Source organism: Crinia signifera, chromosome 5, assembly GCF_055691185.1.
Source record: "Crinia signifera chromosome 5, ASM5569118v1, whole genome shotgun sequence".
Classification (NCBI taxonomy): domain Eukaryota; kingdom Metazoa; phylum Chordata; class Amphibia; order Anura; family Myobatrachidae; genus Crinia; species Crinia signifera.
Window position 1 is genome coordinate 57,440,799 of NC_139221.1, and position 144,179 is coordinate 57,584,977.

The 144,179-nt window shown below is 46.6% G+C and overlaps 2 protein-coding genes across 3 annotated transcripts in view; both read right to left on the reverse strand.

Annotated features, from left to right (window-relative positions):
- Positions 1 to 11,247: 11,247 nt before the first annotated feature.
- On the reverse strand, positions 11,248 to 70,322 carry ZC2HC1A (zinc finger C2HC-type containing 1A). 2 transcript variants are annotated; one of them, XM_083187282.1, is made up of 9 exons: positions 70,088 to 70,322; positions 52,308 to 52,375; positions 47,085 to 47,201; positions 44,975 to 45,116; positions 43,787 to 43,935; positions 39,176 to 39,272; positions 36,731 to 36,824; positions 18,782 to 18,883; positions 11,248 to 16,179 (listed from the first exon to the last, which is right to left on the reverse strand). In XM_083187282.1, exons 1-9 carry the CDS (start codon positions 70,104 to 70,106, stop codon positions 15,996 to 15,998), a joined length of 972 nt encoding a protein of 323 aa, XP_083043408.1. In that variant the 5' UTR covers positions 70,107 to 70,322; the 3' UTR covers positions 11,248 to 15,995. The 2 variants fall into 2 exon arrangements, with proteins under 2 accessions (XP_083043408.1, XP_083043405.1); XM_083187279.1 differs by having other exon boundaries at positions 39,176 to 39,275; positions 70,088 to 70,314.
- A 39,627-nt stretch (positions 70,323 to 109,949) lies between these two features.
- The window catches only part of PKIA (cAMP-dependent protein kinase inhibitor alpha), a 40,844-nt gene continuing 6,614 nt past the window's right edge, over positions 109,950 to 144,179 (reverse strand). Inside the window, exons 2-3 of the mRNA XM_083187283.1 lie at positions 114,332 to 114,509; positions 109,950 to 111,081 (exon numbers count right to left, since the gene is read on the reverse strand). Coding sequence (XP_083043409.1) covers positions 111,002 to 111,081; positions 114,332 to 114,482 — 231 coding nt within the window. The 5' untranslated portion in view covers positions 114,483 to 114,509 and the 3' untranslated portion in view covers positions 109,950 to 111,001. The remainder of the gene's footprint in view (positions 111,082 to 114,331; positions 114,510 to 144,179) is intronic.

Below are 144,179 nucleotides of genomic sequence, written 5' to 3' on the forward strand. Positions count from 1 at the left end.
ATTTAATGTGAGCGACCACCATGTTATAGTCCAACTGGACTTAAATGGACGTCCCTTAGAAAAGAGGAGTGGCCTGACACAATGTCCTGCAAGTACTCCTCCTTCCAGGATATAGACTAGCAGGAAGATTTTCTCTTCTCTGGTCCAGATTGACAGATTGTGCTGTACAACCCACACCAGAAGAAAATCCTCAAATTAGGACATATTGGACCCATTTGTGGATGTAGGAGGGATTCCGTCCATTTGGAAAGTAGATCCCATAGGGAAAATCCAGAATGAAGGGTGTCCCAACAGAAAAGACGTTTACACTGGCATTTTGCAGGTACCATTTAATGAAGCTGCCAGTTGAGGACCTTTAAGGCAACTATTTCTCAAACTAGAAACTCTGTCTTCTTGCTTAGTTGTGTACCGAGGCCTCCCACTTCTACAGTATTTCTACTGTGAGAGCCTGTTTGTGCTGATCTCTGAAGGGAGTTGTACACACTGTTGTAGGAAATGTTCAGTTTCTTGGCAATTTCTCTCATGCAATAGCCTTCATGTCTAAGAACAAGAATAGTCTGTCGAGTTTCACATGAAAGTTCTCTTTTTCTGCCCATTTTTTCTGCCCATTTTGAGAGTATAATCGAACCCACAAATGTAATGCTCCAGATACCCGAACTAGCTCAAAAGAAGGCCAGTTTTATCGCTTCGCTAACAAGCAAACTCATTTTCAGCTGTGCTAAAATAATTACACAAGGGTTTTTGAATCATTCATTAGTTTTTTAACACAATTAGCAAACGCAGTGTACCATTAGAACACTGGAGTAATGGCTGCTGGAAATGGGCCTTTATACACCTGTAGATGTCTTTAAAAAACAGACATTTGCAGCTAGTATAGTCATGTACTACATTAACAGTATATAGGTTGTATTTCTGATTAATTTAATGTTATCTTCATTGGAAAAAAAAACCAGACATTTCTAAGCGACTTCAAGCTTTTGAGCAGTAACAGGGACAGCATATTTCCACATGAGGGTAATGTGGAAGATCCAGTCCAGAATTTAGAACAGCAGGGCTAGGGAGATGCAACCCAGGTTTTCCTAGGATGTATTGGGAATCAGTGACTGATTAGCATCAGAAGAAGATGACACAATGCCAATGACTGCTACTTTTTACTCCTACCATATAAGCAAAGCTGCATCTGGTAGTAGGACCATCAGCAGGCACAAAAAAAAACTGCAAAAAACATATCGACCTTTTGGCTGAGACTGAATCCTGATAAAACTGAGGTCCTTAGGATAGGTCCTCAACTTCAAAGGACAAGACTGCAGCATAGCAACCAAACTGGACTGACACTTGAGGGTACAAAACTCTGATCATGTGTCAAGTCTCGGCATGGTGCTGGATGTGGCTTAACACTTAAACATCATATATAAGCCACAATTAAATCCTCATTATTTCATCTGAGGAACATAGCCAGTATCAAACACTTAATTCCCTTTAAACATCTGCCAAAAGTCATACATGCATTGTATCATCTCGTTTAGATTACTGCAATGCCCCCTACCTTGGTCTCCCAGCAAAAGAACTGCACCGATAACAGCTGGTACAAAACACAGCTGCCAGACTATTAACCAACCAGCCCCGTGTTGTAGCCACATAACTCCCATTCTCTACTACCTTCACTGGCTGCCCATAAAATGGCGAATCATTCAAGATTGGCTTACTGAGTTTCAAAGCCCTACATGACCAAGGCCCAAGGTTCCTGAAGCAGCTTCTGATTCCATACTGTCCCACCCGATTACTGCGATCTGTAGATTTTAGCAGTGCCTAGAATCCCACGTAATTCATCTGTGGGTCGAGCTTTTAGCCATGCCGTTGCGACTCTATGGAACTCACTTCCTTGCACAGTTCAAGAGGCCCCCACTCTACAATCCTTCACAAAAAAAAAAAAAGACTCAAGATTTTCCTGTTTACTCAAGCATTTCCTTAATTCCTTAATTTATGAAAAGCTTTTCTATACTTCAGTGTTCCTGTACTGTATTACATTTATTCTGTTAAGCGCCTTGAGTCCTATTGGAGTAGGAGCGCTATATAAATAAAATTATTATTATTTTGCCCATGTCGGCATGTCGTTCTTTTTCATGCGTCAACCATAAAGGTGCCCATACACGTTACAATTATTGTATACAATATTGTATACAATATCGCATCTCATCGAATATCGGTTATGCGATGAGATCAGGTGAGATGAGATCTAGTACAAAAAGTATGTGCTGCACATACTTTTTGTACTAGATCTCATCTCATCTGATCTCATCGCAAAACCGATATTCGATGAGATGCGATATTGTATACAATATTGTATACAATAATTGTAACGTGTATGGGCACCTTTAGTGGTCAAACTAGACACTGTTGACCATTCATGCCATAACCGCTAAATTCACAGGGCTGGCAGAAACTCGTAAATAAGCATACTGGTATATGTAGTGAAACCAGACAATCACTGTTGGGTGAAAGTCTCTGCACAATCTTTAACCAGAGAAAGACCCCCTGGCTCTGTTTTAGAACAACCAGGTTAGTAATCAAAAAGACACCTTTGACAACGGGGGTTTTCAGTGTGTGCCGATATTTTGACAGGCGGATATATATCAACACACACCTACTCAATGTGGAAGCAATCGGCAAAAACGACTGCAAATTCGACAACTTAGCCGCTGTTTTTGCCAACGCAGATTTTTTTTTAAAGCCAAATCTGCTTTGACGAAAAAGGACCGTAAATTGTAGAATTTGCATCCGTTTTCACCGATATGCGGGCTATCCCAACAGTGTACGTTTTCCAGGTCACCTGGCAGGTGCACAGGTGCACTCATTATTCACGGACACATTTTCAAAGATCACAGGTGGAGCGAATTATTTCACCTGTGATTCTTTGTGGAGATCTGGAAAACTTGCACTGTTGGGGGTCCTTGAGGACTGAGGTTAAGAACCACTGCCATAGCTTATACACACCTCAGCCATGACTCATACAGTCAGAGCATGATTAAGGTCTAAATGGGCCTGGAGCTGAAAATGATCAAGGGCCTATTATGCGCAATAATAGGGGTTGTGGCCAGCACCTAATAATGTGGGGGGTGCAACCAGTGTTCTGGTTGGGTGGTCTGCTCTGGTTGGGTGGTCTGCTGTGTCTCTATGTAAATACTTTAAACTAATTATATATACCTGGAAAAGGCAGGGGGCTGGCATAAGAAAAATGCAGGGAGATATGTTGGCGGGTGCACTCGAAAGGTGCACCCGCAGGATGCCAATGTCCTAAGACACTTGCTGGGTGAGGTGGCACTCCAGTCATAAAAAAATACTGAAAGCCAAAACTTGGTAGACAACATTTCAGCACCTTTTATGTGGTCACCTAAGTTTACCACACCATATACCCCTTATACAAATCATGCAACACAATAGTAACCCCCTTATACTATACTTGCCTCTTACACATTGTGCCACATGGAATGAGCCAAAATTCACACTATGGCACACAGATTGAGTCAAAATTCACGTTATTGCCACACATATTAAGGCAAAATTCACATTTTGCCACATGGATTGAGCCAAAATAAACACTATTATACCAAACAGATTGAGCAATAATGCACAATATGCTTCATAAATAGGGGCATTGCGCGCCAAAGGCGCACATTAAAAATTTACACCATAATGCCCATTACATGTTAAACCACACACCATAATCTCCATTACGTATTATACCAAACACCATAATGCCTATTAAAAATTATGCTACACAAGTGTTCCTTACCTACATGTTCATTGCCAGGGGTTCCATGTTCATTGCCAGGGGTTCCATGCTCGTTGCAATGTGGGATTACATGCTCATTGCAATGTGGGATTAATTGCTCGCGGTAACTGGGGGACAGCTGCCGACGGGCAGAAATGATAGCCATTGACAGCCGGGCAGAGCATTGCATGTCCCGGCTATTTGAAATAATACCCCTTTCACACCAGAAAATGCAGGGACTTGCCCGGGAATATGGTCCCAGGATCATGCAGGTTCATTCCCGGACTGGCCCCTTTTACACCAGCCTAGTCCCTGCATTTTCTGGTATGAGGGGGGAAGAGAAAACCATCCCCGCCCCCCTTTAAACAACCAGCTATATCTTCGAAACCAACTTACCCATTTACATGTAGGCTTTGAATGATTTTGGTCCCGTGAAACTGGGCCGTTTGGTTCGAAAGAAATCTGTCAAACAACATGAACAGCCATGAAATTACATTTCAGAAATGAAAAAAAAATTGGTTTACCCGCAATATCTCTAGAACCAATTAACCCATATGGACCAGGTATCAGATTGAAGGCCCAGCGATTTGGGTTTGACTAAGATCAACCTCAAGCTTCTGTGATGCCGGAGGGGGAAATGGCAGCTGTTGGAACTGGGTGGAGGTCGGAATTAGTGGGTCCCATGTTATCCTATGGGGAAAACATTCCAGGTTTGCCTGGCGGTATCTCCGGTTTCCGCGGGGCTACGGACGCAGGGCTGGGCTCGTTGGAAAGCCCTGGCCTTCAGGAGAGCGCATATTGGGAGAGTGGGCCTGGAGCTGTAGCTCCATCAGGCCCATTGTTAATCCGGCCCTGCATACAGTAACTGCTCGGTTGAGGTACTATCAAAGTTGCCACTGCACACGACTCATAGGCCCAAAATTGACTCAAATGGACAAAACCATGTGCACTGCAGGTGGGGTAGATGTAACTTGTGCAGAGAGAATTAGATTTGGGTGGAGTTTTACTTCAAAGTGAGATCTATATTGCAGTGTAAAAATAAAGCAGTCAGTATTTGTCCTGCACAGAAACAAAATAACTCACCCAAATCTAATTCTCTCTGCAAATGTTACATCTGCCCCACCTGCAGTGCACATGGTTTTGTCCATTTGAGAAGGAATTTGCCTTTGCGATTGAACCAGAATAAGGGCCATAGTGTGTCAAGTATAGGTGTATGAGGACCCCTCTGTACATCATGTACCATGGGACCATAGTCATATTGTTAATGGCAGTTTTAAAGAGGGAGGGGGGGGGGGGGGCACAAGGGCAAATGGTAAATCTCAACTTTTATCATAGCAGTGACTTATGTAAAAAAAAAAGAATTCTGCTTATTTAAGCATTATAGAGTTATATCATGTCTGCATTCATAGTTCCTAGCAGCTCTCATGTGACAGGAGCACAGCGGGGAGACGCGTAAAGCCTATCTGAGTGGCACATTCCTCGTCTAGGCTATCCAGGTGCACAAAGCAATGTTCCCTGTAGTATTATTTGCTTTTATTCTGCACCAAGCAGTGTGAAGTGATATGACCAAGCTGAAGCCTAACCTGCATGCAAACAAATGCACACTTTTTTGCCGACAATTTATTTTATTGCCAAAAAGCACTGAGCAATAAATGAGTCTGCATTGGGAAAATGACAATGAACACTCCGAGATGAGTCTTCTTAATAATACCAGCAGTAGTAGAATACACATTTACCTGTCATATAATCCTTTTAGGGCTCCAATACACAAACCTTGTAAAACAATAAGAAAAAATCCTTGTACTTTGTCCTCATTCTAACAGTGTGTTAGAAGCACATTCATTAGAAAAAATGGAAGCTATTCAGCAGCATAGTTTAGAAGGAAGATTCCTTTGAAAAAGTTGTCAGTTTTGGACGACAAAACGCATCAGGATAGTGGATACAGCCTTACACCTTCCATCTGGACTCCCAATATAACTTGCTATATACCCCGCTGAGACTGCCAATTCCAACAACTGTCCGGGTCCACTATCCTCCACTGGAACCAAGCATTTTGGGACACCACCACCTGCTCAATCCTTGGGTTCTTTTTTTCCCACTGCCTGTGAAGCCTGCCCCTATTAAGGAGGAGAAAGGTACCAATACCACCACACAGAGCCAAGAACCCTGCCAGGTTTATGGATACCCACCAATACAAGTTCCACTACTAATTTGAAAACAAGGAGGACAAATCACCATAAAGACCATTATGGACACAAGTGGGAGAATAAAAGTATAATGAACAGTCCAGTAATCCATTATCAGTATTTTAACTTTTGCCCAATTATGATTTATTCATTATTTTAGATTTATCAATAAATATGTTATTATCTGTGATACCCAATTGATCTCTTAATATATATATATATTTTTCTTTTATATATATGCTTTAGCGCTCCACTTTTATCTGGCCCAGAGACTTGACCATACCTTATGTTAATGGCACTTAAAATATTTATGTTTCTACAATGCTCAGAGTATCTCATAAATGTGCTAACATTCAAGCCATATTAGTTTACTAACCATATAAAGATGGGAGATATATAGTTTTGCAAATAATATAAATGCAATAAAGAGCCTATAACATACACCGGATTCAGTACGAAATCCCGGCGGTCAAAATACCAACAAGGGGGGGGGGGGCGTGGATCTCCCCCCATTGCGGCTCGCTGCGCTTGCCACGCAGTGGGCCTGGTGCGTCGCTACGCTCGGACACCCATAGAGGGAGAAATTGCCGGGATTCCGGCGTCGGTATTTCGACTGCCGGGATTTTGACCATCCGCATACACCAAGTGTCAGATATATCACTCAAATGGAGCAATTCAATTCTGGGGGATGTTTTGCTAGACAACATCGCTATGACTGGAGGAACAGATTTACCCTTATTACGGTATGCAATCTTTGCTTATTTTCCTATGCACCACTATGGGGTACAAGGAGAAATGAGAGAATATACAGTGCCATTTTGCTGCCACAGATAAGTATTTTGCATTCTTCTGAACGGACTGGTTGAACTGTGAACATTCGCCTATTTGGCCTATGTTACAACACAAAGATAATACCAAAGGTTGTATTGTGTAAGACAAAAATAAAGCATGCAAAAACAATACACCAAACACCACAAATATGGACTACTAACTTTATTGTGAAGACAGCATGTTCATGGCTTACAAATGAAACCAGATACAGATATGTGAACAGTAATCCTTAAACAGTAAACCACAAAGCCATCCACTAAAGTGACCCAAAGTGCAGTGCTTTAAAAGAACATATACAATAATAAATAATAAAAACTGACCACTTTGTTAAATACCAGTGAAAGTTCAGGTTTTGGCAAAGAAGTAAGTTAGAGTTCAAAATCAATCGAAACATCAAACCATAATAGGACATCCACTCTCATTCAAAAGAAAAAAAAAATCCTAAAAGACACTCAAAAGTACAGGAGTATAATATACGAACAATCTGCACTGAAAACAAGGTATTTTGTCCTTGACAATAAGTGGGACGTGATGGAAAATGCATCATATTGCTACGCCGGTATGTGTGCTGTGGGTTAGTTATGGGTAACAAGGCTATGATGGTTCTACAGTAGTTCAGGTAGTGTTGTTGTCCTGCCATTTTGTAGCGGGGACTCCTTTGTTAACAAATTAGTATTTACCGTACCGTTGTAAGATTCCAGATAATTATACCAAATTTTTATTTTGTGTGCCACCAATTACACTCCTATACCAAAGGCAGGGAGCGCATATTTTACAGCTTATGGAACCAAAGAGCGCCGAGAAGGGGGCTTGGCCGCGAGAAGCGGCCAGGAGCTTGACAATTCCCAACCATTCTCGGCAGAACATGCACGACTGCTTGTGAAGTCGGGCATATTCTGCCGAGATCCCTGTTCAATGCTGTCAGGGAAGACAGCATTGAATAGGGCCCCACCGCTATTTGCCCCGTTGGGAATAGCGGTGGGAGATTGCATACCACCCTATATGGTCAACGACAGCATGCTCCTGGATATGGCCACTGAATAAGATCGTTAACTATATCATTTAATGTGTATTGTTGCTCAGGGAGTTCCAGACAGTTCAAGGGAAATCATTAAGGATATTGTGTACCTAGCTTCAGGGTTACACCGTGGGAGGGATATGCCTAACTCACCGGCTAATCACCAAACCCACAGAACGAGGTAAGTCACTGCTGGACCACCAAGAACATTCTGTTGGCATTTCCTTAGTATCGACATTAGTGTTGTCAAGATGCCAACCTTTATTGTCGCACTACATTAATACTTTCAATCATTAATACACAAAAATGTGACCAGCGGACTTACGGCAGCTATTAGCAATGCAATGTGTTCGCCACTTAGCCAGAAGTGTAGGTCAGCAACAGTATGAGAATGTATTCATATAAAGTTGCTATTGCTATCTGAATTAGCATTGTCATTTTACTTTCACTAGGTCATATCTTACAATATACATGCTGTACCGTGACATCTGCAGAGACAGGCCACACACAATGAAAGTCAGCATTTGAATTGCAAGCAGTGCAGATATTTAATGCAGCATTTTATTCATTGTGTAGTTCTCAGGCTATTACATTTTGGCCAATATGTTCTCTATGACCAATGCTCCAAAACAGTATTGGGGGGGGGATTCAATCTCGGCCACTATTTTCACCAGGGCCGCCGCCTATCCAATTCTGCTGTTTCAGACAGCATTGAAGGCAGATTCTGACAAAACAGATTCAAGCTTAAAACAAGTCGGATCTGTTTGGTCAGAAACGGTACGCATTGTAGAATTTACAGATGGATTTCGACAACCCACGGCTGTTTTCGCCGACACTACCACTTTCTGTCACTCGACAGCCGGAACATTGAATTCCGGCTGTCGAGTTTCAATCGAGCTGGATGAAAATGGCCCAAGATTCCGACTGTCTGGATGCTCCCACAGTCCGGGATTGAATACCGCCCTAAGTGTGAAACACAATGTGTATTCTATCAGTTAGATTTACGGTACTCTTTACCTAGAACGGCGCCCGCGATCAGAATCGCGGGCGTCGGGGGTAAAAAATCGCGGGCATCGCGGGTAAATCGCGGGTACATCAAAATCGGATACCCGCGATCACCGCGATTTTCCCATAGGGAACAATGTTAAAAAGCCTGATTGACCGCGATTTTGCATTCAATGCCTCAATGCCCGCGATTTTCCCATAGGAATCAATGTTAAATGGGCTACAGAGCCCAAATAGCCCCAATTAACCCTTAAATGTCCCCCCAATTTTTGTACGCCACCCCACGATCCACGCCAACCCGAAGCGTGGCGAGCGCAGCGAGCCCGCGAGGGGCGGCGGTACGCGTCCTCCGACCTTTTCATGCCCTACTATCCACGTCGGCGTGGAGTTGAGAATAGAATAGTGTGGCGAGCGCAGCGAGCCACCGAGCCCGAAGCGCGCGAGCCCCGCGAGGGGACGCGCATACCTTCACAGGTAAACGCGTCCCTTCGCGGGCTTCACAGGTGTCCGCGTCGCCACGGACACCTGTGAAGTCCGCGAGGGGACGCGTATAACTGTGAAGGTATCCGCGTCCCCTCGCGGGGCTCGCTGCGCTCGCCACGCTTCGGGCTCGGTGGCTCGCTGCGCTCGCCACACTATTCTATTCTCAACTCCACGCCGACGTGGATAGTAGGGCATGAAAAGGTCGGAGGACGCGTACCGCCGCCCCTCGCGGGCTCGCTGCGCTCGCCACGCTTCGGGTTGGCGTGGATCGTGGGGTGGCGTACAAAAATTGGGGGGACATTTAAGGGTTAATTGGGGCTATTTGGGCTCTGTAGCCCATTTAACATTGATTCCTATGGGAAAATCGCGGGCATTGAGGCATTGAATGCAAAATCGCGGTCAATTAGGCTTTTTAACATTGTTCCCTATGGGAAAATCGCGGTGATCGCGGGCATCGCGTCGCGGCCGTTTATGTGCTGCCCGCGATGTCGCGATCACCGCGATGGGCGCCGTTCTAGGTAAAGAGTACCAGATTTACATATAATATATAGTTTTAAACCAAATAGTTTATTTTCCCTTGTTGATGTACTCCATTGGGTACCTTGCCATAAAGGTTGCATAACTGCAGGATTTAGTTTTGAGTCTCATCTCTACCATGAGTTTTGGTCAATGTTCCCAAAAGATTTACCTCAAATGCAGCAAAAACACATTTTCTTTTTTAGAAGTAGTATAAATGGAAAGCTAACTCCAGGCAATTAAAATATTGCAAATGTTTGCAAGTAAGTTATATTTACTTTGAAGCCGCATAACTGATTATGAATGTTATCATAATAAAAATGGAGTAATTAAGTAGAAATGTGATGAGGTGGAATCGGAGGTGCTTTGTCGACACATTTATGAGCAGGTAAGCGGTTTCCGCACACAGCGCAGATGGCAAGGACGGGCTATGTGCTGAGCAATAGTAAAATAACTTCTATGCAAAAATTGCTAAGAGATACCGTCTGGAGAGCACAATTACTCAGAGATGATCTATATGGTCACACATACCATGGACGCGCGGTGAGGTTGGAAAGGCTGTGCCTCACCTGCCTCACCCCACCGCACGCCACTGACACATACTGGTGTGTGGTTCAGCAGTTAGCACTGATTAATGTCTTTTTGGGAGAATAAAATTAAATGACCACTGTTATAGGATTAAGCGAATGGTAGACTAAAGTCTGCATAGATTTCAGTACATATCACAATGAGTGCAAAGACTCTGCTCCTAGACGTAACCTAAGACTGTACGGGATTGGCATTTATCTATTTGTTTAGCCAGAAGATAAATCTTCACCTTTATAAATAGGTTGACAAAAGTAGTTAGATGAGTCTACGGAATTGTGAAATGCAACAAACATGACTAAGCATTGTAACACAGACATACAATAGGATACAAAGCATGAATAGGATCCTAGCAACACAAATACATTTGTCTACATTTTAGATTCTCTGCTTTTCTATCGTACTTGCTTCAGCATTATCACCAGGTGAAAAATGAGTACACACAAGGGACTGTAAAGCTATACAATATACTACATTTTCTATTCTCTACCAATTTATGAGATAGCTTAAGAGTATGTACACGCCTTTATCTGCAGATCAGGTGTTATGTACAGTTTAATAAGATTTGATGGTACAATATTGGAGAAGTGAAGATTGGACAAGAAGTATGAGGTGGATTCAGAGGTGAATGCTAATTGCACCACCACTGCTGCTGCGACCAAGGACGCAGCATCAGATCCCTCATAAGGGATAAGTAAAACTTGGGTTAAAATGCACTGGTGAAGCCAGTCGTTTCAGCAAGCACAGAAGACAGGACCATCACAGACTTTTTTTTTTCTTCTTTCTTTTTAACACTGTCCGTCACCAGCAGCATGTCAATCATTTCTGTAACATTTAGGGCACCGTAAGCATCATCATAACACCAGACTTACACGTACACAGATCTAAAACATTGGGTTTATGTGCATCTCTTAATTAGGCCCAGTGTTGGCACTTTTGACCTCAGGGTCCAATGCACCGCCTTTGTGTATTTCAGCAGACATTTTAGCTAGATGTATTATCGATAAAAATTAGACTGTAGACATGTGTACGCACAAATGGGCCATTTTATTTGGGCTTCCCGTGTAGTGTATACGAATGGGAAAACTGCTTCGAAAGTGTGATAGTACAAGTAATTACCTAGCCTATGGGCCCACAGCATTTATTTATCAGGATGACATTTTCTTATACATGGCTCAGTAACAAAGATGCCAAAAATAACAGAAAGGAAACAAATAAATCAAATAGCATCACTCAAAACACTACAGATAACCAATAACTCATACAACACCTTCACGCTGAAAAATATATACCCAGAATTCCCAGCTCCCCGTGTGCTGCATTACACAAGAGCCATGTGGGATTTCTGTAGTTGGTGTTAAAAAATTGATTTATCGTTACCAAATAAATTATCCTTGGCACAAGGTTAAATGCTTCACACCCAGTATTTCTACACAGGTACAGGATTTCACGGCAGATAAAAACCACTTGGCTCATCTAGTCTGCCCTAAACACATGCACACAACAGGGTTCATTTTTGTTGGGAGAGAATTAACCTTCCAGTTTATATGGATTGTGTGAGGAAACTGGAGTACTCAGAGGATTTCCATGGACGCACAGGAAGAGTATACTGTGAGGCAGTAATGCTAACCCAGTGGTCAGGGAACTCGGTCCTCATTACCCCACGCAGTGCTTGTTTTGCAGGTTTCCTCACAGAATCACAAGTGAAATAATTAACCACCTGCGGACCTTATAAAATGTGTCTGAGTAATTAGTACACCTGTGCACCTGCTGGGTTACCAGCAAAACATGCACTGTGTGGGGTAATGAGGACCGAGCACTGTGCTAACCAATACATCATCTATGCAGCCCAGAACACCGTTCTTTAGCTGCAAATAGGCATTTTTTTTAACTACACGATTGTTTTATTTTCTTTAGGGGTTATGCACTTTATATTTAACAGCACCAAGGTCTTGCATGAATTGATGCTGTCGGCTTGTCCATCAGTGCCTAATGTACGTTCTGTCAAACCCACATCTATGGCATAACAAGAGCAGGTTTAGACAGGAACCTCAGGAACTGAGGGACAGTGAGGCTTGTGATGCCATGTACTGAACCTATAGCGGACAACAAACCTGAAGTGATATCTATCCCATACTTACCTACTTTTTTTTCTCCTCTTCGGGAGAAGCCCAAAGAGGAGACCAGATTCTGCATGCCATGGGGGTGGGACAAGGATGTCCTCACTAAGACCTGTCCCCATGACAGGCAAATGCCACAATTGATGGGTCTGTGGATTGGGGGAGGGGCCTACTAAACCTGCGGGGCCGATGCAGGAAAATTGCCCACCTTCCTGGGAGCATGTTATGTGCAAGGTGATAATGCTCCAGCCAATCAGATCCTATCTGTCAATTAACATATTGGAGCTGATTGGCTGGTGCATTATCATGTTCTTTATGGTGATAGATACCATAAGCTTCATACATTTACCCCTTACTATCGTACAATCCAACATAACTTGTTAGACTCAGGTGAAAATATACAGGAATGGGATAAAGGTAAATAAAATGTTCATATTCTACATCAGGCTTAATCAATCTGCAGGTCTCTATTGGTACTGGATCTACAAGTCCCAGCATGCCCGGTTGGTCCCAATCGGTTTCAAAACACATGGAAAGAGACTCACTTTGAAAGAGTCTAATTTTTTGAGAACCCACTGCCACAGAAAGTGCATTTTAGACTCCTTAGAAGTATAAGACAACAATTACAAGAAACAGAGTAGAACAGGGGTGGCCAAACCTGTCCGCAAGATCTACCAACAGTTCCTGTTTTTCAAGCAATCTGTGGATCTATAGTAGGAATGAATGCAGCATGTTTGAAATGTGACAGTTAGTAATGACTACAGCTGTGCTCCAGTTAGCTGATTTGGAAAACGTGGACTGTTGGTAGATCTTGAGAACTGGTTTGGGTGGGTTAGAACTTGGGTTAAAATAGCTTAAAAAAAATAGATGGCATTAAAATATTTAAATGCATCAGCAACTGTTTTCTCCAAGAAACACCCCATAATTAAGCTCCACCTCTACTATCTACTTATTAATAAACCATTATACCACAGACTAGCATGGGAAATTACATCACACAACAGCTATGATTTACAAAGTTTTTACAAAGAAAATACAAATACATTAACAATTGCATATGTTTATATCATTTACTGCACATACACTTGGAATTTCAGGTCATATTATACTTTTAAGGTTTACATAACAAACAAAAAAAAGCTGATGGCTACGGTAATTCTGGAACACACAACAGTTTTTTGTTTTTCAATTCTTAAAAAAACAGCTTTAAAAAAAGGCTAAATTATTTCGTGGTCTAAACCATTAGAAACAGTACAGGTTTGCATGGTCATTCTGTCATGAACATTTAGAAGTAAACAAACACAACGGAGTGCAAAAACATCAGCGTAGTAATAAAAACATGGCTATTACACCTGAGAAATAGTAGAACAAAATGGCAGGACCTAGTATTTGGTTAGAAGACGAATGACCAAATAACATATCAGGTTACTGACCCCAGTTAGCCCAAACTCCCAGGATTATGGGGTAGATGTATGAAGCAGTGATAAGGGAGAAGTGAGTCAGAGAAATGGTCCATGGAAACCAATCAGCTGCTCTGTATAATTTTATTTTTATGCAAATTATAGATGGTACTTCAGTGCTGATTGGTTGCCATGGGCCACTTCTCCTCTGGTTCACTTCTCCTCCCTTAACAACACTCACACATATACCCCTAAGTACTGGAAAATGTCCATTAACCACTTCAGTGGTATTCCCGGAATTTTTCCGGGCTGAGCAGCGCTGCAGGAGCGGGCTCTCCCAGAAAATTTTCGGGCATACCATCGATAGTTATTGTGTAAAAAAAAAAACCTCTAGGGGCAACCCCCCCCCCCCCCCCGTCAGTCGTGCTGACTCCACACCCAGGCGATCGTAGCTGGGTTCCCATGCCGCTGCACCCACCACCATTTGCAGCAGTGAGCGGCGCCGGTGGCATTGCAAGCAGCGTTTGGGAAAGTTCGGGCCGGGGCTGTTCGGGAGCGCTCGGCAGTTCGGCCGCCCGAGTCCCCCCGAGCCGTCTGAACATCCCTGCGCCTCTTCACTGCTTTGAATGGTGGCCGGGGACAATGGCGTGGGAACCTCAGTCGATCCGGGTTGGGAAATCAGCACGCAGTGGACACTGGAAGGTGGTGAGAACAGGGGGAGGGGTAGGCGACAGGGGAGGGGCTGCCCGTAAGTTCTGTGGTGGGTTTTCTGGGGCACGACAAACCTGCCCTGATAGGTTTGTCCTGCCCCAGATAAACCCACCACTCAAGGGGTTAGTATGCCGCAGCGACAAGAAGTGTCACAGTATAATGCTAACCGCTTGGCCACAACAGGGATACAGAATACAGAAGCAACATTGTAATTCTAGAATGCTCTTATGATTTATATGCTAATACACAAGTGAAGGTAATAGATGAACAGTCACATGAATTGTGATGTAATCATTTTAATGTGTATTTGAAAACTTGTGTATTATAACAACGAACGCTTGTGTGTATGTATATATATATATATATATATATATATATATATATATATATATATATATATATATATATACACACACACACACACACACACACACACACACACACATATTAATATATTAAAAGCTAACTACGCTTTTTGTGAACCTAGAGCTTCTGCGATTTAAATGATCTTTTTAGTGTAAAGACGGGCTTACAATATGAATATATATAAATAGTTCTCAAAGAGGTCAGAACTTTTAATTCATTAGGGATACACATTTTATGAGGAATAACTTTGGATGTCCCTCTCGGAAAACCGAATAAAACCCTAATAGTTTACAGGGGAGGGTGCAAAAAGCCATTATCTATTAAATCTCATCTGCCACAGAGTCAATGGGGAAGATTTAGCAAAGCTTGTTGCGAGATAAAGTACTTACCAATCAGCTGCTGACATTTTTCAAACACTTGCCTGAGTTAGAAGCTGATTGGTTAGTGCTTTATCTCTCTCTCTCTCTCCCATAAGATCATAGTCCCATTTATTTATCATTCCGTACATAATTCTTGTGTTAATGAACATGCAAGTATTGTTATTGCCATCTAAAGCCGTCTGTGTCAAAATCAGTGCGCACAGCATATGCCCATAAGCTTGTGTCAATTGCAAAATGTCCCTTAGCCTACAAGCCATAAGAAGCGGGTCTACAAATGCTGTCTTAGTGCCCTGTGCTGCAGAATATGTCGCAGCAACACTAGCAGGGGAAACAAAACCATTACTAGCTTTTAGAGGTGAAATAGTGAAATGCAAGTACTGTATTAACTTGAAAAACTAGCTTTAATATTTATATTCAAGGATGGTAACCAGTGTTCTTACTTCTTTCTTAAGCTAAAAGAATGACCACGCAGGCACGGTCGCCCCCCTCATTGGCATTGTACAGTTCCAGCTATTTATATACCACATATGCATGTAACAGAAGCTAGCCCACTCATCAGATGACATTACGCATATGGGTTCCTTGGTGTATTTGGCTTCCTGTAGGAGAAATTAGAGCTTGCTCAGATAACCATTCTTCTAACGCCACATTCGCAGCAGAACTTTGCCCATTGAACTGGGTACTTGGTGCCACATCCATGGCAGAACGTTGTCAGCAGTCCTGAGGCGTTATCTCCAGCTTTCATGCGGCTTCCATTCACAGCATCTATGTGGTCCTTGGATTCCTGTCCCACTTTGCTATCAGGCCTAAAAGTGAAAGCAAAAACTATGAACACATGTGATCCAATCTGTGAAGGCATAGGCTGAGCGAGTATTAATAAGATGGACTGATATAGATTATAACCAGCAGAAAATAAAGAGACTTTTATGGTAAGTTTTATTTCCCCTACACATTAGAGCGACTGGGACTAACTAGATCATTTGTGTAGGTGGAAGCGGCAATAGAAGTGAGGGACCGCAGAACAGATGATGAACTACTGTGTGGAGAAGAGACATACGCACTGGAAGCTACCCTGACCTAGTACTATTTTAGCTCCTTCATACAGATGAAGCCCCTCTCATTCAGGCTGGGGCCCGCAATTGATTTGGCAGCCGCTGCCAGCCGCCGGAAGGGGGTGCGCATGCACGAGACGCTCGCACCCCCCACTCGGACGGAGCTCTCCATCGGTCCCCGCCGCCTCCCCACCGGTCTCCATCGATCGCCGCCGCCCTCCCAGCACCCCCCCCCCCCTCACCCTGCCCGTCCCCCTTAAGCAGAGACGGGCAGGGTTTCCGTTCTCCGCCGCCGAGTGACTGTGACATGCGTGTGTGTGAGACGCTCAATTTAACCATTGCACCCCTCACTTGATGCTGTTTCTGTGGATGGGGAAACTTCATCTCATATACAGATGTTGGACATCACAATTTATGTGAATCAGATTCACTTGCCAGTACTACTCTACCTTATGCCGAACCCACTCCTTTTACCACGTACAATACCGCTGTCCTCGCACCAGATTACTGCCCTGTCCTCATTAATATTATGCCACAAATGAAGTGACCTTTCTATGTTCCCAAGATCAAAACACTCTGCTTTGTGATTGTTGCTGTATTTCAGGAGATAAATGCAGAACGAAAATAAAAAAGGAGAAGGGGGTATACTGCGCTAAGTAACCAGTGTGCAGTGAGTTTCACAATTATTTAAATTTTAATTATATGACATAATAAACATTAAGAAATGATAATAAACTAAAATTAAAATAGACAATATAAAAACATCTCATTGAGGTGTCCCTTAGCCTTGAATATAGTCACCCTTAGTCCACAATGTGTGTAAATTGACTTGTCCCTTTTGATGGAAGGAGGATTACAAACTCCACTAGTATAAATGCGGTACCTTTGCTGAGTCCGGCTTACAGAGGTGGCATTCCTCCCAGATTGAGGTTGGCCAGTCACAGTTAGGAATTCCTTAAGTGGATGTCCTGTACCTTTCCAAACATGAACGGGGGCTGGTTCGGTCACTGGTTCTGTGGGTTCCTTGCTGGGGTGAACTTTGGGCACATAGCCACACCTCCTGGGCACCAATATATTTTGCTGTTCCAACAGCTTTATCAAGGTTGATAAAGTTGTTGAAACCGCAAAATGCGTTGGTGCCCAGGAGGTGTAGCCATTGTCTCAAAATGGTGACTGTCCAAATTCAATCAGGAAGGAATTCCACCTCTCTAAGCCGGACTGCATTTATACAAGTGGAGTTAGTAATTGTCAAAAGGGGCACTATAGGAACGGACAATTTACACACATTGTGGACTAAGGGTGACAAGGCCAAGGGACACCTCAATGAGATGTTTTTATGTTGTCTACATAGACATGGAAGCCATTTCCCCCCAGTGGTATTCTCTGCTTTTTGGCAAAGCAGACAATAGGACACAGTAGGACAGGACTGCAGAAGGTGGTTGCCAACTACTGTTCCATACAGACCAATTATTTATCAATCAGATTGGAAGCAATCATGCTCTCATGGTTTTCAGATTCAATTTAATTGTGTCACAGCTCCAGCAACATCCAATGATTCATGCAAGTGTCAGACACTGGCTATATTTTATCTCATACTACAACTTGTCATGACTATCCCATTGGGTAAACAAAACCCAGCTACTTTAAGATCTTAAGAATTCCAGCATAAAGTTTTCTCCTTGGGCAGCAATCCTTCCACAATCAGTTGGCAAGAATACACATGCCAACACGCATAGATAATGGCCAAGGTTTGTTTCTGTTACAGGCAGAATAAACCACAATCCACAGGATGCTTGGAAAACCACAGACTGCTCCATAAAATAGAAGCTGAACGCTTACTAAATATAGTGGTGTTTTCAATAACGACTGCTAATTCCGCCTGGGGGAAATAGTGGCCACCGCCCATTCAATGCTGCCGTTTTCAACAGCATTGAAGGTGGATTCAGACAAAACAGATACAACTTTAAAACACATTGATCCATTTTGTCAGAAACAGACGTGGTATTTCGAATTCACGTCCGTCTTTGCCTAGATGCCCAATTTCCAACACTCAACAGCCGGAACATTGAATTCCAGATTTCGAGTTGTAGGCAAGTAAGGTGAAAACGGCGTGGGATTTCGACTGTCGGAATTCCATACTGAATACACCTCCCCCCACACACACACACACACACACACAGACTTTTACATCCACATAAGTATACATTAAATGCTATTTTATGCATATTTTGTAAATATGCTTGCTGTATAAAAAAACTCTACAGGTTTGCAGCGGTGATGGGACAAAGCCTGCAGAGGTTGGCTAGCTATGGTTTGGTAGGTGGGGTAGGTACAGCAGAGAGTCAGCGCACAGTACCTTGAGTAGTTTTCAGCATTGTAAGTTTTCCTTTTGTTAGCGGAAACGACCGATGAGGTGGTCTTGGCCATGCTTGGAGGTGTTCTTGACTTCATTGAGCCTCTAAGGTTTAACATTAGAGAATAAAAAAGGTCACAAAATAGGTTTAATACTGAAACACTGTAAAATGTAAATGCAAATGGAATTTGCTACATGTTAAAGCTGTTTACCTAAAGCAGAAATACAATTGTGTAACATCATGTGCTTAGTTTTGTTTCATTGAACCGTATTAGTTCAGGTTTGCATGTGACTTAACAGGGATTCTGGTTGGAGAAACTGCAGATCAGAAATGAAAAACGCCTTATTTCACGCCAGGAGTTATTTGCATAATCTTTAAGGGGTTGCCATTAGTCACAGAGCCCGGCTATAAAATGATCCGGCATATAAAGGTGCTTGGTGGTGGTAGAAATCTGTGTGGGCCTGTAATCCCCGAGAGCAGATCGTTTGGATTTTCCTTAAGTGACAACATGGAAATATTTGCATTTGCAAACCACATATGCACAGCCAGTCTGACATTGTCATGCCAAGCGAGTAACCTTTTCTTGCTTGCTAATTCTGGGTGGAGTGCAAATAGCAAGACACATACAAAGTACAAACACATAATGTTGTAGTATTGCTCACCCTGGACAGCAAAAAAAACTTGTTTTAAAGGGTCACTGGCCCCTTAATGCACTTTATCACAGTAGAATCAAACATTTACTACTAATGGATGGGAGTGAGGGGGAGAGAGGGAGAGAGAGAGGGGGGGGGGGAGAAGGGTAAAAAGAGAGAGAGAAAGATGTACTAAGCTTAAAAAGTGATAAAATGGAGAGTAATAAACCACCAGCCAGTCAGCTCCTACCTGTCATGTTGTGTTTGACAAATGACAGCTAGGAGCTGATTGGCTGGTAGTTTATCAATCTCCATTTTATCACTTTTCAAGCTTAGTACATCTGGCCCAGAGAAAGGTTGTTATGGGTAACATTACCTATTTTCATTTTTAGAAGCTTTAGTAACTTGAACAGACGAGGGAGAGAGAAGCAGAGTAAGATTGGGAGAGAGATTGGGAGAGAGCCCAAGTGGGTTGAGGAGCTAAGAGGAACATGAAGGTAGAACAGAGAGAAGGGTAGAGGAAGACTGTGTGTGTGTGTGTGTGTGTGTGTGTGTGTGTGTGTGTGTGTGTGTGTGTGTGTGTGTGTGTGTTCGTTCCCTTGTGGGATTTTGAGAGTACAGTATTGTACTTTTATATCACACATGTTTACATGCTAACCAAATCTGCTTATGTATGAAACCTTGTGTTCATACACACTATAAGATTATCTTTACAATCTGGTTGGTTGGAATGAAAATCTGGAAATCACAATTGACCATTTTCTCGTAAACATTTAGACAGTAACGGTTCCTGCTATTGGGCCCCTCCATTTTAAAATCAGGAACACTGTAAAAAAGCAGACAGCCAGCACCTAGTGTAAACACAACACCAGAAACACAGGCAGCCAGCACCAGAGCGCTATTATATAGCTGGTACTATTTATTGAAACTGTTATTTGTGAGTAGACCTATAGTAGGAGTATCATTTTGTGTACAGATAATCTACTTTAAAGGTGATTTACAGTAGATTACCTGTATGTGGTGTACCATTTGCAACAAGCAGTACCCAGCAGTAACCCCCCCCAAGTCTAAAGGCAGAAGCTTCCACTGGCTTCAAGTCATGCAGATGACTGCTTTTGTCCATTTTCCAGCTTTTGGGAGCAAATGGTTGATTGTAGTTTGTTCCCAGAAATTTCCAGATTTTCATTCCAACCAGCCAGATGGAAAAAATTATCTTAGCGGGTATGGGCCTTTAGACACAACTAATTTAAGGTCTGCAATGTAAAGACTGCTCATTGGTGTTACTAGTAAGATCAGCTCATAATGAGTTATTTATATGCAAGACTACTTGGCTTATAAAATAAGGGAAACCAATAATTGTCTTGGAACAGCAATGAAGACTCTGTTTTCCTGTAATATGTTACCGATTGTGGTTCCTGGGATTGTGAAGGGAGTAAGCACCTACTGAGAAAGGGCTGCCTACATTCCAGACTGCTGCAAGCACTTCATGGAATGTGTCTACTTAGTGAGTCATACGTCAGAATTCCAAGCACTAATACCAATCTGCACATAATATATGGATCAGATAAATAAATCACAAAATTCTACTATACCGGGTGGGCTCATTTTTGAGTAAAAATATCTTTACAAATGTGACATTATCCATGTAGTGACATCATTTCCATTAACACATTCAACAAGGACCTATGAATTATAAACTCCAAGGGCGAGATGTGATGGGGTGTGATTTTTAGTCATATTTTAAAATTGCACTAAATCGCATGCGAAAAAATTGCACATTATTTAAAAAACTCGCAATCTCCTGATTGCCTGAAAGCATCTCCATGGAGACGCAAAGAGTCAATCAGGGCTGAGTGCTTCTATAGCACTATGACAGCGGGATTCCCCACTGTCATTAGTGCGAGTGAAGCCTCTTCACCCCGCAGTCAGCGCGAGGGGAGCCGGCTCAGCCCGCAGTCAGTGCGAGGGGAGCTGGATCACCCCGCAGTCAATGCGAGGGGAGCCGGCTCAGCCCGCAGTCAGTGTGAGGGGAGCTGGATCACCCCACTGTCTGTGCGGGTGAGGTGCAGGGGAGAGTCACTGCTGGAGCCTGGAATGGTAATGTATACTGGTGTAAAAATAATATATTAAAGGTAAACTATTCTATGTGTGTGTTTTTATTTGAATATTCTTTTTCAGGTGAACTACAAATCCAATGGGGCCCATTAATGCCCCAAAAGCCGGGACTTGTGGTTTTCCAAGTCCCAGCATGTGGGGAAGGCCTGCTGGGACTTGTAATTCGACTGTTAAAAGCAATGTTTATTAAATGTAATTTTACATGTATTAGCCCGGCGTCCACCTCCTAGGGACGTCCGGGGCTGGTTACAGAAATATGGGGGGACCAATATGGCGGGATCTCGCCCAGAGCCAACAACGCTGTCCCTGCTGTTGAAATAGGGCTTCGCCAGCCTGCTGCTGGTGAGGCCAAAAGCAGCAGTGGGCGGAACAGTCAGCGATGCTGACCGTTCATACATTCGGCCTGCTATCATTTACATAGCAGCGCCGATATGGAGAGGATCGCATAGAGCCCCTGTCATTTACCGCACGCTGGCTCTTTCATACATGGGGAGAAGTGGTATCTTCTCCCCCATAACAATCTTTCATACATCTGCCCCATTGTGTGTGTCGGGTAATTGTATCTGTGACATCAGTAGATTACTGAAAATGAAGGATATATATGATTGTCAGGTGCGTGGTTAAGGCTGTGCTAGCACCTAGTATAAGAAACAATCCCCATAAGCCAAATGTCATTCCTATTACTTATAGGACTATATAATGGTTTTAAATTCCAATTAGTGAGAAGAAAAGGACCTTTTTGCTATTATACTGACTTCTAGCTTTTGTGGGATTTGGAAGGGGATGAAGTTGACATCTGGAAATCAGATTGGCAATATAAGTGCTTAAATAAACCAGGGTTAATACACCTTACTTCTAACAGTGTACTTAGCATCACCTTAGCAATGCTATGAAATATGAAATGCTGATAACAAGATCTCACTGCATCATAAAGCTGTTTTGAGAAGCCAAGCTGTAAGTTAAAGCAAACCTAGAATGTTGTATAATATTACTGTGCTGGCCTCACTTCTTGTTTATTAACTGATAAAGCCAACTGCAATATTCAAAACCCAGTGAAACAGTCAGTGTCTCAGAACAGAATAATGGGGCAGATGTAGTAAGCTTTAACAAGAGATAAATCCAAGGGTGATAAGGAGAGATAAACGTCCAGCCAATCACCTGCTAACTGTCATGTTACAGGGTGTGTTTGAAAAAAGTAAGTTAGCAGGTGATTGGCTGGATGTTTATCTCTCCTTATCACCCTTGCATTTATCTCTTGTTAAGTCTTAATACATCTGCCCCAGTGTGCACTATACATCTACAGGTAATGTCTCAGTACAGGTAATGTCTCAGCACACCATCATGTATGTGCACTATACATCTACAGGTATCCTACAGTCAGTGTCTCTGAACAGAATAATGTGCACTATACATCTAAAAGGTAACCTATAGTCAGTGTCCCTGCACATCATCATGTATGTGCACTATACATCTACAGGTAACCTACAGTCAGCGTCTCTGCACACCATCATGTATGTGCACTGTACATCTACAGGTACCTACAGTCAGTGTCTCTGCACATCATAATGTATGTGCACTGTACATCTACAGGTAACCTACAGTCAGTGTCTCTGCACACCATCATGTATGTGCACTGTACATCTACAGGTAACCTACAGTCACTGTCTCTGCACACCATCATGTATGTGCACTGTACATCTACAGGTAACCTACAGTCAGTGTCCCTGCACACAGTCATACACGTGCACTGACAGGTAACCTACAGTCAGTGTCTCTGCACACAGTCATGTATGTGCACTGTACATCTACAGGTAACCTACAGTCAGTGTCTCTGCACACCATCATGTATGTGCACTGTACATCTACAGGTAACCTACAGTCACTGTCTCTGCACACCATCATGTATGTGCGCTGTACATCTACTGGTAACCTACAGTCAGTGTCCCTGCACACAGTCATGCACGTGCACTGACAGGTAACCTACAGTCAGTGTCTCTGCACACAGTCATGCACGTGCACTGTATATGTACAGGTAACCTACAGTCAGTGTCTCTGCACACCGTCATGCACGTGCACTGTATATGTACAGGTAACCTACAGTCAGTGTCTCTGCACACCATCATGTATGTGCACTGTACATCTACAGGTAACCTACAGTCACTGTCTCTGCACACCATCATGTATGTGCGCTGTACATCTACTGGTAACCTACAGTCAGTGTCCCTGCACACAGTCATGCACGTGCACTGACAGGTAACCTACAGTCAGTGTCTCTGCACACAGTCATGCACGTGCACTGTATATGTACAGGTAACCTACAGTCAGTGTCTCTGCACACCATCATGTATGTGCACTGTACATCTACAGGTAACCTACAGTCAGTGTCTCTGCACATCATAATGTATGTGCACTGTACATCTACAGGTAACCTACAGTCAGTGTCTCTGCACACCATCATGTATGTGCACTGTACATCTACAGGTAACCTACAGTCACTGTCTCTGCACACCATCATGTATGTGCACTGTACATCTACAGGTAACCTACAGTCAGTGTCCCTGCACACAGTCATACACGTGCACTGACAGGTAACCTACAGTCAGTGTCTCTGCACAGTCATGTATGTGCACTGTACATCTACAGGTAACCTACAGTCAGTGTCTCTGCACACCATCATGTATGTGCACTGTACATCTACAGGTAACCTACAGTCACTGTCTCTGCACACCATCATGTATGTGCGCTGTACATCTACTGGTAACCTACAGTCAGTGTCCCTGCACACAGTCATGCACGTGCACTGACAGGTAACCTACAGTCAGTGTCTCTGCACACAGTCATGCACGTGCACTGTATATGTACAGGTAACCTACAGTCAGTGTCTCTGCACACAGTCATGCACGTGCACTGTATATGTACAGGTAACCTACAGTCAGTGTCTCTGCACACCATCATGTATGTGCACTGTACATCTACAGGTAACCTACAGTCACTGTCTCTGCACACCATCATGTATGTGCGCTGTACATCTACTGGTAACCTACAGTCAGTGTCCCTGCACACAGTCATGCACGTGCACTGTATATGTACAGGTAACCTACAGTCAGTGTCTCTGCACACAGTCATGCACGTGCACTGTATATGTACAGGTAACCTACAGTCAGTGTCTCTGCACACCATCATGTATGTGCACTGTACATCTACAGGTAACCTACAGTCACTGTCTCTGCACACCATCATGTATGTGCGCTGTACATCTACTGGTAACCTACAGTCAGTGTCCCTGCACACAGTCATGCACGTGCACTGACAGGTAACCTACAGTCAGTGTCTCTGCACAGTCATGTATGTGCACTGTATATGTACAGGTAACCTACAGTCAGTGTCTCTGCACACCATCATGTATGTGCACTGTACATCTACAGGTAACCTACAGTCAGTGTCTCTGCACACCATCATGTATGTGCACTGTACATCTACAGGTAACCTATAGTTAGCGTACCTGCACATCTGAAGGTAACCTACAGTCAGTGGCATCTATTCATTAAGCTGTGAAAAGAGTGAAGTTGCCCATGGCAACCAATCAGCTTCGAAGTAACATTTGTCAAGTGCATTCTGTAAAATTATATGTATCAGCTGCACTCTTTTTACTGCTTCATGAATAGACTCCAGTGTCACTGAATACATTCATGCATGCACTGTACATTTACAGGTAAACAGTGGCAGCTTCAGGGGGGGTGCTGCAGCTCAATCCAGAATTCAAATAGGGGAGCCACCAACTGTCACCTCAAACACTGCCAAACAAGGCTGGCCAGGACTCACTGGCAGTTGGTGTTACATCCCACCTCTGGAGCCCCAGAAGTGTTCACACATTGCAATACAGGCCTAATAGGAAGCCTTTAAACCTCATACACACTGGATGATGTGTTGAAAATCGCTGGGCAGGAAATCGCGATTTTCCCCCGTCCCAGTGATTTTCACAGGGGGTGAGCCACTTTTCATAGTACAAGACTGTGAAAAAAGTGGTTCACTCATCTAGTAAAATAGCCCAACGGACAGTGATGATGCAGGAGTGCGCATCAGTGCTCGTCGCCGGGTCATACACATTGGGGAATTTGAAACTGAAAGTAGCTCAAAAGTGAGCTACTTTGAGTTCAAAATCCTCCAGTGTGTATGGGCTGTTATTTAGATCTTTGGATGGAATTGTTGGTGTATTGCCATTACTATTCAATGGGGTGTATTCAATCCCCGCCGCTATTTCAGACAGGGTAAATAGCGTTGGACACCTATTCAATTCTGTTGTTTCCGAAAGCATTAACTCGACAAAACAGATCTGAATTTCAAATCAGTCTGATCTGTTTTGCGGGAAACGGCCGTGGATTGGAGTTCACGGGCCAATCTCGACAATACCTGGCTGTTTTCTCGTGACACGCCCCCTTTTCATCACTCGACAGGCGGAACATTGAATTCCGCCTGCCGATAAACTGTGGAGCTGTCCGAAAACTAGACAGAATTCCAACTGTCGGTACGTTCCGACAGTCGGAATTCAGGATTGAGTACCCCCCAATGTCTGTACATCTATTCCTGTCTGCAGGAAAGGTCTACTAGCCTTATTAGTGCCAAGCAGCGGGAGATAAGCCATAATAAAAGATATTGGGGGAAATTTACTAAGATGTGAAATACACTTCACAGCTCATTTTGCTATGGGCAACCAATCAGATCCGGTCTTCTATCTTCTAGAGGGTGAAAAATAAATTAGTAGCTTCTGATTGGTTGCCCATAGCAACAAGACCTGTGAAGTGTATTTCACATCTTTTATTATGGCTTATCTCCCGCTGTGATTGTACAAGGAAGGGTGGCTGGAGATTCACAGCTATTCCAAACAGACAGCGCATATTACCAATATGCCCTTAATAATTCTTATTTTTTTTATTTAAAAACATTTGTAAAAATTAATTTAAATCTAAAAAGTGTACGATAAAGGGGAAGGGTGGCTGGAGATTCACAGCTATTCCAAACAGACAGTGCATATTACCAATATGCCCTTAATAATTCTTATTTTTTTTATTTAAAAACATTTGTAAAAATTAATTTAAATCTAAAAAGTGTACGATAAAGGGGATTTACTAATGAGTTTATTATAAAAAAAAAAAAAAAAAAAGGTTCACATACAGTACTGCATCAGAAAACTATTAAACAGAGCCATGAATATGGTGGGCGAAGAGTGACACCCAGAGGACAAAATGTATATACGTGCAGCTACTCAATAGGCTAAGGTCTTTGTTTAAACGCAATATACATTTTGGCTTATATGTCATAATATAAAGAACTCCAGCCACACATAATATGATAGAATTCCCCTCTTCACCCAAATAACATAATTGTGGGTATGGCAAGTTGATGGGTGAACCCAAACTGAAATTCCTCTGGCAGGATAATGGGAATGTTACTGAATTATTCAGGCACATGGCACCAGCCCATCTCTTCCGCTACTTGCGGTCAGGGAGAGTTGTTATGCCATTACATTCTTTGTGTTTGGCAGGAGTTTTAGTTTATTCCCGAATAAAAAATAATGTCAACATTTTAGCACCAACAGTAGCCTAGTCTAATGCGGCTGTCATGTCAATGTGGCCGGTGAGGGTGTTAAACTCCCATGCTGGCCACTCACCCTATTCTACATTTCGGGAGGATTCCCCCAAACAGCGAGGCTCGCGGCTAATGCAGGGAGCCCGCTGCATTTACCCGCGGGTCTCGCTGTTTAGTGGCCAGAGGCGCCGTTTCCCCCTCGCTAAAAACCTAGCAAGGGGGGAAACAGCGTGTGCAGGACGCCAGTTGAATACTGACCCTGCAAGCAGTCAGCATTGCTCGCTGTCACAGCTCGCAAAAACCACTGAATACTGCCCGAAGCATCAATGCTCACGTTTGGTCCATTGCTTACAGTATATCCTGAAAGAACACAGAATAGTAAAGATCATGTTATCCCACATGCTGTAATGTAATGTCATTTTAATTTCGGTACTCTGCATTGGGCTAAAAATCGGGATATCAGCTCCCTTACTTTCATCTGAAAAAATTATATTGGGGGGGTAATAGGCTACCCTCCTATAGCTGGCGTTACACTTCTAATAAAGTCCACTAAACATATAGGACCAGCTTCAAAAAGGGATACAATGGAGAGTTATAAGCAGCCAGCCAATCAGCTCCTAACTGTCATGTTACAGGATGGGTTTGAAAAAGGACAGGCAGGAGTGGATTGGCAGGTTATAACTCTCCATTTTATCACTTTTTGAAGCTTGATAAATCTGTCCCATAGACCCAACAAAGCAATTATCGGTTCTGTGTGTGTTCTGTAAACATCAAGCAATTGATAGTATGGTGTGTGGTAAAGAATATGAGCTTTTCAAGCAGTCAGCATATAAAAATCTTTTCAAGGCAGAGTCTCTCAATGTGCTAAGGTATAATATTACCCAAGATGCATCACCTGCGCCTATATTCTAGTACCGTAGAGGTATTTGGTGAGACCCTGACTTGGTAGGCAAAGGGGTTACATTACCTGTCTTTCCCAAGAACTAGGACTTAGCAGGCACATGGTATGCCTAGGATTTCATTGACATAACAGCTATATACAGTACATATACAATTGTGGTGTTGCCGCATATATTGACACATTGATGCAGTAGGGACACTGCTTATGAAAATTTTCATGGAAAACCCCATTTCAAGGAGCACAATGACCAATGTAATAAAAACCTTCAAACACACATGATTAGCGTTATAATACAGGTTGAGTATCCCTTATCCAAGCTGCTCGAAGAATTTTGGAATATTTTGATATTTGAAGGTATCTTGCATTTATGTTGTACAAACACATACAACCATGAAATACACACAAATATATTTTATTTGTGCATGAAACAAGGTTTTAAAACATGAAACAAAGGTTGTGTACTATCTCAGATACTGAATGTAAATGCCAAGCAATCATGTCCTTGCACATATTTAGCGCCAGTTACATGTCATTTCCCCAGCAGTGCCAGTTACATGTCATTTCCCCAGCAGTGCCAGTTACATGTCATTTCCCCAGCAGTGCCAGTTACATGTTATTTCCCCAGCAGTGCCAGTTACATGTTATTTCCCCAGCAGTGCCAGTTACATGTTATTTCCCCAGTAATGCCAGTTACATGTTATTTCCCCAGCAGTGCCAGTTACATGTTATTTCCCCAGCAGTGCCAGTTACATGTTATTTCCCCAGCAGTGCCAGTTACATGTTATTTCCCCAGTAGTGCCAGTTACATGTTATTTCCCCAGTAGTGCCAGTTACGTGTTATTTCCCCAGCAGTGCCAGTTACATGTTATTTCCCCAGTAATGCCAGTTACATGTTATTTCCCCAGCAGTGCCAGTTATATGTTATTTCCCCAGCAGTGCCAGTTACATGTTATTTCCCCAGCAGTGCCAGTTACATGTTATTTCCCCAGTAGTGCCAGTTACATGTTATTTCCCCAGTAGTGCCAGTTACATGTTATTTCCCCAGTAGTGCCAGTTACAGATGTAACCCGTAGGTTTTTAGCAAAAATAAAAGTACATTTTGGAGACTATGGTTTTCGGAATAATTTAAATAACGGATATTTGGATAAGGGATGCTTGTAACCTGTACCGTGCTCCTCCTCTGAATAATCTACAAGATACTGATATAAATGAAGGAGAATTTTAGAGGAAGATCTTAAGGATGAGAGCTGCAAGTGGGAGGCCTAACGTGCAAGTAGCCTGGAATCAGAGACATCCCTATGTTTTTACAATGCATATTTTCTGAAGTATCTGTAACCACCCACATAACGAGGCAGATGTGCTTGTTTTGTGGTTTGCAGAGGCTGGGAAGTAGGACTGAGACACGACTATACAACGACAGTGGCACATCTGTGCAGATAATGAATCACATTGGAGGCTGCGTGTTTTGGGATTCATAGATAAACCTTGATGGAGGAGTCTAGTGTGTGGGCTGCACTAGAATGAAGTCTAGGATATTATTAGTAAACCATAACATGTCCAAGATGCTGACTAATAGTCTCATGGCCTGGCTAAGATTCAGGAGGGATTGGTTCCTCGTAGACTGGTTAAACATTAAAAGAGAGAGGGTTTCTGGTTTTATTATTGCTTTGGAACCAGTTTCAGTATTACACAGTTTATAAGACTGAGCGGTAATGTTGCAGTAATAGACTCTCTTACTGGTTACAGAATGGAAAGATACCAGCGCTAGCTGACAAAACAAAGAGTTTCTTTATATAAATGTAACGAGTATTATTTACCATATTTAATGTCTAATTACAAATAGGCACTTTAAAAAAAATAATAATAATTTGTGGCATAAAGTTGACCAGCCGCAATTTAGTTAGCACAGTTAAATTCTATATAAAGTGAGCTCCTTTGATACTCCCCACCCATTGTGATTCCTCAGTATTTTGGACTTCTATTCTAACGCCATCATTCACATTGGATTGCAGCAATATTGGGCATAAATCATGACAAATTTGTTCTCAAGATCTGCAATATTATGCTGCATTGCAGGTGGGGCAAATGTACTGTGCAGAGAGAGTTAGATTTGGGGGAGTTATTTTGTTTCTGTGCAGGGTAAATACTGGTGGCTTTATTTTTACACTACAATTTAGATATCAGTTTGAACACCCAAATGTAACTCTCTCTGCACCTGTTACATCTGTCCCACCTGCAGTGCACATGGTTTTGCCCATTTTGAGAACAAATTTGCCCTGCAATCAGATCTGAATTAGGCACTTTGTTCCGGACCTGTCTTACAGCCTATGTCAAACAAAAGTGAGTGCTCGACTCTACATTGAGATACAACAAATAGTGTTAACCCTTAAAGCACCAACAGAGGACTATAGGCTTACTTCTAAAAACAGACTGCCAAAGGGATCTGGTAATGAGCTGCTGCTTATTATATCTTGGAAGAAGCCCTAGTACTAGGTGGGTCACAGTTTATGTGAAATTTAATTGTAGTTACTAAATTGTGGCTGGTCAACTTTATGCCATATGGGTTTTTTAATTTTTAAAATGTCTATTCATATTTCGCAATTAAATATGGTACTAATACTACTTTTGATAAAAAATATAATTTTTATAAAGAAACTTTGTTTTGTCAGACAGTGCTGGTATTTTGCTACTGTAACCGGGATGGACAATTTCTATACCAGCCGCTGTTGGTAGCGCACCTCACTACTATATGTACACATTTATCTCTTACTGGTTACTGCTGCTGGATAAGTGGAGTTGGGTGATCTTGGTACTCATCAATGTACATAAACAGGTCTATTCATGAAACATTGAAAAGAGTGGAGATGTGAGCAGCTGAAAAGATGCCCATGGCAACCAATCAGTTGCTATGTATAATTTTATAGAATGCACTTGATAAATGTAACGTCAAAGCTGACTGGTTGCCTTGGCCAACTTCTCCACTCTTTCACTGCTTCATGAACAGATCCCATAGATACATACTGGAACATTTAGAACAAGTAACCGTTGAAGGAAAGAGTTGACAGAAGCCAATGCAAAGAAACTACCTGAAGATCTTCAGTTTCCTATTCCATCAAAGTGATTGCTGCTAATCTGCTTAACCCCTTCAGTGGCAATCCCGAGAAGTTTCCAGGCTGTGCCTCAGATCCCAGTCTGGCAAGCCTGGAAAATTCCCGGGATTGCCACTGTTTAGAGCCGGGTTTAGAGCTCCCTCCCCTCTGCCACGCCTCCTCCTCCCCCCTCCCCTCCGGGTTTTCTATTGAAGTCTCCGGCGCCGGCTTATGACAAGCCTGCTGCTGGGAGCAGGGACAGGGTGGCGGGGCGCAGGGCCGTGCAGTGGGTGATTGACAGTTCAGCAGCGCTGCCCACACCCAGGGAGAGTGATGGTTTTTTTTTCAGAGAGCGCTCCCCATAAAAAAAACTCACCCAGGGGGGAGCGCTCCCTAAAAAAACCCCACCACTGAAGGGGTTAATGTATATACATATTGAGGCACAAGACACCTGGAGCAAGTGATCCACGTTGAGCAGTGTGGCATACGGATGGAGCGCAATTCATCTTTGCAGAGGCTGCGCTCGTACAAGATGCTTGCGCGCTCCACGGCGACGGAGCTCCCCGCCGCCATCCGCTGCATCCCCTGCCACCACAGATGGTCCACACCGCCCCCCCCCCCCCAACCCTGCCCGTCTCCCTGAAGCGGAGTCGGACAGGGTCCCGCCGCCCAGCCACCGAGAGACTGGGACACGCGTTCGTGTCCCAGTCTGATGGAGTCCCTCTCCGCCGGCTCTTGCCAGCAGGGATGTTCTGGCAAGAGCCGAGCAAGAATGGGAGGGGCTCCATCTGTATTTTTCATGTTAATGGACACCTAAAATGTCTTAATCGATTGCAACAAAACCGCTTGATGAGATGGCACGGATTAATAGGATATAGTACACTTGTATATATGCGACTGAATCTGAATACATATAGAGAACATACAGATGTGCTTTACCATACAGATTATTTCCACAAGCAGTAAAGGATGTCTCACATATATTTATTTACAGTCTCTTATATAGCTCAGGAAATTCCGTTTCGCTTTACAATAGTAGACAGTGATAGAACAAACTGGGTTAACAGGTAGGAGGGCCCTGCTGCAAGGGATATAGGAGGGAAACACACGGACAGGCACCAGTAATAGTTTAGTAGTCCCACCAAGGATTAGAGATTTAGCAGTATCTTGTGTAACATAGGGGCGTACTTTGGATATGTTTTATAGATGTATATAACATGATTTAGAGACAGATTGAATATGAGGAGCAAAGGACAGTTCAGAGTCAAGGATGACCCCTAAGCTTGTGGGGAAGTTTAGATTGCCGAGTTGTCAATAGTTATGGCGATATCAGGACGGTAACTGCTCTTGGCTGGTGGGAATATAGTTAATTCCGGTTTGGAAATGTTGAGTTTGAGGTGGCGAGAAGACATCCAGGATGGGATGGCATAGAGTCCAATCACCACTACTGCATGTAAATTAAGATTTCAACTATTCTACTTCCAATGCTATTTCCACAAACCACAATAGAAATTCTGCAGAACAAGAAACATGAGGTTCCTCCCATGTCCGGCAGCTACAACCGAGAGAAGCTCAATTCTGCTCATTGAATTGAATCCAATATGTAAAAAGTACCCTTGGGCAGAACCGACTGCTGCATTTATTACACATCAACGTCCAACATATTTATCACATTATAACCCATGAGCCTTCACTCACAATGCAATACAAGCTTCACTTGCCAAGAATAAAGCTGGGTATACACTATAAAATATATTGCATTAAAATGGGAACTTTTGACCAATCTGCACGATTATCATATACTGTGCATGGCCTCATTGCATGTGCTGCAGGACCAATCTGCATGATTATCATATACTGTGCATGGCCTCATTGCATGTGCTGCAGGACCAATCTGCACGATTATCATATAGTGTGCATGGCCACATTGCATGTGCTGCAGGACCAATCTGCACGATTATCATATAGTGTGCATGGCCACATTGCATGTGCTGCAGGACCAATCTGCACGATTATCATATAGTGTGCATGGCCACATTGCATGTGCTGCAGGACCAATCTGCACGATTATCATATACTGTGCATGGCCACATTGCATGTGCTGCAGGACCAATCTGCACGATCATATAGTGTGCATGGCCACATTGCATGTGCAGCAGGACCAATCTGCACGATTATCATATAGTGTGCATGGCCACATTGCATGTGCAGCAGGACCAATCTGCATGACTGTGCATTATCCCACTGCATGTCCTGCAGGACCAATCTGCCCAATTATGGTATAGCGGTCCAATGTAACTGCAAATGCAGTGTTAATGCATGCAACTTTGTAACAATACATTGCACTGTCGTACATTGGATTGTGTAGTGTGTTTAGTGATGTATCGTTACATTGACCCTTATTCTGGTTGGTGCGGTAATATCCGCGTGCGTTCGTACCGCCGATGTTTTGTGTCTGCGCATGTGCAGAGGCGTCTCTGCGCATGTGCGAGCGGGGCGTATGGCCAAATCCCGCATGAAATGTGAACACTCCGAACAGGGGGTGGAGAGGGGCGTGAAGGGCTATTTGGGCTCATTACCATATGCATACGCCCCGCGTTTCATGGGCGTTCCCATGCAAACGCTGGGCGTACGTATGGTAATGCGGCCGTGACGCACGTGTAGACCATCGAATGATGGGGAAGGTTCCCTGAGATAAAGGAGGCGTATTCCATGAAAAATACACGTGCGGTCCGTTCGGCCAGTTTCTTACCGCGTACGGACGGAGTTGGCGATCCGTATGGAAGGCGGGGTTTCGCACGCACGGTCCTGGCCGCATATTCGGATCCGGCCGCACCGATCAGAATAAGGGCCATTGTTTTCCTGTGTTGCTACATCAAAAGGTATGTAACCAGGTTAAGAAATAATAATAAAATAATAATAATAATAATATTTGGCTGTTCTAAAAAGAGTGAATAAGCAGATCTGGTCTTGAATGCAGTGCTCTGTTTGTCAGATTCACTTACTATTCATCTAGATTATTGCACAAAAAGTAAAGAGTTTTTTGAGCTTGTGCCATTTGCTTACAGCATGCTCTGTTCTGTAAACCATCAAAGAACATCTGACATCTGCCAAAATAAACAGCATTCTCCACTTTTTTGGATTGTCTGAGATTTTGGCAGTTATTCTGGTTGATTCGCGAACTCGCAGCCTTGCGAGTCCACCAAACTCCGCCTTGCGAATGGTTGGCTGACGTCACCCATTCGCAATGGTGACTCGCTCGCAGGGGTTTGCGAATGGATGTAACACAGTAACATCCATTCGCAGGGCAGGGGGAACCTCCCACATCTTTCGATGGTCGCTGACCATCAAAAGATGTGGAAGGTGCACGCATATAAAAGTGTCTCTCAAGTCACTTACATATTCTTGCACGCTGGGAAGGAAATGGGCGGGCACCCGCGTCATGGCCTCATTAGCATGAGAACGCCCACGTACCCTGCATATGCACATGCGCAGAAATGCGCACAGTGCCACCATTGGTCCCTGTGCGAACGCATTCACAACCAGAATAAGGTCCTTTATCCAAGCTGCTTTGTGGAGGAGAGAAGCGGTCTTCTTCCAAGCCTTACTGCCAATTGGATTACAAAAGAACTCTTCATCTCCATACATATACTGGGGAATATTTTTCCACCTACCTGTTAAGAACTCTGAGCCCGGCATCCATTAAGGGGGATGGTAAATATAATATCCTGAGACGGTACATATTATTCCAGGCCTCCATAGGAACGGACAGTGTGGACACTATTATTATTAGCCATTTGTGCCTGCTATTTATTTTCTTTTTTATTTTATTGTATTCATTGCTATCTTAATGAAGTGGCATAATAAATGAATGATTGCCTTTATGAGTATAAAGTATTATGTAGTCAATCCAATCGTTTTAGAGGATTTTTGAGTGCTGCTATTGTTTTTATTTTACATTCTAGCATATGAATGCCCATAGAAGTGGTGCAAACTGGTGCAACAGCTGTAAATGCAGCAGCTGAGACCTGACCATAGCTCGTGTGAGACTCTATGGTTAGGCACCAAACATTCTGTGAGACACTTCCTTCTTTATCCATGTGGTAATAAAGGCGGCAACCCTGCCCAGCTGAATGACAGCGCCAGGTTTGCAGACAGATGTCAAGAACAGATATGTCTTCATACATCATTGCTGCAGCCGTGTCATACTACCACTCTCTGCCCACCTGGTCCCATGGGACTGTCAGCGTTAGGTGTCTTTTTGGTACTTGTTTCCTAGCACGGCCACACCGATTTCAATCGAGGTGGTCGTGTCGGAAAAATCGCGTCGAACGCATCGCATGCGATGCAATCGACGCGACCGACCCGATTTTTTCATTGAATCAAATGTGAATAGGGTCCCTGGGACCCGATTTTACATTGGATTCAATGTAAAATATTCCCTAGACCCCAAATTTAACCCCGTGAACCCCACCCCACGATAGACGCGAACCCGAAGCGTGGCGAGCGCAGCGAGCCCGCGAGGGGCGGCGGTGCGCGTCCTCCGACCTTTTCATTCCCCTACTATCCACATCGGCGTGGAGTCGAGAATATATAGTGTGGCGAGTGCAGCGAGCCACCGAGCCCGAAGCGTGGTGAGCGTAGCGAGCCCCGCGAGGGGCCGCGTATACCTTCACAGGTATACGCTACGCTCGCCACACTATATATTCTCAACTCCACGCCGACGTGGATAGTAGGAGAATGAAAAGGTCGGAGGACGCGCACCGCCGCCCCTCGCGGGCTCGCTGCGCTCGCCACGCTTCGGGTTCGCGTCTATCGTGGGGTGACCACGGGGCCATATATAATGTGAAATGGGTCATATTGGCCCATTTCACATTTTTTTTTCATTTTTTCCTATGTTAGATGGACTTAATCAAGTCCATCTCATCTTGTGCCATTATAATGGCACAAGACCGACGCAATGCTCCCGATTTCAATGTTAAAAAATATTTTAACATTGAAGCCTATGGCAAAATCGGGGGCATCGCGTCGGTCGCGTCGCATGTTAATGGTCCCGACCGACGCGATGCCCCCCATTTTTTCCTTTGCGGGCAAAATGGACCCGATTTCAAAGGAAATCGGGTCCATCGCGGGGATCGTGTACCTTAACTTAAAGGTACACAATCCCAAAGATTGTGGCCGTGCTAGGAAACAAGTACCGTCTTTTTTGCCAAAAAATGTGTCTCATTGCCAATGTGCCTAGGATGCACGGGGAGACTGTTCTGATTAATGTGATATACGACACCTATATCTGAGTGCGACTGAGTCTCTGAATCAAATTATTTCTCTCCCCTTTGGCCGCATGCGATGGGTTTCGTTTGCATACATCCCCTCGCATTGTACCTATGGGATTCGGCATCACGGGGGTGGTTCAGAAACTTGGACGAATGGCGCTTCAGGGCTCGCTAAGCAGCAAATGACCAAGCGAGGCTTGCTGAATCAGGCCCAATACGTATAGGGAGTGTGTGTGTGTGAATATTACTAATGTCAGCTAAAAGTAATGGGCTCTCCTTTGGCCATGCTGCAATATATGCCACCTACCCAATAAACAGAATACAGGTACACGTATTATCACTTTTCAGGACTTACCCTGTCTGTTGGCCTGGTGTAGTCAAATTTTTATGTGCCGGAGAAAAATTTCCACCTGCTCCACCGCTTAATGCTGGTTTTCCTGTTAGTGTCCCTAAATAAAACATAACACACATGCAATAGTAAGGAGAATGGGGAACAATAATATTCCTATGGATTTGTTAAAGAATGAACAGACATGAATCAATAAAGTTTTTGTTGTTCCCTGCTTTAGAACAGCCGCCACTGTACTAGGCTACACAAGGAAATACATCAGAGGGCCCAACTGACGTGCTCATTGGCTTGCCACTCCAAGGAGGTCATTCAGATATAGACTTCAAACTGGATTTGGACTTTAATTAGCCCCATTCCCTATCTTATTAAATACCACAAGTATTCAAATCATTACAACCCAAGCACAGCATAATAACCTCAAGGTTACCACCGTCATATATCACAAGTAGTGCCCACCATAGTGCCCAACATAATAACCTCATGGTTACCACCATCTTATATCCCAAATAGTGCCCACTGGGTATGGATCATTAGATAGACACTAACTAGGTCAACAAGCATTAGGTCAACACCACTAGGTCGACATGCATTAATGTCGACATGACTGAAGGTCGACATGACTGAAGGTCCACATGGGCTAGGTCGACGGGTTCATTAGGTTGACATAATCATTAGGTCGACATGAGGAAGTTCGACAGTCAAAAGCTCGACATGGTTTGTTTTTTTTTGGCCCGAATGTTGACACAGTTGATATGGACACTGAACCGTAGCTCCACGTCACCTTGCATGGATCGCTGCGCTCGCCATGCTTCGGGCACACTATTTTATTCTCCAGCCATGCCCTAGTGGATGGTAGGGCATGAAATACCGCCTGTCGGCACATTTCAGCTCAAAAAGTGAAAAACCCCATGTTGACCTTTTGACTGTTGACCTAATGCTTGTGTCGACCTAATGCCCCTGTCGATCTTCCCCATGTCGACCTAATGACCCTGTGGACCTTCCCCATGTCGACCTAATGCTTGTAGACCTAGTGACCGTATCCTGTGCCTACCATAGTGCCTAGCGCCCAGCATAATAACCTCATGGTCACCACCGTCTTGTACCTTCCATGTAAACCTATGGGCCTGATCCAGAAGTGGCCGAAATGCCGATGTTTGTGCATTCGATCGATGCACGCCGCCAGCAATTGATTAGCAATGGAAGATGCAGTGAGGATTCATATGCAAGGTAAGTGACAGATAGCGAGCATTTGTGGGAGGTACTGGGGGTGTGTCTTGTCAAAATCAGGTGACAATTTTAAAGGGGGGGGGGGTGTGCCTGAGCCTGCATCTTCCTACACCGGTGTAAAGGCTCTGGTAGCTAACCTGTAAAAGACATTCTAAGCAACTGCAAACGCTGTAGGCATTTCTGTCCACCTCTGAAATCAGGCCCTAATGTGTCCAGCATCATGTATGCCAGTCCCACTGCCACTATACAGAGCCCCAGACCTAGCTATCCAATTATTAATACTCATAGTCCTGCATCTAGCACGCTCTTGTACAATATACGTATGCCTGAGCACAGCTTATACCCACGAGTCCCATTCTACTATGCACTATTTCCAGAGCTCACCTATAAGGCAACCTCTGTAGATACTCCTGCTAGCACTGATACACCATACAATAGACTGATATTCTACTGTGGAGAGGCCACGGAGAGGAGTCACAGCTATTCAGTGGTGTAGCAGCTTTATATAAAAACCACCATGATTTCCCTGTACTGAAACAAAAATCATTTCAATCATTTGTGCAAAGAAAGTTCCCCTCTCATACATTCACCCATAGTCTGTTAGTTAGCATTGCACACCAGCCACTAGGAGTGTAATGACCATATATAAAGAGCATTTCATTATTTGGTATTGAATACCTGTATCCAAATCAGACAAGAGGATTCTGATACTGTAGAGCAGGCATTCCCAACCACTGTCCTCAAGGCACACCAACAGTGTAGGTTTTAGTGATATCCAGGCTGCAGCACAGATGGTTTAATCAGAATCACTCAGGTACTAATTAAGTCACCTGTGCTCAAGCCTGGATATCACTGAAACCTGCACTGTTGGTGTGCCTTGAGGACCGTGGTTGGGAATGTCTGCTGTAGAGCATTGTTCAAACACTATAAGCTCCATACACACAGAGCGATTGGTCGCTCAGTCACCCAAATTGCTGAGTTTCCCATTTTCATCAGCGGCCAGTGATGGTCGCTGATGAAAATGCTGGGGGAAGCCGCTGCTCCTGCAACCACTGCAGGGCTGGTCGCGGGAATGCGCATTACCAGCACCCTGTACGCACAGGGATATGGTCGCTCAGCAACCATATCCCCGGTAATTTCAGCTGAAACCGGCCCGTGTGTACGGGGCTTATGGGTGTAACAGGGTCAATCTATCATGTTAAGTAAATGTGTAAAACTGCTTACCTGAAGGCGACTTTCCAAAACCAGGTGGTTGTGGCAAGCGTGTATTTGCCGAGGACACGGATGCAGGAGAATTCGTCTTCTTAAGTGAGAGAGGTTTCTGCTACAAATAAATGGTTACAATTGTTATGTACATAAATAAACGCATGTTATCAAGTACATTCTATAAAATGATTGGAAGCAGCTGATTGGTTGTCATGGGCAACTTCATCAGCGTATGGGTCATAGGGTCGACAGTTAATAGGTCAATTACTATTGGTCGACACACCTTAGGTCAACACAAGCAATAGGTCGCCATGGAAAATGTTGACATGAAAAAGGTTGACAAGAGTTTTTTGTGTGTGTCTATGTCGATATAGGTCGACATGGACACCGTATAAAGTGTACCGCGTCTAGGTCCACTTTGATAACAAACTGAAAAAAATATATATGAATGGCAACCTATGACCTGTCAACCAATAGTAGTCACCCTATTGACTATAGAGCGCATCCCCTTCTCCACTCTTTTCACCAATTGATACATAAACCCCATAATTCAATGGGCCAATTACTGGTGACTGACCTCCTCATTTTACTACCACACTAGACTCCTCTGTGTATTTCCATACAGACTATCTGGTAAAATGGTCCAGAGGGGCCCATTCAGAACTGTTCACACAGGTCTGAATTTATCCCCGTCCCCAATGGTGGGGGTCTGCGCATTATTATTTTTCATTACACAGGGCGCTCTCTACCACAGTGACAGACAGGGGGCATTCCGATAGGCCCGCCCACAAAAACAGTGGGTGCGCCCATAGAAACGGGGTGAGTGGATGACGTCTCATGACAAGTCGTCCATCTCGGTACAGCATAAAAGCATAAAAGTAAGTCCAGGCTTATGGTGTGGACTTAAGGGGTGTACACACGGAGCAAATTTGTGCTATTTTCTAAGCAATCTGACTAGATTGCTTAGAAAGTAAGCACTGATCTCACTGTGTGTATGCTCCGAGAGATTAAATATCTCTTGCTAACTAAAGGGGTGTACACACGGGGGCGATCTGTGCTATTTTCTAAGCAATCTTACTAGATTGCTTAGAAACTAAGCACAAATCTCACCGTGTGTATGCTCCGGGCGATCCCGATGCGCTGGCCCGCACATCGGGATCGCCAGATTAGTAAGTCAGTGCATGCAGACGCAATCTAGTAAGATTGCTTAGAATATCTGCATGTCTGACTGCGTGTGTGTACAGGACGCGATCACTTCCGCGATCGCGTCCTGAATCCCCTCCCCCCTCATCACTTATCCCCTCCCCCCTCATCACTTGTCCCCTCCCCTTGTTTTCCCGCGCGGAGAGGGACTGAGAGGGAGACGAATTTTGCCGCGCGGCTGCCTGCATCTACAGCCACCGCCGGACGCCCGCCCCAGCTTACCAAGGTATATTGGCTGCACAATTTATGCCCTCAGAAAAGGAATCCTCCCCTCTGGGAAAATCCACCCACTATCTAAATTTTTGGCTTAAGCGAAATTGCTTAGCAAAATTGCTTAGCACAAAACTCTGCGAGTGTATGTGCTCCTATGAGGAGATCTTGACACCAGCGAAATTGCTTAGCAAAATAGCTAAGCAAAATTGCTTAGCACAGATTGCCCCCGTGTGTACACCCCTTAAGTCAGTGCATGCAGTCCCAATCTAGTTAGATTGCTTAGCAAATGACTGCAAATCTCTCTGTGTGTACAGAATGAGAGATACTGATCGCAATCTCTCATTCTGAACAACTACCCGGCCTTTTTTTGCTTAAGCATAATTGCTAAGAAAAATTGCTTAGCAAAATTGTTTAGCACAAATCTCTGTGTGTGTATGTGTATGGGAGATCTTGACACCAGCAAAATTGCTTAGCAAAATTGCTTAGCACAGATCTCTACGTGTGTATGCCTCTTTACTGTGATGTGATTTCCCATCACATCTTAAGTGCTTTTTGCCAGCACCCAATGTCGCATGCCAAATGCAATAACACATTGGATGCTGGAAGAGGGCTGGTGGGTGCCAATATAGCAGAGCGGGCTGCAGGAGGGCTGGCTGGTGGCGGTAGTCAGCGGTGGGCAGCAGAATTTGGAAAAACATTTGGTACTCTTTACCTAGAACGGCGCCCGCGATCAGAATCGCGGGCGTCGGGGGTAAAAAATCGCGGTAATCGCGGGCATCGCGGGTAAATCGCGGGTACATCAAAATCGGGTACCCGCGATTACCGCGATTTTCCCATAGGGAACAATGTTAAAAAGCCTGATTGACCGCGATTTTACAGTAAAATGCCTCAATGCCCGCGATTTTCCCATAGGAATCAATGTTAAATGGGCTACAGAGCCCAAATAGCCCCAATTAACCCTTAAATGTCCCCCCAATTTTTGTACGCCACCCCACGATCCACGCCAACCCGAAGCGTGGCGAGCGCAGCGAGCCCGCGAGGGGCGGCGGTACGCGTCCTCCGACCTTTTCATGCCCTACTATCCACGTCGGCGTGGAGTTGAGAATAGAATAGTGTGGCGAGCGCAGCGAGCCACCGAGCCCGAAGCGTGGCGAGCGCAGCGAGCCCCGCGAGGGGACGCGGATACCTTCACAGGTAAACGCGTCCCTTCGCGGGCTTCACAGGTGTCCGCATCGCCACGGACACCTGTGAAGTCCGCGAGGGGACGCGTATAACTGTGAAGGTATCCGCGTCCCCTCGCGGGGCTCGCTGCGCTCGCCACACTATTCTATTCTCAACTCCACGCCGACGTGGATAGTAGGGCATGAAAAGGTCGGAGGACGCGTACCGCCGCCCCTCGCGGGCTCGCTGCGCTCGCCACGCTTCGGGTTGGCGTGGATCGTGGGGTGGCGTACAAAAATTTGGGGGACATTTAAGGGTTAATTGGGGCTATTTAGGCTCTGTAGCCCATTTAACATTGATTCCTATGGGAAAATCGCGGGCATTGAGGCATTGAATGCAAAATCGCGATCAATCAGACTTTTTAACATTGTTCCCTATGGGAAAATCGCGGTGATCGCGGGCATCGAGTCGCGGCCGTTTATGTGCTGCCCGCGATGTCGCGATCACCGCGATGGGCGCCGTTCTAGGTAAAGAGTACCAAACATTTCAAAAACACTGGGCGACCCCCCCCCCTCCTGCCTGCTGATTACCGCTGATGCAGATCACAGTGCGAGTGATCGCATGTGGTTAAAAACCACATGCAATACAACATGCAATGCAATAAATATTATATGCAGCACATATTATCAATCAGGTTGCTGCTTAGGGCCCCGGGTATCTTCCAGCAAAGGATACAACTACTTAGGACACCGGGTATATTCCAGCAAGGGATACAGCTGCTTAGGACACCGGGTATATTCCAGCAAGGGATACAACTGCTTAGGACACCGGGTATATTCCAGCAAGGGATACAACTTAGTGCTCCATGTATATTCCAGCAAGGGATACAGCTGCTTAGGACACTGGGTATATTTCAGCAAGGGATACAACTGCTTAAGGCCCAGGTATATTCCAGCAAGAGATACAACTGCTGAGGGCCCCGGGTATATTTCAGCAAGAGATACAACTGCTTAGGGCCTGGTTATATTCCAGCAAGGGATACAACTGCTTAGGGCCTGGTTATATTCCAGCAAGGGATACAACTGCTTAGGGCCCGGGTATATTCCCGCAAGAGATACAACTGCTTAGGGCCTGGTTATATTCCAGCAAGGGATACAAAACTGCTTAGGGCCCCGGGTATATTCCAGCAAGGGATACAACTGCTTAGTGCTCCAGGCATATTCCAGCAAGGGATAAAACTGCTTAGTGCCCCGGGTATATTCCAGCAAAAGATACTGGTGCTTAGGGCCCCGGATATATTCCAGCAAGGGATACAACTGCTTAAGGCCCCGGGTATATTCCAGCAAGGGATACAACTGCTTAGTGCTCCGGGTATATTCCAGCAAGGAATACAACTGCTTAGTGCCCCGGGTATATTCCAGCAAAGGATACTGGTGCTTAGGGCCCGGGTATATTCCAGCAAGGGATACAACTGCTTAGGGCCCCGGGTATATTCCAGCAAAGGATACGGGTGCTTAGGGCACCGGGTATATTCCAGCAAGGGATACAATTTAGTGATCCGGGTATATTCCAGCAAGGGATACAACTGCTTAGGGCCCGGTTATATTCCAGCAAGGGATACAAAACTGCTTAGGGCCCGGGTATATTCCAGCACGGGATACAACTGCCTCCAGCAAGGGATACAACTGCTTAGGCCCCGGGTATATTCCAGCAAGGGATACAAAACTGCTTAGGGCCCAGGTATATTCCAGCAAGGGATACAACTGCCTTCAGCAAGGGATTCAGCAGATTAGTGTCCCGGGTATATTCCAGCAAGGGATACAGCTGCTTAGGACACCGGGAACATTCCAGCAAGGGATACAACTGCTTAGGGCCCGTGTATATTCTAGCAAGGGATACAGCTGCTTAAGGCCCCGGGTATATTCCAGCAAGGGATACAACTGCTTAGGACACCGGGAACATTCCAGCAAGGGATACAACTGCTTAGGACACAGGATATAATCACATACAGACACCATTTATTTTGTAGAGCAGTACAATGTAATGAAGTACCTGAGGCCGTGGAATTGCTTTTACTTTCACCTCTCCTCCTAATTTGCCCTTATTGGTTATGCGAGCGTGTTGTTCTTTGCAAAAGCTGATGTGTCTGTCAGCAGCGTTCTCATTAAACCTCCTCTGGCAGTAAGGGCACTGGACATAATCTAAATAAAAGAATAAAACAAGCAGGGTCAATGTCTATTAATAGTGTGTCTAGATAAACAAACATTTCACGTCATATGCATTTATTGATGAAATATGTATGACTGCACAGCAGATGTTCTGCATGAGGAAGCAGGTCCTGTTCCAGAACACACTCAGTGGACTAGATTTCCTAAAGGGAATACGTAACATAATCGTGTGCTTGCTACACTCTACAAAATAAGCATGTGAAGCGAAGTCTTGCCCTAAGGACTTTATTCTGGTCTGTTCGGATGGCCGTGTGCATTTGCATGGGGAGGATATTTTTTTATTGCGCATGCGCATTTCTGCGCATGCCCTGGGTGCGTGCGGCCACGCACCCATCCTTGCAAACGGAGGGGGGCATGGGGTGGCGGTGTTGTCCATTAGCATATGGGAATGCCCAACGTTTTATGGGCGTTCCCATGAGAACGCTCAGAATGGGCCAATGACGCTGGTGCGGGGGGCGGGCAGCTGACATCACCGGATGTCAGCTGCCCGCCCACTTCCCTTCAAATGTGTTCACAGATCAAAGGTAGCGCTGAGCAACCTTAGATCTGCGTTCACGTTCCAATCATTCGATGTTCGGCGACCATCGAATGATGCGGGTGTTACCCCGCAGGCTAAACATCCATTCGCAGCCTGTGCGAATGTACACGCCTTGTGAATGGTGGGCCGGCATAACACCATTCACAAGGTGGGATCTGGTTCACTCACAACAATGTGAATTTGCATCCGAGCTAATGAACCAGAATACCCGCCTAAGAGTGTGGCAAGAGGGTGTAGACAAAATAGCATTTTGTGATTGCAGAGGCATCCGTCTCTGAATACAGCCCTATATCCCATAGGAACTAATGTATCACCCTGTGTCGCAGTAAATTCAACATTATACTTCACTGTAATTAACCGAATCCTTAAAGTTTATCTCCATTATCTAATTCCTGTAGGAAAGTCTGTGCATTGCATCAGATTCTTGGCTACTACTACCTAGGGCAGTATCATTGCGGCACTGTCATTACCTACCAGGATCATATGAAGGTGGGGGTGGAGGAGGAAGTTCGCCTCCTTCCTTTAATATCTGACCAAGCCCCTTAGCAGCTCGTATTGTGGCAATGAAATCCTCATGTTTCCTTCTCCAGTTGGATTGCTTCTTTGGAGGTTCCGGCTGAAATAATCATGGAACAGTGCACTAGATTACAAACGTGCAACCTCTGAAACATGGATTACAATATGCCAGTGATCCAGTAGAAAAATATGAACTTACACCCAGGGCCTAATGCATATAAGATTTTCAGTACTACAATAAAACTGGGGACAGAAATTAATTTAACTATTTATTATTACACCCATCAAACAATGCAAGCAAATCAATATCATCGTCAACGTGCACTGAATGTCAGATTTATACAAGGGATTTAAAAAACATATGAGGCTATCTTAAGCTTACTGGGAGTGCAGCAAGTATGACAGGTATACATACACATCCGTACCTACAGTATGTACATCTTTAACTACAGATCAAACTGAAGGGCTTCTGGCTCTGCTCTTCTTAACAGTTTAATTGATCTGCACTGTATCCCAAGGTGCTGACAAGCTGTCTCTGCACTCCTATATACCAATGTGCTGCCCAGCTGTCTCTGCACTCCTGTATCCCATTGTGTTGCACAGTTGTCTCTGCACTCCTATATACCAAGGAGCTGCCCAGCTGTCTCTGCACTCCTATATACCAATGTGATGGCCAGTTGTCTCTGCACTCCTATATACCAATGTGCTGCCCAGTTGTCTCTGCACTGCTGCATCCCATGGTGCTGCCCAGCTGTCTCTGCACCCCTGTATCCCATTGTGCTGCCCAGCTGTCTCTGCAATCCTATATACCAAGGTGCTGCCCAGCTGTCTCTGCACTCCTGAATCCCATGGTGCCACCCAGCTGTATCTGCACTCCTGCATCCCATGGTGCTGCCCAGCTGTCTCTGCACCCCTGTATCCCATTGTGCTGCCCAGCTGTCTCTGCAATCCTATATACCAAGGTGCTGCCCAGCTGTCTCTGCACTCCTGAATCCCATGGTGCCACCCAGCTGTATCTGCACTCCTCCATGGTGCTGCCCAGCTGTCTCTGCACCCCTGTATCCCATTGTGCTGCCCAGCTGTCTCTGCAATCCTATATACCAAGGTGCTGCCCAGCTGTCTCTGCACTCCTGAATCCCATGGTGCCACCCAGCTGTATCTGCACTCCTGCATCCCATGGTGCTGCCCAGCTGTCTCTGCACCCCTGTATCCCATTGTGCTGCCCAGCTGTCTCTGCAATCCTATATACCAAGGTGCTGCCCAGCTGTCTCTGCACTCCTGAATCCCATGGTGCCACCCAGCTGTATCTGCACTCCTGTATCCCATGGTGCTGCCCAGCTGTCTCTGCATTCCTGTATCCCATGGTGCTGCCTAGCTTTCTCTGCATTCCTGTATCCCATGGTGCTGCCCAGCTGTCTCTTCACTACCATATCCCATGGTCCTGCCCAGCTGTCTCTTCACTACCATATCCCATGGTGCTGCCCAGCTGCCTCTGTACTCCCATATCCCATGGTGCTGCCCAGTTGTCTCTGCACCCTATGGTGTTGTCTCTGCACTCCTGTATCCCATGGTGCTGCCCAGTTGTCTGCACTTCCGTATTCTATGGTGTTGCCCAGTTGTCTCTGCACTTCTGTATTCTATGGTGCTGCCCAGGTGCCTTATGACAATATTTCTTGCTATATTATATTGCATACTTAAGTACTCTATAAAATATGGTATGCTGCTTTTCTAAGATTTTTGAGCAGACTTAGGCACAACTCAAAGACAACAGTCAGAAATAAAGTGGACTATTTAAAGTGCAGCTTTGTTAAAGTAGGTTTTATTCGCCATGTATGTAATAATTTTTGTGTTTGTTTGACCTGTTTGTTAAGGCAAAAATTACATCAAAATTCTCACTACAATAAACTAGTAGACACAATGGGGTCCAAGCACTAGTGTCCCTCCGCACAGGCCTGCACTAGTAGGGGTGCATCTCAAGCCTGTCATGGTTTCTGTAATAGGGAAATAAGGTACAGTGTGTGCTGGTGAGCAGGAACGGTCACTCAGGAAGTACACGTTAATGACCTACCTTTGGCTTTATGGGTTTGACCAAAGAAATCTCTGTTCCCTCTGCTCGCTGCCTGCTGGAGTCAAAAACCTTTCTTTTCTTAATGGCAGCTTTTTGGCAAATTGGGATATGTTTTTTCTGCCAAATAGGAAAAATATATTATACACACAAACTTTTATCTAAGAAATGTAGGATAATTGATGAACTAATCGTTATCTTATCTCGTAATGGGATACAAACAACAATCAACATAGATCATTAACCCCTTCCCGACGAGGCCTTTTTTGTTAATTTTTTTTTTTTTTTCCTCCTCGCGTTCAAATAAGCGTAACTTTTTTAATTTTCCGGCTATATAGACACATGAGGGCTTTTTTTTTGCGGGACAAGTTGTACTTTTTAATGGTACCATTTACTATACCGTATAATATTCTGGGGAATCAGGAAATAATTCAATGTGGGGTAAAAAAGCAAAAAAACGCAATTCCACAATTTTGCGCTGCTTACGTTTTTTTTGGAGTTCATAGTTCGTTTAAAATGATGGGTTATCTTTATTCTATGGGTCGTTACGATTCCGGTGATACCAAACTTATATAGTTTTCGTTATGTTTTACCACTAAAAAAAAAAATAGAAACTTTTACGGTTTTTCTAATTTGCGTCGCGTCGCCATGTTCTGCGGCTTATAACTTTTTTATTTTTCCACCTACGGACCTGGGTGAGGGCTCATTTTTTGCGGGCTGAAGTGTACTTTTTAATTAATACCATTATGGGATATGGGCGACTTTCTGATCTCTTTTAGTTATTTTTTTTTTGGGTAGGCGATGCGACCAAAAAACGTAGTTTTGGCGTTGGGAATTATTTTCCGTTTACGCCTTTAACCGTGCGGGATAACTAATGTTATATTTTAATAGATCGGACTTTTAGGAACGCGGCGATACCAAATATGTTTATTTTTTTATTTTTTATTTATTTTTATTTGTGAAATGGGGAAAGGGGGGTGATTTGAACTTTTAATATTTTTTTATTTTTAAACTTATTTTTTTTTTTTTTTTTACTTTTACTACAAGGCCCCCTAGTGTACTTGACCACTAGGGGGCGCGATCGCCTGTACTAGGTTCAGCCATAGAGCTCTATGGCTGAACATAGTGATTTTCAGCACTTCCTATTACATCCTGCCTCAGGCAGGATGTAATAGGAATGCTGACACGGCCAGCACAGGGGTCTACATTAGACCCCTGGCTGCCATGGCAACCGATCGGCACCCTCCGATCTCGCCGCGGGGGGCCCCGATCGGCGCCGGAGGGGGGCGCCCCCCCTCCGATCAGCTATTAAAGCACTGCGGGCGCTTTGCCCGCGGTGCTTAAAGGGTTAAACGGCCACGCTCACTCCGTGAGCTGGCTTGATTCCCCCGCAACCGACATATGACGTAAATGTACGCCATATGTCGGGAAGGGGTTAAAAAACCTACTTTAGCTGTAATGTCACAGCATTTTGCATTATTTGATGGAGAATGAGTGACGAGTGCAGAGTGCATCCAGAATGGACTCTTTACACTCAAGACTAAAGCATCCCAGGACTGTTCCAGTCCTCCGGGGCCCCACAACAGTCCATTGTTTACAGGCCTAGATGAGGAATAGGTGTACTGATTATTGGCTAACACATTTTAAAAGATGCACAGGTGGAACTAATTTATTCACTTGTTCTTCTCATGGGATCTGTAAAATATGCAATGTTAGGGGATCCTGAGGACTGTAGTGGGGAACACTAATCCGGTCTCTGCTATGGAGAGATACACAGCACAAAGGCTCTGTAGCAATGAAGTAAAAACTCTAAGAGGATTATATATGAACTGACTCATTTTTACTCCATTTATATGAAAGGTGAACCCCTTTAAGTAATGTTACTAGTTAAAAAGTTAGTCAAAATGACAGCTTTCGCAATGTACTTTCACTTTGAGCTGTGACAGTTTTTACCCCACACACTCTCCGTCCCACTCCTAGTCCCTATCTGCTCCTACCAAGAATGTCTGTCTAAACAGCTCCCTCTCTTCATATCCAGCAAGTTTGAAACAGATCTGTGATCCTGCAAAAATTGCTTTCACAAAGGTGTAATTTGGGCCATTGAGTAGCATCTAGTGGTCACTGACGGTAATTCACCTCAAAGGGGTGTATTAAATGCCGCCGGCGAGGGGATTTTTATGGCGAGGATGGCTTGTTTTGGGGAGGATCTCCGAAAACAAGCCATCCTCGCCATTTAACCCCTGTACCGGCCTCTACCCCTATTCAACATTCCGGGGGAATCCTCGCTGTCAGAGGATGGCGAGGATACCCCCAAATGAGGAGATTCACGGCTAATGCAGAAAGCCCGCGGCATTTAGCCGTGCGCCTCGCCATTTTGAAAGCCACACCCGCCGTTTCCACTTTGCTGTAAAAACCAAGCGAGGTGGAAATGGCGGGTGCAGGGGGCCAGTTGAATACTGACCCGCAAGCTGTGAAGGCGAGCAATCAGCACTGCTTGCTGTCACAGCTCACAAAAGAGCACTGAATACACCCTATAGAGGTGAGGGTAGTTATATATATGTATATATAATCTATCTATAAACTTTGATCAAACCAGGATGTCCTGTAGTAATATTACACATGGTGATACTTGGAGCTGATACAGAGCGTCAACACCTGTATGCATTTAGAAATCTCAGCCTACTCCACATATCTTCAAGTCTTGTTTGATGGCTTCTACATTGGTGTATCATAGTAGATCGTTGTATATCAATTAGAAAGCTTGATTGTTATACACATCAGCATTTCTATGAACAATTGTAGACCAAAGCTGTAATTTATGCTGTTTCTAGTTGCCATTCTTTAGACCGTAAACTGGAACCAACAGCCTGGTAGTTAGATCAATCAAGAGAACAATCAGTGTCACAAAGACAATACACGGACAGGAGCCAAGACTGGGTACATTAAACAAGACGTCTTGTGTTTATTCTCCTTTCATCTGGAAGGAGTATGGCTGTCCCCAATACACACACAAATATATACAGTACACCTTCCTTAAGGTGTGTACACACGTCAGATACTGCCGTGAGATGAGAGTCCCGACGCAATCAGATCGCATCGGGACTCGCATCTCACAGCATGCCAGAGGGGCACAATTTACACTATATAGTGCAGATCTGCACTATATAGTCTTGCCTGCCCTCTCTATCTGGCTGCCGCTATGCACTCACACGGGAGCGCGCATCGACAGCGCATCGGGCTCGCAAGCCCTAAAAAAGCAGGCAATTTGCATGCGATTTGGCTTCCGATGTTCCCTATATCGGCAACATCGGAAGCCAAATCTTACCGTCTGTACACACTATTAGTGAGCTCACGCTGGTTTAGTGAATGTTATATGACAGGTTACCAATAAAATGCAATAATTAAAAAAACAAAAGGTGACTTTATTATAATAAAGTCCAATAAAATGCATTTTAGTCACAAAGCGATATAAATATGACACTCAAGCATCTTATGTGGATTAAAATTATACGAGCCATGCCTATATTATGTGCAACTGCGGCTATGTATGCATACAAAATGCTACATTATCTGTAATGGGAAAGACATTTGTGGACACATCTGTTATTTAATATTTCTCAGCACCAGTGGCGATGAACAAGTTTTGATTACTAGACCAATTAACAGTGGGCCCAGTGGACCTCAGTTGAAGGTGTGCCACCACAGAAGTTCTGACGTGAAGCAGCGCATCATCACTGGGGACTGGTACAACTACAATTGCTTGCCGCAAGTGCTGGAAGCTATTTCCAGGCGCCATCCAAGAACTCACACTCATGGTGCCCTTCTCAATCACAGCAATGCACCTGCCCACAAGTCCAAGGAAGTGGTGGACTTTTGGCCCATGAAACCATCCTATCCACATGCCGCACAGTTCAGACTTTGACCACTGTGACTTCATTGTGTAGGAGGTTGGTCATATGCCATACAGTTCAGACCTTGCCCAATGCAACTTCTTTGTGTTCCGGCAAATCAAGTACAAGAGGGATTTGTTTTTAATTTTTTTTTAAAGCGTAGACCTTCACCCAGCATGTAGAAAACATACCTGCTTCGGACTACTCTAGCGGTTTCACCAAATGGTCTGAGCACCTGCAACTTTGCTTACAAGCTAATACTTGCCCTGGCAAAACTTTTTTGTGCATCCAGAAATTATTGCCCACCCCTTGAACAACTGTAATACTTGGTGGCTAGTCATTATCACGCTGTCATTGAGGCCTGGAGCTTGAGCTCCATCTGCCCCATTAATCTGGCCCTGCCTAGATGTCCCAATCCAGATTTTGGTCAAAGGTCTAAAACACATTTAATTTTAGTGGCATCTTCATAAAAAAGGACACACAAATTGCCTGTGCAAACTACAATATACTGGGACACATTCTCTGTACTAAACACAAAAATAAATCCCATAAAAGATATCATTAATAAAAGATGTCCTGTGAAGTCAGGAGGAACAGTAAGTGCACTGCAGCAGTTTATTGGCTGTTACTTCCAGGGTGATGCACTCATTCATTTTTAAACTAGGCCTTAGATATCTAATAATAGAAGCATTCAAGATTTTGGAAGCAGTAAATCTTATATGGGCACACAACGCCTATCGCCCTGAGAGGATAGATTTGTATGGAGTACCTGTAATTTGTTCTTCATATTCTACAGTATGTACATACTAACTGTTTACGAACACTATGGGCCGTATTGAATGCAGCCGGCGAGGGTGTTAGCCGTTTAACCCCCACGCCGGCCGCTCACCCTATTCTACATTCCGGGGGAATCCTAGCTGTCCTCAGGGAGCTGCATTTAGCCGCAAGCCTCGCTGTTTTAGCGGCCGCACACGTCGTTTCCCCGCTGCTGCAAAAACCTAGCGAGGTGGAAACGGCGTATGCAGAGGGTCAGTGGAATACTGACCTTGCGAGCTGTGACAGCGAGCAGGCAGCACTGCTCACTGTCACAGCTCGCAAAAAACATTGAATATACCCCATGTTATTCAGTAGTTTATAGCGATGAGTAATAGGAAAGATGGAGACAAGCAATTAAATCTATGATACTTGCTGGGTACACACTTGGCGATTCTTGGCACCACAGTTATTGTTAACTATATCGAGCAAATACACGCTAACTGATATCGGTAACGATTCCAGTCAGTGACATCAGGTTTTTATGCTAACCCCTGGAATTCTGTTAACCAATGATACTCACCAAAGTAGCAAAAACAAATGTTCTGCCGCAGATTTTACAGGGCCGGAGGTCATCTAGTTGCAAATTTTCTATGATAAAAAAGACAAGGTTCAAACATCTTAATTATTGGCTACAGTGATTAAAAGCAAGTCAACCATAACTGTGAAAGTCTTGTTACACTACTGAGCTGTGTATAACTAAACATTGTCAATAGTTGTATATACTTGGCTTAGGCACATGTACATTGTGAAAACACACAACCCATACCTCTGCGAGGGATGTGGTCAGGATGCCAGCGTTCAGTCTACTGGCACTCTGAAGAGGTCAGGAAGCCAGAAAACCGACAGCCGGGATCCTGATCGGTAAGTTTTCAGGGATGATAGCGGGCAGCCGGTGAAGGGGGAGTTAGGCAAGTGTGTATGAACTTGGCGATGCCAGGTCGCCCACCGGGTCTCGCCGCACAGAGTACACATCATCTAACGCAGGGCCGGGCAACACCGGCCCTCCAGATGTTGATGAACTACACATCCCAGCATGCCTTGCATCAGTTTCAGCATGGCCACATAGCAAAACTAATGCAAAGCATCCTGGGATGTGTAGTTCACTAACATCTGGAGGGCCGGTGTTGCCCAGCCCTGATCTAACGTGTACCCAACTTAGTATGGGTAACAATTTTGGGTACTCTTTACCTAGAAGGGCGCCCACGATTTTGATCGTGGGCATCGTTAGGAAAAAGAAATCGCGACCAAAAAAATCGCATGCGATGCGACCGACGCGATGACTGCGATTTCCCATAGGGAACAATGTTTAATGTCCCAATTGACCCGATTTTCCATAGGAAACAATGTTAAATGGCCCAGAGGCCAAATAGGCACCCTGAAGTGTGAAATGGCCCCCACAATTGTTAACGCCACCCCACGATCAACGTCAACCCGAAGCGTGGCGAGCGGCGGCGGTACGCGTCCTACGACCTTTTCATACCCCCACTATCCACGTCGGCGTGGAGTTGAGAATAGAAAGTGTGGCGAGCGCAGCGAGCCCGAAGTGTGGCGAGCGCAGTGAGCCCCGCGAGGGGACGCGGACAGCTGTGAAGCCCGCGAGGGGACGCGTATACCTGTGAAGGTGTCCGCGTCCCCTCGCCACGCTTCGGGCTCGGTGGCTCGCTCAACTCCATGCCGACGTGGATAGTGGGGGTATGAAAAGGTCGTAGGACGCGTACCGCTGCGCTCGCCATGCTTCGGGTTGACGTTAATCGTGGGGTGGCGTTAACAATTGGGGGGGCCATTTCACACTTCAGGGTGCCTATTTGGCCTCTGTGGGCCATTTAACATTGTTCCCTATGGTAAATCGTGTCAATTGGGACATTGAACAGGAAAATCGGGTCAATTGTGACATTTAACATTGTTCCCTATGGGAAATCGCGGTCATCGCGTCGGTCGCATCGCATGCAATTTTTTAGTACATGCGATGCCCGCGATGGGCGCCCTTCTAGGTAAAGAGTACCCAATTTTGAACTAACCCACAAAAATTCAACCTGTCAGTAAGGTACCCCCCCCCCCTTCCCAAGACATTACACATCTTATATTCATGCCAAGTTTCACATCTACATTCTGTCCAGTTACATTTTACATTCTAAACAGCTGTTGTCATCTCCATACACAGCTCCCTACTGCTCATTCTAGCACCCTGCATCTTTGAAATCCTGTGCAGTTCCTCTTCCATGACTGGGGTGTCGCTCTCTGCTGTGTTGCTGAAATACAGACCACACTGTGCTAGAAGCACCACAGCACAGAGTGACACCCCCAGGCAGGGAAGAGGAACTGCACAAGCTTTCAAAGATGCAGGGTGCTAGAATGAACACTAAAGCTTTATAGTTAGAACTGTATTGGAAGGATTGTACCCTCCGTATCCAGCAACGCTAACATGCATTACACAACAAGAAGTATTTGAAAAGCTTGGAACCTCTGAGTCACTAACCCTTCGATAAAATCATTTTATGCAGTTACACGGTTACAAAATGGGAGTAAGAGACCTTTGTGCGAGTTGTGGTTTGTGACTTGGCGCTGAGTATGGAGTACCAGATCTACATTCATTCTATAAAGACAATAAAACACTAGAAGTGAAGGAAGAGCTGTGCCTGGGTGTGAGAGCTGTGCCTGGGTGTGAGAGCTGGACCTGGAAAATGTTAAGCATTGGGAGGGAAGTTTCTTAAGGGTGAGATCATTGTTATGGCAATTTGCATTCTCCAGGGAGAATTGGCTGGACAAATTGAAAAATACAAAAATTACATAAATAAATGAGTGATCTGGTGTGAACACATTTCATAACGAATAACAGGAAGGAAATAAAAAAGTGATCGTACAAGAGGGTAACTGGGTTTGTACAGCTTGTTAGTAGATAACAAATATAAATCAGAGAACCCCCATAAGGATTCTTCTGCATTGGAAGTGGTCATAACACCACACACACCACGCACAAATAGGTTTTATTTCAAATAAAATTGCACCCAATTTGAAGTCTTTTTTTATTATTATTTTTATTAATCATTTAGTCCCAATAATTAATCAGTGAAATTGTCATCGTTGTTTATTTGTAAAGTGACAAGCAGTAAACTGCTACAAATTAAAATACATATAATAAAAGCCAAAAATACAACAACAAAGAATGGGAGTACAGATACAAGTAGAAGTAAAGGGGCCTACAAACATGGAGATGTGCTGGTGAGCATTCCGAGCAATGTTAGATCTCTTACAACATTCAGCACACAGCGATACACAGCGATGTGCTGCTGAGCGATGTCAGGGCCGGGCCCTGACACCGGCGATTATAGATTTATCCAGCATGCTGGATATTAATCCTTGGGCAATAGCAACATACGGGGCTGTGCATTGCCTCTACACACAGGAACCTATTCTGGTTGCCTAGCAACCAGAACACGTTCAAAGACTGACATTTCTGCGCACCCACGGTGAACATACTGTTTGCCGGTGCACGCACTCTACACAGCGAGTGGGGGGCGGAGAGGGGCATGGGGTGCCGGGCGGCCTCATTACATATGTTCTCATGGTAATGTGGGCATGACGGACAAGCGCGGGGGGGGGGGGTGGGCAACTGACATCACCGGATGTCAGCTGCCCGTCTACTTCCCTCTGAGCAGACACGCATATGGAAGATTGCTCAGAGCAACCTTACATATGCGTGGGCCATCAAATGATGGGGGTGGGTCCCCAGAGCCTGTGAATGGATGTTTATGTTACACATCCATTCCCAGCCAGTGCCAGCATTCGGCGGGCAGGGTTTGGTGGACTCACAAGGCTGAAAATACGCAGCCTTGCGAGTCAACCAGAATAGCCCCCACACAGCGGTGTAGGGCCATTTTCTGAGTGATCTAATTAAATTAAGTAATATCGCTAAGAATATGACCTGAAGTCGCAATATGTGTAAGCCCCATTATGGGTTGTATTCAATGCGGCCGGCGAGGGGGTTAAATGGCAGGGATCGCCGAAAACAAGCACGGCTCACCCTATTCAACGTTCTGGAGGATCCTTGCTGTCGGAGGAAGGGGAGGATTCCCCCAAACAGCAAGGCTCACAGCTAATGCAGGGAGCCCGCTACATTTGTGCCCTGAGCCTCGCTGTTTTAGTGGCCACATATGTCGTTTCCCCCTCGCTCCAAAAAGCTATACAGGGGGTCAGTTGAATATTGACCGTGCGAGCTGTGATAATAAATAGAGGGGTAGATGTATGAAACAGTGATAAGGGAGAAGTGGCCCATGGCTGCCATGTATAATTTTATATTATGCAAATTATAGACGTTACTTCAGTGCCGATTGGTTGCCATGGACCACTTCTCCTCTGGCTCCTTCTCCTCCCTTATCACTGCTTAATAGTAACTGAAAGGTTTCCTGAATGGAAGATTTTACCCCTTTAAACTCCTTCTGAGTCGAATTTGAAAAAGTTCTTTCTCAGAGGGTGGCTGGAAATAATGGTGACATTTTACAGACCACCCAGAAGGTCACATGTTCCAGGTCACCCAGCAGCTGCACAGGCAGAGTTCACCAACTTTCACATAGAACAGTGGTGATGCATTATAAATAGCCACATAACTCCGACATGAAGCAACCGATTACAACGCCAATATTTTCCAAAAATTTATGGACCAATGACCTTATGGGTTATTTGCATAATCATTGATTCGCAGCCGGGGAGAAATCATTTGATGGTCGGCAACCATCGAATGATTTCTCCAGTGGTCGCAGATCAGAGACAAATCTATGGTGTCTCTGATCTGCAAGTGTCCTGTGTGGGAAGCAGACGGGCAGCTGACCCCCCCACGTCACAGAGCGATTACCATGGGAACACCCATGGGCTGTGCCCCACGCCCCATGACCGCACTGCTAGGTGCCTGCTTACGGGGACCTGCATCCTTCTGGTATTAATATATACAGTATTATTGAAACTATACATTTTTGTTTTGTAAAGTAATTTTTTAATTGGTTTTAAGCTGCCGAAATTCATATATGGTTTAGTGCAATAATATCCACTTAAGGAAAAAACAACACAACAAAATATGGACAAGCTCTAATAATAAAATATTAAACATCAGAAAAAGTCTACATAGTGTAAAGCAGGCATGTCCAACGTTGGCCCTCCAGATGTTGTGAAACTACACATCCCAGCATGCTTTGCCACAGTTTTGCTATTAGAGAATGCTAAAACTATTGCAAAGCATGCTGGGATGTGTAGTTTCACAACATCTGGAGGGCCAACGTTGGAGATGCCTGCTGTAAAGCAAAAAAAAAAAAAAACAATATCCAAAATGTAAATGTAATATGCAGAAGCATAACATATAATCTATCAAATCTTGTAAACAGTGAAAATTATATATAGTATTGTAGCCCTTTTAAAGATAAAGTCATACGTTTTTAAGAGAATGGTAAGGTACCAAGCACAACGCAATGGGGCAGATGTATTAAAATGCCGTTTTCGTTTTTAAAATAATGGTTCCCGCTTCTCCTGCATAACGAGGAGAAGCAGGCACGTTATTGGCAAATGTATTTACCCACCCAAGCTGATAAGTAGAGCCATTATGCCTGGTGTTAACGGCTCTCCTTATCAGCTCCCCCGGCATCCCTGCGCATGCGTTCTCTCCCTCTCTCCCCTGGCCGGCTCTAATGGGCATGCGCAAGATCTCGCTATCACCGCTGTCGCAATCCAGCGCAGCACGGAGAAAAAGCAGGGCTAGTGTTGTCCCCGCAGTGGGGGATAGGACAACGCTAGCCCTGGGTTGGCGAAAGCGGCCTCCCAGGCCGCTAATCACTTAGGGGGAATTGCAGGGGACAGCCCCGCCGAGCGTCACTAGCGCAGGTTAGGTGCACTAGTAATACATTGGTCTAGACGTAATCCCCCCTAGTTAACTAGCGTTAAGTGTATTTCTGCACTTAATGCTAGTTCATACATCTGCCCCTATGTTACAGTTTTCAGATCTGTTTACAAAGTTTGTATATTAGTCTGTGGAACTACACGTCCTGTACAATGAGTGAACTCACTTCAGACAATAGAAATGCAGTACTCTCTGATGGTTATAGTATAGCAGATCGATGCTGTCTAGATCAACCATGTTATGGTCGACCACCCTTAAGGTCCATACACACTAAGCGACTATGCCCGGCGTGTACGGACAGCGATGATGCGCGGGGAAAGTCGCTCAGTGCATACACACTGAGCGGCTTTACCCCTGCCCTGCACCGACGGAGGGGGGAGGACAGCGTTGCATAGCGCAGAGCTATGCAAAGCCGTCCTCAAACCCGCTCATCTGCTGGTATTACCAGCAGATGAACGGCTTTCCCGGCGATGATGCGGGAGCGTGCAGCAGCGCTCACCGCTCATGGTCGGGCCATACACACTGGGTGGCTTTGAGCTGAAAGCCGCTCAAACCTGCTGTTTTGAGCAGCTTTCAGCTCAAAGTCGCCCAGTGTGTATGGGCCTTAAGTCAAACCCATCTAGTTACACACCTAAACAAAGACGGGAGCGGGGTTGACATGAATTTGTTTTACATTTATTTCGTGGCTATATCGACATGGACATTCTATAAGTGCACAGCGTCTCTACGGCACACTATTATAACCTAATTCTATGTCCATTTAGTAGTAAAGTCGACCTGCACCAACAAAACGTGAAAAAAAAATCATGTCGGCCATGTTACCGTTCACTGCGCTCCTTGTGACCTAACACTTGCGGTTAACTTCCGTTACTGTCGCTCTAGGATCGGTCGAATATCTTTAGGTGTGTAACCAGACGCGTTCCACTAAGCGTACAGCCATTTAACACATTTTAAGCCCACAAAATATTTTTTCTTATTCCCTCTAATATAGTTACATGCTGTTATTGTTACGCTGCCCTGGCCTGGGCACCAGGGACAGTACGGGTTCCAGACGGAGAGATGATAAGGCGTGAGCCCACAGCCGGGACCGCCAGTTAGGACGGCCACAGCGGGTCCTACACTCTCTCTGTTGAGTCCCCGAGGCAGATGGCAAACCCCTGCGGAGCTAGGCTTCACCTGTGGCCGCCGCGTTCGAAGGAGCGAGTTAAGCCCGCTCCGACCCCGATGCAGCCAGGTCTTATGTGGTGACAAGGGGTAAGCGATCGCCACGGGGAACACTCAAGAGGATAAGCTGACTACTGGATCTAACTGGGAACTGGCCCCTAACTGCCGGCACCAGGCCAAGACGGGGAGTGCGACCTAGTCGCAGACACCAGCGGAAAGAAGGGAGTCCCCAACAATACTCCAAAGGGACCGTGACTCCCAAAGCCGGGATCTGGAAGAACGGTGACACTCCTGCCTAAACAGAACACTGATGACACACGGGGGCCAGGGAACACATACAAAAGACGGGGACAAGAATACAAAAGAAGATAACCAAGGACAGTCCCACGGAGGGGCTAGCCACGGAGGGCCAGAGAACCAAAGAAGAAAAAGACCAGAGCTCCACTGGAGCACTTACGTGACCCACGGAAGATGGAGACAGTGGGTCCGCTGCAGGCTCACAGGCTGAGGGAGGAATACAGCAGAGGAGTCCGGTAAAGTACTGGAAACAAGGGATCCACAGGAAAACACAGCTGACAGGCTGGGAGACAGGGCAGGCTGCAATGGAGTTCTGCAGCCAGGACAAACTGGGACCAAGGACCCAGGGGACCGGAGATAAGAAGCTGATAGCAACGGGTGCAAAAGCTATAACCGGCGTCTGTGCCCAGCAGACGCCGGCTATTTATTCAAATCTCGCGCCACCTGACTGACGTCAGGCGTGCGCGTTGCTGGCTGCCGGACGTTGCTCGCTGTCCGTCCGGGTGCAGGGACACCCGGACGGCGTGCAACAGTACCCCCCCCTTGAGGAAGGGTTAACAACCCTTTCCCACCAGGTTTATCCGGGAATTGACGAAAAAAGGCCCTCCTAAGATTGGGTGAATGCAAATCTACATCGGAAACCCAGGACCTCTCTTCGGGACCAAATCCCCTCCAGTGTACCAGAAACTGCAAGGAACCTCTCACAAGTCTAGAATCGAGGATCTTTTCCACGCGGAACTCCTGTTGCCCCTGCACCATCACTGGGGCGGAGCCATTCCTCAGTCTGCGAGGAAATCTCTGTGAAAACACCACCGGCTTAAGAAGCGAAGCATGAAAGGTACTCGAAATCCTGAGGGACTTAGGTAAAGCAAGACGGAATGCTACCGGATTAACCCTCCTGACAATCCGAAAAGGCCCAATGAACCGAGGCCCTAACCTTGCTGATGGTTGGTGAAGCTTTATATTACGGGTGGATAGCCACACCCAGTCACCAACTTTGAAAGAGCAAGGCCGTCTGGATTTGTCAGAGAATACCTTCTCTCTGAAAGCAGCTTCTTTAAGGGACAAGTGGACTTTCCTCCATACGACTTTGAGGCGAGAGGCAGCTGACGAAGAAGAGCCAGAGGCATTCGGTCCCAGAGAATTAGCCCGTGGATGGAATCCGTAGACTGCAAAAAAGGGCGACGTCTTAGAGGCCGAATGATGTGCGTTATTATACACAAATTCGGCTAACGGCAAGAAACTAACCCAGTCATTTTGAAGTTTGGAAACAAAAATCCTCAGATATTGTTTAAGAGACTGATTAAGGCGTTCTGTTTGTCCATTGGCCTGTGGATGGAATGCGGAAGTAAGGCTGATCTTCACCTTTAAGGCAGCACAGAACATTCTCCAAAACTGAGCCACAAACTGTGGACCCCGGTCGGACACAATATCACTGGGAAATCCGTGCAGACGAAAAATGTGTTGAAGGAATAGCGTGGCCAGCTCTTTAGCCGAGGGTAACTGCCTTAAAGCCACGAAATGCGCCATCTTAGAAAATCTATCGATGACGACCCAAATGACTTGACAGTGTGATGAGACTGGAAGACCCACAATAAAATCCATGGCCAGATGGAACCAAGGCCTGCCTGGGACGGACAAAGGCAACAACTCTCCCAATGGTCGAGAACGAGGAACTTTATGTCGGGCACACTCCGGACAAGACAAGACAAAGTCCTTGCTGTCCCTGGCCATCCCTGGCCACCAGACCACTCTGGATAATAAAGCAAGGGTTTTATATACTCCTGGGTGACCCGAAATCTTAGTATCATGGCATTCTGCCAACACTCTGCGTCTCAAAGAAGGAGGAACAAACAGTTTATTCTCCGGAGTTTGGGCTGGAGCTTGCCCTTGAGCTTGCCGGAGAAGACCCTCCAAGGTCTGGCTAACTCCGGCATGGATACAGGATGAAGGAATGATGGACCCAGACTTGATCCCACCCTCTTGTTGAGGAACAAAACATCTGGAAAGGGCGTCTGCATTAATGTTTTTTGGTCCAGGGACATAAGAAATAATGAAATTAAATCTCATAAAGAAGAGTGCCCACCGGGCTTGGCGAGCGTTCAGTCTTTTGGCTGATTCAATGTATTGTAGATTCTTATGATCGGTTAAGACCAGAATCTGATGAACAGCTCCTTCCAGCCACTGACGCCATTCATCAAAGGCCCACTTGATGGCAAGTAACTCCCTGTTGCCCACATCATAATTGGACTCAGCTTGAGAAAATTTTCTGGACATGTAGGCACAGGGGTGGAATTGTGAAGACTCCGGGTCTCTCTGAGAGAGAACCGCCCCGGCCCCAACTTCGAAGGCGTCGACTTCTACCACAAATGGCAGCTCAGGGTTGGGATGTCTAAGAACTGGAGCCGAGATGAAGGCTTGCTTCGAGGTCTTGAAAGCCTGTTCTACCTGAGGAGACCATGCTGATGGATCCGCATCTTTCTTGGTCAACGCCACCAAGGGTGCCACAATTGAAGAAAAGGCATGAATGAATCGCCTATAATAATTGGCGAACCCAAGAAATCGCTGGACTGCTTTTAAATTGGTGGGTCGCACCCAATCTAAAATGGCTTGTAATTTCTTGGGGTCCATTTGGAACCCTTGTGAAGAAATTATATATCCCAAGAAAGACACCTGGGTCACCTCAAATTCGCATTTCTCTAATTTAGCGAATAACTGATTCACGCGTAATTTTTGCAGAACCTGACAAACTTGTGTCCTATGCGAGTCCAAGTCTTGGGAAAAAATTAAAATATCATCTAAATAGACAACTACGAATTTGCCCAAGAATTCCCGAAGGACATCGTTAATAAAATCCTGAAAAATGGCTGGGGCATTGGATAACCCGAACGGCATTACCAGGTACTCATAGTGCCCCGTCTGAGTACTGAATGCCGTTTTCCACTCGTCCCCTTCCAGGATTCTTATGAGGTTATAAGCCCCCCTAAGGTCAATTTTAGAAAAAATGGTAGCGGAACGTAGTTGGTCAAACAGAACCGTAATTAAAGGAAGGGGATAGGTGTTTTTCACCGTAATTTTATTAAGGGCACGGAAATCTATGCACGGCCTCAAAGAACCATCCTTCTTTTCCACAAAGAAGAAGCCGGCGCTGAGCAGAGATTTAGAGGGCCGAATAAACCCCTTGGACAAACTTTCTTGGATGTAGTCATCCATGGCCTTTGTCTCCGGGAGAGACAATGCATAAAGTCTACTCTTGGGCAATGGCGCGTTGGGGACCAATTGTATGGCACAGTCGTATGGCCGATGTGGAGGTAAACTGTCGGCCTTACCCTTAGAAAACACGTCTGCGTAATCCCGGTAGGGAATGGGAATCCCCGCTAAAGAGGTGGATTTCACAGGGAGCGAAATATGAAGGCACTTCTGCTGACAATTGGGGTTCCACTGGGTAATCTCCCCAAGGCGCCAATCAATGATGGGATTGTGTTTTCTCAACCAGGGGAAACCCAACACGATGGGTACCGAAGGACATGAGGTTAACAAGAAAGTGATCTCCTCCTGGTGAAATAGACCAATGGTCAACTGTATGGGTGGAGTCTGAAAAGTAACGGCCCCATTGGACAGAACCCCACCATCTAAGCCCCGTAAGGTAATGGGGATAGGTAGTTGGAGTTGCGGAATCCCCAAGCTCTGGGCGAGGGAAGAGTCCAAGAAATTACCAGCCGCACCGCTGTCAATAAATACTGACCCCGAAAAATTACCCCCTTGAAAATAAATATGCCCCGGGATAAGTAATGAATCTAGAGAGGAAAAGAGCTGGAGGCCAAAGTGAACCCTCTCTTCGTTCACTTGGCCCGGCCTTTTACTGGCCTATTGGGGCAATTTCTCAAGATGTGACCTTTACAGCCACAGTATAAACACAGACCTGAACTTAATCGACGAGCCCTTTCTTCCGGGGAAATGCGAGCTGCCCCAAGTTGCATGGGCTCCTCACTTTCCTCAGGGGTCATCGGAACATAGGGAACCACCCGAGTGAGCGAGCCCCGCTCCGACCAACGCTCACGGAGGCGACGGTCAATTTTAATGGCTAATTCCATTAACTTGTTCAATGTTTTAGGTGCCGGGTATTGGATGAGGCAATCCTTGATCTCATCGGAAAGATCACAACGAAACTGACTGCGTAATGCAGGGTCGTTCCACCCGCAATCATTTGCCCATCGGCGGAACTCGGTACAATAAACCTCGGCTGGGTCTTTCCCTTGCCTAAGGGCTCTAAGATGGGTCTCTGCTGAGGCTTCGCGGTCAGGATCATCATACAACAACCCTAGGGAACTAAAGAAGCTGTCTACGGAAGCCAGGGCTGGGCTGTCCGAAGGCAATCCAAAGGCCCAGGTCTGGGGGTCACCCTGGAGCAACGAGATAACTAGTCCAATACGCTGGGCCTCGGATGAGAAGGAGCGTGTTTTGAGCCGAAAATACAACTTGCAACTCTCACGAAAATTAAAAAAGGTTTTGCGGTCTCCAGAGAACCGATCAGGCAAGTTCATTTTGGGATCTGAACCCCCTGAGTCTGGAGGTCACGACCTCTGCTCTTGGGACGCTACCTTCAAGGACAATTCCCGGACCATCTGAGTAAGCCCTTGAAGCTGATCAGAAAACGTCTGAGACGGGGTACTCATAATATCAAACGACACAAATAACTACCCCTCCAAGTATTTGACAGGGGAGACCTGTCTTTATTCTGGCCGGTTATAATGTTACGCTGCCCTGGCCTGGGCACCAGGGACAGTACGGGTTCCAGACGGAGAGATGATAAGGCGTGAGCCCACAGCCGGGACCGCCGGTTAGGACGGCCACAGCGGGTCCTACACTCTCTCTGTTGAGTCCCCGAGGCAGATGGCAAACCCCTGCGGAGCTAGGCTTCACCTGTGGCCGCCGCGTTCGAAGGAGCGAGTTAAGCCCGCTCCGACCCCGATGCAGCCAGGTCTTATGTGGTGACAAGGGGTAAGCGATCGCCACGGGGAACACTCAAGAGGATAAGCTGACTACTGGATCTAACTGGGAACTGGCCCCTAACTGCCGGCACCAGGCCAAGACGGGGAGTGCGACCTAGTCGCAGGCACCAGCGGAAAGAAGGGAGTCCCCAACAATACTCCAAAGGGACCGTGACTCCCAAAGCCCGGATCTGGAAGAACGGTGACACTCCTGCCTAAACAGAACACTGATGACACACGGGGGCCAGGGAACACATACAAAAGACAGGGACAAGAATACAAAAGAAGATAACCAAGGACAGTCCCACGGAGGGGCTAGCCACGGAGGGCCAGAGAACCAAAGAAGAAAAAGACCAGAGCTCCACTGGAGCACTTACGTGACCCACGGAAGATGGAGACAGTGGGTCCGCTGCAGGCTCACAGGCTGAGGGAGGAATACAGCAGAGGAGTCCGGTAAAGTACTGGAAACAAGGGATCCACAGGAAAACACAGCTGACAGGCTGGGAGACAGGGCAGGCTGCAATGGAGTTCTGCAGCCAGGACAAACTGGGACCAAGGACCCAGGGGACCGGAGATAAGAAGCTGATAGCAACGGGTGCAAAAGCTATAACCGGCGTCTGTGCCCAGCAGACGCCGGCTATTTATTCAAATCTCGCGCCGCCTGACTGACGTCAGGCGCGCGCGTTGCTGGCTGCCGGGCGGAAGCTCGGGGACGTTGCCTAGCAACACCCCGACGCTTAGCCTCCGAGCGAGGCTTGGGACGCTGCTCGGCAGCGTCCCCCGCCGCGTCAGATGACGCTGCGTCTGCAGCGTCAGATGACACTGTGCTCGCCGTCCGTCCGGGTGCAGGGACACCCGGACGGCGTGCAACAGTTATCCTATGTTACTTTGCCATTGTTATGGGTACAGGATGATTTCCCTATTTTCACCTGCACTTTTCACTGGTTAAGGAATTGCAGGTCACTTGTTTTCATGGTTTTCGAATAGGAAAGGTTATAAAATGGAAGCACACATATCCCGAGACAGGCCAAAGGGTGCAATAACTTTGCATCAATATATCGAAGCACTAGCGTAAAGGGGTCTACACATGTGGAGATGTTGCAGACCGATCTGAGCGATGCTTGATCGCTCGGCACACAGCGCTGAGTCAGCGTTGTGTGCTGAGCGATCTGTCAGGGCCAGTGTTCTCCGGTGACAACACTGGCGATCTGACAAGATTCATCATGCATGCATGATCTACATTGCCGGCCGATAGTGACAATCGGGGCCAGGCATCGTTATCGCTATGGCCCCTACACATGGATCGATGATTTCTAAGCAATCTTGACATAAAATCGCTACGTGTGTAGGCCCAAAACAGGGGGGATGGGACAAGATAGACCAATCATGTTGGCTGGGGTCAGGGATACAAGAATAAAGATGGAGGGTAGCCAATTGTTTTTTTTTTTTACTCACAAACAATGTGAGACATAAGTAAACTGATAACACGTGATAATGCGCACAAAAGGTAGGACCTACTACAGATACAGACATACTGTAGGGGCAGATTCAATTTCCCAACTGGGAAATCTGAAAAACAGCGTAGAATGGGGTTTTGGTATTCAATTAAAGGCCCGAAAAATGCCACATGATTTTTTAAGCACTTCCAAAACAAGTATGATTTTTCCTCAAATTAATAGCTATAGTAAAAATCTGTGGGACTAATTAAGCAATTGGAAGTTTCCAATTAGCTTAGTAAGTCAGTAATTTCTCACCTTCAAAAGTGGTGCCTTCGGCATCCAGCATTGGGAGCCAGGTCTTCTGCAAAAAGGAGTGCGTGTTTGCAAGTGTGTATCGGTGTCTGAGTGAGTGCGTGCATGCGTGCAAGAGTTTCTCCACCCACCCCCATGGAGTCAGTCACTGGGTGAACTACATCTCCCAGAAAAACATGCGCCTCCAAGCACCCCTATCAGCCATCGGGACTCCCAGCAGTCCCACCCCAGTAGGAGGATGGAGGGGAGACCTCCTAGAAATAGGGACCCCTAGAGAAGATAGTAACTTTTTTTTAATTTTACATTTTCGGCGGTACATGTGTAGTTTCACGGCGCCAGTTAAGTAGATAGCGTAGCAGACCTTTCAGAATCGGGTTAGCTAGTCGCGTGAGCGTCTCTGTGAAAGCCGGCGTACTGTTCCCGTGTGAGCGTCTCTATCAAAGCCAGCGTCCCTGTTCCCTTGACTACGCGGCCACTTAGCGTAGCCAGCGTCCCTGTCAGATGTAGCGTAGTCAGTCAGCTAGTAGATTGAGCGGTACCCAGTTAGCATAGTCAGTCAGCTGGTAGATTGAGCGGTAGAGTAGTCAGTCAGCTGTTGGAGAGTTTTGGAGACGCTGTTACACACATATATTGGAGTATTGGAGTTACGTATATTGGAGTATTGGAGTTACGTATATTGGAGTATTGGAGTTATGGCTGCCGAGAAGCTGAGTTTATTTTATCTGCCACAGACTGAGGAGGATGCTGTGGCATTATTGCAGAGGCAGAAATTCCTGCCTGATACTCAGACCTGCCCCAATGGACACCCTATGAGGCTGAGTGTTAGGGAGCAGATGTGGTGCTGCCATATCCATAGCTGCTGCAGAAAGGTCCGTGTCAGGGCTGCCCAGTGGTTAAAAGGGTGCCATTTGATGTTTGTCACCCTCATCAGATTTGTCTTCTGCTGGGCAGAAGAGCTGACAAGCGTCCGATTCTGCGAGCGACACCTGGGCATCTCGCATCCTCCCGACCTTTTCATACCCCCACTATCCACGTCAGTGTGGAGTTGATTTTATAAAGTGTTGCGAGCGCAGCAAACCACTGAGCCCGAACCATGGCAAGAACAGGTGGCCAAAGCCGGCGCCTTCTCGTCCAGCACATGAACAATCAGTACTGGAGCCCCCCAAGGATGCGTCCTCTCCCCTTTGCTCTACTCTCTCTAAACGAATGACTGAACCTCAGCTGAGCAGTCAGTGAAAATCATCAAATTTGCAGATGACACCACTATCATCGGCCTAATCAAGGATGTGACGAGACCGCGTATAGGCATGCAGTGGAGAACCTGACACAGTGGTGCAGCAGCAACAACCTCGATCTAAACCCCACCAAAACAGTTGAGTTGGTGGTCGACTACAGGAAAAAAACAAATGCACTAGTCCCGCTAACAATAGCCAACGCAGTGGTGTCGCGGGTTGAATCCTTCAAATTCCTAGGGACAACCTCTTCCTGAGGCAACTCAGGAAATTCAACATCCCACAGGAGCTGCTGTGCATATTCTACACCGCCATCGTAGAGTCTTGTCTTATGTTCCTCGATCACAATCTGGTACGGTGGCGCAAGCAAGAACGACAAACAAAAACTGCAGAGGGTAGTGAAGACTGCGTAAAGGATCATAGGGACCGTCCTCCCCCCCGATAAGGGATCTGTTCTCATCCAGGGTAAGGAAACGCGCTGAGAAGATCGCAAAGGACAAGCTGCATCCTGGTCACAACCTGTTCGACATCTTACCATCCGGAAGATGGTTCAGGTCCATCCCCGTCAAAACGCCCAGATCTGCAAGAAGCTTCTCTCCGTTAGACGTCCATCACCTGAACAATCCAATCAAATCGAATGTAATCCCAATATCAACAGCCAAACAACGTGACCCTACATAGTCGTAGCTATAAATGAAATGCTTGTAATGTCTTTATGTAATGTCCCCCCCCCCCCTTTTCATCCCTGCTTGATGCTACACTGTAATCCACAAAAAATTCCTAGTGTGCTCAAGCATACATGGCCAATAAAGTTGATTCTATTCTATATTTAGTGACAACTGTTAGAACTTACAGTAAAAAAACAATTTAAAAAAAAGTCCTTGTAAATTTCCTGAGCGGTAACAGAACCTCCACATCAATAGCCAAAGACACTACGTACAGTATAAATGAGCTGACTGCACATTATTCCCTAAAGGTGACCTACAAAGCAAATTCCCAGCTGTCCCTTATGCTGCTGTTTGGTTATAAAGGTCACAAGTGACAGAGCTAAGACCAAGCAAACAGGAGTGATCATTACTGAGGCACGTCAGGATCGGGGTCTGCTAGTGCACACAAAGTAGTGTCAAGTCACATAACTCTGCATAAGAGAAATATGTGATTCCCAATGTAACCCATGTCACTTATGTGGATGCCAGGTGAATAATCAATGTAATTTATCAATAGCAGCAGATTTCAGATTTCTATCTTTGGGAGGAATTCAATTGATTTTTTGAGCACACTGAAGTAATGGGTAGATGGCAGGCAATGTTCAATTGCTTTGCAGATGGTTGCAAGAGCCACAGGCACCCACTATTTCTGCTTGCTCCCTCCTGGGGAGGTCAGCAGAGATCCACCCAATGGTGGCTCTTGGATGCTCAAAGTTAGAGCACCCAGTACTTTATGTGGGCTTAGGTGTCTAAATCCGATGCCTTTGGCCACTATTAGTAACTGGTGCCAACACCACTTTGGGCCATCGGCAAAACAATTACAAGGTGTATGTCATTTGAGAGATATTTGCTTAATAGGTCACCCACTATTGGTAAACACATGTTTTTCGTGATTTTTTTTTTCTTAAACTGATTTGTTCATTCTTTACCATCCCAGTGGACATAGAGGAAGAATATAGTAGTGTCAAACGCAGCGACACACCGTGTCCAAAGCATGGCGAGCACAGTGGTCCATGTGAGGTGAATCAGTAAACTTACACAGTGTCTATGTCAATATAGATTTCCCAAAAACATGAGACTTGTGATGACCTTTCCCCATGTTGACCATTTACATGTCAACCTTTTGTCCATGTAAACTTTTTCCTGTTTCGGCTTTAGGATCCATACCCATTTTGAGACAATAAAGTAATATAGGAAGATGTATCAGGGTTTCAAAAACAGAAATCCTAAAGCATTGGAGCTTTCCCTGGATGTTTTTTGACCAAAGAAACTCATATTTCCATTTCAGTCCATTTTGAGGTGATTTGGTGGTGCATCTCACAATTTATTTTATTTATTAACAGTTTCTTATATAGCGCACACATATTCCATTCTTTACAGAGAATACTTGAACACTCTCAAAAAAGCACCATTTTCAATAGGACCATCAGAAGCAGTTCTATTTCATTCTAATTCAAGTGGAATCGTCTAAAATCTCTATATGATGGAAAAAACTATGGGAGAAAAGCACGCTGTGGGACACTGACTGCATACATGATGGCGTATAAAGGCACAGCATTGATTAAAAAAAAAATTGTGGATATGCAAGTTAGTCCAAGAATGAAAGTGTTTGTGGGTAATACAGTGCATGTGACTAACATACACATATGGAAGGGGGGGGGGGGGCATGGCACGACAGACTCGCCGAAACACTAGGGCACAGCGCAGAGTCAACGACACCCGTGCCGTGGGGCAAGGCGCAGACGTCCGCGTGGCACATCGTCGGGGCGCCGACACCCGCGGGGCAGGGCGCAGGGGCACGACGAGCGTGGGGCAGGGCGCAGGGGCTCCCGCGCGGGGCGCAGGGGCACCCGCGCGGGGCGCAGGGGCACCCACGGCGCAGGGGCACCCACGGCGCAGGGGCACCCGCGGCCCACGGCGCAGGGGCACCCGCGCGTGCAGGGCACAGTGCATAGTCAGTGACACACATGGGTATACCGCGGAGACACTGGCAAGACAGGAATATTTGGCATCTGTCTGCATTGAGCACCACATGATGTCAGACCCTGGACACAAAGGCGATGCAGGCCTGGTGCATGCTGAGGGATTATACTACATCAGTCACACTGCTCACATACACAACAGAAGGAGACAGGGATTATCTGAAAATCCTCCATCTACAGCCATTTCATCTGCCGCTGCCAGCCCCATGCCGCGGCCAGGCCACCTTGCCAGCCACTGCTACACGAAGGTGTGAGGAGCAGGACGTTACCGGGACCCACAGCAGCCCCTCCTTACCTTCCAGCTCCTCCATCATTGCTCCCCTTATGTGTGTCGCCGCACCGCTAACTCCGGCTACCACGGCAACCTGGGCACGCCCGGCCCGCCAGCAGCGAAACGCTAATTGGCTGAGCGAGACTGCTGGTCAGCGGGCACTGAGCAGGTTTCCTTAAGGGGCGTAATCATGGAAGGGAATTACGTCGGTAAAGAGGCGTGACTGTAACCGTCAGAGGCGTCACCGTGTTAACTACCACAGTCATTCTACATACGCCGGAGACGCGTCCTTCTGTCAGTGAAGGAGGGGCGTGCCTTGTCTGCTGTCGTCTTATCAGTGCTCGGAGGGCGTGTCGCTTTTTGCGGCCTTAGCGACCAATGTCGCAGAATAGAAGGGTCAGATGCATGTGTTGACTCTGTCGTAGCGACCATTGTCTATAAGAGAGGGGCGTGTCTTCTCTGGCGCAGTGGCGCTGCTTATTTTGGTTCAGCCAGCTGAGAAATGAAGGGCGTGTCATGTTATGTGTAGCGGTCTACAGCTTGAAGTCTGCTGCTAATAGTAGATGGATGTCATTGGTTCCAAAACTCGGACCTCAAGCATGGTTGCCTACCTGACCCTCGCCTTCAGGGAGAAAATGCTCTGTCCCTGGACTTCCCTGGTAATGTATGATTGCCATCACCTGTGGGGAGCTAGGTAATTGATAAGAAGGGTGTTTCACCACAGGTGATGGCCATCATACATTTCCAGGGAAGTCCAGGAACAGAGCATTTTCTTCCTGAAGGAGAGGGTCAGGTAGGCAACCCTGACCAGCTGTGCCCAAGCTTAAACACCCGGAGTGATTTGGGATTCTGTGGTACACGTAGTTTCTGCTTGGCGAAGTTATGCTTTTTTTATTATTATTCCAACAATTTTTTTCATTGAATTTGCACATATAAGTAATTTACAACAATTATAATAAGTACATGTATAGATCAGGGTTGCCGACCCTCCCGGAATTCCCGGGAGTCTACCGAAAATCGGGTCCCCCTCCCGGTCCCCCGAAAGGGTGGGCAACCCTCCCGGAATCTGGGGGACTCCCCTGAGCCCCCCGAATCGCGGCATGTAAATGCCGCAATCCGCGGGTCTCAGAGGAGGGGGCGGAGCTAAAATGGCACAATCGCGTCATTTTAGCCCCGCCCCCTCCATGGATATCAGTCATTTCTACAATTTCCGTCATGGGGCGGGGCTTAATGACGTCACCGTCAAGCCCCGCCCCCTGATCGGGTAAGGAAAGTCTCCTCTCCGGGCTTCTCCCGGAGAGGAGCATTAAAAAGTCGGCAACCCTGGTATAGATTGAGATGTTTTGCGATCAAGATGTACAGAATCAAAATAAGGTTACATATGTCTTAATAACCTTCTTTTATGGGGTTAGGTAAAAACCAGACCCAGACCGCCAGACTGGACATCAAAATCAGTACGAGTGATAGTAAATTTTCTGATCGCATAGAACTCAATGGACATATACGACCGTGTTCTATCGATGGTGTATTCATTCGTAAAGTTCAATTTGGCTGACCTTCATATATATAATTGAAGCAAATCCGCTGAATTCTGTTGATTGTAAATTTGACGGGGGTTAGCTGCAAACATGCAAATATTAAGGGGTAAATTTACTAATGGGTACGAATGCAGCCAATTGTACTCATTTGATGTGAAATACCTCAGAGACCCAGTGCCCGTCAAATTTACAATCAACAGAATTAGCTGCAAATATTATTTGATAAATGGGCCCCTTAATGTGTCCATTCTAGACACTGCCAAACCACAAATAGCATTTTGGGAAATTATTTATATTAATTAGTAAAATAATTCTGTGCAAACTAGACTTCTATAGTTCTAAGCTTTTTTTCACTATTGTTGGCAGTGGCGTAACTATAGCGCCGCAGCCCCTGTGGTGGCGGAGAGGCGGCGGGGGTCTGCGGGCGCTATTGTTTACCCCCAGCTCCCCCCTCCTTGTGTGTATGCAGCGGGGAGCTGGCAGGAGCGGGCAGGGGGGTCCGTGCGGCGCGGGAGTAACTGCGGTCATAGAGGTCCCTGCCGTGCTGAGTATTAAGTTGGCGGGGTCCCTGCAGTGACCTGGGGGGGAGGGGTTGGACAGTGTCCAATTAGCAGGACTGTTCTGCTTTAATCAAGACCACCCTAGGCCTATCCCAGGATCGGGATCGGCGGGATCCCGGGATTTGGCCCCCAAAACGCCGAGATTTCAATCCCGGGATTTTGGGATTAGACTGCGCATGCAGTGTAAAATTTACTTACAAATGTAAGTAAATAGTGGGCGGCCAGGGTGTTTTTTATTATTAGGGATGCCAATCCCGGGAATCCCCGCATTGATCATTTTTCAATCCCGAATCCCAGGATTTAAATAATGCCCCAGGATTGGCATCCCTAATCAGGACGGTTAGGAGGTAGGCTGCTCTGCTGATCTGATACATTGTTGTAACTCACTGGATAGAGGTTTCCCTGCAGCACTGCAAATGTACTTTCTGACTGTCTTGTTTATTTTGGATATTTTAAAGGGATTTAATAAAACATATTTTGAACCCGAAAATTATTGCTCCGACTGAAAGAGTTTCTCTCTTTGGGCCTTATTCTAATCCACTCTTTCTGACAAAATCCTTCTTAGATGGGCAAAACCATGTGCACTGCAGGTGGGGCAGATGTTACTTGTGCAGAGATAATTAGATTTGGGTGGGGTTTTACTTCAAAGTGAGATCTATATTGTAGTGTAAAAATAAAACAGTCAGTATTTACCCTGCACAGAAACAAAATAACTCACCCAAATCTAATTCTCTCTGCACATGTTACATCTGCCCCCCCTGCAGTGCACATGGTTTTGTCCGTCTAACAAGGATTTTGTCAGAAAGAGTGGATTAGAATAACCCCCTTCATTTGGTGCTAGTATTACTGCTCAAACTCTAGGACAGCACCATTAGAAAATCATTTCTTACTTACAGAAGAATGACAACTTCTAAGTAGGGATGAGCGGGTTTCGGATCTCTGTGCAGGGCCGGCGCCACCACTAGGCAAATCTAGGCATTTGCCTAGGGCGCCGGCCACTGGAGGGCGGCATTTCGCCCCCCCCCCCCCCCGTGCCGCCGGGGTACCTGTCCTGCGGCTGTGTATATAAAGCTTGCTGCGGCGGCGGCAGTGGGGTTCCCTGCAGTCAAGAAATAACGAGCGCTATCCGCCTGGCTACGCGGAAGCGCTTCTGTTGTGGAAACACTGGCCGCACGCTGATTGGTTGCGGCCAGTGTTTTCACAACAGAAGCGCTTCCGCGTAGCCAGGCGGATAGCGCTCGTTATTTCTTGACTGCAGGGACACCCCGCTGCCGCCACCGCCGCAAGCTTTATATACACAGCCGCAGGACAGGTACACCCCCCCCGGCACCGGGGCGCCCCCACCCCGACTCGCCTGGGGCGCTCCGGTGCCTTGCACCGGCCCTGTCTCTGTGGGATTATAAACCCATTGTCATGTCTGGGCAAAAGACAAAAAATCCACCTCTTCGTTCTGGAACTATTTCTACCCAAATCCGAATAAACAAATGTCTCACAACATGTAGTCTGTGTAAGTGTGAAATAAGTAGGGGTAAGGATGCTAAACACCTAGGAACATCCTCACTTGCAGCACATTCATTATAAGTCATTGTCAAGTTCAGAAACTTTAGCTAAGAGCATGAGCAGTCCAGTGACACCTAAATAGCTTTTTCATGTTGTATCCAAGTGCTTATAATCCACACCACCAACTCCTCCTCATCACTGTCCTCCTCGATCAGGACCGTAAGTAGTCTTGCATGCCATGTCACTGGCATGACTCACTCCTCTCCTATACGCCTACTGCTGCCGCTGCTGCTGTTGCTGCTTGAAGTCCAGCGTCATTCCAGAGAGAAAGTCAGAAGACCACTTCTACTACTTTAACTAAGCAATTGACCGTCCAACAGTTATTTGCTAGGAGGATTAATTATGGCAGCAGTCACCCTGTTGCAAAGCAGATTACTGAGGCCATAACAACTATGCTGGTGTTAGATGTGCGCCCAGTATTCGCCATCAGTGCAGTGGGATTTAGACAGTTGATGGATGTACTGTGTCCTCGGGACCAAATCCTGTCTAGATTCTCCTTCACTTGGCAAGGGATTCCCAGACTGTACAGGGCCACTAAGAAAAGTGTCCTTTGTGTCCTGAAAAATGCTGTTGTACCCACTGTCCACTTAACCATGGACATGTGGACCAGTGGAACAGGACAAACTAAGGACTACATGACTGTGACAGACCAATGGGTAGATATATTGCCTTATGCAGCAACAACAGCAGCGGCACCAGTATCAGCATCTCACAAACACCAACTCATTCCTAGGCAGGCTACGCTGTGCATCACCGGTTTCCAGAAGAGGCACACTGCTTACGCAACTAAGCCACGTGGTAGCATGGCACACGCGGGCGGGTGTCAAGAAATGGGTGGCCTTGGAAAGTGAAATGGTGGATTATCATTCGGTTTGCTTCCTCCCATGGCTACCGCCGAAACTTAGACCAGCCTTGGTACTAGACACTCCCGGTGTCCACTCTGTGTTAAAGACATGGGACCACCTAAATAAGAAACTTCAGTTGGCACCTTACCCATCCCCTCTCACCCCCCTATGGCGACACCCAGACTTCCCCCTAGGATGCATGTCACCATACTCACAACCCTGGATCTCGGCGGGTATCACCCGACTCTCACATATAACAGGGGAATTTGCCCCCCAAAACTTTGCAGCACTTTGTGAAAAATATGACAACCAGCACCTTAGGCATTTCGACTACCTCCAGATATCAAGCTTTGTCAACTCCCTCCTCAAAACTACCAAACCTAGAGTTTAAGCTCCCTAACCACCCCAATCCCCTCTAAAATCCCACCCTACCTCCATCACAGTTCCCCTGATACGCCCGCCTGACCAGGTCCACGGTCGCGGAGCCGGGCAGCACTTTTAAGAGCTGCCGCGGGTTGCGGCCTGGTCCGGGAACGGAAGCCGGGACCTGGATTTTGGGGCCGGAGGCTGGACGGCGGCTCGGCGTGTGACGCCGCGAGTACACCGGCGAAGAGAAGATCTCTCCTGCTCTCCCCGCCGACCCCGGACCTCCTATCACTGCCGCCTCCCTGTGCCACGGATCGGTGGAAGCAGGGAGGTACATCCCCTGCAGCGGCCATTATCTCTCCCGGCACCCGCCGCTTGGGAGCTCTGCCCGGCTGGAACAAAGCAGCACATCCACGGTGGTGAGTAAATCGGGTGGAAGTGCTATACCCACCCGTCCACACACCCCTCTCCACTGGCTGTGGCTGGACCCGGCCATTAACAGCTGCCGCCGCCATTTTCTCAGGCATCCACCTAGTCCTGCAGCCCACAGTGAAAACAGCACTGGTGACCCCATAGACCCTCTGCTACAGCCGCCTCCATATATCAGGGGCTGGATCTCAGGACAGCACTCACAACAGCATCAAGTTCAGCCTTCTTGCTGCCCCCCCAGTCTCTGCTGCTGCACCTAGAGCTTGCACCCCCCTCCCTTTCACTTCAGAACTTTAACCTATAAGACCCCCTGGGATTGGGGCCCGAATCAACCAGCAGACCCATCACCAAGGAAGTGGGGCAATTCCCCCTCTGGTTACCACAGCAGCCCGGGCACAGCTAAATCCCAACCACTTGCAGTTCTAAAGCAGGGCAGACACAGGAGTCTCTACACGCAGCACCTCCCTTACGAGTCCTAATGTGATTATCCAACCTGCATGGCGGCCACTCAGTGACGACCCTAGCCTGACCTCACACATGTAGCACTGTTCCACTGCATATACCCCCACGGTACCTTCCTCCATTATACGCCTGCTACATAGAAAGTGCCTGATCCCAATATGCCCCCAAAGAAGCCCAAAGATGCGGCCCCAACCAAAATAATCATGCCAGTCAAGAAATCCTCCCAGACCCCTACATCTCAAATAAGCCCTTTGAAGCAGGGGTCCAGCCCCCTGGGAGCACATGCAGAGATGAGCCCCCTTTCCGGGATGGCGGGGATAGATGCAGACTCAAATGAGCCGGTGACTGTGAAGTCTCTCTGCCAGGTTTTCTCTGCATTCCAAGCAGAGATAGCCAAGGACCTAAAGCTGGCCATCCGCGAGGTTAAAACTGAACTGGTGGCGATTGTCGATAGAACGGACCACCTAGAGAGAAAGATGGAGGAACTGGTCACTTCCCATAATGACCTTATATCTTCGTATGACAGGCAGCAACTCGAGATTACACAATTTAAAACCAAACTTGCTGACCTGGAGGACAGATCTAGAAGGAACAATATCAAGATCAGAGGCATCCCAGAATCAGTGTCCAACTCTGAACTCGAGGACTTTGCCACCGCCCTGTTCCGCAGACTTCTTCCCTCTGCTGACCCCAAAGACCTACTCATCGATCGCATCCACCACCTACCAAGACCCAAAACTATCCCTGCTGACCTCCCCAAGGAGACCCTCCTCCGGGTCCACTTCTTCACAGTTAAAGAACAACTCCTGAAGGCAGCCCGCGAGGCAAAGAACTCCGGCACACTAGGCGGCCTCCAGCTATTTCAGGAATTCTCCCCTGCCACCCTGGCTAGCTGAAGGGCGTTCGCCCCCATCACCCTGGCACTACGCTCCCACGATATAAGGTACCGCTGGGGGTTCCAAGTAAAGCTGCTTATACATCATGACGACACCACCTACAGCGTCTCTTCCCTAGAGGCAGGAATGAAACTACTTCTAGACTGGGACATTTCGATCTCCGGACCCCAGGGGCAGAAGCGCCCACAACCCCTTCATCAGGAATGGGCCGATGCCTGAACACCTATGTGTCGCCACAGACATCCTCACTCCTTGATTGACTGCCCAGGCCTCCCTGCCTTGCTCACCTCCCCAAAGCGGGTAGAGGTTCTAGCGATAAGTATCTGTTCTATTATTTAATAGATGCTGCAGGGTTTTGGGCAAAGGAACTATGTTGATTGATGTTAAGAGATGTTCACAGTTAGTCTGCCAGAGGTTTCTGTTTACATGGGTTATAACTTTCCTATCTTCCTAGGAACCTACATGTTCACTCTGGCAAGTTACACATAGTAGTATGTTTTTTCTTTTGTTTATTTTCTCCCTCCTGGGCTCCACAGGCGGATTGTTAGGTCAAATTGTTATGCTTTATTTAAAAATGTCGTTACTAGAGGGGCGGCCTCCCCTTCTCTCCCTTTTCTAGAGATGCCAGGTCGCCACCCCCACACTCCCCCACACTACTGCATGAAAACCCCCCTCCTTTCCCCTGCAGTAGTCATGCGGGTCCAAGTTGACGGACCCTTTTGTTTTGTCTTTCCCTTTACCTTTTTTTCTTTTCTTCTCTCCACCTGTCCCTCTCCCCCCCCTCCCCTCCCCCCCCCCAGGACCGCATTACCCATCGCCAATTCATCCCCCCCCTTATACTTCCTTTGGATTTATACAGAATACCTTCAGCACCTCCTAAGCCTGCACCATGCCCAAGCTAATCTCATTAAATGTTAAGGGGATGAACTCCCCAAACAAGCGTAGGATGGCCTTGTCATATTTTCATAAACAGAAGGCTGACATAGTGGCCCTCCAAGAGACGCACTTTGCCTCTCATAACCCCCCCCCCCCCCCCGCATTTAAAGACTCGAATTACCCAACAGCTTACTATGCTAACGGCCCCTTTAAACGTAACGGAGTCGCTATCCTGTTTATCCGCCACACCCCCTTTACCTGCCACTCCCAAACTGCTGATAAGAATGGCAGATACCTGATTCTCACCGGCCTTCTGGAGGACAGACTGACGACTATTGTTTCTATATACGCCCCTAATACAAGCCAAGTAACATTCCTCCGCAAATTTTTCTCTCTCGTACAAAAAATTTCGAAGGGCTCCCTGATACTAATGGGCGACTTCAACCTAACGCTAGACCCTTTGCTCGATAAATCCCGACTCCCCCCTAGCCATCATTCCCACTCAGACAACCAATCGACAGCTCTGCGCAACCTTCTTTTAGAATTTGACTTGTACGATACCTGGAGAACAACCTACCTGACTGGCCGAGAATATACTTTCCACTCCCCAGTTCATAATACCTATTCTAGAATTGATTTCATCCTATGTGACAAATGGTCCCTACAACACTCCGCACGAGTCGATATCCTTCCCATCACATGGTCGGACCACGCTCCTGTTGTGTGGCACTGGAACTTTCTCCCATCTAAAATCCCCCCTAGACCATGGCGTTTATTCCCCCACGTCCTATCAGACCCAATAGCTAAAGACATCATCTCAAAAGCAATAAACGAATATATGTCTAGCAACCAGGTGACGGATACCTCTGTAATTAACCACTGGTGTGCATTCAAGGCAGTCACCAGGGGGGCGGCCATACAAGCGGGCGCAACCCTGAAGCGCATGGCCATCGCAACCCAAAAATCCCTGGAGTCCAAACTAATAGAACTCGAAAATAAGAACAAAAAGTCCCCTTCCAACTACCTAAAGACAGAGCTGGCCTCAGTACGTAGCCAACTACAAAAAATGCTCTTAGCTCGCACCCAATCAGCTCTAAATAGGCTGAGACATAGATTCTACCTCGCTAGTAACAGATCAGGCAGAATGTTGGCCCGAAAATTGCGGGCCCAACAAGCTAGAAATAGAATCAAACATATAATTTCTCCCAATAAAGAGAAAATTAGTAACCCTAAAGACATCGCAAATCAATTCGCTGACTACTATTCTAAACTTTATAACCTCTCCTTAGACTCCTCCATAGTACAGCCCACTAATGCCACCATTCGGGATTTCTTAGATAGTTTACACTTCCCCTCTCTTACCCAAGAGCAGCTAGACTCCCTAAACGCCCCTAGGACACAGTCAGAAATTATGGCGGTCATCGGATCGCTCCCCCGCAACAAAGCCCCGGGGCCCGACGGGTTCATAACTGACTTTTATATCTCCTTTAGCTAACTCCTATCTCCCTACTTAAAGGACCTGTTCAATGAGCTCTCCTCCTCGGGACATGCCCCCCCGGAACTACTAGAAGCCCGAATAGTGACCATCCCGAAACCCGGTAAAAACCCTGCCGCGTGCCAAAACTACCGCCCGATAGCCTTACTGAATAGGGATATCAAAATTTTCGCCAAAGTCATGGCATCCCGAATCAATCAGTTCCTGCCCTTGCTGGTGCACCCGGACCAGACGGGGTTCGTCCCGGGGCGACAGGCTCCGGATAATACCAGGAGAGTGTTCAACTTAATTGACTCTCTACCTGAGGAGCAAGGTCTCCTTCTTCTATCTCTCGATGCTGAAAAAGAATTTGACCAACTGAACTGGCAATATACTGTATGAGAGAGGTCTTATTATGCTTCGGCTTCAAGGACCAGATTCTGTCGTCAATCATGTCCCTTTACAGCGCCCCGTCGGCCCGGGTGTTTAGCAATGGATTTCTTTCTTCCCCGTTTTTAATTTCCAATGGCACAAGGCAGGGCTGCCCCCTCTCGCCCCTAATATTTGTCCTTTCTATAGAACCATTAGCTATGTCTATTCGAAATAACCCCAATATACCGGGTCTCCGGGTAGGACCCATCAACCATAAACTTAGCCTCTTTGCGGACGATGTCCTACTCTTCGTGACAGACCCCACTAATACCCTCCCGTCTATCCACACAACACTAGCCTCCTATAGCGCTGCCTCTTATTATAAGCTCAATACATCTAAGACCGATGCCCTCCCGATCAACCTCTCAACCTCCCTCCCAACTTTGAAGGCCACATATCATTACAATTGGCAGGCAAAATCTATAAAATACCTGGGTATCCACATTCCCCCAAACATGGTATCCGTTTTTGAGGTCAAACTATCCCCCCTCCTAACCACCCTTGCATCCCTCTCCAGGTCTTGGCTAACATTTGAGGTTTCCTGGATGGGACGGATGGCAGCATTTAAGATGTCGCTGCTCCCTAAGTTAATGTACCTGTTTCGCACCATCCCCTATACCTTCCCTAAAAAGCCCCTGCAACTGGCTACCTCCATTCTGACGAAGTATGTCTGGGCAACAAAACCCCCAGCTATGGCCCGCTCCAAAATGTCAATCCCGAAAGCATTCGGTGGACTTGATCTACCTGACCTATTCCAATATCAAGCAGCCTGCCTCCTTGCCTCGACTAAATACTATTTAGAAAGAGATTCACCCGTGGCGTGGGTGGGCGTTGAACAAGTTTACTCCCCTCAAATCCCTCTCCCTGACTTACTTAAGATCCCAAAACACATAAGGCCTCCCCTAACTGACCTTCTCCCTGCAACTGTTGCCACTCTCCATATGTGGGACCAACTACTTACCACCCTCTGTGCCCCGACAGCCCTTATCACTACTCTACCCATCACCACAGTGGCAAAACTGATTCCCAATCTCAACCTGAACCGCTGGAAAAGGGCCGGGATCAACTCCTTAGGGGACGTGTTGGACGCCCACACAATTCTTCCCTTCGCCTCCCTACGAGAAGCATACCCCCTCCCAGGAATATCACCACTACCTACAACTGGCCCATTGGTGGAATGCCCACTTCTCCAACCGCCCTGCTCCAGAAACACATTACCAGGCAGCCCTCTCTCGACCCACCCTGACGACATCCAGGGGGGACATCTCCTTTTGGTATGGCACCCTGACAACTCCCTTTGAGTTCACTAAGACTTCTGCCCATAGAAAATGGGAGGCAGACCTAGGCACTCAGCTATCTACTCCCCAGTGGCGTAGGGTCTTTTTAACCTCCTACACAATGTCTCGCTGCCTCAACCACTCGGAGATGCATATCAAACTAATCAATCGACTTTACCTAACACCAGATCGCCTCCACACCTTTTGGCCTACATGCTCTAATATGTGCTGGCGGCAGTGCGGGAATGTGGGCAATATATATCATATCTTCTGGTCCTGCCCCAAGCTCAGGGAATACTGGGGAGAGGTCTTTAAGTTAATCTCCACGGTGCTTCAGATATCTCTTCTCCCAGACCCTCTCATAGCCTTACTCCATATATACCCCCAGGATCTCCCAACAGGGAAAACATATGTCCTCGGGCACATCTTGATTGCGGCACGAGCAAATCTAGCCCAACAATGGAAACAGCCCTCCCCCTTCCCTCCTCCAGGTCATTTTAAAAACGAACCACCACTATTATATGGAGACCGGCTTTGCCCCCTATTCGTCTAAACCCTCCTCACCCCACTCCAGATGGGCCCCTTGGAGTAGTTACATGACGGATGGGGCAGAGGCCGGGCCTTCCACCTCCGGTCCCCCTGGGCAGACGCCACTGTTTAGTCTGAATGAACCCCCAGACCCAGACTCACCCACGCCCCAAGATCCCGACCAGTGATCATCCCCTTTTCCTAGGGGGGATAGCCAGAATTAGGCGGAGGTCAACATAAGTGCTACCACAAGACACAAGTTTCCAGTTACCGAAGGTTGAATAGCTGGTTCTATCTCAATGCTTTATGTTATATTGTATGTAATATGTCTCATGTCCACTCCGCTCTGCGCAGCGACAGGTTTCAGCTTTGTTATACCTGTTACTCTTGCCTTATTCACTGTACTTATTGTATTGTTCCCACTACTGAATGTAGTCCACTCCCCTCCCCCCCTCCCCCCTAAGTACCCCCTTTTCTCTTCTGTACCCCTTATACAATTTTGTGTTAATAAAAATTTATTGATGGAAAAAAAAAAACTACCAAACCTAGATCACCGCTTCCCTTTGAACGGTTTTGTATGTACAACCCAGAAAGAAGAGGAGCTATTTCATTACTATACTCCCTTCTGGCAGACAAACCCCCAGCTAAAGAACCTTTTGAAATCGCATGGGAAAAAGATCTGGGTGTAATTCTGGAGGAGGAAGAATGGAAAGAAATAAAAGAAATAAAAAACACAAGTAGCTAAATCCTCAATTAACTCAAATATCAAGGAAAACGCCTTCAAAGTCTATTCTAGATGGTACATGGTTCCCACAGTAATACACCGTATATTCCCTTCCAGCTCAGATCAGTGTTGGTGGAACTGCGGTTCACAAGGTACATTTATACACACGTGGTGGGACTGCCCCCAAATTAGCTCCTACTGGGACGAAATTTTCTCTCTCATGGGTACGATATTAGATTCCTCGATCCCTAAATGCCCCCTGTCGGCTCTGCTTTGCAGACCAGTGGAGGGGTCTGTAAACCATAAAAGCAAGCTATGTGGCCAAATTCTTAACTCCGCCAGATTGTTGATTGCAACAAACTGGAAACAAACCGCTGCTCCTTCCATTCAGTCTGTAATTAACAAAGTTTGGTTTGCAGCCTCCATGGAGTATATCACTGCGCTGCTACATGATTCGGTAGGGAAATTCGTGTCAACCTGGACCCCTTGGTACGCACACTTTAAGAGGCAGATTCCAGGTGGGGTGTGATTGCTGGTTCTAGTCCGCCGCTCTGTTATTTACCCCCGACAAAAGGAATCTGTTACATACACATGTTAGTGAACCCCCCCTCCCTTTCCCCATCTTGCTACCTCTCTTTGCTTTCCCCCCTCTGTTCTTTACCCCTCTTACACGCTCCATTAATATTGATTCACCAATTGTTTGTAAACACAGTATAAAAACAAAAAAATGACAGTGGTTGACACATCAGTTTGACCTTGTTTAGTGCAAAATATAACAGTATCTGATCTCACTAGAAAGTGGGGTTTAGCACTGTACTGTTGTTTGATTTTTCTTGCTGAGTCGTTTGCCACTGTAAAAATAAAGAGTTTAAAAAAAAGAAGAGGCACACTGCTGAGAACCTCTTAGAGAAACTGAGGGACATCATCTCACAATGGCTTACCCCGCTTAGACTCTCCTAGGGATTTGTGATATCGGACAACGCCACTAATATTGCGCAAGCATTACATCTGGACAAATTCCAGCATGTCCCATGTTTTGCTCACACAATTAATTTGGTGGTGCAGAATTTTTTGAAAAATGACAGGGGTGTGCAGGAGATGCTGTCGGAGGCCTGAAAATTTTCAGGCCACTTTTGACATTCAGCGACTACGTGTCTGGAGCACCAGCAAACCCTCTTCAACCTGCCCTGCCATCTCATGAAGCAAGAGGTAGTAGCTAGGTGAAATTCTACTCTATATGCTTCGGAGGATTGAGGAGCAGCAAAAGGCCATTCAAGCGTATACGTCCACCTATGATATAGGTCAAGGAGGGGGATTGCACCTGACTCAAGCGCAGTGGAGAATGATTTCTGTGTTGTGCTAGGCTCTCCAACCCTTTGAACTTGACACACATGAAGTCAGTTTAGACACTGCCAGCTTGAGTCAGGTCATACCACTCCTCAGGCTTTCACAGAAATACAAATACGAATGTCCCATCAATACGAATACGAAAATTCGTACTTTTGGCATAGTAAATGCCAAAAATACGAATACGCCCCCAAAAATTGTATTTTCCTATGAAAATACGATTTTTTTTCCACAAATTCATCTTAGTAAATTTCCCCCTTAGTGTTAATAGCGACCACACATATTCAGCACAAATTCTAGAGATATTGTACTTTATATATATATACAGTCGAGCACCGGCACTCACTCCTTCCAAAAGAATTTCAAGGCTACTCAGAGGTGCATATTTGCAACGTTTCGGGCTTTTTTATTAAGCCCGTCGTCAGGCAGTATAGAATCTGTACTGCCTGACGACGGGCTTAATAAAAAAGCCCGAAACGTTGCAAATATGCACCTCTGAGTAGCCTTGAAATTCTTTTGGAAGGAGTGAGTGCCGGTGCTCGACTGTATATGACATTATTTTCTCCGGGCGCCTTCACGCTGCAGCAGAGAGCAAGTGCCGACTACTTGCTACATATATATATATACTAGGTGATTCATCGCGCCCTACGGGCGCTCTTCACACCGGCGTAAGGGGCTACGCCCCTTAATTTGTGAACATTTGTATTGTGAGAAATATGGTTATAATTGTATGAAAGATGCCCTGTATTGCAGCTTCTGGCAGTGGGTGAGGGTCCAGCGTGGCAGCACAGGAGTACCGGACGGTGGCCCTGAGTCAGTGTCTCCTCCTACTGGGTGGGAGTTAAGGCCCCCATACATTAGTCCGACTTGTCCTAAGGACAAGTCGGACCTGATTCCCCCCTGCAGCTCCCCGGGAGGGGGACACACGATTTGGCACTTGATGTGCCAAGTTTTGCAAATGATACATCGCATGCGATGTATCATTTGCAACTCCAGGGGAGCTGCAATGTGAAGGGAGCAGGGGGCAGGGGGACATTGAGGCGGCTGGGGGGACGGACGCTGCGGCAATTACTTACAGCTGAGCCGGGAGCTGTCTGTACCGAAGAAAAAAAAAAGCCCATACAATGAATGGGCAGCCTGTGATTGGCTGCTGAGCCCTCTCTCAGCCAATTGCTGACTGGCTGAGAGAGCGCTCAGCCAATCACAGGCTGCCCATTCATTGTATGGGCTTTTTTTTTTTTTTCCTTCCGTACTGACAGCTCCCGGCCGGCTCCCCCTGCCCGGCTCTATGCCGCCTGTGTCCCCCGCAGCGTCCCCAGCCCCCCCTGCTCCCTCTACCGCCGCGCCGCCCCACTAGGTCCCAAGTCGGGTGGTCGGACGTGCAGCAGGTCCGACCACCCGACGCAGATCCGATGCGCACGGGACCGCGCATCGGATCTGAGGGGACATCAATAATAGCCGATTTTGGTCCGATTTCGGCCAGATCCGACTGATCTGGCTGAAATCTGACCAAAATCGGCTAGTGTATGGGGGCCTTTAGGGTGCATGAGAGCAGGAGGCTGGGCTATGAGGCATAATAGGGGTATGTGGGCAACACAGCGTCAGCGATTACCCAGTGGTGGAAGTTACGGTTCAGGAGAGCAGGAAGCTGGGTAGTGATAGGGGTGTGTGGGCATACGGGGGACTAAAGAGGGTGGTGGACACCGTGCAGCTTCTGCCAGTGGGTGAGGGTCCAGCGTGGCAGCACAGAAATACAGGAGTCAGTGTCTCCTCCGACTGGGTGGGAGTTAGGGTGCATGAGAGCAGGAGGCTGGGTGGTAAAGCATGATAGGGGAATGTGGGCAACACAGGGTGAGCGGGTCTCCACTGGCGGAAGTTACAGGGCAGGAGAACAGGAGGCAGGGCAGTGTCCTCCCACATTGATGGCAAAAGTATTCAACATCGGCCATAAACCATCGATTATTTGAAAATCATTGATGGTCGATGGGCATCCCTAGAACTGTAGGAGGGTGGGGGACAGTATGCAGCTCCCGGCAGTGGGTGAGCGTCTCCTCCCACTGGGAGGGAGTGAGTGTGCATGAGAGCAGGAGGCTGTATAATAGTGGTATGTGGGCCAGACATTGATAAAAGTTGTGGCGCTGGTGCAGAGGGCAGTGGGGAAACCTGCAGTGCGGCAGCCAGGGCCGGATTTCCCACCTAGGGGCGGTACCTGCTTGTGGTGGTACAGGGGGAGGAGGCGGGGGTCCGCAAATCGTGGGCGGGGGCGCGGGGGGGCTTGAATCGTGGGAAGGGGGGTCCGCAAATTGCGGGAGGGGGGTTGTGGAGGTCCGTGAATTGCGGGAGGGGCGCGTGGGGTGCCGTGAGTCAAGGGGGGGTGGTGCGGGGGTCCGTGAATCATGGGAGGGGTCATGAATCGCAGGAGGGGGGGTCGTGGGGGGGCTGCGAATCGCAGGAGGGGGGGTGTGGGGGGTTGCCGTGAATTGCATGAGGGGGGCGTGAATCAAGGGAGGGTGGGCACAGGGGGCTGGTGCGGGGGTCCGTGAATCGCGGGAGGGGGCATGAATCGCGGGAGGGGGGGTCGTGGGGGGTTGCGAATTGCAGGAAGGGGGGTGTGGGGGGTGGCGTGAATTGCGTGAGGGGGGCATGAATCGCGGGAGGGGGGGTCCCCGAATGTGTGAATTGCGGGGCGGTCGCAAATCGCGAGAGGTGCCGAGGGGGCCCGCAAATCGCGGGAGGGGGCGCTACGGGGGGTTCCGTGAATCGCGGGAGGGGGGGTCGTGGGGGGTTGCGAATCGCAGGAAGGGGGGTGTGGGGGGGTGCCGTGAATTGCGTGAGGGGGACATGAATCACGGGAGGTGGGGTCCCCGAATGTGTGAATTAGGGGGCGGTCGCAAATCGCGAGAGGTGCCGAGGGGGCCCGCAAATCGCGGGAGGGGGGCGCTACGGGGGGTTCTGTGAATCGCGGGAGGGGGCGGCGCGAATTGCGGGAGGAGGGGGTCGCAAATTGCAGTAGGGGGGGTGCCGTGAATCGCGGGAGGGGGGGTCGCGGGGGGCCCTTTTAATGCCGGGAGGGGGGTCGCAGGGGTCCTGCGAATCGCGGGAGGGGAGGAGGATGCAGGGATCCTGCGAATCGCGGGAGGGGGCTCGCGGGAGGGAGGGGTCGCTGGGGTCCCGTGATTCGCGGGAGGGTTGCGGGGGTCCCGCGTCTCGTGCGGAGGGGTTGGTCGCGGGGGTCCCGCGAATCGCGGGAGGGGGGTTGCGGGGGTTCCGCGAATCGCGGGAGGGGGGTCGCGGGGGTTCCGCGAATCGCGGGAGGGGGGGTTGCGGAGGTCCCGCGACTTGCGGGAGGGGGGAAAGCGGGGGTCCCGCTAATCGCGGGAGGGGGGGTGCGGGGTCCCGCGAATCGCGGGAGGGGGGGTCACGGGGGTTCCGCGAATCGCGGGAGGGGGGGGGTAGCGGGGGTCCTGCGAATCGCGGGAGGAGGCTCGCGGGAGGGAGGGGTCGCTGGGGTCCCGCTATTCGCGGGAGGGTTGCGGGGGTCCCGCGTTTCGCGGGAGGGGGTGGTCGCGGGGGTCCAGCGAATCGTGGGAGGGGGTGGTCGCGGGGTCCCGCGAATCGCGGGAGGGGAGTCACGGGGGTCCCGCGAATCGCGGGAGGGGGGGTCGCGGAGGTCCCGCGAATCACGGGAGGGGGGGTCGCGGCGGTCCCGCAACTCGCGGGAGGGGGGGTGCGGGGTCGCGCGAATCGCGGGAGGGGGGGTGCGAGGTCCCGCGAATCGCGGGAGGGGGGGGGTCGCGGGGGTCCCGTGAATCGCGGGAGGGGGTCGCGGGGGTCCCGCGATTCGCGGGAGGGGGGGTCGCGGGGGTCCCGCGATTCGCGGGAGGGGGGGTCACGGGGGTTCCGCGAATCGCGGGAGGGGGGGTCGCGGGGGTCCCTCGATTCGCGGGAGGCGGGGGTCACGGGGGGTCCCGCGAATCGCGGGAGGGGGGGTCGCGGGGGGGGTCCCGCAAATCGCGGGAGGGGGGTCGCGGGGGTCCTGGCAGGGGGTAGGGATGTGCAGGAGTAATGGTGGATGGTGGCTGTGGAGTAATGGTGGATGGTGGGCGTGTACTGTAGCCCTGGCTGGGCGGGGGGAGGTGATGTCAAGGGGGTGGATCGTCATACACATGAAACTGTTCTACACATGAACGTTCTCCACAGGGGTTGAGTGACAGATCTGGCTAAATATATAAGAGATATATATATATATATATATACACACATACTGTATATATTTATGTTATTTTATTTAAATAGTTTACAGTTTATAAGCATCTTTATTACTGTCTAGTCAGGACAGGATACTGCAGCTTAGTGTGTAGACCATTAGACGCTCTCTTGGTCTTTTATTTCAGCTTTGAACTGTCCTTTTAGGTAGAGATGTGCAGGTCTGGATTTACACGGATTTACCCGGAACTCAAAACGGGATCTTATTGGCTATATGCTGTCACATGTTTTGGAGCAAAAAAATGTGACAGCATATAGCCAATAAGATCCCGTTTTGAGTTCCTGGTAAATCCGAGTAAATCTAGACCTGCACGGGACGGGCATGTAAGCGGACGGAGAGTGAGAACGCTCCGCTAAAATCCTGCTGAATATCCTGCTGGGAAACCCTGGGTATCATACTCACCCACTCTCTGCTGCTCCGGAAGGTCCCCCGCGCTGATTGAGCTGTGAGGAGTCCCGCTGGAGGCTTGCGTGGACCGGCTCCAGGTCTCTGTTCTGGCGTCCTTCTTCCCGGACAACTCCTGGGCGGGCGCCATCTTGGATCCCCCTGCTTGAGACGCTGCATGCGGCGGTGGGTCCCGAGGCGACTCCTTAATAACGGCAAGTACCGACTGCTGATCCGGAGGGTCCCCTGCACTAGAGGGGCTGTGTGAGGTTCTGCTTGGGACTTACTTTATATGACTCCCTAATCCGACACCACCCCCCCTGGACATAAACTGCAGACGCCATCTTTAATATCTCCTCCTGAGGCTTCACATGTGGTGGGAACCCCTGGGGTGACTGCTATCTATCAGCGGGCACTGACAGTGTGAAGACCGAGACACCAGACCCTGTGGAGGCTGTGGGGAGAACAGTGAGTGGCCTGGATGGGAGGGAAAGTGGTGCGGACAGACACTTTGTAAACTGGGGTGAGGGGACTGGCGTGTGGTGACCGCAGGGGGCTGCTTGTAGTGCTTGACAGAGGTGGGTTCGGGACATCATATAACCCCCTCTGCACTAGCCCTATAAATTGGTGGGATCTCACTGGTCAGGCAACTTACACTGTATATATTATACAGCTACATCACCTACTGAGGTTTCCCTGCCTGCAATCTAATAATAAATACACGCTTAGCTTGCTGCCTGGGGATATTGTGCTACCTGTGAGCTGAACGCAGCCAGCCTTATTCCTAGCTTTACTGCTTGGGACTCCTACTAGTGCCATTCCTGAAACCTAATTCTACAGTTCTCCATTTTCCCCACTAGAGGTCTCCATTGTGCTAATAATACACTACAAGCCATGGGCAAAACTGGCCAAGCAGCTACAGCATCCAAGCTAGAAAAGTTTGCAAGAGGTACCAGAGTGAACACCCCTCCTCCTCAATCTGATGATGCCTCCCCCCCCCCAGTGTGGGAGCTGGGGCCCCGATTCCGGAGGCCTCTGCACAGTCGACCCAGCAAATACTGTCGGCCACTGCGGCTACTGAACAGAGAATGCTGGATAAAATAGGCCAGGTGCAGGTGGATATATCCCTAATTAGACATGACATGCAAAAACTCATTGAAAGAGTTGCGGAAACGGAGCACCGAATCTCAGACTTGGAGGACACCACTAATCCTCTGAAAGCTACAGTTGCTGACTTGTCAGCCCAAATGTCAACAGTCAAGGCAAAAATCTCGGATATGGAGGGGTGCCTGAGGCGAAATAATGTGCGCCTGGTAGGCCTACCGGAAAAAGCTGAAGGCTCTGCACCAGAGCAATTTCTCGAGAATTGGCTCCTTAACATTTTTAAACGTGAAGACTTCAGCCCTCAGTTCTCCGTTGAAAGAGCCCATCGTCTTCCAGCGAGACCCCCACCCCCAGGGGCACCGGAACGCACCTTTATAGCCCGATTTCTAAACTACAAGGACCGCGACACTCTGTTAAGGCTGGCTCGGACACAGGGCCCAATACAGCTTGATAATCACACCATCTCCTTCTACCCTGACTTCGCCCTTGAAGTCCAGAAGTCAAGATCTACGTTCCTTAATATCAAGAAAAGGCTTAAAGATCGGCAAATACAATATTCCATGATGTTCCCGGCTCGCCTGCGTGTGATTCATGCGGGCACTACGCACTTCTTCAACTCCGCGAGGGAGGCGAAGGCATGGCTGGAGCGTAATTCCTGATCTCGGGACTTGATATGTGTACTTACTCATTGGTAACAGCGCTGATACGCCTCCTGAGATAGGTGATGTTGGTGGGTCCAAACCCTGTCCGCTAATAGTTTAGTCATTTTGAGTGGGTTAATACTTTCCTAATGTATTTAAAATATCCGTTTTATCTAGGCATTCAGGGATTTCCCCTGTTATCCTAAATACCTTTTAGGAGCTTCATGTCAAGGTATAGTTTGTAGGGTTATCTATCCCTATACCCCTAAGTTGTAAGTTTTATCTTAGTTACACCATTGGTAGTTGGTAAGGGTACAGGTATATCTAGTTTAAATGGATATGCAGGGTGGGGGGTGGTTGGACTGTTATGGTTATTGTATAATGTTATTTTTATGTAAAGGTCTACATGTAGCAATTGCTAGATACAGTTCTTTAATGCATCTAAAATGCTCTGTGGAAGAGATCCAAGGTATAGGCTCTTCGCTGGTCGATCTACTCTATAGAATACGCACAACACTTACTGAATATGGTTCATATGTCTTATCCTGCTGTTATATATTTAAACTTTAACTTAGAATGTCCAGGGAGGTCAGCGGTCTAAATGTTCTTAGTTGGAATGTGCGGGGTATGAATGATCGTATCAAGAGGGCCCTGGTTCTTGCCCAGGTTAAAAAATGCAAAGCTGATATTGCTTGCCTCTCAGAGACACATCTCATGGGCAGTAAGACCTTGGCCCTTAAAAAACCCTGGATAGGTTCCCTATATCATTCCACTTTCTCCACTAACGCTAGAGGAGTATCCCTCTTAATCAAAAAAACAGTGAACTTTCACTTAGTGCACAGCCAAATTGACCAATATGGCCGATACATTTTTCTTAGGGCCTATATCAACCATAAGCTTATCCACATACTTGCCGTTTATGTGCCACCCCCATACAACAATGAAGTACTTAAACACGCTGTGGCATTCGTATCTATGTCACCAGGTACTCCTGTTCTGTGTATGGGGGACTTCAATAACTATATGGACAGGGATCTGGACAAGTGGAATGAGGCCCAGGCCCCTGTTCCTCTCCCGGTGTCTACCCCTACCCCCTTCGCAAAACTTGTGACTGAACTAGGACTGTTGGATATTTGGAGGGTTAGGCACCCGTCACAATGCCTGTTACTCCTCATATTTTAATACATTATCGAGAATTGATTTGGCGTTGATCTCACCTGATCTCGCATCCAAGGTGCTAGATGTCCGATATTTGCAACGGGGAATATCCGACCACTCCCCTCTGCTTTTGATATTGGATACCCAATTGGCTCAGAGCTCTTGTCTATGGAAATTAAATCCATTTTGGCTGACCTTGTTAGGTGATGATCAAATATTGGTTACTGAATGGAAAGATTTTGAATCCCACAATGCTTCCTGTATGAATCCCGCATTGAAACATGACACTTTCAAGGCCTATCTGAGAGGCTCCTTTATTAAAAGGGTGGCAAATATCAAGCGAGCCAGTAGGGAAGAGGAACACAGGCTTGAGGAGGAGTGTAGAAGGCGGGAGGACACTTATTTACTATCCAAATCACCCACTGATCGCACTTACTGGAATCTTGCTAGGCGAAAATGGTCTGATTATCTATTGGACAAAACCAAGCGTAAACTGTTGTTCAATAAACACGCAATGTATTCACAGGCTGAGGTGGGGGGTAGCTACTTAGCTTTCCTGGCAAGAGAAGATAGAGGAAATAGCACTATCCAGCAGATTCGGGATCCCTCAGGTGCACTACAATACTCCACCCCGGACATTGCACAAGTATTTCATTCTTACTATTCTGACTTATATGCTACTAGGGTTACATACACGACACAACAATTACATGACTATCTGGCCAAAATTAATTTACCCCGCCTCTCCTCTTCATCTATAACACGATTAGAGGAACCGATTACCCACTTGGAGATAGAGACAGCTATAGCCTCCTTTCCCAATAAAAAGGACCCGGGCAGCGACGGTATCCCCATAGAAATATACAAGAAATATAAAGATCATTTTATCCCATATCTACTTTCACTGTATAATGACTTGTTTCAATTAGGAGGACTACCCCCATCCATGTTAAAACCCATTATTATAGTACTAATAAAACCGGGAAAAGACCCAACTGCTCCAGAATCGTACCGCCCGATTTCATTACTGACGACTGACATAAAAATCCTGGCCAAGATTCTCGCAATACGCCTTAACTCTGTCATAAATACTATAGTGCACGATGACCAAACGGGCTTTATGCCCGGTAAGTCAACCACACAGAATCTGCGCAGATTGTTCTGCCACATACAGAGGGGGGACATAGGTAGGTCTGGGGCAGTGGTGGTGTCGTTGGACGCCGCCAAGGCCTTCGACTCGATTGAATGGTCTTATTTGTGGGAGGTCCTGAGCGGGTTTGCTTTTGGTCCCAACTTTATAAAGTGGATTAGGTTATTATACTCCAACCCCCGAGCTAGACTATCTATTAACGGTTTTATAACTGAACACTTTGACCTGGGCAGGGGGACAAGACAGGGGTGCCCGCTATCGCCGGCTCTCTTTGCCTTGGCAATTGAGCCACTTGCATGCTTGGTCAGGAGTCACACTATAATAAGGGGCATATCAATAGATAACTGTTTTGATGTTATCGCGCTATATGCTGATGACATGCTGCTTTTTTTAAACGATGCTGGCTCGTCTTTAACGGCCATGTTGGACACAGTTAGTATGTTTGGTACCTTTTTAGGCCTATTGGTTAATTGGGACAAATCTAGTATTTTTCCTTTGTCGGGAATAGTCCCAGAGGATCTCCCAACTAACTCCCCCCTTCAGTGGACCCTCCGCTTCAAGTATTTGGGGATATGGATCACAGCAGATAGCTCAGCCTATGTGAAACAAAATATAGATCCTGTCACGTCGGATTTCCAAAGGAAGATCCCCGTCTGGAAAAAGCTCCCTCTGACGATGTCAGGGCGCATACATTTTATTAAAATGGTTGTGCAGCCAAGATATTTATATGTCTTACAACATGCCCCAATGTATATCCCTAAAATTTTTTTTACAAAAATTGAAAGCACAATCTCTACATTTATATGGGGAGGGGGAACTCCGCGTGTGGCCATACGAACTTTGGTTAGGGCGAGAGATAATGGTGGCTTAGGGCTTCATGATCTACGCATATATTACTTAGCAGCTCAACTAACACACATCTCCGACTGGATTGGGGGACGGGGGGGGCCCACGTTCGCTAGTCTCTACAATGAAAAAGCTGGCCCTATGTTCTCCCCATTACACTTTTTACTCTCTGGTAATTCCCCAAGCAATCTTCCTCCTATAGTACGGCAGACCATACTTGTTTGGAGGCAATCTCATTCCTTTTTTGACTGGGGGGGAATTGACGGTGACACCCCCCTGTGGCATAATGTATCCTTTAAGGAACTATTAACCATATCTGAAGATAATATATGGCGCAGGGCGGGACTCACCTCAATCAATCAACTCTATGCGGATGGATCCCTTAGATCTTTCCAGCAGCTGGGTGAGGAATTCCGCATATCCAATAGAGCCTTTTTTAGTTATTTTCAACTACGGCATGCAATACAAACACAATTTGCAGGCCTAGTACCAGCTATTTCTAACTCTCCAGTCAAGGAACTTCTTAGCAATCTCGGCCACTGTAAACAACTATCCAAAATATATGCTAGCCTTAACACGCGTGCAGGCCCCCAAGTACTAGAAAGGCTTAAGACTAAGTGGGAGCGAGACTTGGGAACTATAGACGAGAACCAATGGACAATAATATTAGGGTCCATCAAGTGCTCTACCCCCTGCGTTAGATACCAACAGGTATCTTTCTACATCCTGCACCAGGCCTATCGAACACCTGTGTCTCTACACAGGGCAGGTATAAGGCTAGACTCAGATTGTCCCAGATGTAGATCCAGTGAGGCAGATTTCTGGCACATGGTGTGGTTGTGCCCTATGGTACTGAAGTTCTGGGAGGGGGTATGGTCCGATATCCGGCGCACAGAAACAACACTACCACCTATGTCGCCTAGGCTGTGTTTGTTTGGAATGGACTTGGAGGAGACTTATTCACCCATAATTTATAGGTATGTTTTATGTTTGATATCACTGGCCAAGGTAATAATAGCAAGAAACTGGTTTGCTCCATCCGCCCCTAATATCCAGCATTGGCGTGCATTGGTTAATGAGGTATCCGGCCATGAGAGATATGTCTTTCGATTGAGGGGCTCACTTGTAAAATACCACCATAATTGGGATAGATGGAATGCTTCCAGCTTGGCCTCTGAAACACCCACATAGTACCCAGTGTATTATAAAGATTCACATGAATGTAGAACATTTCTGGATGCTGCTTTGCCACCTGCACCCGCAGAGAACAGCGGAGTGTAGAACACAGTCCACTAACTTTATACACGCCGTATAAACCATGCAACAATAGAATTAGCATAAGATCACACAGAGAATTGGTAAAATGTTAATATTTATTGAACTGTATGTACACAGAAAGCAAACACTAAGACCTTTTTAATAATTTTATATATGTATGTTAATGGGGCCAATGGGCCTCCAATGTTATTCTTTATTTCTTTTATTGTATGTAAATTTTATTGTATTGTCATATAACATGTAAAATTTAATAAAAATTTACACAAGTTAAAAAAAAAAATCTAGACCTGCACACCTCTACTTTTAGGTAATGATTAAAGAATTCCCAAAAGTCACTATTTCTATTTTGCTTAGAAAGATTAATTCTATTAAGATTTATTTTCTTATCCACCACTAGAAAGCAGTGCAGAGTTACTGTGGTTTGTCCCTATACACACATTTCTATTTCAGATCTATTTAAAAAAATATTTGGTACTTGTTTCCTAGCACGGCGCCCAGTACGCATTTAACTTACTGGGCTATTCACCGTAGTGAAATCGCATCGCATTGTATACTGCATCATAGTAGAATGTGATGTGATGTCCATATAAAGTGCACAGGAGTGCTTATACAATGAAATATCGAATCCGATCTCAGTGCACCAAATGCGATATTTCATTGTACAAGCACCCATGCCACAAGATGTGATGGGTGCTTACAATAAGATGTGATGGTATGACATGTGATGTGTGCATATTATGAGATGTGATGGGTGCTTACAATTGTAAGCAGGTGCACCTATGCCATTGTTTAGCGTCAACCCCAGTATTAGTGCCACGCGAAGCGTGGCGAGCGGCGGCGGAACGCGCCCTCCGACCTTTTCATACCCCCACTATCCATGTTGTCGTGTAGTTGATTTTATATACAGTAGTGTGGCGAGCACAGCGATTACAATTGTAAGCACCCATCACATCTCATACTATGCACACATCACGGGTGACATTCTATGCTTGCACATAAATGCGCATGTTTTTTTAGCGCACCACATCGCCGCAAATCGCACTTTTACAAATCGCACTTTTCAGTCATAATTCGCATATTTAATGTGATGCGTTTTGGAGGCTGAAAAGTGCGATTAGGTGCGATTTGCGGCGAAGTGGTGCGCTTTTAAGTAACAAAATAGTGCGAATTCTTCCGCTGGTCATGTGCGATTTTTGGACCAACCGGAGTGCGATATACAAAACTGTCTCCGCATGAGTAAGAACCCCCCAACCTATTGGCCCACCTGTGTCCCCTCCATTATGCATCACACCCCCTATATAAAGGGGCATTGGCGCCATTTCACTCTTTGATAGGAAGTAAGGAGCATGGAGAGGAGCAGTGGCAGTGTGCGTTCAGGAAGAGGTGTTGGTGGCAGAGTGAGGAGTGGCAGAGGGAGCAGTGGCAGAGTGAGGAGTGGCAGAGGGAGCAGTGGCAGAGGGACCAGTGGCAGAGGAACCAGTGGCAGCAGCCAGACAAGTGGGAGAGGCAGCAGTGTGGCAGGCAGCATGGCCACAGCAAGGGCAGCCCCACACCAGGCCCTGGGCGTCCAGCCCCAGCAGGAGGAGGTGGAGGATCCGCTGGCATCAGGGGCGGATTGGACCACCGGGAAACCGGGCCATTTCCCGGTGGGCCGGCCCCTAATAGTCACTAAAAGGCCGCTCACCCCATTGGCGGGGCCGCAGACCGCCATCTCTGCGGTTAACGGGCGGCCGTGGCCGCAGCACTGTGCCCCAAACAAATATGGCTGCGGGCAGCCTCGGCTATTACAGAAATAAAAATGGCCGCGGGAGTGCTGGTGCGCATGTGCGACCGCACGCAGCTGCTCCCGCGGTTCTGTGTGTGGCAAGCACTCACTGTGAGGATGGTTGCGCAGGGAGGCTCTCTCCCTGCTGTACATCCCCGGCCGCTTCTGTCCTCAGACTCTGTAGCTGCCGGCTGCCAGTACACTGTCACACTACATTAGAGGCAGCAGCGCCGGCAGCACAGAGCTCTCTCCCTGGCTTCCAACCCACTTTCATGTGTCATCAGTCATGACAGCAGGGACTGGAAAGGGGGCGGAGCAACACGGAGTTGAGGGGCGGGGCTACACGAGTGGAAGGGGGCGGAGCTACACTGGAGCACACATCTAATGAAAGGAAGAAGTAGATGAAGTGCCAGCCAGCTTGATTTTAAGGTAACTAAAGTGTGAGAGAGAGGTTCATACTGTGAGGCATATGTATAATGGACATCACGGTGTGGGGCATATGTATAATGGACATCACGGTGTGGGGCATATGTATAATGGACATCACGGTGTGGGGCATATGTATAATGGACATCACGGTGTGGGGCATATGTATAATGGACATCAGGGTGTGCGGCATATGTATAATGGGCATCACGGCGTGTGGCATATGTATAATGGACATCACGGTGTGGGGCATATGTATAATGGACATCACGGTGTGGGGCATATGTATAATGGACATCACGGTGTGGGGCATATGTATAATGGACATCAGGGTGTGCGGCATATGTATAATGGGCATCACGGTGTGTGGCATATGTATAATGGGCATCACGGCGTGTGGCATATGTATAATGGACATCACGGTGTGGGGCATATGTATAATGGACATCACGGTGTGGGGCATATGTATAATGGACATCACGGTGTGGGCATATGTATAATGGGCATCAGGGTGTGCGGCATATGTATAATGGGCATCACGGCGTGTGGCATATGTATAATGGAGCATCACGGTGTGGGGCATATGTATAATGGACATCACGGTGTGGGGCATATGTATAATGGACATCACGGTGTGGGCATATGTATAATGGGCATCAGGGCGTGCGGCATATGTATAATGGGCATCACGGCGTGTGGCATATGTATAATGGAGCATCACGGTGTGGCATATGTATAATGGGCATCACAGTGTGCGGCATATGTATAATGGAGTATCACGGTGTGTGGCATATGTATAATGGACATCTCTGTGTGGGGCATATGTATAATGGACATCACGGTGTGGGGCATATGTATAATGGACATCACGGTGTGGGCATATGTATAATGGGCATCAGGGTGTGCGGCATATGTATAATGGGCATCACGGCGTGTGGCATATGTATAATGGAGCATCACGGTGTGGCATATGTATAATGGGCATCACAGTGTGCGGCATATGTATAATGGGCATCACGGCGTGTGGCATATGTATAATGGAGTATCATGGTGTGTGGCATATGTATAATGGAGTATCACGGTGTGTGGCATATGTATAATGGACATCTCTGTGTGGGGCATATGTATAATGGACATCACGGTGTGGGGCATATGTATAATGGACATCACGGTGTGGGCATATGTATAATGGGCATCAGGGCGTGCGGCATATGTATAATGGGCATCACGGTGTGCGGCATATGTATAATGGGCATCACGGTGTGCGGCATATGTATAATGGGCATCACGGTGTGCGGCATATGTATAATGGGCATCACGGTGTGCGGCATATGTATAATGGGCATCACGGTGTGCGGCATATGTATAATGGCATCAGGGTGTGCGGCATATGTATAATGGCATCAGGGTGTGCGGCATATCTATAATGGGCATCAGGGTGTGCGGCATATGTATAATGGGCATCACGGTGTGCGGCATATGTATAATGGCATCAGGATGTGTGGCATATGTATAATGGGCATCACGGTGTATGGCATATCTATAATGGGCATCACTGTCTCCTCCACCACTTTGTGACTCCCCTCCCTGCATCCCCTGCCACTCTGCATCCCCCCTCCTACCCTGCATCCTGTGCCACCATGCCCCCTCACACTCTGCGTCCTGTGCCACCCTGTGTAAGTCCTTACTCCCTTCGTTCTCAGCCACTCTGCATCTCCCCTCCCAGCATTCTACGGCACCCTCCATCCCCCCCTCCCTCCCTGCATCCTCTTCCACCCTGCCACTCTACTGTGTTGGGAGACCCCCTGTCACCCCCCCCCCCATCTCTATCTCCCCAGCCCCACAGGCTGTAGAATAAACGCTGTACGCATGCGCCTATTCTGCAGCCTGAGGGGCTGGGGACATAGCCAGCAGCTAAGAGAGCCACTAGCCATGCCCTCACAGCGGCAAAAATTGGGCGTGGCCTTGTTGGAATAGGCCACACCCCCATATTGATAGGCCACACCCCCTAAAAATTCGGGCGCGCCTCCGGCGCGCAACAACACTCCCCCCCCCCCTCTTAGGGCTGCTACAAGATTTTTCCCGGGCTGGTTTTAATTCCCAATCCGCCCCTGGCTGGCATCCCCATCCTACAGCCAAGACCTTGACCATACCCCACACCAGCTGCAGGAGGGCCACATGTCAGAGGTGGAGGCAGATGGTGGTGAGGAGGAGGAAGACACTGCCATGGAGGAGGAGGGCTACATGGCTGGTGTTGAAAATGAGGAGGAGGAGGAGGTTGAAGCTGGCCGCACCAAAAGTGGCAGAAAGGTGCGTTTTTCCTATGAAGAAAATGCAGCACTTGTCTGGGCTATCCTGCCAGTGTTTGAGCGTTTGCTTGGCAAATCTAACCACAAGACCACTGCACAGCGCAAAAGGGCTATGTGGAAGGACATCACCCAGGCGGTGAACGCTGTGAGTCAGCACAAGCGCCTGGTCCGCAATGTGAAAAAGAGATTCAACGACATCAAAAGGCAGTTGAAAAGTAAAATGGCCATGGAGTTGGAGGAGGCCACCAAGACTGGAGGAGGAAGCCCCACCACTGTGTGCTACAATTCGTATGAGGTGAAGCTGAAGTGCATCATCCCCCCTGAGGTCCTGCCTGGCATGCACGTGGCGGATACCGATAGGCCACAAACGCCATCTAGAGCTGGTAAGTGTGACCCCATGCAAACTTGAACATACATGCCAATGTATTATAACTATAATGTTCACTTGTATTGTTATGCTAAGTAAAGTGCTGCTGTGGAACTACATAGCCCAGCAAGGTCATGCACAAGAAATTGCCTGCTACTCCTTTAAAATTGCTGATAATGCTGGGCCTTGTAGTTCCACAACTGCTCACATTGATTAACACTGTAACATTCTTTCTAGCAGCCTAACATGTATGTGGACAAAAACCCAGAGGTGTACTGGTGGTTTAGCTGCCATGCCTACATAGCAAAGATTATACAATAGTTGTCATGTGTACAATAGTTTAATATTATTAATGTCACAGAAAAATTAGTGGGTACCAAAACAAAATGGTGGCAAAGAAATAAAGCAGTCCTTGTCCAAAGGGTATTGTCCACTATTGTCATCTCAATGCCTGTTTGCACAAAATGCTTCCCCATTGCAAGGTCCATAATGCCTGCCCATCTTTCCTTCTACAGATTGTCAATCCCGAAGTGCTCACGCATCCAAGACCAGAAGGCCCGTTGCTGCAGAATCTGCGGAAGCAGGTAAATGAACAAAAAACACACCATTACACATACAGTACACACACCCATGTCACCTCAACAATATCTCATACCACATTCAACTTCTGTTGCTACATTGCAACGGAAATGAATGTCATCTGAGCTACGCATGTGACATATTATTAATGTGAATGTTACATGCTGTATCGGGGTACATGTGTAAGTACATAACACCCCTAGGTATTTGCGTCCAGCATCTCAAGCCCTATGTAAAACAGTATAGAGGACAGTGTGGCCTATATATGCATGAGTACTTACCTCTTCTCTGTATCCACAGGTGCTATACAACTAGGGTCAAACCAAACAGATTCTTCAATGATGGTGCTAGACGAAATGGACATCATTCTTGAACCCGTCGACACCTTTGCGGCCGAGGAAGAAATACAGACCTCGTCACAGAGTGATCTTCCCCCAAGTGGGGTGTCTCCCAACCCACCCCCACCCACCAACACACCCCATACAGCCGCTTCGGCTTCCCAAGTAGCTAACTCCTTGGTTAATTTCAAGGAAAAACAGATAGAATTCATGGCCTCCCAAAGCCTACAAATAGGTAATATCCAGGGGTACATGCGTGACACCTTCCTTCAGTTACGGAAAATGGCACGTAGTGTACGGGTATGTGTAGGCACTCATGTGCGCATTGCTAACAGCATTGACACCCGTCTTGCTGAGCTAACTGCTGCTGTAAGGGAGCAGAATAGGCATATTGGCAGCCTGGCGCAAAGTATTGCTGCACTCACCCAATCATGCACAGCGCAGACTAATGCCTTACTAGCTATGCAGGCCCAAATACAGCAGATGGAAGCCAATGTGGGAGGTGGCACAGCAGTGTATCCAGCACCCCAATAAGTGGCTCCCCACTTCCCCACCCCGTCGGAGTGTTAGGACCCGTGGTGGGCTTGGTACAGGGTCTAGAAGTGGTGTAGGGGTGCCTGATGCTGGGAGAAGGTAGCTCCTACATATGTTTCTTTATTTTTCCCATTCCCAATCATCTTGTAACATGCCCCCAGAGTTGTTATTTTTCACCTGCAAAAATGCAGATTGTGTCTGACAAAGTAGACAGAAGTAAAAATGTCTAGCCGCATACCATTGTGTTTGTGTAGTATTTTTTAACCAATTATTGTGTGCAGTCTAAATGTCACGATCCGAGCTGTCAGACAGACTTTCTTACCGGCTAAGTGCCTCCGCAGGTTCAGCTTGCGGTCCAGACATCATCTCTGCCGGCGTCCTGTCTCCCAGTGACAGTCCCCAGTGCACGGCAATCCACCTGTCCGCCGCCATTGCTCCCAGTATCCAGCATGGTGTGCACAAACACACTTTCCCGCCATAGCAGACATGGGGGCTGCCATGTTCTTTCCAGTCACATGTCTGTACTGTCCAATCCCGTTGGTTCGGATCTCCCTGTCATACCTGCCCGGCCAATCCTGGCCACCCAGTGGGTATAAGTATGCAGGGAGCTCTCAGAACCATTGCTAGTGCTTCAGTTGTCTCCAGTGTATGGTCAGCTGTCCTTGTCTCTGTACAAGTGTATTCTCTGCTGGTGTTGTCTTCCATGCTGCAGTGTGTTCCAGGTTGTTCCATCTCCTGTGAAGTCCAGGTTATTCCACCGCCTGTGATCCTGCCTCTCAGCCCAGCGACCAAGCCTAGCTCCGGGACTCTGGTCCTTCCGATGCTCCAGCATCATCCACCATCGATGTTTCATCGCTAGTCCGATATTCCGGATCTCCTGCTTCCGTCCGTCATTCCGGACCCACAGTCATCTCCCGTCCGCCATTCCGGACCCACAGTCTCCTTCCATATCCGATACCCGAATCCGATGTTCCCACATCATCATCGATAGTCCGATATTCCGGATCTCCAAGCCAAGCTTCCGTCCGTCATTCCGGACCCACAGTCAAGCTCAAGTCTTCTGTCCGTCATTCCGGACCCACAGTCTTCACATCCGATGTTCCACCATCGATCCCACATCACATCTGTAAAGTATTGCAATCTGCATGAACTCTGTTATTTCTCCTGCATACTTTACTGTCTGTTTATATTACAACCATCTGCAAATAAACTCCGGTTGTATTTTACCTCTGACTGCTTATTGGCTCTGGGTGCACTGTCACGCACTCCATGCGCAAGGGTCCTCTCCAACCTCCCCGGTTCAGGTACCGGTCCAGGTCCCCACCAGAGGTCTCAGTCTTGTCGACTAAGCCCCCTGGTGTGACACTAAAATATTGCTATGGTATATGACAATGGGATTGCACTAAAGTAGTGTGGGGTATCTCCTTGGCTGGCAAAGGTTGTGCATCTACATATTCCAGCAGGCTCTGACACTCATGGTTTGGACTGTAATGCTTAGAGTGTGTCAGGGCATGCTGGCACGTGTAGTTCCACAACACCAGTGAGACATGTTTGACTGCATACATCATTCATACATGTCTGAAAAGTACTTACAAGCTAGATATCAGCAAGGGATAGGTCAGCACCACCATCTGCATCCGTTGGGCTCTGTGTATTAGGCTAAATGTGGGTGGAAACAGATGGTATTGGTCACACATTAGTTAATGAGTACACTTACAGCACAGGTACATTTTGCAGTACAGGGCACATGTGCTTACCAGAAAAGTATCGGCTGATGATGTGTGTGCGCACCAGATTCCCCCTCTGCGTACCCCTCACTACCGGAGGTGTGGTAGGTTGGGCTTCCTCAACGACTGCTGCATGCTCCTCCTCCACATAGGCAGGTTGGGACAGGGCTATGTTGTGCAGCATGCAGCAAGCCTGGATAATCATGACTACTTTGCCAGGGTGGTAAAGCAGTGTACCCGACGACCTGTTCAAACACCGGAAGCGACTCTTCAAGACGCCAAATGTGCGCTCCACCACATTACGGGTTGCAAAATGGGCTTCATTATACCGGTGCTGTGCAGGGCCCTCTGGGGTGCGCAAAGGTGTCATGAGCCAGGAAACACACCCATATCCTGAGTCACCTAAAACACAGATAGGAAGTGATTGCCTTATATGGTAATGTATGTGTTGCTTTCAAACAGGACACAATGGTAGAAGAGCAATATGCTTGTGAAAGAGGAAACACACACATTGCAGCAGGTACAATTAGGGACAGACAGGGTATTATGGTAAAAGGTACTTACCTAGTAGCCAGCCCTCTGGCATTTGGTGGTTGGTAAATCTGTTCCAGAGGGCTGAGTGTCTCAGAATATAGGCATCATGGCAGTTTCCCGGAAAGCCTGCAACAACACTCAGGATTTTCAAATTAGCATTGGATACAACCTGCACGTTCAGGGAGTGCCGCCCACGCCTATTGACGTAGACGTGTCCCCGCACGTGCGGTGCCCTAATCCCAATGTGTGTGCAGTCTATAGCTCCCAGCACGCGAGGGAATGCTGAGAGTCTATAGAAAGCCAACTTGTGGTCCTGCCACTCCTGCTCAGAACTGGGGAATCTGATGTATGTCCACCAAAACTTCTTTAAAGCAAGTAACACTTGAGTGAAATGCTTAGAGAAAGTGGCCTATATTTTCGCCACATAAACTCCTCCAGGTAAGATTGCAGCATGTGTCTTGCGGTGCCCCGATGGCGTTTATTGCGCCATTTGCATGCGCCCCACATTCCTTCTATGTTTTGGGTATGAACCCCTGTGGATGGGTCTATGAAAATATACCGGTGGTTAACCTGGGCGTGCTGATACCCTGCCAATTGGAGCTGATCAGTGCTATACGCCCTCCAGCAGTCTGTGTAAATTGTAGATCCAGGCTCTACATTGTCAATTATAGCCGACATTAATGTGCTTGCATCGCGGGTGGCCACCATCGTCAGGAAACACTGCCGTTACCCTGCATATTCCCCCAAAAACCCACTGCTGAGGTAACATCTGGCCAACATTACTCTTTCTCCTCACAAACATGCTCTCATCCACCTCCACTATGCGACCTGGTCCACCGATACGGCGCTGTGGCTGCGCTATGAGGTCCATCGAGCAAGCTTCCCGCATCCACTTATTATATAATGCGGCTGATTTTTTGGACATATCCAGCTGTTGCTGACAGTAGTCAATCGATGTCAGCTCCTGCGCCCATGAATATATGAACTCACCTAGGGGAGAAAGGGTGAGCGGCACCCTGGAAACCAGGGTGCCGCTCTGAGGCTCACCCTTAGGTGGCAAACCTTGACATGGCACCGCCACATACCTTCCTTCGCACTTAGGCGCATAATGTGTCCATTGGCGCAATTCGCCACCACCGGTAGTAGATGATGGTGCTGAAAAACTCAATTGCCTCCGCCTCCATCTGAAGCAATGAGAACATATTCAGCGAAGCAGCCATATCTTCAGCTTTCACAAAATAGCAAATCTCTCTCTCAGTAATACAGCAGCTCAGAAATACACTTCCACTCCTCTCAGAAAATCACCTCAGAATGATTTCTGAGCTGATGTGACAGGGGGCGGGATTCACAGTGAAATCTCATCGCACGCATCGAACGGCAATAACGTACCGTGCGATGCGATCTCACTACGTTGCCATACGTAGAAAATCTGGGCGCCGTGCTAGGAAACAAGTACCACATTTTTATATATTTTTTTAAGAATCTGCAATAAAGGGCAGATATATGGGTCAGTGGCAAATGCAGGATTTTTAAAGGGGGGGTTTCCAAATTTTTTTTTAAGTGTGTGTATAGACATAAAAGGAACACAATGGCACTTAGAGGGTTGGCAAATGATTGGCACAGACAGAGGCAGGTCAGGTAGGGAGAGTCTGACACAGGCAGTAGCAAGAAAGAGACAGGAAGAAACTATTAGCTGTTACAAGAAGAAGGGGTTGGAGTGCTCAAAAAGCAGCCCGGCAGCCCAGCCACTCTCACCGGGCACTTACACTAGCAGGCTGTTGATTTGTTTCTCATGACCTAATTCAGAGACGGATGCATCTCTGGCTGTGGACCTTACCTGCGCTTACAAGTAGACCGCACATGCACAAAAAGCAACTGCAGACTGTATAAATGCCACACCATGCATTCTCACCTTGGTGGAATATATGAGAGGAGCTGGTTCGTATCCATGAATTGGGCCTTTAGGGGGGGGGGGGGGGGGGGTGCAGACAGACTTTCCATGCTAATTTGAGATGTGCATATTGAGAAGAGGCTCTTTTCTTTATATTTTGCACCCAGTGTCAGAATAGGGCATAAATGGGCCACCAGGAAAATGCAGCATCAGGGGACCGCAGAGCGGGTGTACTGGGTAGATCTGGGGTGTCAGCATCCTACAAAGGACACTCCATATTAATTATAAATTCTCAGATTCTCAGACACAGCACTGTGCCCAATACAGTCTGATAAACTTATATATGTGCTCCTTATTGCGATTTGCATGCAATACGATCGGGACCTAGTTCAAATAATATGTGCAGCACATACTTTTTGATCTGTGCAATGGCAATGGCAAATCACACCGTGTATTGGCACCTTTAGTGCTGGTTGTCCTGTCTGGTGGTGTCCTATCTTTATACCCTGGGCTTATCCTGGACATGAAAGTGCTGCCCTACGTTGATCATAGTGTGACAGGGACAGCATACAAGGCTAGTGAGACCCAGTCTGGGTATTCCTAAAGGGGTGTACACATGGAACTTAGTCCCAGAGATTTGGACTGAGCCCCGTGTGTGATCAAAATGTAGTTAGCCATCAGAAATTAGACAGCTAACTACATCCTGCCTTCCCCAGCCCGGCCAATTACATACAAATAGAACTTGGCAGTTTGTTTTGTGGGGGCCCAAACAAACCAATCATTTCAGCCAGAAGTTGGGCAGTCCCTGTCACTGAAATGATTGGTTTGTTAAAGTGTGCATGTCCTGTTTATACATAAGAGTAGTTGGGAGACCCAAGAATAATTCTATCTTGCACCTCTTTTCTTTGCATTATGTGCTCTTTGAAGCATTTGTTGACAACATTTTAAGGCTGATCCTGTCTGCCACTCCAGTGCCACTCCTAGATGTGCCACGTGTTTGTGCCGCCTACTTGTGTCGCTTAGCTTAGTCATTCAGCTACCTCAGTGCAACCTTTTGGCCTTTAATCAATATTGTGAGCTGTGAGGTGTTCAGAATAGATTGGAAATTACGGTACTTCTTTACTTTCACGGCGCCAGCATGGCGCCGCGCGTACTTCCGGGTTACGCTCGCCACCAATTAAGTAAAATAAACTAAGTTAACGCCATGCCAACATGGATAGTTCATACCTCCACTATCCATGTTGGCATGGAGTTGATTTTAATTAGCGTGGCGAGCGTAGCGAGCCACCGTGCCCGCAGCGTGGGCGAGCGAAGCGAGCCCCGCAAGGGGACTCTGACGCGCGGCGCCATGCTGGCGCCGTGAAAGTAAAGAAGTACCGAAATTACCTTAATTTAAATGCTCCTAAAAAAGTCAAAATAATCAAAGTGAATCAAATTATCATTGAGGCCAGGTCCACATATATGGTGTCAGAATCCTTTATTGGAGATCAATTATAACGGACCCATTTTTCAAACTTATAGACTCTCTGAAGTATGTTGATTGAGGGGGGGATCTCTTAAATAGACCCACACACCAAGAAGACACCCAAAAAGATGGCAAATAGCCTATTGTTAGATATAGAAATGATTTCTCACAAACCATTTGTTACAAATATATATTATTCAGCTCACACAAATGTCTTATAAATATCTTTTTTTCCCTTCGATGAGAATAGTATATGCCATCACTTGACTCCCTATGGTTGCATGCTCCTAACAGTGGCTATGTTCCATGGTAATAATGTAAACCTGCTCCTTCACAACCTCAATGCTGTGAGGCTGTAATGCTATTCATTACACTTATTATACAATTATATAAAATGAAGTCACCAAAACCAACACTTTGTAGCAACTTTCAGACACCTGTACCAGACAACTTAATTTTGCAGGTGGGCCTACAGTATGTGCTTTAAATGCCATGGGCGATTTTAAGTTCCAGACCAGCTCTGCCAGACTACAAGCTTCACAGCTTCTCATACAGTATGTTGATGAACACTATTCGACAACCTTCCTAGAGTATATATCCTAAAGGATAATACCAGGTCCAACAGCAATACGTCTTTGCGTAATTGCGCTGATATGTGTGTATTATTTTTGGTATCATTTGGATAATAGAAGACACTTACAGAATCAGCATATGATGTGCGTCACATACCTTCCAAGTTTCAGTCGGAAGGAGGTGGGACACCGATAGAAGCGTTGAAAAATTTGGGGGGCATGGCCTAATGAAAGGGGGCGTGGCCCATATTTGCAACTCCCCGCGAGGCCACACCCCCGTCTTCGCCGCTGTGGGGGCATGCCATGGGGGATAAGCGGGACAGTTGGGAGGTATACGTCATGCAGGGAGACTTTGGGGGGGGGGGGGTATTCAGGCCCGTTGAGTCAGGTCTGATGTCGGACGCGTGTCCCATGGTGGAGGGTTTGCGCATGTGCATGCGTGAATATGTGCATGCGCAAACCGTGGGAGAGAACGGCTTTGGTGAGTTTGACACCTGCCGAGCCGTTTGCTGTAGGAGAGGTGAAATGGCGGTGGGTGGCAGCAAGGGATCGCTGTAAAAACGCTGGGTGTTCCCCTGCACATGCAGGTGGCGGTGATGCCTGCATCGGGGCGGGTTGCTGACATCACATGACATCAGCGCCTGCCCCCTTTTAGGCCCGGAATAAAAGTCAGTTTAGATTGTCTTTTATTACTAAAGGGGAGAGAAACCATTAGATGGTGTGCGACCGTTGAATGATTTCTCTACCGTTTGGTATGTAACAGGATGTGTTACGGAACACATCCCCTTTGAATGCTAGTGACCGGATTTAGGTGCCGGAATGGGGGGGGGGGGGCAGTGGATGTTCGGCAAGGCGGTGGGTTGTGTTTGTCACACCAGGGGGGCTCAGTCGACGAGACTGAGACCTCTGGTGGGGACCTGGACCGGTGAGGTTGGAGAGGACCCTTGCGCATGGAGGGCGCGACAGTGCACCCAGAGCCAATAAGCAGTCAGAGGTAAAATACAACCGGAGTTTATTTGCAGATGGTTGTAATATAAACAGACAGTAAAGTATGCAGGAGAAATAACAGAGTTCATGCAGATTGCAATACTTTACAGATGTGATGTGGGATCGATGGTGGAACATCGGATGTGAAGACTGTGGGTCCGGAATGATGGACGGAAGACTTGAGCTTGACTGTGGGTCCGGAATGACGGACGGAAGCTTGGCTTGGAGATCCGGAATATCGGACTATCGATGATGATGTGGGAACATCGGATTCGGGTATCGGATATGGAAGGAGACTGTGGGTCCGGAATGAAGGACGGGAGATGACTGTGGGTCCGGAATGACGGACGGAAGCAGGAGATCCGGAATATCGGACTAGCGATGAAACATCGATGGTGGAGCATCGGAAGGACCAGAGTCCCGGAGCTAGGCTTGGTCGCTGGGCTGAGAGGCAGGATCACAGGCGGTGGAATAACCTGGACTTCACAGGAGATGGAACAACCTGGAACACACTGCAGCATGGAAAACAACACCAGCAGAGAAATACACTTGCACGGAGACAAGGACAGCTGACCATACACTGGAGACAACTGAAGCACTAGCAATGGTTCTGAGAGCTCCCAGCATACTTATCCCCACTGGGTGGCCAGGATTGGCCGAGGAAGTATGACAGGGAGATCAGAACCAACAAGATTGGACAGCACAGACATGTGACTGGAAAGAACATGGCAGCCCCCATGTCTGCTATGGCGGGAAAGTGTGTTTGTGCACACCATGCTGGATACTGGGAGCAATGGCGGCGGACAGGTGGATTGCCGTGCACTGGGGACTGTCCCTGGGAGACAGGAGGCCGGCAGAGATGACGTCTGGACCGCAAGCTGAACCTGCGGAGGCACTTAGCCGGTAAGAAAGTCTGTCTGACAGCTCGGATCGTGACAGTGTTTACCTGTTCACTATGCTGCAAACATAAGTAGCCTAGCGAACAGGTCTGAATCAGGCCGGTTTTTGTAGGTCTGTGGGGGAGGGGTGGGGCTAAAATGATGAGAATCATGTCATATCACATAATTTTTGCCCCTCCTCCAATCTGCGGACCCATGCATTGCCTTGCTACTGTCTGGTCTCCTCCCCAGGCTTCTCCCAGAGAGGAGAAAAAAAGTCGGCAAATATGGTGTATGTGTACAGCCGTGCTCATGGTAACAATGACAAGTAGCAGAGGCAGAGCAGAAGTATGGTGATGTTCAAACATAATGGCTATCTTAATAAAGGGGTCTAATGCCTTAGTACAGGTAATGTGAAGATGGCGCAGGAGCGCATGTCCATTAACAATATAGTTTTGTACACGTTGCAAAAAAAAAAAAAAAACAATAGGGGGGGAATTTAAGCCCTTGAGTGGTGGGTTTTGTTGGGGCAGGACAAACCTACCAGGGCAGGTTTGTCCTGCCCCAGCAATACCCACCACAGATCATAGGAGCCCCCCATACCTTCGCTCTGCCGTTTGTATGCCGAATGCTGAGCTTTTCTGCCGCCGCTGCCCCAACCGCCAGTCAGTCACAGCAGTGACCTCAGGCGGCAAGCTCGGGATGTTCGCATCGGCTCGGGAGGACTCGGGCACCTGAACTCCTGAGCACTCCCTAGTACCCCCGAGCCCCCCCGGACATCCCCGAGCCTGCCGCCTTCATCACTGCTGTAAAAGGAATGGCGGCTGATGGCTCGGGAAGCGGCAGGGGTCAGGGGAGCTCCGGTATACGATTGCCGGAGCAGAGTTGATGGGGGGGCTGAGGAGTGTGACGAGGGGGCTTAGAGGTGTTGCGCCAGTGGTGCATACCACTGGCGCGCACCTATTCCATATTAGTGTTATGCCCGCTGTAGCAGCACAGCTGAGCCCGGAAAATATCTGGGCATACCCCCCAAGGGTTTAATAGGATGAGATTCAGAAAGTGAGAGATTTGGTAAGAAATCTCCATTTTTTTTTAAAGCGGCAATCGTTTACACTGCAAAACCAATTTGATTTTGCAGTGTAAATGATTGCAGTTTTAAAAAAAAAACCTGGAGATTTCTTACCAAATCTCTCACTTTCTAATTCTCTCATCCTTTTAAATTTCACCCTAGTTGTCAAATAAATAAAATCATCTACCTTTGTCAGAAACATGCGTTTCTTAGTCATCATTTATATACTGTATGGAAAGGGGCCTAATTGGTCTTTACCCTCCCGACACAATTTGTAACAGTGATAACCCAGAATCTGTACAGTTAAGATATTTGGTTACCTTTATTGGTTATTAGAACTGATCAACAACTACACTATTAATTAGTAAAATGTACAAACATTAAAAAGTGCACTCTTACATTTGTAACAAGTACAGTGTTAGAACTAGATAGTACATTTGGAACTTGTGTGCGCAGATAGTGACACACTCCTTCTAAGTGCATTCCAAGCCTCCAGCCGTAATGGTAGTGCATCATTATGAGATCTCATATTCATGTGAAAAAAATCATTACACGTGGATTTGTGGCGTATAAAAAAGTAACAAACGAGTGAAAGAAACTTGTATTTTTCAGAAAATTTGTCTTGTGAAAAATTGCCTTTACTATAGTGATTATAATAACATCTAAGCCATAGTGAGACTTTAACCTGACAATTATCACTATAACACAGTGATTAAATTGCTACAAAATGCAGTGCCTCGTTATACACTAACCTCTTATTAATAGAGTTATTGTACTGATAACATGTTTTTTATTTATCTGTGATCAAACAATCAGTTTGCAAGCAAACACCCCCCAAATTTAAAATACCAGCCCTTCAGTTGTGTGATTACCAGTTTTACGTGTGCGTATTTGTAACGGTGTTAGTGTAGAATAGTAAAACAAACCATACAAAACATCTGAAAATGACAAAGCTATTAAAACACAGAGATACAACCATCTTGATTCATTTTTTTTTTTGTTCAACTACGATTGTGACGTCTGTCTGGATAATTAGCAGAACGGTAGAAATCATGGAAGCCTTTACAACAGCAAAGAATGAAATTCTTTGAGGGTTTCAAAACCACAATAACTATTTCAGGTTCTACCCATTGGTGTTAATATCTCATGTAATCATGTCCCATAGATCTCAGCCGTTGCTTATGATAAAATTGACAAAGAATCCTTCGGACGTCTTCACTGCTTCAAATGTCTGAGTTAAGATCCAGTCATTTCTAACTTCCAAGTTGTCTATTTTCTTGTCGACACTAATATAGATCTTCATATTGCTTTATAAACTTAAGTACAAGCTCCGAAATGTGTATTAGACAGCGGCGTTAGCTTTCCTGTTTTGGTGCTTGACTTGGTTCACCAGTAGTTTTCTCACTAGGATTTGTTTGTTCATTTTCGTCACCCTCTATAATAAAACATAATGGATATGTTAGAATCATGCATTTAGGCTACATATTGACAAATAAAGAAAATCACATACAATCACATACTGTACCTCTGAACAGTCCTTCTCTTTTAGGACTGTCACCCACCCCCAGTGGTGGAACTAGTGGGTTGTGGACTCAGGTGCAAAAGTATAATCTGAGCCCCCCTCCTCGACCATAAACCAAGTTCACAATATGCAACACAGCGGTGGGTGACGGGGAGAGGCAGGGGGAGGCAGGGTGTGACAAGGAAAAACAGTGGGGGCCCTGGTGCACCAATAGTAGTTCCACCTCAGCCCACCCACCACACATGGACTGCAGTGTCCTATGCTGGAACAGGGGGTGGTGGGTGATGGCACTGTCACAGAATCTATTCACAGTTCAGGAAGAATATGGGGACAGCCCGGCATTCAGAGAGTGCTGGACATACCCTCATAGTGATGGGAACAGGTGTGTGCCTCAAGGCCGTTCCCCCTTTCCACTGAGGCTTCACCCCCTTATCGAGTGCGACCTGATTATATCTACAACTATGTATGGAGGTTTGCAATTATGATGCTTAATATTGTAGGCAATAGTAATCCACAGGTTGTGTGTATTTTGTATATCTGCGTTATATATATATATATATATATATATATATATATATATATTCCAATAGGCAGCACACCTGGTAAGCGAGTCAATTTGTGCTGGTGCCTTCCAAAGTAACCCAGTTGGGTCAATATGTAGTCAATAGCGCACGGCGGCACTCAGCGAGCAAATAAATAACACAACGCAGGTAAATGTCCAATGTGACATTTACCTGCGTTGTGTTATTTATTTGCTCGCTGAGTGCCGCCGTGCGCTATTGACTATATATATATATATATATATATATATATATCCAATGTGTAGCGAGCAGCAATCCTAGGATCAAATTGATCAGATGGGTGCCTTCCAGGTATGCCGCCGAGGGGATCCACAAATACTGTCCACTGGTGAGGCGGCACTCGCAATAAAATATGCAATCGTGGGCAATCTTTAAGTCATCAACATTTCGAGATTTTATTTCTTATCTCTTCTTCTGGATACGGAAGAAGAGATAAGAAATAAAATCTCGAAATGTTGATGACTTAAAGATTGCCAACGATTGCATCTTATTGCGAGTGCCGCCTCACAAGTGGACAGTATATATATATATCGCAATGTAACCCCTACTGTAAATTCTGGGACTATTATAGATCACTGTGGAGTTCTGTGACCATGTAAAGGTACAAGGTGACAGGCCATTTCTTTATGCAGGTCATTTATATTTTAAGATGACTTTGGTTAACTGTAATAATTAATAGTAGTGGCTGCGTATCCGATTTGGACAGTTTTCATCCGATTTGTCAGAATCAGATGTAAACAGGCCAAATTGGACCTGTGTATGGGGGCCTTAAGACACAAGTTATCCGAGATTCCATCTGTACTATAATGTCAGTCTCCATAACATCTTTCACACTGTGGCAGCTGCCTCACCACACAAAATCTGAATATGATATTTAACAGATCCATGACTAACAGACATCTAGTACTACTGTTTAATTTGTGTTTCCTGGTGTAATTACTTTGATGACTATGAACTTGTCCAACACCTGTTTGTGTAGTGTATCAATCACTTTTCCCAAAGGTCATCCTCTTCTCGCAGGTCTGTTACTATACTACACATATCTTTATAGTTTACAAGACATGTTGGTACCCGAGCAGGGCTTAAAGTGGCCATGCAGAGGTGGGGGGAACTCATTTCTCTATGCCACCTAATTACCCCCCTCCCTCGCCCCATTACGCAGGGACAGGGCCAGCAGTAAGGTATTTGGCATCCCCCTGCAAACTAGAATGGTTTTCTGTGAGAATTACTGTGCAGGGCCAATGTGTAGGACAAAATGTTCCACCTCACCATTAGAGGTGGTGGAACTCTGTTCCACCCGTTCTCCCTCACTTTAACCCCTGTACCCTACATTACCAACACCAACGGGCAAACCCTACATGGGGTAGGGACAGTTTGGAGTATTTTAAGACATTAATACGAACTTAACTTATAAGAATTTATGCAAAGGGTGATCTGGAGGGGGTCTCTCATAAGGGCTGTCCTCATTGTGGTCCGTGTGCATGCGGAGTCCTCAGATAATTGCCTGGGATGATTTGGGCCCATCTGGCGGAAATGTATTTTTTTAAAGGGGCAATCATTTACATGGCATCCTGCATGGCCACTAGAGTCTTTCATCACAAGACACAACATCAGAGCTGTAGCTCACTATACAGTACACACTATGACCTGTTAACATACTTTCCAAGACTCGTCAGCTCATGGGGGCTACAAAGGGGATTTGTGAGCAAGGACAGCAGTCAGCTGTAACTATAGCAAATCACTCTGAAATTAGTGGAGAGAGATCTATTCTAGTTCAGCAGCCCCCTCTGTATTTCTTTCTTGGTGCCCCTCTGACAGCAGTAGCCTGGCAGTCAGTACCTCCAATATCTCTGAGAGTTAAGGTGCGTACACACGGATAGATTTGGCAAAAGATCTGAGCATTCCCAACCAATTGAAACGACCAATCGTTCAAATCGTTCCATGCCTATGAACGATATTGATGCTGATGCGCATACCCGCCGGTCTTTTTGTAGAGGTCTATGGTCTGTCCTGCATGTAGAGAGATCATAGACCAATCTTTAGCGATGTTTTCCAATCGTTTCATGTGTATGCAGGATGAACAGTTTGGTAAAGCTGATTGACTGCCTCTCACTCCCCTCCACCATCGTTAAAGATCAGTCGTTCATGTGTAATCGTTTGTACAATCGTTCACTATTTGACACCAAATCGTTTGTCCAGGAGTGCTGAGGAAATCATTAACGAGATTGGATCATTCGCTACATCTTTCCGTGTGTATGCACCTTTACACCACTGTATTTATAACAACATCAACACATTTCACACCAGCCAATGAGTTGACAGCTGATTGGCCGGTGAACCAGCAACTTTATCACTTCACTGAGCTTAATAAATCTACCTCTGGGTTCTCATCATCCTTTGAAGAATGAAGAGTAGGGTTCACCCGCCTGCCTCAGCAGCTCCAAAGTTGCAACGCATTAGTAATCATCAGTGAAGCCATTCCCCCATTACTTAAAAATCTTACCGATTTAAACATATTTTAAATGTGTGAAGTTGAATATCAGACAAAATTTACTTGTGTAAACAAAGCCAAGCACACTTACCAGACTTGTTGATGTCAAGGTCTGATAACTTTAAAGCCAGTTCACTTGTGTTCCCGCTAGTAGATGAAACAAGTATATCATGCACAGCATTCCTTCTTCCTGTCCTCCCAGAAGCTATGAAATCTGCATATGTAGATTCCACATCAGTCATCGCTACCAAGTATCCACATAGCAGGGCCTAAAGAAAAACACACCATGTATGAAACTGTTATGGAAAACTTCAGGCAAATAAAATGTATATATAACTTAACTTGGTACTTATGTAGTAACTGGGCTGCCGATTTTGAAATCGGGTCCATCGCATCGCATCGCACCCGACCAAATCGCATGCGATGCGATGCGATGCGATGGACCCGATTTTTCCATAGGATTCAATGTTAAAATGGACTGAGTCCATTTTAACATGGAATTCAATGGGAAAAAGGGGTCCTTTTCATACCCCTACTATCCAAGTGGGCATGGAGTTGGATATAAACCTGTGGCGAGCGTAGCGAGCCACCGAGCCCGAAGCGTGGCGAGCGTAGCGAGCCCCGCGAGGGGACACAGAATACCGTCCCCTCGCGGGGCTCGCTTCGCTCGCCACGCTTCGGGCTCGGTGGCTCGCTACGCTCGCCACAGGTTTATATCCAACTCCATGCCCACTTGGATAGTAGGGGTATGAAAAGGACCCCTTTTTCCCATTGATTTTATGTTAAAATGGACTCAGTCCATTTTAACATTGAATCCTATGGAAAAATCGGGTCATCGCATCGCATCGCATCGCATCGTATGCGATGCGATGCGATATCGCATCGCATCGCATCTGATTGTATGCCTTAACTTAAGGCATACAATCAAAAAATCGGTAGCCCAGATACTACATAAGTACCCTTAACTTTTACATATTCATTAGAACTTAGAATATTTTACAAAGTTTTTTTACACAACAAAATTGCATTCAGTTTGTTCTTCCTGTACGAAGTGAATATAATATAGTTTTATCATATTTCTACAATCGTTTACAGGGAATAAGGGAAGAGTTTAAAATATAGACATTTCCATGATAGTTTGTAGGTTTTTTTTTATACTATCTTTATTACACAAAAACACATATACTTACATATTACAATCAGTATAAAAGTTTCTTATGACAAATGACATAATTCTTGGGAGGTTTTTTTCATCACTACGCAGATCATATGACGCGACTTGTCATCTTCAGTCCCCAGTAGGGAGATTTCTGCAGTCTAACTAACCATTATCCTAACCAGACCCAATTCAGCTCCGATCTCATTCCATCTAATTTCCGAAAAACTTTCTCTAACACGTGACTGAATTTGAGTTGATAGAATTTGTGGTACTCTTTACCTAGAAGGGCGCCAGCGATTGAAATCGCGGTGATCGGGGGTAAAAATGGCGGTGATCGCGGTCATCGCGGGTAAATTGGGATGGCCGTGATGCCCGCGATGACCGCGATCACCGCGATTTTCCCATAGGGAACAATGTTAAAACGGCAGATTGACCGCGATTTTACTGTTAAATGCCTCAATGGACCCGATTTGGGGCCAAATAGGCCAAATTAACCCTTAAATGTCCCCCCAAATTTTTAACGCCACCCCACGATCCACGCCAACCCGAAGCGTGGCGAGCGCAGCGAGCCCGCGAGGGGCGGCGGTACGCGTCCTCCGACCTTTTCATGCCCTACTATCCACTAGGGCGTGGTGTGAGAATATAATAGTGTGGCGAGCGCAGCGAGCCACCGAGCCTGAAGCGTGGCGAGCGCAGCGAGCCCCGCGAGGGGACGCGGATACCTTCACAGGTAGACGCGTCCCCTCGCGGGCTTCACAGGTGTCCGCCTCGCCACGGACACCTGTGAAGCCCGCGAGGGGACGCGCATAACTGTGAAGGTATCCGCGTCCCCTCGCGGGGCTCGCTGCGCTCGCCACGCTTCGGGCTCACACTATTATATTCTCATACCACGCCCTAGTGGATAGTAGGGCATGAAAAGGTCGGAGGACGCGTACCGCCGCCCCTCACGGGCTCGCTGCGCTCGCCACGCTTCGGGTTGGCGTGGATCGTGGGGTGGCGTTAAAAATTTGGGGGGACATTTAAGGGTTAATGGGCTCTGTGGCCCATTTAACATTGATTCCTATGGGCAAATCGGGTGGATTGAGGCATTTAACAGTAAAATCGGGTCCATCGCGCCTTTTAACATTGATTCCTATGGGAAATCGTGAGCATCGCGTCGCGGGCATCGCGGGTACATTTATGGCCGGCCGCGACGCGACCGACACGATTTCCATGTTTAACATTGGTTTCAATGGGAAATCGCGGGCATCGCGTCGGTCGCGTCGCGGCCATACATAAATGTACCCGCGATGCCCGCGACGGGCGCCCTTCTAGGTAAAGAGTACCGAATTTGTATATAAATTCACCACGTCTTGAAAAATTTTACGCAATTTTTCTCTGTTTTTATGGATTGCAATCCATTGAAAACATGCAATACAATTTATCTAGAAACATCTTGATCGTGGGACACTGTGTTTGTATCCATACCTGCAATATTGCTTTCTTAGCATCAGCGGAAATTGCTATCATTACAGTAGTTTACGTCTTTCCCCAAAATTTTTCTAGACTTAGACATTGTATGGCTCAATCAGCCTCTATCTGAAAATCTCTGTCCTCATGTATTTTAATAAAACATTTCACTCTTCTCCAAAACCTTCTAATAACAGGACAGTCCCATAAGCAATGGGTGAGGGCTGCCCTGTTATTTCCGTGCTCTGGGAATTTACTAGTTGGAGACAGCCCCACAGTATCTCGCTTCTTCTCAATGGGGAGAGATATGCCCTGTGATAACTTTTCAAAAACATTTCCAAATATGTTGGCATTGGGAGAATTTTGCCTATTTTTTCAAATTCACCATACAGTGGGGGAAATTTACTAAGATGTATATTCTACTTCACTTGTGATGTTGCTATGGGCAACCAATCAGATCCTGTCTACTATGGGTGATAAATAAGAAAGAAGTAGATTCGACTTCCGCTTCCGGTTCATGGAGTGAGGGAGCGTGCTCCGGAGCTCCGTCCTACCTCCGCCAACATACCCAGCTTTACAAGGCTTAAATAGCCTCTATACCGCCGCACTCATCTCACACAAGTGCCCGCTTACCCTGGGAGTCAGGATGGATGCTTTACCATCCACAGCGTCACCGTCCACACCGCTCCCTCCACGCCAGGAGAAGCGGAGGATAGAACAAAACATGGCGCCCGGCACCCCTCGCGGGGATACCTCTCCTGCCAGCAAGAAAATGGCAGCTGACCACCCAGACGCAGTGAGTAAACTCTGCCGCTCCCCCGACATGCCCGCTACATACGGGGACATTGTAGACGCCATCAAAAGCACCATGGCTCCTCTGTTATCCCAGGCAGTGTCAGACATTACTGCGCAATTGAGATCCCTCACCCAGCGAGTGGCTACTGCAGAAAACCACCTGGGAACAGTCTCCCATGAGCTGAAAGATGTCCAACACGCTGTAAAATCCCTCACCTCTGATAATTATCATATTTGGAACAAACTTGACGAAATCGAGAACCGTTCCCGCAGGAATAACATCAGGCTGGTTGGTTTACCTGAATCCCTTAAGGGAACAGCTCTCTCCCACTTTGTAAAAAACACTTTACCCACTATATTGGGTATAGAACAAGAATGCAGAGACATGGTGATAGAGAGGGCTCATAGAGTGGGCCCCACCCCCTCTCCCAACAAGCCCAGGCCCCGTGTCACGCTGTTCAGATGTATGAACTATCTCCATAAACAACTAATCTGGACTGCTTCCAGACGGGTGAAGAATATACAATGGGAAGGCAATACCCTGCTAATTTTCCAGGATTACTCAGTGGAGTTGACGAAGGCTCGCAAAGCTTTTTCACCAATTTGCTCCCAACTAGTTACTGAGGGCCGTAAGTTTGGTTTATTATATCCCGCCAGACTACGCATCTATGACGGGAATTCCCATAAAGATTTTCTCTCCGCCAAGGACGCAGAGTCTTATCTTCGCGAAATTTTAACAGAAAGAGATCAGGATATCAGTGACCGGGTCCCTCCTGCATCCTATGCCTCTGTAATCACTGCAAAGTTGGCTGATCAACCTTTGACCCAATCACACCAACCCAAGACCTAATTATTCAAGTGCGAGACATCAACAGCACAAAAGTATATTTTTCTTTTTTCTGGCTTCCCTGGACAAAGGCGTAATTTAAACTACATGTCTGCAGTACAGAACAGCATTTCTTGACTGTCCTCCTTCAAGACTGCGTCTAATAACATAAATGAAACCTAACCTTGGCACCTATCCCTCCCATCATCAAACAGGATCGTTCACCCTGTAGCTAAGGAAAGGGAGAAGAGACCCTTCAAAGTCCGAGACTCGGAGTATATCCTCCCCCTCCGCTCCTCCTCCTCTCCCACTTCCCCCCCCCCCCCTCCCCAGCAATCCATTCATGATCTCCAGCAAAGCCGATGCTAGAAATACTATTTTCTTCTGTCTTGAACAGTTGTGATACCGTAATAATACGTTACCTGCAATACCTAGTTTTTATTGAGTTCTGCAGGACTATGTTAATTGTGCTAATTTTTGATCTAGGGTCTTTAGCGTTAAGATTTAGTAAAGTAACAGATGCTCCCTTCTCTCACCCCCCCTTACCTCCCCTCCCCCCCACCTCCTCTCTACCCCTAGCCCACTCATTTATATATACCACTCCTCAAGTACAAGTAGCACAACCCTCAGCGAAGAAAAAATGTCAGACTTGACAGTTGGTTCCTGGAACATAGGAGGCTTCAATTCCCCCATGAAGAGACGTAAGATACTCATTAACCTTAACAAACGAAAAGTCCACTTGGCTTTTTTACAGGAAACACACCTGACCCCACCCGAAATAGTAAAATTAAACATGTTGGGTTGGAAAGTAATTGGGTCTAGCCCATATAACTCCAGAGCAAGAGGGGTAGTAATTCTGATTCAATCAAACATAACACATGAAATTGATAAGATAATCACTGACCCAGATGGAAGATTCCTTATCATCTCACTTACAATCCAATCTAAGCCATACACACTATGTAACGTCTACGCCCCTAATATTTACTCTAAAGTATTCATGCAAAAATTAACAGCGGCTCTAATCCCATTCTCCCACAATCCACTTATATTAGCAGGTGACTTCAACCTTATCTCATCTAACGTTCTAGATCGCTCCTCCCAGAAAAACAACCCCCCTAAACTTCCGAAATTTGGCATCCCGGCATTGGCAGAATCTCTGCAGGTGGTGGATGTATGGAGAGCACTGCATCCCACCGAAAGAGAATATACATGTCTATCTGCTGCCCATAACACCTTTTCCAGGATCGACTATATATTCATATCTCACACTTTATTCCCAATTATTCGTAATTCTGAAATTAACGCTATTTCCCTCTCAGATCATGCTCTTATTACAATCTCTCTCGGATACCCCTCATCAGATCCCAAAACGCGCATGTGGAAATTCCCCACTTACCTCGCAAAATCACTTAAATTCCAGACTAGACTCGAAAAAAGTTGGGACGAATTCTATATTAATAACTCCCAACATTTACAAACCAACCCGCCCTTATTCTGGATGTCTGCAAAATCTGTCATCAGGGAGGAGATTCTTTCATACATTGCGAATAACAATAAATCATACACAGCCAAATATTTAGATTTACAAAACCACTGAACATCCGCCTTCCAATATTACAAATCACACCCTGATGCCTCATCCAAATCGGCTTACCTAACAGCTAAAACAAATTTTGATGCATACTTACAAAATTTGGGAGAAAGACATCTCTTCTCTTCAAATTATAGATTCCATAAGTTTGGGAACAAGACTGGGAAGCTCCTCTCGAGAATTCTCCAAGGTACCAGGCCTTCAACGGTGGTTCAACCTCTCAGGAACACTCGAGGGGACCTTACCAAGTCAAATATAGAGATCGCTGATACTCTACGGCTATTTTATTCACACCTATACTCCCACACTCCCCCTGACCCCTCCTCTTACCCTAGATCTCAGATGGAAAACCAGATTAACTGGGACTCTATCCAATGCCCACAGATTCTCTCCGAAGAAGCTCAATCACTGATGGCCCCATTCACCGAGGAAGAGGTGCTTAAAGTGATATCCTCTCTAAAAAGCGACAAAGCCCCAGGGCCTGATGGCTTCAGCGGTGACTTTTATAAATTACTACGCAAAAAAAACACCTTCATCCAAGCTCTGACGGCTTTCCTGAATCAACTCTTTTTAGCACAAACCCCCCCACAACACTTCAACACTGCGATATTGAGGGTACTTCCAAAACCAGGCCGAGACCCGGAACTACCCAGCTCCTACCGCCCGATATCCCTTCTTAATTTGGATTATAAGTTATACACCAAACTCATAGCTGACAGAATAAAACCCTTACTACCATCCATTATTCACTCTGATCAATCAGGTTTTATTTGGGGAAGACACTCGGAAACAAATGTCCGTAAAGCACTCAGTACAATCCTTGCCTCCTCCCTCCCAGGGGATACAGTTAATAGGAACTCAGTGCTGATATCTCTGGACGCGGAGAAGGCTTTTGATCTCGTTGAATGGGAACACCTATACTCAACCTTATCTAAATTTGGATTTCCCGATGGCCTTCTCCGCGTCCTGAGATGTATAAATTACCTCCCCCGTACTCACATAGCCTGTAACGGATTGCTGTCAGATCACTTCACTATAGAAAAAGGCACCAGACAGGGATGCCCCCTTTCCCCTCTATTATTTGCGATTGCCCTGGAGCCGCTGGCCATAGCCCTCAGATCTAGTGCAGGTTTTCAAGGCATAAAACTAGGTTCATTAGAACTGAAACTGTCATTATTCGCAGATGACATGTTATTGTTTGTCGCCAATCCACCTGAATCAATCCCACAAATCCTACATATCATACAATCATTTGGCCAACGTTCAGGATACCGTATTAATCTGTCAAAATCAGATGTTTTATTCTTCCCCACGATAGATAATTCAACATTAAGCTTCCTACGCACCCTCCCATTCAACGTTCTGGCCACAGAAATTAAATATCTAGGAGTAAAAATCCCGGCTGATATCACAAGGCTATATCAGTTGAATTTCACCCCACTGATTTCTAAAGTCATCACTCAAATAGAGGGTTGGCTCCTCCTCCCCCTGTCCCTATTAGGTAGAATTGCAGTGATACAGAGTGTAGTCTTCCCTAAGATTTTCTATATGATGCAGATGCTCCCTATTAGAATGCGTAAACAAGACCTGGAAAAGCTGAATAAAGCCATATCCAAATTTATTTGGGGCGGTAAAAGGCCTAGAATAGCTCTAGCAAAAATGATGGCACCACTATCTCTAGGTGGTAGCGGAATCCCTGACTTCAGTGTATATAACAACACTATATTATTCCGTTATATCTCTGATTGGCTGAATAATACGAACCACTTCACGACTGTAGAGATAGATAATGCCCTTCTTCACCCCTTCTCCCCAGGAGCCCTCCTGCTTACTAAATCCTCGAATTTACCTCGCCTCGCCAAATCTAACATACTTTTTTACGATATATACCTGGCTTGGCAGTGGGTTAACAAAAAACTCCTCAGAAATCCACAAAATGTGCAGAAAACTCCTCTATGGGGTAACCCAGCATTTCCCCCTTCATGCTCGAATAAAACATTTCTGAACTGGAAGGAAAAGGGCTTATCAGATGCAACCATGGTCTATGACCCAGGTGGCCAGATCAAATCCTTCGAACAACTCAGACAGGAATACCAGCTCCCCCAAACCAATTTTTTCATGTATCTACAGGTGAGACACTACCTAGCGACCCTACACCCAAAACAAACATCTAGTTTTCCTTCCCCCCCTGCAGACCCCTTACAACATATACTAAATCATAATACCAAATACTCATTCAGACTTAAACCATTATATCTTCTGATACTTTCCACATCCTCAGAAACGAGATGGAACAAGCTCAAGTCACAATGGTCAAGAGATATTACGGAATTACAGTCTCATGATTCAATCAGTAAATATCACACTCGAACCATGAAAACCCTTGCGTCCTCCTACCTACAGGAGGTCCATTTAAAAACAATACAACGGGCTTACATCTCTCCAGCTAGGTTGGCACACTTTGTCCCCTCAGTCACAGGAGAGTGTCCTAAATGTCATGCGAACCAAGCCTCTTTTTTCCACTGTTTCTGGGAGTGCGGAAAGATCAGAAGATTTTGGAACAAACTAACCTGCATCATCTCCAATACATATAAAATTAGGATATCCCCAAACCCTCATGCATGCCTATTCGCAAATTTCGACGAATGGGAACTAGGAATCAATAAACACCGTCTCCTCCCCCTTCTAACAATTACAATAACAATTGCAAAAAAAATAATACTGACCCATTGGACGTCCTCATCATCCCCCACAATTGTAGAGGTCAATGAGAAAATGCTTCAACAAATGTACTTTGATAGGAAATCAGCCACAGTTAATATTGAATCAGGAATTATTGGCTTCTATAAGAAGTGGGGGCTATACATAGACTCTCTTCCTTGCCAATCCCAAGACCAAATATTCAGTATCTTCGACTCCACAGAATGGTTCCTGCACAGACGTCTTATGCAAAATGGGGGGTTGTAGTCAATTCCTATGTTTCCAGGATACCCTTTCTTTATTCCACTTAAATGCTGATAGCGAATTTCTTATGTGAGTTGAAATATCTATATCAAAGTTGAACTTTATTGGATTATAGGAGCTAAGGTCGCGAAGCCCCCCCCCCCCCCCTCATATCCTTTCCCTCTTTCTCTTACGTGTTTTGTGTTTCATGTCCTCTGTCTTATGTCTAATTTTGTGATTATGTTATTCAGCCTACTGACAGCCCAGATAAAGTATCCATTGTGTGTATAGTCTAGGCGTACCAGTTCCAGTTGTATATTAGCTAAAAATGTAAGGATTATTGGGGTGTGTAGGTCATCAGGCACTAAATTGAATTAGGAGTAAGTCACTCCAACCTGAGGTAATCTGACCTCACCACCCCCCCCCCTTCTTTTTTCTACCCTTTATAGTTATATGATATTTTTAGTTACATCTATACCTTTTTTATACGTACATCCTCCACTAATCCATCAGGAGACGACTATGGTTTATGTTACTCATATAGGATTATCTTTATCACAAATGACTCCTGTTACTACTGTGAATTCTGGCTGAGTTTGTACAAATATTACATGTAACACATTATATGTATGACTGTATAACAGCATAATTTATATCATACTTTATTTTATACTTTATGGATATACAAATTTGTTACTCTGCAAAAATTTAATAAAAAGATTTAAAAAAAAAAAAAAAAAAAAGAAAGAAGTAGATTCTGAGTGGATGTACATAGCAACATCACATGGGAAGTAGAATACACATCTTAGTAAATTTCCTGCAGTGTGTTCACAGCTAGACTTGGGAATCTCTCTCCCCATCTAGCTATCCAACTGTTAGGGTTGTATGCAATCCCAGGTCCCGACTGTTGGTACGTCCCGATAGTCAGGACCCTGGACCGTTTTCGTTGGGCTTCCCTGTTATTCAGCAGGCGGGATTCAATGTCCCGCCTGCTGAACATCAAAAAGTGGCCGTGTCCATGGAAACGTCCGTGAATTGTCGAGATACGGCCATGATCTCGACAATCCACGGCAGTACTCGGCAAAATGGGTATGACTGCTTTTAAAGTCGGGTACATTCTGCCGAGATGCCGCTTCAATTCTGTCAGGATAGACAGCATTGAATAGACGCCCGCCGCTATTTCTCCTGTGGGAAATAGTGGCAGGGATTGAATACCCCCCTAAGTCTCCATGGCTTAAAAGAGGTTCCTGAGATATGAGCAGTACTGTTTAGCTTTATGTGATGGGGAACTTAATAATGTATCAAAGCTATTTTTCCAGTCCCTCTCACCGAAGCTTTGTATTACCTTGCTTGTATAATGTTGGGCTTATATGAATGCTAGGTTTGGGTCCAAAAGCCCTTCAAATTCTATATTAGTCTGTGATAGTGTCTTAAGTATTCTATGTCGTCCAATAACTGGCCAACTCTAGACTGCGAACATACGCAGACTATTGAACAGGTCTGAACAAGGCCCTTGGTGTGTATTTTTTTGCGGACATTTCCAATTGCTACTTCTAAATATAGATCAACATGTATTTGCCAGTACACCTAGCCGTATTTTATACATATAATTGGAGCAGTAATAGAAACCAAGTTGACAACATCTGTGTACCATTCTAAAAATAACAGATTGTACAGATTGCTGGGTAATGAGATATTTTCTCTGATACCCCTTAATACAGTAATGGAAAGGCATCTCTGCTTTTCAGTGTCTTTTTTTTCCATCTTAATCACTATCCTTAGTCTGAAAGAGTTCGCAGACCATGCTTACTTCTCCAAAAAACTGTAACTTATTAATGTTACATCAATCAAGGAATTTTGCGATTTTTTCTCTCTTTGTAGTTTATTTACTTAAGGTTTGTGCACACGCTTCGATTTTGACAGGTTTTCGATTCGATTTTGCTTATAGAAGCAACATTGAATCGAAATCGAATGTTTTTTCAAGACACTTTCGATCCGCATTCGATTTGATGCGTGCTCCCGTTTTCTCTATACCGAAAAGAAAAATAGACTGTGCAGGCAAGGAAATATCGAATTCGATCCAGTAAATCGAATGTGTACACTGTACCTTGAATGGAAATTGAGTGAATGCAAAAAGTGTACATCGAATGTGAAATCGAATGTGAAAGCAAAGGCCAAATCGAAAGGGGGTGGAATAGGGGAAATAAAAATCAAATCAAAAGGAAATCGAAACATGTGTACACACCTTAAGATGGGAGTTCTGTTGAAGATATAGGGTGGGATTTAATAGGATGAGAGATTCAGAAAGTGAGAGATTTGGTGAGAAATCTCCAGTTTTTTTAAAGCAGCAATCATTTACACTGCAAAATCACACTGGTGTTGCAGTGTAAATGATTGCCGCTTTAAAAAAACTGGAGATTTCTCACCAAATCTCTCACTTTCTGAATCTCTCATCCTATTAAATCTCACCCATGATGTTGATATGGGCAACCAATCAGATTCTATTATATTCTAGATGGTGCTAAATAAATAAAAAAGAATATTCTGATTGGTTGCTATTGGCAACATCCCATTTACAATGGAACTCGCATCTTAGAAAATAAACCTCCTTTGGGGGAAATTTACCAAGATGGGAGTTCTATTTCAGATGGGATGTTGCTATGTCCAACCAATCAGATACTATCTAATATCTTCTAGAAGGTGGTAAATAAATAAGTCTGTGTAAAAATTGGAGCAAATTTGCGAGTCCGGTCAACCGGAACCCACGCAAGTACGGGGAGAATATACAAACTCCGCACAGCTAGGCCATGGTGGGAAAGGAACCCAAGACCTCGTTGCTGTGAAGCAGTAATGCTAACCATTACACCATCAGTGCTGCCCCAACATCAGAGATGTACGTCAGGGTTGCCTACCCTCCCAGGAATGGCCGGGAGGGTCCCAAAAATCGGGTCCCCCTCCCGGCCCCCCGGAAAGGTGGGCAATCCTCCCGGAATCCTGGGCTCCCCCGCTTAGCACCCTGATTGCCGCTGCCTCCATCCTGCCCTTAGCGCTTAAATAACCCTATCTGCCGATCTCCGATGAGGGGGCAGGGCTAACTTGTCACAAACGTGTCATTATAGCCCCTCCACAGAGATCGGCAAATGGGATATTTCCCATCCTCGGGGCGGGGCTTAATGATGTCACACTCAAGCATCCCCCCCCCCGAAGTCATGCTGAAAGTCTCCTCTCCAGGCTTCTCCCAAGGAGGTGACTTCAAAAGTCGGCAACCCTGAGACCTTGCGGTCTCGCCTGCACTTCCCCTCTGACACTGTCTAATTGACATCAGTGACATGGAAGAGGTGAGGTGGGGACAGAAGAGGACTGCGTTCACAGAAGGAAGTGTTTGGCCCCCATTTCCTTGGAGGGGGGAGTTAGGGTCTGCATGTTACCACTCAAAGGCTTTGCAACCCCCCCGTTTTATTTGGTAAGATGAGTAAACTGGAGCTTACTTAGCTGGGCATCTGCCAGAATATTGCAACCAATGGTCACAATGTTGGTGGCAGCGCTGGGATCACAGTTACATGCAGGAGGCATCTCTTCTACTGATGTCTCCTGAATGCCCTTCCTCGACATCAGACTGAAATACAATGCTGCATCCATCTCTGAGTCCCCTGTTCACACCTTCACTGGGGATGTCAAAGTCAGTGCCCAGACATATGTTTGTTCATGTGCATGATTATTATGTGAGAGGGTGCTGACATCATCAAACAAATCCTGCTAAAGATGCAAAGAGGATTTTCTGCTCAAACTATTATGTGCATCAGGGGGACAGTTCACATTTCATATTTCGACCTCTAAAATTGGAGCGGTGTGGGGATGATTTTCCATATTATAACGACAATTCGCCAACTTTGTTTAGTGTGTAAGGTGATTGCGAGCTCCCGCCGTACCTAGCTGTGGACGCTAAGTTTGCAGACTCAGTAAGGCTGGGTTGCAACCTAAAGTTATATCTGCAGTTCAATTGGTCTAGAGTTGTATCTGCAGATGGTTGCAGTGTGTATGGGGCAATCAGTCATGGCTGATGTCGAAACTGGGTGGGTATTTACATGCGACTGCCCAGGTGCATTGTCATTCACTGCTGGCTTGTGCAGCGCTGTACAGGTGATCGCCCTTACACACGGATTTCCCATACACATAGAACAGTATACGGTATCTTTATAACGCTGTGCTAAACAGCTGACAATTTGTCTGTGAACAACATAATTCACAGACATATTACTTCCTTATTGAGGGTAGCCTTGCACCAACAGATGTAGCCGCACTCATCAGAGCGGCTCCTGGTGCACGACCGTCATCCTTCGAATGAGGCGAGTCCACGTCCGCCAGATCACCATCCGCCAGATACCAGAGGATAGCGAGCCGGAGGACACACAGAGAACGGCCCCATCTGTATAGGCATTGTGATAATAATTGAACACGGAGACAAAGGTGCTAATTAGGGTATGCACAGTTTCAGACTGGTGCATGAAAGGCCCACCAAGGAAATGCACTTTTAGTGGCCCATGCATAGAATTTTAGCTAATCATTGGTCTACGCTCCTTGCTTAATATATATAGGCAATACTGCAAGTATATGCATGGAAAGGTAACAAATTAATAACACATACTTGCCTACTTTTTAAAACTAGTTTCAGGGAGATTAGAGTTGGTAGTAGAATTTTGCACCGTGCCCCATTGAGGGTGCGTGTCTGCTCCACCCACATGGTGTGTCTAGTTCCATATATGGAGAGATTGTGAAAAGAGATTGTGAACGTGGCACCTAGAAGCGTGGGTGTGCACTGCTACATCTGAGAGAAATCTTGTAAAAGGACTTAGATCCAAATGTAGATGACCCCAAAGCAGTTAGTAAGTGCTACTATACTTGGTAAAGTGCTGGGAAATGGTGCTGATGATTCAATGTAAATGTATATCTCTCTCATCTATTTTTTACCCAAAAATGTAACAGTGTAATGTGGGCTAGGTGAAATGAGGGGGATTGCTAGCCTAATGAGGGAGAGAGGGAGACTGCTGTTATTTCAGGGAGTCTCCTGCAGAATGCAGGTGGGTAGGTAACTATGATAACATCAATGCACTGTAAGAAATACACCATAGTACCAAGCAGTATAATGAGTCTGTAACCTGATCAGTGGCGTAGCTACGTTTTGGGCGCCCCCCCGCCGTTAGGGGGGGGGGGGCGCCCCCCCCCCGCCGAGCACCCTTACCCCGCCGCCCCGCCGAGCACCCTTACCCCGCCTACCCCGCCGCCGTGTCGCCCATGCAAACCCCCCCTCAATCCCCCACAGCCTTACCTATTGAGCTGGTCCCAGCGGCTCCGTTCTTCTGCTGAGGACCACCAGAAAATGGCCGCCCCCATACAGCAGACAGGTTCCGAGAACTGTGTGCTATATGGGGGCGGCCATTTTGTGGTGGTCCTCAGCAGAAGAACGGAGCTGCCGGGACCAGCGCGATAGGTAAGTCTGCGGGGGATTGAGGGGGGGTTTAACTATAGCTCCGCAGCCCCCGGCACCCCCACATGCACAGCGCCCCCCCGCGGTGGCGGGGGCTGCGGTGCTATAGTTACGCCCCTGAACCTGATCCCTGGAGGCAGTGGGGCTCAAAGGGGATTTCCCCTGTGCCCTGCCCCCTGTGGGTCAGTCCAGCCCCATGCTGCCTTCCTTTCCTCACACTAGGGCTGCATTTAGAAAAGAGACAATAAACAAAAGTGCTTTCAAAAGCATTTCAAGGGTTACACAAATAATAGTAACAGTAATAAGTGGTTGCTTGCCCGTTCACCATGCATAGGTTATACAAAAGTACAAAATAAAATAAAAAGGCTCTCGCAGCAGCATAATGTTGTTCCTGGCACTGGCAGCGTACTGTAGTCTCTGAGTGTAGCCTCCTTAATCTAGATTGGCTGCCGAATGCGGAAGAAGGAAGTGAAATGGCTGGGGAGGGGTTACTACTGTCATGGCGGGGCACTGAGAACTGCAGCCACCACTAGGAGCCTGGCCATGACTGCATGCAGGCAGGTTCTGTACAGGGGTCTGGCTATGGGGCAGGGGGGTGTTATGTGCTGAGTATGGTTGGCTGTGCTGACTATCTATTGGGGGGTGGGGGTTGTGCTGAGTATGGAGGGCTGTGCTACTGTACCTATCTATGGGTGACTGGGCCAACTATCTATGTAGGGCAGTGCTCTATGGGGGCTATGCTGTCTATCTATGAAGGCCTGTGCTTTATGGGGCACTGCAATGTCTATAGGGGACTGTGCTGTCTATCTCAGAAGATCCTAAGCGCCTAAAACGAACCCTCCTCTTCAACAGCCTGACCTTATCTATCCCCTCCAACAGCCTAACCCACCCCTCTCGCAGCCTAACACTAAACCCCATACCTCCAAACTGTCCCGCTTTTCACAGGACTGTCCCTTTTTTTGGGACGGTCCTGTACAGGGGCAGATTGGGTCACCGGGAAACTGGGCCATTTCCCGGTGGGCCGGCCCAAAACTCATTAAAAAGGGGCCAGTCGCGCTCCCCCCTGGGCTGGCTGGGCCACGGGCAGCGGCCGCAGCACTTTGCCCAAATCCAAAATGGCCGCGGGAGGGCTGCTGCGTGTGCGCGCACAGCACCTCCCAGGCTCCCGTTCCCCCTCCGCCCGGCAGAAGATAGAGCAGCAGGTGAGCCTCCCTCTGCCTGTACAAACCCCCCCCCCCCCCCCGGCGTGCATTGTTGCATACTGCCGCCGCCACCCCCCACCCCCCTGGGCGCACACTGGGTCCCCTACCCCTGGTCCTGTATCCTGCCCGGGGCATTTGGGAGTCCCCCCAGCTTGAAGGGAATAGCCTATTCAGAGATAGAGATGCAGAGGGGCGAAAAATGCAAGTGTCCCGCTTGGAGACTAACAAATATTGTGAGTTATGAAACCCCCCTTGCAGATTAAACCTAGGGTCATCCTAATGCCTATCTCTAAATGGGATGCGGTCATTTGGTCTACAGCAGGGGTGGCCAAACCGGTCCTCGAGATCTACCAACGGTCCACATTCCCCAGATCACCTAGCTGGTGCACAGCTGTAGTCATTACTAACTGTCACATTTTCAAACCTGCTGCATTCATTCCTACTATAGATCCACAGGTTGCCTGGAAAACATGCACCGTTGGTAGATCTTGAGGACAGGTTTGGCCACCCCTGGTCTACAGCATGATGGTCGACAGTCATTAGGTCGACACCGGGAATGTCAACATTGGTCTAGGTCGACATGGGGAATGTCGACATTGGTCTAGGTCGACACGGGAAAAGGTTGACATGGTTCTAGGCCGAAAGGTCATTAGTTCGACAGTGTCTAGGTCGACAGTCAAAAGGTCGACATGGGTTTTTTCACTGTTTTTTTGAGCCAACATGTGCTGACAGGTGATATTTCATGCCCTACCATCCACTAGGGCATGGTGGGAGAATAAAATAGTGTGCCGAGCATAGCGGTGCCCTTTAAACTGTGTCCATGTCAACTGTGTTGACATTCAGGTCAAAAAAACTGTTAAAAAACCCATATCGACCTTTTGACTGTCGACCTAGACACTGTTGAACTAATGACCTGTCGAACTAATGACCTTTCGACCTAGAACCATGTCGACCTTTTCCCATGTCAACCTAGACCCAAGTCAAACTTTTCCCAAGTCGACCTAATGGTGTCTACCCAATGACCGTCGACAATCATGCTGTAGACCAAATGATCCCAACCCCCCTAAACCTAAACCAGTCAGGATACTGAGCACATAGATATTAACTTCACACCTAATAACAGGATGATAATAACATTGTCAATAACAATGATCTGATTACAATACACAGACAGTAATATAACAATTACTCAGTGACAATATGCAGAAAATAATTCATCCTGGATCAAACATTACATCACAAAGCAGGAACTAGAGTGTAATAAATATCAATAATAATGACAGATTAATTGTGAAGCATTCTACTGCTGCAGCGTATTTATTAATGCAAATAAGACTAAAGAAATCTACTTCCCCTAAAATGAAATCGTATTGTTATATTGTTCCCCTGGGTATTCTGAAACACTGGTAGTTATGGTAACTATAACACAAATACTCAATGAAATATTCATTAAAGAAGGACAATTCTGTATCAAGTCCAAATCATATCAGTATGAGATCCAGTTAATTTTCACTGTGCCAAAGCCGTAACTATATATAGACATACTGTGAGAGTATAGGGGCGTGAGTAAGCAGATCAAACAGTGCAAAATAGCCAAATGTACTCACTTTTAGATTTCGGCTTAGAAAACGCTCATGGCGGAGCCCGTACAGGTGATATTTACATCTCAGGCTTCCAGTTTGCTACATTGATTGCTGCCAGTCTATTTATGGATTGCTATGTCATCACCTTGCTAAAGACTGTGACAGCTGCCCCCATAAGTGGCGTTTTAACTACAAAGTGCTAGGCAGAAACAGTCACTGTAGCCAGATAATTCCCTCCTTCACTTCTCAGATCCAGTGCAAACACACATACTGTATTGTGTAGCTATTGCTATATGTTTATAAAATAATGAAACTCCCAGTAAAGATCATTTCTAATACTGCTTTCACATTGCAGAAATGGGTAATGACACGGTATTCTTAAATGGGACTTTAAAACGGGTCTGAGCCTTGAGACCTTTCACATTGCAGGTGAAAACCGTTTTAAAAATCATTTAATACCATTCAAACATTCAACCCGTTTAACCCCCAAGGGACATGTTTCAAGCCATTGAAATAGAGCCATTCAAACTGCCAAAAAAACAGCTTTAAAACGTGTAGGACTCTGCTTTTTAACCGTGTTGAAATACCGGTTAACTTTAACCGGTAAATCAACTCTGGCACTTTCACATTGCAGCCTTAAACGTTTTAAAATGGGAAAAAAAACGGCAATATACCGTTTTAAAAGTGCGATGTGAAAGGGGTATAATCTATTCTATATTAGCACCTAAATACAATGGACCTTATTCTGATCCTCACGCATTCCTACGAATTTTTCAGCGCTGCGCGTGGTTTTAACGTCGCCTGCCCTTGCACGGCTGCCTGACCCTCCCTCGCTTGTTTTGCATAAACACCCATTGGGTGCAGGGACCAAATCATTCGATGAACGCCGACCATCGAATGATTTGGAACAAGCACGTAAAACTAAGACAACTTTCAGGTAGTAGTACGTTTATTTATAAGGCGCCAGAAAGTGTCCGCAGCGCCATACATAGCAAACAAAAGACAAATTACAAGGTAATGTATAGGGTGTGTTGATAAAATACAGCATAAATAGGGGTATAGCTGGTAGAACTAAAATCAGCATCAGTTCTGAAGTAGATGTCGAAGTTGTCGAGGAGACTGAAGATGATGTAGAGGAAGGGAAGAACAGGACAGGAGCACAGGTGAGGTAAAGAGGTAGGGTGAGTACGTGAGGAAGGAGGGCCCTACTCACAAGGGCGGGCAGCTGACATCCGGTGATCCGGTGACACCTGATTTCCATGGGAGTGCCCAGCGTTTTCATGGGAACACCCGATGCCCCCGTCTGCACTGGTGGGTGCAAATGGGACTGTGAACTTGCGGTAGTCCATGCACCTAGCGCATGCACATTAGGAAAACATTGGTCCCCCGTCTGAACGCGCAGACAGGGACCAAGCAAATCCGAATAACCCCCAATGTTTCATGCTTTTACCCCTCCCCCCACCCCAGTACCTGAAATGTTTGGACTATCAGGCACTAAGGGTTTGGTAGTACTATACTATACATTGAATAACTAAACTTGTATTAGTAATGACATTTAACCACCGTTTTCTTATTTAGCGCTTTGAGTGCCAACGTTGTTGTGAGAGAGCCTCAAAATATCCCATAAAAATGCCAGCGTCTCTCACAGCGACTGTTCTTTTAGTATAAATAAATATAAATACATCTAAGTCAATTCATTGAAGTTTAGGTAAATATTACACCCAAACAAAGAACAATCGCTGTGAGCGGCGCTGGCATTTTTAGCGGATATTTTGAGGATCTCTCACAGCACAAAGTTCTTTAAAAGTAATCAGGAAAGAAGGTTATGACTTGCCAAATGGAGGTGAGAACCTGTGAAGCAGATTGCTCTATCTCTTTATAGATGTACTGTGTGATCTCCCTGTACTGTGTAAGGAATCATGTACTGTAATTGTTATATTTGCTGCTCTGCTAAATCTCAGTCTTAGGGGTCAATCCTATCAACTGTAAAGGGTGTGATATGCTGTTTCCACTGAGTTTTAATGCAAAAACGGCACATGATCTCACCAGGGCCGGTGCAAGCCCTGCGATGCGGCTGCCGCACGGGGGTGGGGGGGTGGTGGTGTGTGTGTGTGTGGGATGCGGCCACCGTTATCGCTCCACTGGATTGACCCCTTATTTTCTACTTTATGAACCACCGAGTTCAACCTGTGAAGCTTCTGGAGTCATAAAACAGGGAATAAACAAGTGTGGTAGATAAAGCTGAATTGAGCTACAGCAGGGGCTTCAGTTGAAGTCCAGACAGACAACAGGAAACCCTAGGGCCACTTGTCTATAACCGATCTAGGATTTCAAAGTCTCTCGTTGCATTTTACTTCTCCCCTCCTGCATATACAACATAAATGTCCTTAACTTGACAGCTCTTTGTTATTGAGTCACAATTTGAAGATGCATTTCAATATGCTGACATATCTGAGATTCAAACCCATAGCTTATACAGTACATTGCAGTCAGACACATTATTCATTGTTATTATTCAGTATTGCAGCTGAGCAGAACTATGTAGTGTGTGGCTGCAGGTTATTGGATGTGTGGCTGCACACTATATAGATCTGCTCAATTGCAATAAATCTCATAGGTTTTTAGGGTATTTGACAGAAATGCAACAAGTTATGGGTTCAAATCCTTGGAATTTCAGTATATTGAAATAAATAGTATTGCAACTGAATAAAAAAAATAAATGCGTGTGTATAATAGGAATACTATATAGGAACACTATATGGATTGTATAATATGGGAAGGGGCATTGTAGCATGGGTTTTCTCTTGGATCAGTTTTGCCATGCCCCTCCCTATCCCTATTGGAAAAATGGGGATGGGGGATTCTCTTTCTGACACAGAGGGCAAGATTTAATGCCACCTGAGTTCAGCAGCAGTGCAAGATGTCCGCCAAACTCCTGACTTTTTGTAATGGTGAATTAACTTACAAGGCATAGTTGGGCCTTGTGCGTTAATTCTTGCACTGCCGCTGAACTCGGGTGGCATTAAATCTCGACCAGAGAACCTAAAACTTTACTTTTGGCTCTGGCAAGCATTGGCAATCATCAGCTCAGCTTTCCATATCCCACAGTAACGCTGACTTACCTGATACACATTGCATCGGGACACTGACCTAGCTCCTCCGAGCAGGGCCCTCTTCCCTCCTGTTGTCAAAGCCCACTTCTCTTCACATGTCACTCACAGCTCTCCTTTACTCCAACACTCAGTGACCATCTTCATACTCATCTCCATCATTGGCATCTAGCCTCTAGTTGTATGTTGATTGGGTCCTCACTACTTATATCCAAGCTGTAATGTGTATTGATCTGTGGTGCTCTTTATTTGTACTGTATTTTTGTTATTTATTCAATGTTATGCCAAGCTTTGTCTCCCTGTATTGTTCCTTTGTACGGTGCTGCGAAACACTTGTGGCGCCTTATAAATAAAATTATAATAATAATAATAATAACTTCAATGTGCAGTGCACATGGCAACATCCTATTACAATATGGCTGTGCATCATTTTGTGCGTGTGCTGCCCCTGCTTTACTACAGTATGTTCTTTATTCCAAACTTAGTGGGTACAGTATCGTAAAAATACTTTTATTCTGTAAATAAGATGTAATTCTCATAATCTAATTCTATTCTTTTTCTAAAACACAAATAAAATGACAAATCCTGTAATGATTAAATAGCAGTTGTCATGATGCAGTGTCAGCTCGGGATGCGGTCATTTGGTCTACAGCATTATGGTCGATAGTCATTAGGTCGACACCATTAGGTCGGCGTGGGAAAAGGTCGGCATGGGTCTAGGTCGACATGGGAATATGACGACATGGTTCTAGGTCGAAAGGTGATTAGTTCGACAGGTCGTTTGTTCAACAGGTCATTAGTTCGACTTTGTTTAGGTTGACAGTCAAAAGGTCGACATGGAGTTTTTCACCTTTTTTTGAGCCAACATGGGCCAACAGGTGGTATTTCATGCCCTACCATCCGCTAGGGCGTGGTGGGAGAATAAAATAGTGTGCCGAGCATAGCAAGGCATCGTGCCCGACGGGGATGCGGTGCACTTTAAACTGTGTCCATGTCGACTGTGTTGACATTCAGGTAAAATAACAGTGAAAAACCCCATGTCGACCTTTTGACTGTCGACCTAGACAATGTCGAACTAATGACCTGTCGAACTAACGACTTATCGAACTAATGACCTTTTCCCATGTCGACCTAGACCCATATCAACATTTTCCCATGTCGACCTAATGGTGTCGACCTAATGACTGTCGACCATAGTGCTGTAGACCAAATGATCCCAACCTGTCAGCTCAGGCTAATCACCAATTGGTGGCTTTATATGAAACTGCTCAGAAGCAAAGTGTCCCTGGATATTACTGTATAGTCAAATGTTGGCCAGGATAGAATGTCTGCTACATACAGAGACAGCTGCTGTTTGGTGTAAGAACAAGAACCAGATACTGTAGGGTTATCAGCTGCTATGGCAAAAACTTACACTGAATCTCAAGAGCACTGAAGGGGCCTATACATGTGGCCATGTTGGAGAGCTCGTTTAGTAAGATCGCTCAGCACACAGCACTGCACAGAGATGTGTCAGTGCTGTGTGCTGAGCGATCTGTCAGGGCCAGAGTTTCTATGGAGACGCCCATAAAATGTTTGGCGTTCCACTGCTCCGTGTCAGTGCGAATGCTTTGGCGAGTGTGATACTTGCCAAAGGCGTTCGCACAGGGGTATGCACATGCACATATCCACACATGCGCATATCCACACATGCGCAGACCCCACTATCAAAAACATGGCTGAATTTGGCACCATCCTTTTAAGCCTGAATCAGGCTGCTTGGTTGTTGGTTTTAAAATAAAACATACAGTGGGCCAGATTCTCTAAGCTTCAAAAGTGATAAAATGGAGAGTGATAAACAGCCAGCCAATCAGCTCCTAGCTACCATGTCACAGACTGTGTTTGAAAAATGTCAGGTAGGAGCTGATTGGCTGGCTGTTTATCACTCTCTATTTTATCACTTTTGAAGCTTAGAGAATCTGTCCCACTGCATGTTCACATCAGTGTACAGTACATACAGCACCTTCCAACTGTCCAGATTTTCATGGGACAGCCCTATTTTTTGAGGGACTGTGCTGTGACGGGTAGCATCGGTACCATACATCCCAACATTTGTGTGGAACCTTGCGTCAATGCCCCCCCCCCCCCCCCCCCCCCCCCAGAAAAATGAGCACTAACATACCTTAAATATGTGTGTATGTAACAAATAAAGGCATTGGTATTTTATTCATATTTAACATTCAGGCTTACAGCTGTCGTCAAGAGACCCCAATTCTCTGCGTGCTCCTACACTAGCAAATATGCCCAACACACCTTTACATTGCAGTCATGCATGTAGCCTACGTATTAGGGCAGATTCAATTACAGCGGTGTAACTATAGCACCGCAGCCCCCGCCACCGCGCGGGGGGGGGGGGCGCTGTGCATGTGGGGGCGCCGGGGGCTGCGGTGCTATAGTTACACCCCCCCCCCCCAATCCCCCGCAGACTTACCTATCTCGCTGGTCCCGGCGGCTCCGTTCTTCTGCTGAGGACCACCACAAAATGGCCTCTCCCATATAGCACACAGTTCTCTGAAACTGTCTGCTGTATGGGGGCGGCCATTTTGTGGTGGTCCTCAGCAAAAGAAGAACGGAGCCGCCGGGACCAGCCCGATAGGTAAGGCTGCAGGGGATTGGGGAGGGGGGGGGGTTGCATGGGCGGCAGGGGATTGGGGGTGCTTGGCGGGGCGGCGCCCAAAACTTAGTTACGCCACTGATTAATTACTGTACGTCAGGATCTCTTCTCCTGGATTTTAAATGGTATTCTGTGTCTGTGCAAATCTATTTTTCAGTCATCTACAAAACTATCTGACGTTGCAATGTGCCCACTGTAACATACGGTCTAGACTTCTAATGTTTGCCAGCTGATGAGCCAGTCAGTAGTGTTTATATACTAAGGAGAGTACAATGTCTTCCAACACTGTGTTACTTGTTTCCAGCAAGTCTAATAACAAATACTGCATACAAATCCAAACAATGACTAGCAGTTACATACTGTATGCAACAGACCTGGGATCTGGACATTGGCTCACCAGCAAGTAGGTCAACAACCATTAGGTCAGCACCATTAGGTCGACAGGCATTTAGGTCGACAGTCAAAAGGTCGACATGGTGTTTTTCACTTTAATTGGAGCCAACATATGTCGACAGGCGGTATTTCATGCCCTACCATCCACTAGGGCGTGGTGTGAAAATAACATAGTGTGCCCAAAGCATGGCAAGCATATCGAGCCATGCGAGGGGACGCAGTGCTACGTTTTAGTGTCCATGTCAACTGTGTTGACATTCGGGCCAAAAAATGTGAAAAATCCCATGTCAACTTTTTGACTGTCGACCTAATGCTTGTGTTGACCTAATGACCGTGTCGACCTAACTCATGTCAACCTACAGTCATGTCAACCTTCCTGCATGTCGACCTTAAAGCATGTCGACCTAAATGCAAATTGACCTAATGTTGTCGACCTATTGGTTGTCGACCTACTTGCTGACGACCGAATGACCCATACCCTCAGAACTATTCATAGAGGAAATACTGAATGGTGAGAGCTTTTGTGCTGAACCTCCTTTGAGCCTGGATTCATACATGTGTGTGGTATGCCCAGAGCCGAAGGGGGGGGGGGGGGGGGGAGAGACCATCCTAACTATTCCCTGTCTTTCCCAAGCATTGGCCTCCTAGAGGCAGACTTCCTCGCCGTCTAACCCCCTCGCCAGCCGCTTGCCGTATTCTGTGTTCTGGGGACATCCTCGCCATTCCTGGAACGGTGAGGTTAGCCACAAATGCGGCAAGCCCGCTGCATATAGTGGCGAGCCACACCGATTTGACAGCCGCACTCACCATTTCCACCTCACTGAAAAGAACCAGTGAGGTGGAAACAGTGAGTGAAGGGGGTCAGTTGAATACTGACTGCGAGCTATGATGGCGAGCAATCGGCGCTGCTCGCCATCGTAGTTCCCCTAAACAGCATTGATTGCCATATGTCTCTCAGGTGCTGACATTAGTTCTCACTGAGAGAGATGGCTTTAGTGATAGGGAAAATGGGAGCCTCAGATCCAGGTTCTCTCCATGCTTCTCTCATATGCAGACAATCCCAGAATCTTCTATCACTCCTTTTATAACAGGATTTGAGCTGGACAGACAAAATGATACTATCTCCCACAGGGAGATTCACAGTTGGATAACACTTCCTCTCCTACCTCCTACCCTGGACATAGTCATCACATCAGATGCATCCCTCATGGGCTGGGGGGTGGTCACCCCGGAACGCTTGCTGCTATCGCAGCGTGTATGGGCACCATAACTCCTTCCAGTAGAGTTTCTCAGATCGGATCAATGTTCTTTATGAATGTTCTAGGTAACATTATCCATTTGCATACAATGGTATTGAGTCCTCTCTTAGTAGGCTTTAAGAAATGAGGGATATTTATTTTCCTTCTTATTTCTCTCTTTTTCCAACTAGGATTGCCATCTATAAGCTTCTGTAAAATCTGACCTCAGGGGGTGGGGTTTACCCTTATATACAGCAGGTGCATGTGACCAGAGTGCACGTGCATGACTTGCCATGCACGTGCACTACCTGTGCACATGAGTCCTGCACCCACAGCTGAGCTCCCTGCTCCCCTGGCTGTGGGAAGGTAAGTGACAGTTTTGATTTCACTATACAATCCTAGCATATGTCGGGAAGCTTGCACCCTAACCCACCAGCTGTTGCTAGGTCGCAATCCTATTCCCTAGAACAAAGAGAGTTTGCAAATCATAGATTCCTGCAGACTAGTGTAACTAAACTACTTTATCCAATTTAGAAAAAAATGGTGCTATCAGAGGACAAAACAACTTTCAGACTGAAAAAATACTTTCTTCTGAATAAAGCCCATGTTTTACCTTTTTATGAATGAGTAAGTTTCATACTGAATCTTGGAAGTGCAGTGACCTATTTAGATGCATAAGCTGGGAGTGCTAGGTTTTGTGGAATAAGTACTTACACGGGGAAAAAACTGAGTGAAACATAAAAGACAAAGAACCAAATATAGCGTGTCTGAGATTTCAGCAATGTAGCCCTGAGACTTAATTAAAACCATCATTTTTATTGAAGGCAAAGCTAGGTTGGTTTTGACATTTATGTGGCAAATGCAATTAAATGCTGTCAATGGCATAATGAAGGTTAATGTCCCGGGGCCAGTGGTTAGGGGATGCTTTATTTATCCTTATTACTTCCCCAACAAGATCTTTAAATTCACCAAGTGGTGGTCATATGAAAGTGGGGTGGAGGGTGCAGGAGTTCTGACAGCATTGTCACATTCCTCATTACACACCTCACAACATTTGGGAGTTAGGGAATCAGACAGTGTGTGTGCTGAATGAGCATGCCTAAAAGGGCACATGGGTGTGGCTTTGCACAGTGAGGCGCGTCCAAGCATCTCCCCACTGTTCTTTTCATGCTGGGTGGCATTCCCTGCGCTCTATGAGTTTCTCCCAGGGCCGGATCAAGGTTTGTGGGGGCCCTGGACAACACAAGGTCCAGGCCCCCCCCCCCGAAGGAGGCTGACTCCTCCCCCAGCTCGGTCAGAGGCAGCCCCCCCAGACGGTACCTTGGATCGGGGCAGCATGGTCTGACCGTCCGTGCTGCGCTGGGTCCCTGCGGCGGATGTGAAGTCAGTGGCGGGGTCCCTGAGGTGGATGGGAACTACTAGTTCCCATCCGCCACAGGGAGCCCGCAGCGGACTTCACATCCACCTAAGGGACCTCCTGCGGCGGATGGGAACTACTAGTTCTCATCCACCACAGGGACCCCGCAGCGGATTTCACATCCACCGCAGGGACCCGCTGCTTGCCCCGCTGCCTGGCACCCACCCACCCGCCACCGCCGCATCAGTGGGGTGGCGGGTGTGGGGGCCCCCGGGGTGACCGCCCCTATCGCCCCGTTGGTAATCCGCCCCTGGTTTCTCTCCACCTTACTCTCTACCCTGTTAAAAACTATTCTTCTGAAAAAAGTATTAAACACATTTGAGTTTGTCCTGGTATAGTCTGATTCTGTGCTCTGTAATAAAATGCTTAGGTATATAGCTTTTATCTATAGAAAAATGTAAAGTGTCTATGTACTAAAAGCCTCAGAGAGAGATAAAGTGGATGAGATAAATTACCAACCAGCCAGCTCCTGTCATTTCTGAAACATAGCCTGTAGCTTGATAATTATTAGTGCTAATTTACTAACATCATATGGAGGAAGTCTTCCTCCTTGAAAAATACATTATTTCCCACCCAGCAGGCTTCAAAATGCATTGGTGATGCTTTTCACCTTGTGGAAGGGAGACTCACAGCCTGGACCTGAGTGACACCATCCCGGGACCTATAACATCTAATGCTGGGTACACACCAGGACGACTAGGGCCCGATCCGCACAATCTAGATCCAATTCCGATCAATTGGATGTAGATTGTGTGCTGATTGGGCCCTTTTCTGACCTGGTGTGGACCGATACCGATCCGATGCGCGGTCCCGCGGGTCGGTCGGTCGTTATTGAGATCCTACCTGCTGCAGGTAGGATCTCAATGACGACCATACAGCCGGGTGCGGGTCGCCATCGGATCGGACCCGCTCACGGTGCACATCGTGAGCGGGTCGTGCCCCCCCGCGTCATCGTGAGCGGGTCGGACGAGACACTGACGACCCGCTCACGATGTGCATCGTGAGCGGGTCGTCCTGGTGTGTACCCCGCATAAGTGTTCACTCATGCCTGTCTGAGAGCCTTTGAACTGGTTCTCCAACATCTCTGGATAACTCTACTCCTTCTTCACCGCGCCTGATTCATTGTGATCCATCTGCTTTTAATATTTTTTGCTTGTTATATCTGTCAAGTCTATGTGTCTATTAAAACGGTATTACCCTATATACACCTTCTCTCCATATTTTGGGGGCCTTCGCATCAACCACACGGTGGAGGGACTTCCCAGACACACGAAGCACTTAATGAGATAAATCGGTACTTCTGTACTTTCATGGCGCCAGCATGGCGCCGCGCGTCAGAGTCCCCTTGCGGGCTCGGTGGCTCGCTACGCTAATTAAAATCAACTTCATGCCAACATGGTTAGTGGAGGTATGAACTATCCATGTTGGCATGGCGTTAACTTAGTTTATTTTACTTAGTTAGTGGCGAGCGTAACCCGGAAGTACGCGCGGCGCCATGCTGGCGCCGTGAAAGTAAAGAAGTACCGATAAATCTGACATACATTGGAGAAGAGGAGACGTGTATACCCTATAAGAGGCGTATGGTTCCCGTCTCATCTCTCTAGGTGCTGGTGACGTGACTTGTTCTACTTGTATTTCGATACTTACCTGTCTGGTTGTCATTATATAAACCCTCTACTTGCTGCAATCTATTGAGCTGGACATTTCGGATCTTGAATCACCTACTTGTTGATGAGACTATAAGCAGCCTTGCAAATAGGTCTGAATTAGGCCCTTAGTTTGTTGTCACGATGCGTGTGCATGGGCATACACATCACGGCACTGATATGAAAGTCAATACTGCGCTCTCTTGTTGGTTTCCCATGCATTGGGAATGGATTGCGGGACTGCCATCACAATGCAGCAACAACCTAAATGGACCAACACAACAAAAATGTCAACTAAAAATATATTTTGCATGTGGGTGCAGAGCGAAGAGAACATCTGCATACAGCACACATTCAGTATCCCTTTAATTTCTACTACACTACATGGCAGTTAGGACATCCCCTGCTCATCTATGACACCATCGCCTGGCTGGGTGACCCATGGGGTTATGCAAGCCGGCCATTGCAGCTAAAGCACAGAGGTCAGTAGATCTCCGTCCTCGGATCCTGACCGCATCTCTTCCCAACAATGGGAACAAGACTCCGTTTCGGGCGGGCTGTCATCGCCATATCTCCACCCCAAACCTCATCAGACTGTCAATCACTGACAGTGCGCAGCTGTGGTGTAACTGACATGGCAGATCGACACACTGTCAATCACTGACAGTGTGCAGCTGCGGTGTGACTGACATGGCAGTCCTGCACTTGCCTAGTATGGGTCTACAGCTTACAGCATTAATACTTGTAACTGCTGTATATTACAAATAGTAAAACCATGGTTTACTTCGTTTTCCAAAATATGAAAAGAAGGTGCAGTAAGTGTAGCAACAAAAGCTGACAGCTACTGTAATTACATTAAAACACTGGAAAGCAGCAGATAGGCACTGCTTCCATTGCCAAAACTTACCATTTGGGTCTACTGTGGTTAATCAAAAAGGCACAAGGGTATACTGTACCTTCTAAGATAGTAGAATTTGATGATTATTCATTTGTAATTTATATCAATTATTTCTGTTACTTCCTAGGTAAATGTGCATTGAGATGCTACCAATATACAAACTATAGTTGTTTATCCTCCTGCATTCTACAGAAGCCTCCCTGAATTAGTATCAATCTCCCTGCTTCCCTGTCAAGTCTAAAAATCTCCCTAATTTCACCTAACCAATTTTATGCAGCTTTTATATTTCTTGGAGAAAAAAATAAAATCAGTACAATCCGGTTTTTGCGGGGCCTTCAGTACTATCCCGACTGCGCATGTGCTCGCACCACTTCCGAGGGACCTGCACGCCAGTACTTGACAGCCGGCCACCGCAGGGTTGTGGCCGACATGCTGTGTGTATTGGGAGGAAGTCCGTACAGCAGGAGGAACAGGAGAGTCCGTCAGTCAGGGTTTCCCTGATGCTGGCCCCGCCCAACCACTCACACAGAGCTCCGTGCAATGCTCTTCCTGGAAGTTCCTGGCCTGCAGTGCTCCTGTCACCGGCTGCTCTGTGCTGCATCCACCGACTGCCAGCTCCCTGCACCTCCTAGGAAGGGGCAACACAGCCAGGTGAGTGCTGTGTACTGGGGGAGTGACGGGCTGTGTGTAATCTGGCACTTGTAGGATTTACTTTGGGGCTATGTGTACTAGTCTGGGGGAGAGGGGTCTGTCATATGCCTGTGGGTACTCTGTGTAATGTGTGTGTGGGGGGACTGTGTATAATGTCATATGGGGGGACTGTGTATAATGTCATATGGGGGGCTGTGTATAATGTCATATGGGGGGCTGTGTATAATGTAACATGGGGGGACTGTGTATAATGTCATATGGGGACTGTGTATAATGTCATATGGGGGGCTGTGTATAATGTAACATGGGGGGGACTGTGTATAATGTAATATGGGGCTGTGTATAATGTCATATGGGGACTGTGTATAATGGGGCTGTGCATAATGTCATATGGGAACTGTGTATAATGTAACACGGGGGGGGGGGGGGGGGGCTGTGTATAATGTAATATGGGGCTGTGTATAATGTCATATGGGGGGCTGTGCATAATGTCATATGGGGGGCTGTGTATAATGTCATATGGGGGGACTGTGCATAATGTAATATGGGGGCTGTGCATATAATGTCATATGGGGGGCTGTATATAATGTCATACGGGGGGCTGAGTATAATGTAACATGGGGGGGCTGTTTATAATGTAACACGGGGGGGCTGTGTATAATGTCATATGGGGGGCTGTGTATAATGTCATATGGGGGGCTGTGTATAATGTCATATAGGGGGCTGTGTATAATGTCATATGGGGGGCTGTGTATAATGTCATATGGGGGGGCTATGTATAATGTCATATGGGGGGACTGTGCATAATGTAATATGGGGGGGCTGTGTATAATGTAATACGGGGGGCTGTGTATGATGTAACACGGGGGGGGGGGCTGTGTATAATGTAATATGGGG

Bases quoted from the DNA above. Each gene is read 5' to 3' on its own strand.
- ZC2HC1A (XM_083187279.1), bottom strand. The intron at 39,276-43,786 runs GTACTTCATTAC...ATTTATTTGTAG, and splicing joins AAGCAATTCCACGGCCTCAG to CAGAAACCTCTCTCACTTAA. The intron at 16,180-18,781 runs GTACTGTGCGCT...TTTCACTTTTAG, and splicing joins AATGCTGAAAACTACTCAAG to GCCTGATAGCAAAGTGGGAC.